At 37.1% G+C, this 135,538-nt stretch overlaps 5 protein-coding genes across 5 annotated transcripts in view; all 5 read left to right on the top strand.

The window, feature by feature from the left end:
- LOC129921904 (uncharacterized) overlaps positions 1-4,549 on the top strand; it is a 5,205-nt gene extending 656 nt beyond the window's left edge. The window contains exons 2-5 of the mRNA XM_056005127.1: positions 1,500-1,557; positions 1,737-1,881; positions 2,815-2,932; positions 4,321-4,549. Of these exons, the coding sequence (XP_055861102.1) occupies positions 1,534-1,557; positions 1,737-1,881; positions 2,815-2,932; positions 4,321-4,543 (510 nt within the window). The 5' untranslated portion in view covers positions 1,500-1,533 and the 3' untranslated portion in view covers positions 4,544-4,549. The remainder of the gene's footprint in view (positions 1-1,499; positions 1,558-1,736; positions 1,882-2,814; positions 2,933-4,320) is intronic.
- A 6,498-nt stretch (positions 4,550-11,047) lies between these two features.
- LOC106069887 (uncharacterized) lies at positions 11,048-26,897 on the top strand. Its single transcript, XM_056007018.1, has 9 exons — positions 11,048-11,551; positions 14,173-14,288; positions 16,154-16,318; positions 17,590-17,624; positions 18,736-18,788; positions 20,404-20,528; positions 21,033-21,194; positions 23,720-23,766; positions 26,546-26,897. Exons 1-9 carry the CDS (start codon positions 11,487-11,489, stop codon positions 26,681-26,683), a joined length of 906 nt encoding a protein of 301 aa, XP_055862993.1. The 5' UTR covers positions 11,048-11,486; the 3' UTR covers positions 26,684-26,897.
- Positions 26,898-36,425: 9,528 nt separating this feature from the next.
- LOC106079858 (uncharacterized) lies at positions 36,426-83,177 on the top strand. The gene is made up of 13 exons (XM_056006242.1): positions 36,426-36,737; positions 48,986-49,246; positions 49,894-50,148; positions 53,804-54,009; positions 58,517-58,880; positions 61,720-61,823; positions 62,650-62,795; positions 63,409-63,541; positions 64,740-64,891; positions 66,555-66,697; positions 68,285-68,416; positions 81,185-81,425; positions 81,929-83,177. Exons 2-13 carry the CDS (start codon positions 49,141-49,143, stop codon positions 81,996-81,998), a joined length of 2,052 nt encoding a protein of 683 aa, XP_055862217.1. The 5' UTR covers positions 36,426-36,737; positions 48,986-49,140; the 3' UTR covers positions 81,999-83,177.
- Positions 83,178-98,537: 15,360 nt separating this feature from the next.
- Positions 98,538-106,134, top strand: LOC129922201 (uncharacterized). The gene is made up of 4 exons (XM_056007283.1): positions 98,538-99,060; positions 100,361-100,507; positions 100,697-100,768; positions 105,351-106,134. Exons 1-4 carry the CDS (start codon positions 98,644-98,646, stop codon positions 105,360-105,362), a joined length of 648 nt encoding a protein of 215 aa, XP_055863258.1. The 5' UTR covers positions 98,538-98,643; the 3' UTR covers positions 105,363-106,134.
- An 11,086-nt stretch (positions 106,135-117,220) lies between these two features.
- On the top strand, positions 117,221-124,814 carry LOC129922202 (uncharacterized). The gene is made up of 4 exons (XM_056007284.1): positions 117,221-117,743; positions 119,044-119,190; positions 119,380-119,451; positions 124,034-124,814. Exons 1-4 carry the CDS (start codon positions 117,327-117,329, stop codon positions 124,043-124,045), a joined length of 648 nt encoding a protein of 215 aa, XP_055863259.1. The 5' UTR covers positions 117,221-117,326; the 3' UTR covers positions 124,046-124,814.
- Positions 124,815-135,538: the final 10,724 nt, after the last annotated feature.

The following is a 135,538-nucleotide window of genomic DNA, read 5'->3' on the forward strand; positions in this document are numbered from 1 at the left end:
TTATATCAACCGAGGGATAATAACAACTGACCTCACAGATACCTTCAAGACACAGAAATCTTAAAGCTGTCCAACATGACCAGTATCAATGCGACAGTAAAAAGGTCTCAACTGCGATGTAGTCCGCATGTCAGACAATCGCCTTCCCAAAGACATATGTACGGGCAGTAGTGTGCAGGAAAACGCGCCCATGGAGGTCAATACAAGCGCTATAAAGACTCTCTCTCAAGAGGTCCTTCAAGGAATGCGAAATCGACATTTACGGCTGGGAAGCAATAGCTCTCGATCGCTCCTCATGGCGTGAAGCTGTGAGTCTCGGAGTCTCGAGATTTAAAGCAAGAAGAGTGGCCAGCGTAAAAGAGCGCCGAACCAACAAAAAGCTGAGAGAAGAAGCAGGCCTATCTGCAACTGACCTAGCCTACCCATGCCACGTATGTGGCCGGCTTTTTAAAGCGAGGGTTGGATTTTACAGTCATCTTCGAGTCCATAGGAAATGAGATATATGCCCATCTTCGATCACGAAGGAGGACCTATAGGTAACTTATATAGAGAACTATTATTAAACTTCGAACAAGCTGGCGGTAACATATCACCTCACTCTAGAACTTGTGGTATCATAAAAAAGAGTAAATCTCCTAACTCTAGAACTTGTGGTATCATAAAAAAAGTGTCAATCACCTCACTCTAGAACTTGTGGTATCATAAAAAAAGTGTCAATCACCTCACTCTAGAACTTGTGGTATCATAAAAAAGTGTCAATCACCTCACTCTAGAACTTGTGGTATCATAAAAAAGTGTCAATCACCTCACTCTAGAACTTGTGGTATCATAAAAAAGTGTCAATCTCATCACTCTAGAACTTGTGGTATCATAAAAAAGTGTCAATCACATCAATCTAGAACTTGTGGTATCATAAAAAAAAGTGTCAATCACATCACTCTAGAACTTATGGTATCATAAAAAAGTGTCAATCACCTCACTCTAGAACTTATGGTATCATAAAAAAAGTGTCAATCACCTCACTCTAGAACTTGTGGTATCATACAAAAGTGTCAATCTCCTCACTCAAGAACTTGTGGTATCATAAAAAAGTGTCAATCACCTCACTCTAGAACTTGTGGTATCATAAAAAAGTGTCAATCACCTCACTCTAGAACTTGTGGTATCATAAAAAAGTGTCAATCACCTCACTCTAGAACTTATGGTATCATAAAAAAGTGTCAATCACCTCACTCTAGAACTTGTGGTATCATAAAAAAGTGTCAATCACCTCACTCTAGAACTTGTGGTATCATAAAAAAGTGTCAATCACCTCACTCTAGAACTTGTGGTATCATAAAAAAGTGTCAATCACCTCACTCTAGAACTTGTGGTATCATAAAAAAAGTGTCACTCTCCTCACTTTAGAACAAAAAAGTTCAATTTCTGAACTAACAAAACTCTAATTAATATAAGTCTAATGCGGTTCTTTGTCATTTCTCTATAATTTTAAATTTCAGTCCCAAGTCTTTAGCCTTCCATCGCTTATCAAGTATGGCGCTGGATAGAATTTCAAAGGTAGTGAAATTAGGTCAACCTAGTTTTATGTTGTTTTTTTCTCTCGCTGTCTCTCTCTCTCTTTTTTCTTCTTCTTCTTCTTTAAAATTTCAATTTTAAAATACCTAGATCTCTATAACAAAAACCTAGATCTCAAATACCCGATGATATATTGTCAACCCCCCCCCCACCCCAAACAGGTGTTGATAGTCTTTCTGGTGGTGTGTGACGTCAGCCTTTCACAGTTGAATGAAGAGGAGGAATTGTGTGTGTCAGCGGATGATGCAACGACCACTTGGGCCAGCCTTACGCAACAGATTCCAGTCAATTACCACATTCACACCAGTAAGTTGCTAATTGTAAAGGTTCTGTTTGACGAGCATTAATATTATATATATATATATACATAGGACTGGTCACTAAGATGTAAAATCGTGCCTTAATATTAATGTGTCGCGAATGCGGTAGACTGCTGGGTTCGAACATTTTGTCTAGGTTTTTTCGACAAACAAGACTCAAACGATTAAACGTCTTTATAACGTAAACACTGCCTTTGTACTCAGACAAATTGTTTGTAGATTGTAAGTTGGCTCCCATATGGAGTATCACCAGAGAATGCCGACCACGTCCTCCAAAACTGCTCTCTTTACCAAGAGGCCCGTACAAGACACTGGCCCCAAAACACCCCAATAGCAAGAAAACTATATGGAGAGCTCCCTGATTTGGAAACCAGTTCATCTCATGTATTGGTCTACTCATCTGAACGCTCCAGCATAACAATGAGAACGAAGAAGAAGAAGTGCGTTGGCTACGGTCTTTGAATGTAATACCTAGGATCCTTATGGAGCATCTGAATTCCATTCCTCACTAGCGTTACAGTCAGCGTACAAGACTCGCAAGCATATAAAAATGGAGACAGAGTTACTACAGCGATTGGATCCCATGATGACCTGCTAACCATCGTAAAAAAAACGCGAGCTAAAAATCTATGGCCATATTACAAGATATTGGAGGCTTTCAAAGACCTTCCTTCAGGGAACATTACCAGGAAAAAAGAAGAGGCAGACAGAGAAAGCGATGGGAGGACAACACAAAAGAGTGGACGGGCCTGCCATTGAAAGAAGTTCTAACTAAGGCAAAAGACAGAGAGAATTGGAGAAAGTCGGTCGACGAATCTTGTATGGTGCCCCAAGGGTCTAACAGACTAAGGGATAGGTAAAGGTAGATAATGGTGAAGTAAGTAGACTACAAATGATATATATTTTTTTTCTCGTGCAGGTAACGTGAGCGTCCCCCATAATTATGTACCGGATTGCCCGTCATACTCGTCTGGCTACTCCATTGAAGAATTGTCACTGTGTCCTTGGCATTGGGCTGTACACACCGATCATGAAAGGTAGTTCTATGTTATAACCAAGAAAAACTTAAAAGATACTATTTTTCCACTTCATCTGAATCTTGATTTGAAATAGTGTCTGATTTTTTTTTTGTTTTTATGATCTTGAAATTAAGTAGGTCACGTCTGCTCTTTTCTCTATCTAAAATTTTTCTATTCTTTAAAAAGATAAAGGGCTATAACTCGAAATATATTTGCATGACAAGTAAAAATAACACTCGTAAGGGGCTATGAAGGAAAGAGCAGAGCCTTCCTGGTCTCTATGGACGAAAGAAATACAAATTCCTTACGCCTTACACGATTCACCACAATGGAAAACTCAGAGAGGCCGAGACCAATAATTACAGAAGGCCTGAACACTAACCTGTGACGTCGCAACTTTTGGGCAGTGTAGACTGACTAAGCGTTGCCTCGTCACAGGTCGTAAGGTCAGACGGTTGGTCTCGGAGAGGCATCCGCTTGTTATTGAGTGTGTGTGTGTGTTTCTATGGTGACGGTGGGAAGAGGTTTGCGATTGGTTGTGAATGATGCGAGATAGGCGGCATTGTCGTCAGCTGTCTTAGGTAGGACAGAACGGTACGTGACGTTTTGGCGCCGCCGTTTTGGCGATGGGACGTTTTGGCGCGAGATATCATTTGACGATAATTTAATAAGCACGTAGTTGTTTTTTTTAATGAACCCTTGAATTCCAGCGACTTAGGCAAATAACCCTGGTGTCTATGTATACGTAACTTAAAGTATTTTGACAAACATGGCACATGTATTATATTTTTACTTATTATTAGCAAGTGTTTGGTATGTATAGCTGGAGATACCATACAGTCATTAAACAAACCAACGTTAATGTAAACAAATAATGGCATCCATTTTTAGTCTATCATCGTTTCATTTTGTTTTTAATTTTAAAGTAATATCTAAAAAAAACTTTTTTGAAAATAAAAGTGTGCCTCTTAATAAACACACATACACAAGCCAAAATGTTTATTAAAGAAAATGATGTGAAAAACAAACACACATTTACATTTAGTACGTGGAAAATATGTCTTAACACAAACACTCATGCAAAACATAGATATGAATAATTCTTTTAAAAGAAATAATACAATAAACGTACATAATGTATTTCGCGCCAAAACGTCCCGTCGCCAAAACGGCTTGCGCCAAAACGACCTTCGCGCCAAAACGGCGGCGCCAAAACGTCCTGCTTCGAGGACAGAAGACCCCCAGAAGGCCAGACTGAAAAGCAGTGTTACTGTAGTGAGTTGGATTTTTGTTCAGAATACTATTTTATATTATGATTTATCAATATTAATCCAATAAGTTAAATTACATGAATTTAATTGAATGCGATTGAATGTAATTTAATGTAATTGTGATTTTGTCCCCAGATTTCCGCCTAATATGGTCTACGCAGTGTGTACCTGCGGTAACTGCGGGAACCCACGATTCGGGAGGGTCATGAGGTGTAGGCCGCTCTATTACGTGTTTCAAGTCGTCAAACGTATGTGTCAAAACGGGCTGTACAGATATTTCTTCACTCAGGAGCGTCTTCCCATTGCCTGCTTGTGTGCCCACAGGCCCGTGACCTTCATCACCCCTGTGCCTCGTTAAGCTGATGACAAAAATGATCAATGCAAACTGATTGGCGGACTGTTAACATCTTTCTCATTACAATTTTTCCTTTCAGCTAGAAATTCGTGCGCCATTTTCGCATAGGAAAATATAGAAGTGATAAACAGAAATGAAGATTTATAAAACAAGGACTACTTTTTTTCACAGTGATGCCAACTTTTATCAATTTTATTTTCCTGCTTTCTGAGATTTCAACTTCCGAGCTTTCTCAAGTCTATCCACTTCATCAAAATCTTGATTTGAAATCATGTCTGATTTTTTAAAAAATCTGGAAATTAAGAAGGGCACGTCTGCTCTTACGAATAAAATAATTATGGGCAAAATACATTTATGGAGGATTGTTGGTTTGTCATTGGATACATATATTAAAACATTAGTTAAGCCAATATTAGAATATGCATCCTCTGTTTGGGACTCTTCAACCTCAAGAAAACATAAAGAAACTAGAACAAATACAAAATAGAGCAGTGAGATTTAATAACAAACGAATATTCACCCTTGATTCACCTTTAGTAAAATCACTAAATTTAGAAAGCCTTCAGGAAAGAAGATTCTAAAGTAAAGTAGCAATCATGCACGAAATAAAACATGTTTGTAATAAAGAAATAAAGGAACCCTGAAGAGTAACCTAAAACAATTGTAATATGAAATAAGGGAACCCTGAAGAGTAACCTAAAACAATTGTAATAAGAAATAAAGGAACCCTGAAGAGTAACCTAAAACAATTGTAATAGGAAATAAGGGAACCCTGAAGAATAACCTAAAACAATTGTAATAAGAAATAAAGGAACCCTGAAGAGTAACCTAAAACAATTGTGATAAGAAATAAAGGAACCCTGAAGAGTAACCTAAAACAATTGTAATAAGAAATAAAGGAACTCTGAAGAGTAACCTAAAACAATTGTAATAAGAAATAAAGGAACCCTGAAGAGTAACCTAAAACAATTGTAATAAGAAATAAGGGAACCCTGAAGAGTAACCTAAAACAATTGTAATAAGAAATAAAGGAACCCTGAAGAGTAACCTAAAACAATTGTGATAAGAAATAAAGGAACCCTGAAGAGTAACCTAAAACAATTGTAATAAGAAATAAAGGAACTCTGAAGAGTAACCTAAAACAATTGTAATAAGAAATAAAGGAACTCTGAAGAGTAACCTAAAACAATTGTAATAAGAAATAAAGGAACCCTGAAGAGTAACCTAAAACAATTGTGATAAGAAATAAAGGAACCCTGAAGAGTAACCTAAAACAATTGTAATAAGAAATAAAGGAACCCTGAAGTGTAACCTAAAACAATTGTAATAAGAAATAAAGGAACTCTGAAGAGTAACCTAAAACAATTGTAATAAGAAATAAAGGAACCCTGAAGAGTAACCTAAAACAATTGTAATAAGAAATAAAGGAACCCTGAAGAGTAACCTAAAACAAGGCTTTATTAAACTAGAACGACACATGAACTGACGATAGAGACTTGGACAGTAGCACACTAAATCAATGCTGTGAACACATTCTCACGACGTTACACAAACATAAACAAATTGATAACTATTTCACCACAATGTTCATCTTTTTAATTTTTGTAACACATCTGTGCAGAACAAATGATCACAACAGATTTAAGCAAATGAAGTAACACTTTTCCCTTTTCAGACGGTCTTGTGATCTACAGGGCAGATGATTTGAAGTTCATCTGTTTCTGTGGCCCACAGTTAACATGGGTGTCACATGGCCAACATAACGACCAAACGCCTTTACTTTTCCTTAATTAAAGTCATATCCCCATTAGAGCTAGGTGGACTGAATTAAAGATTCCAGTCTTAACCAGGATTTGAACCCGGAACCCTCTTGATCGGAAGCCAAGCGCTTAACCACTCAGGGACTACGATGAATTTTGTTTCTCTTTAGCGAAACTCGACCCTGGCAGCGACAGAGAATTACTACTCGTTCATTTCTAACATAATAATAATAATAATAATAATACAGGACAGAGTAATTAGAACAAAAAATTACGATAAACATATCCTAAAACTCAATATTGTTGACAAATGCCGAAAATGTGGAAATGTGGGTGAGTCAATTGAATACATAATGGCGGGATGTTCAGACCTATCGGAATCTGCCTACCTAGGTCGCCATAACCAAGTTGCAAAGCTAATACACCAGCACTTGGCTTTGACACACAATTTGATCGGTAATGATACTCCTCCATATTATAAATACTCACCACAAGAGGTTCTCGAGTCTACGGATCATCTACTGTACTGGGATAGGCCCTTTTTTGACTGACAAAATGGTAGATTTTAATCGCCCTGATTTGCTGCTCATCGATAAAAAAGAAAAGGCCGCTACCATTATTGACATCGCCGTACCACTATCTCATAATTAAAAAAAAAACTGAGCTGGAAAAACAACGAAAATATGGGAACATTGGCTTGGAGATTAAGCGTTTATGGAAATTATCTAAAATAACAATATACCCCATTGTCATATCAACCGAGGGAATAATAACAACTGACCTCACAGATACCTTCAAGGCCCTTGTCATTCCTAGGAACATTCTCGTTGCCTGCCAGAGGGCGGTACTTCTGCAGACCTGCCACATCACCAGAAAATTCCTCAGTGGAAACTGATAAAGGGACTACGATGAATTTTGTTTCTCTTTAGCGAAACTCGACCCTGGCTTCGCCAGAGAATGAATACTCGTTCTTTTATAATAATAATAATAATAATAATAATAATAATCTTTATTGTCCGTAAGGAAATTTGTCTTAAAATCTGTGCATTACACCAGACAAAACATTGTAACTATAGAAAAAAACAAAATATACACACGACTCACTCATAATTTACATGTGAAAAGTTTATATCAGGTTGTTAATGATTTGATTGCCAGGGGAACAAAAGAGCTTTTGTGTCTGTTTGTCTTTGCTATCGGTGTCTTGTATCTCTTTTGTGATGGTAAAATCACAAATTCCTGACCCAAAGGGTGATTTTTTTTTTATTTCTAGAATCTTTTTAGCTTTTTTAGGGATGTTTGTCTCAAATAGCTGCCCAAATAGGATTTGTTTTTTGCCCATGACTTTACCAGAACCATTTAGGATTCTGTGAAGTTTATTATTATTTGTAATGTTTAGATTGCCTTAGGAGGCAGTGATATTTAAACTCATATTGACAATTGCACAACTCAAATCTTATTTAAAAGCTCTTGCTAGGTGAAGAGATGCTAAGTTCACAGTGGAGACTAGGCGAAGAGGTGATAAGTTCACAGTGGGTACTAGGCGAAGAGATGATAAGTGCACAGTGGAAACTAGGCGAAGAGATGATAAGTGCACAGTGGAAACTAGGCGAAGAGATGATAAGTTCACAGTGGAGACTAGGCGAAGAGATGATAAGTTCACAGTGGGTACTAGGCGAAGAGATGATAAGTGCACAGTGGAAACTAGGCGAAGAGATGATAAGTGCACAGTGGAAACTAGGCGAAGAGATGATAAGTTCACAGTGGAGACTAGGCGAAGAGGTGATAAGTTCACAGTGGGTACTAGGCGAAGAGATGATAAGTGCACAGTGGAAACTAGGCGAAGAGATGATAAGTGCACAGTGGAAACTAGGCGAAGAGATGATAAGTGAACAGTGGAAACTAGGCGAAGAAATGATAAGTGCACAGTGGAAACTAGGCGAAGAGATGATAAGTGAACAGTGGAAACTAGGCGAAGAGATGATAAGTGCACAGTGGAAACTAGGCGAAGAGATGATAAGTGAACAGTGGAGACTAGGCGAAGAGATGATAAGTTCACCGTTGATACTGACTATATAGGCAAACGCCTTTATAATGCTGGCTTTAAGTTGTAGAAGATTTGCGATTCAGCTACTTTAATCAGACCTATTTACCTTACTACAGTTACAAATAATAAGGCGGCAACTTTTATGAAATACTGGGCCCTTTGTGATAATGTATGGCTGTCTGTGCCTGTATGACTGCCTGGTTGTGTATGGCTGCCTGGTTGTGTATGGCTGCCTGGTTGTGTATGGCTGCCTGGACGGGTGTGGCTGCCTGGTTGTGTATGGCTGCCTGGACGGGTGTGGCTGCCTGGACGGGTGTGGCTGCCTGGACGGGTGTGGCTGCCTGGTTGTGTATGGCTGCCTGGTTGTGTATGGCTGCCTGGTTGTGTATGGCTGCCTGGTTGTGTATGGCTGCCTGGTTGTGTATGGCTGCCTGGTTGTGTATGGCTGCCTGGTTGTGTATGGCTGCCTGGACGGGTGTGGCTGCCTGGTTGTGTATGGCTGCCTGGACGGGTGTGGCTGCCTGGACGGGTGTGGCTGCCTGGTTGTGTATGGCTGCCTGGACGGGTGTGGCTGCCTGGACGGGTGTGGCTGCCTGGTTGTGTATGGCTGCCTGGACGGGTGTGGCTGCCTGGACGGGTGTGGCTGCCTGGACGGGTGTGGCTGCCTGGACGGGTGTGGCTGCCTGGACGGGTGTGGCTGCCTGGACAGGTGTGGCTGCCTGGTTGTGTATGGCTGCCTGGACGGGTGTGGCTGCCTGGTTGTGTATGGCTGCCTGGTTGTGTATGGCTGCCTGGACGGGTGTGGCTGCCTGGTTGTGTATGGCTGCCTGGTTGTGTATGGCTGCCTGGTTGTGTATGGCTGCCTAGTTGTGTATGGCTGCCTGGTTGTGTATGGCTGCCTGGACGGGTGTGGCTGCCTGGACGGGTGTGGCTGCCTGGTTGTGTATGGCTGCCTGGTTGTGTATGGCTGCCTGGACGGGTGTGGCTGCCTGGTTGTGTTTGGCTGCCTGGACGGGTGTGGCTGCCTGGACGGGTGTGGCTGCCTGGACGGGTGTGGCTGCCTGGTTGTGTATGGCTGCCTGGACGGGTGTGGCTGCCTGGTTGTGTATGGCTGCCTGGTTGTGTATGGCTGCCTGGTTGTGTATGGCTGCCTGGACGGGTGTGGCTGCCTGGTTGTGTATGGCTGCCTGGACGGGTGTGGCTGCCTGGACGGGTGTGGCTGCCTGGTTGTGTATGGCTACCTGGTTGTGTATGGCTGCCTGGTTGTTTATGGCTTGGCTGCCTGCCTGTTTCTACAGCTGCCTGATTTGTGTATAGTTGTCTAGTCTTGTATGGCATGAGCACTGAAGCATGATCAATGAAGGTGCGCAACAACAAGCGTTTAAATAAGATTAGTAAAAAAAATATCAATCCATCCAAGTGGAGATTCAGCCCATGGAGGGCTCTGGCCTGCTTCAACACACCCTTCCATTCAGATCTCTCCTGGGCCTTTCGTCTCCACGCCCTAACCCCAAGCTGTTGTAGCTCTGCCTCCACATCATCAATCCATCGCTTTCGGGGTCTGCCCTTGGGTCGCCTGCTCAATGTTGACAAATTAGCTGAACTGTTAAATTCTAGTTCTGTAAAACTACTACAAAATACTCAGTGTATTCCTAAAGTTAATTCTCTCCCTTTTTATTTCAGAAGTGAAATTCTGTTATTGAAGTTCTTAGTGTTATTTTAATCTCTAACTTTATGACATTATTGAAATCATTATTCTTAAACTGTGTTCATTATTCTTAAACTGTGTTCATTATTCTTAAACTGTGTCTTGTTTTGCCGATGGCTCGGATTGTAATTAGGTGCTAGATAACCATTGCGATGTTTGTAAATCACGTGATCGGATAGCTGCGGTATTGCTGTTAATTATTACCGTTTTAATGATAATTTATAATTTATATTATCACTTACGTTATTATAACTGTTCATTTGATATTATCTTGATTATGTGTAGATTGTTATTATTTATCATTCTGACTGCCTTTGAAGCACTTGTGCTTAGTGGCAAAACAATCATAATATGATACTTCATTCAAGCAAAAATTAAATCACTCAATGAGTCATAATATGATACTTCATTCAAGCAAAAAGTACAAATCACTTAATTAATCATAATATGATACTTCATTCAAGCAAAAAGTAGATCACTCAATGAATCATAATATGATACTTCATTCAAGCAAAAAGTAAATCACTCAATGAGTCAAAATATGATACTTCATTCAAGCAAAAATTAAATCACTCAATGAATCATAATATGATACTTCATTCAAGCAAAAGTAATTCAAGCAAAAAGTATATCACTCAATGAATCATAAAAATGATACTTCATTCAAGCAAAAAGTAAATCACTCAATGAATCATAATATAATACTTCATTCAAGCAAAAAGTACAAATCACTTATAAATCATCAGATATGATACTTCATTCAAGCAAAAAGTACAAATCACTCAATGAATCGCCAGCCATTCAACGCCTTACAAAACGAAAAGAGTTTGTACACACGTACACAGACACTCACACTCCGAGACATAGAGACACAGCTACACCTTGACACACACAGACAGACACACACACACACATAGACACCCGCCCTTCTAATAATAAACCACTCAATAGCGTGTCAAGCCCATTTTCCTTTCACTCAATTCTAAAAGATCTTTTAAAGCTTGCCTTAAACAAACCTCGTATTGACCAAGACATGTTCTTTGAAAATTATAACATATATCTCGTAAAGCTTGTTCTAGACTGTGGAATAACGGGATAGTCTAGTCTACATGGGCATAGATCTATATTTACTAATTGGATATTTACCAGCAAAACATGGACGTGTGTGTATCTTTGGAACTCCAAGTTTAAGTTTTATACTTGATTAATTATAGGTTTATGTTGTATTCACTTTGTAAGGGAAATCCTAGCTGAGCTCGATTAATAAGTAACACTAACATTTTATAGGCTTACATTTTATATGTGAATTGAAAGATGAGTTGTTAGTTTTAGTAGAACAAGTGCATTGTTAGCGTGTTGATAGTGACACAGTGAAAGAATTAAGTAATTACATTAGTCTGACAAAGAGTTTGGTTTAGATAGAGAGAGAGAATGAGTCTGTTACGTACGTTTCCAGGGAGAGATCTGGTTAGTTTTCTGATACTCAATCTACTCAGGTATGTAAACGAAACTGGTAATATTTTGTTATATTTGTTTTTATTTATTTTTGCTGAGCTGTTTATTGACATTGTGTATTCTCTTTCTCTTTGTCTGTCTCTTTCTCTCTTTGTCTTTCTATTTCTCTCTGTTTCTGTCTGTCTCTCTTTCTCTATCTCTCTCTGACTCTCTTCGTCTTTTTCTCTCTCTCTCTCTGCCTTTCTCTCTGTCTCTTTCTCTCTCTCCTCTCTCTCTCTCTCTTCGTCTTTCTCACTGTCTCTATGTGACTCTGTCTCTCTTTCTCTCTGCATATCAACACACAGTGCATGTTCCAATTATTAATATCTCGTATTCAGACTTCGGTGGCGACACGAGGGTCAGTGTCAGTCGGTGCGGTTATTCCATAATGTCATACTTCATCTCCAAACAACTAATACTTTTTTCTTGTTTTTTTTCTTCTGGTCCCTAAGACAGTGAGATACAAACACATTTTCATTGATTACACAACGTGTATACTGTTTGTTTGTTTGTTTCATTTAAACAATAGTTATCACATATATTAAAATGGAAAACTTCTATCTGTCCTCTCTGTCATGCCCTTGTGACAAGTCAAAAACTCGCCGTCAGAGTCACTCTAAATTATCACAGCATTAATTATTATTTTTCATTATTTATTTATTTTATTTTAATTATTTCCCCATCCTACCCCTGAATTCTCCACCCTCACCACCTTTTCCGCTCCAGGCTAGACTTAGTTGACCACATTGGAGATAGCTAAAGCGCGTCCTTTCATTCATCTGCCCTTGATCGGGGAAAGGTAAACACACAATCTCTTTTATCTTGCCCGCCGGATGTCTGAAGGACGGTCGCGGTTGACACCACCTTGGAGAAAATTAGGCCAGTCCTTTCATTTATCTGCCCTTGACCGGGGCAAAGATAGACACGTTCTCTTTAGTCTTATCCGCGGATGTCCGCCGCGATTGACCCCCCCCCCTTTGGGTGGAATGCAGGTCACTCTTCCCCCCACGTCTCTCTTTGATCTAAGAGATTACACGGGTCAATACACCGCGTGGTACTCCAAGGTGTGACGCTTGTCGGACTTCACCCACGTGTAAGCTAATTCTTAGCCTAGGACATTTTCTGTGCCCGCCCACATTTTCCAGGCATATATAAAGTAGATCCAAATCAAATCAGACCCTCTCTTTCTCATTCGAGCTGAGCTATCGAGTCTGGACTATATCACTCATTCTTTCTCCTAGAGGAATACCTGGTGCCTCCCTCAGGTGTCTGCCTATTTAATTATCGGATCACTTACCTGCCCATTGCCTATTTAGGTGCTTAGTGCTATTCAGCACTGTATTTGCCTACTTACCTGCCTATTTATTTGCTGTTGCTGTTCAGTGTCTACACGATACTACTCAACTCTACTACTTGGCGCTATCGGCATTGCCCGCCTACTCGACAGCCCACCTGTCAAGCTATTAGGTGCGACGTCTCTATGGGCTCAGGTCTGTGTGAGACGTCATAGCTACGCCAACCCTCTGCAACTCACTGGACATATCCTGTCAACTACGCTGCCCACGGCAGATCAGCTCTGCCCGCAGTAACCTTGTGCCCACGGTAGCCGGCCACCCGCCCTACTGTGCCCACTACAGATACTAGAACTTGGGACTGAGACTCCACAAGAACTATATCGCCGGCGTCCCTCTATCCGCTAGAGCGCCACCTCCAGCTGCAGAACCTCAAGCCAGGACACAGCCAGCTGCGACATCAACAGGACAACCAGCTAAGTCAGAGGACAAAGTGACATACTCTCTTATTAGGTGCAAGAGTGATGATTAAACATAGAATATACTAGAGATAGATGCAAACCCTCCCCCTTTTTATTATTATATGTATATTTATGTAAATAAATGTCCTTTATTTTAACTTTTGTATCTATCTTTCATTGCTTTGTCTCGTTGCGTGTCTGCTCCCGATTCATATGCTGATAAGTGGGGGTGTGATAGCATTAAAAATAATCATCCCCTAGACATAAAACGTGCCAAACACACGTCACATTTCCCCACCTGTCACAGCCCTCTCTGTCATGTCCTGTCTGTCATGTCCTCTTTGGCATGTCCTCTCTTTCATGTCCTCTTTGGCATGTCCTGTCTGTCATGTCCTCTTTGGCATGTCCTCTCTTTCATGTCCTCTCTGTCATGTCCTCTCTGTCATGTCCTCTCTGTCATGTCCTCTCTGTCATGTCCTCGCTGTCACGTCCTCTCTGTCATGTCCTCTCTGTCATGTCCTCCTTTCCGTCCTTCTTCAGGCGAGAAGGTGGGTGCGGACGTCTAAGTAAGTTAACCAATCGTATCAAGCCAAATCGTATCATCTCAAATCGTATCAAGCCAAATCGAATTACCTAAAATCGTATCACTGAAAATCGTATCACTTAAAATCGTATCACGTCAAATCGTATCACGTCAAATCGTATCACTTTAAGTCGTATCACTCTAAGTACTGTCACTCTAAGTCTTACTCACTGAACTTGGTAAAAAAAAAGGGCTACAAGCAATATTGATAAACTTCAGAAATCATTTGACAAAATATTACATTTCATCCCAAAAAAAAAATACCTTGATCTATTTGATTCTTTCAGTAACAGTCAAGGGAGCACACTGAATGTTGATACATTGATTCAAAGTATCAACACTGACAACACAAATACAACAGTGTCAGTCGGAGAGGTGGACAATTTCTTTGGAACTTTCTGGAGTAAGATTCGTACATTTTTTTTTAATGGAGGAGGGGAAGTAATCTACACTTTAAGGGAGATAATCAATCTTACTAAGACTTACTAAACATTAGTTAAATTTATATTACAATAGTCTCTATGTAATATGGATTTTGTGGAAGAGAAAGGTGGACTATGTTTGATAAGATTTATTATGATTATAAGAAAGGGCTAGGAATAATTAGTTCATTATTTTTTATTACATTTTATTATTATATATGTGTGTAATTAAAGAGTTGACAAGAAATTTATAGAACACAAAGAGAAACACTCTATTATCTTTTTGTTTAAAACATTCTCAACTTAAAGTTTATCGCTTTCTTTTTCCTTACTCTCACTTTCTTTTCTTTCTCTTTTGCTTTCTTTTTCTTCTTTTTTCATTTTTCTCTTTCCCTCTTCTTTTAAATCTTTTTATTTCTTCTCTTTCTCTCTCTCTCTCTTCTTCTCTCCCTCTCTAGCTAGTCACAAGGAGAAAGATAACTGAGAAACTATCAGCTTTATATGCATGGCTGGCCAGTCCAGTCAATTTGGTGATCATTTGCAATTTTCCAGAGTTAAAAGCAGTCCCATTATTACAATATTCAGGACCGGATTTAAACTTGATAAGGCCCTAAGCTATAATTTGTGCTATTAGAGATTGGGCCTCTAGTAATAAACATAGAGCATTTCATTCTTCTGTTTCCTTTAAAAAAAAAAAAATTGGGTGGGGGGGGGGGGGGCTAAGCTACAGTCAATGTTGCCTACAGGTAAATCCAGGACTGACAATATTACTCATTTGTGCAGATCTCGATACCTGAAGTCAATAACCTGTCAAGTCGCGTAAGGAGATGTACTGTGCAGTGGCGTAGCCACCTTGGAGAGCACGGGCTCATTGCGCAGAGAAACGTGGCGGAGAGGGGCCAACGGGGGCTTTGGATAAACTGTATAATGCGCCAAATACTATGAACTGAGTGTCATGACACTAGTACTTGTACGAAGAAGTAACTGAATTGAGAGTAATGAAATTATTAGTTGTAAAAGTGATACATTGGAATGTCATACTACTACAAACAGAATGTGAAATTTTTTTGTCACTATCAACCTTCTAGTTTCTTAACAAAAGGGGAGGGTGCAGGAACTTATTGAACCAGGGCCCACGGGTACTCTACTGGTGATGAAGGCTACATTATTTACCATTACCTGGATGGCTGCCTGGTTTGCACGCTGGACTGTCGTTCGGACTTATCGATGGTTTCAAACCCTGCCCGCTCCCATACCCCGTCGTCCTGCGGGAGGTTTGGACTAGGAAGTAATTATCTTCAACTCTGAAGGAACATCCGAAATAAGTAAAACATTTTACAAACAAACATTTTGCCTATCCCTTAGTTGGACCGTTGGGGGCACCATGCAAGATTCGTCGACCGTCTTTCGCCATTCCTCCCTGTCTTTTGCCTTAGTTAGAGCTTCTTTCAGTGGTAGGCCCGTCCATTTTTTTATGCTGTCCTCCCATCGCTTTTTCTGTCCGCCTCTTCTTCTTTTTCCTGGTACTGTTCCCTGAAGAAGGGTCTTTGTGAGCCCCGAAGATCTTGTAATATGGCCATAGATTTTATGCTTGCGTTTTTTTTTACGATAGTTAGCAGGTCATCGTGGGGTCCAATCGCTGCAGTAACTTCTGTCTCTTGTTTTTTTGATGCGGTCTTTGAACTAAAAGTATCATATAATCTAAAGTAGACGAACTATCATCACCTGTCCCTTGACTTTCGTCGTAGGGGGCGCTGTGACAGTTCACGTGACCTAATGCCTCCTCTTTTCCTGATCAGCAGCTGTTCTTAACAGGTCGAAATGTATCGTGGTTAATTACCCACAGGTGGTCCAAACGTGACGCGATGTGGCTTCGTGGACAGACTGGTCAGCATGTACAGCGGCGATCCCTCACGTCTGTCTGTCCTGTTTGACGCCTTGCAGTCCACGGATGGTCAGTGGTTAGGTGCTTCCGAATGGAGGGCAGCTTGGATGGGATCGGAACCTTTTGGTGAGTTCTACTACTTGGTTTTGTCTACTTCTATTTGACACAATAATGAGCTAATTGGATATTCTCATGTATGAGGGCGAATCTATAAATAGCAATATTCTCTATTATTGGAGTGGTGGAGAGCTTGCCTTTTTTTTTTTTTTTTTAAAGTTAAATGATATTATATTTTTTTGGTGTATTTAGCTCTGCATAATAAATATTTTTCTAAGCACTTCCGTTGCTATCTTTTATTTATTTCACAACATTGAAGCTCAATTTAGCGTCCTTGACATTGCTTAGTTTATCGTGTTCAATCTTTAGGCAGACGATTTAATTTACATTGTTGTATTAGAAATACAGAAGAAATTTAAAAGATATAATAAAGCGAATGTCTTCGAGTCCGAAGATTAAGAGCGAGTGCAGTATTTTACGTGAATTCATAAAAAAGAAACACAGCTTCAATATAATTTACTGGGGATGAAATGACCGGGGATGAAGTGACCAGGGGATGAAGTGACCAGGGGATGAAATGACCGGGGATGAAGTGACCGGGGATGAAGTGACCGGGGATGAAGTGACCGGGGATGAAATGACCGGGGATGAAGTGACCAGGGGATGAAGTGACCAGGGGATGAAGTGACCGGGGATGAAGTGACCGGGGATGAAGTGACCGGGGATGAAGTGACCGCGAATGAAGTGACCGGGAATGAAGTGACCGGGGATGACGTGACCAGGGGATGAAGTGACCGGGGATGAAGTGACCGGGGATGAAGTGACTGGGGATGAAATGACCGGGGATGAAGTGACCAGGGGATGAAGTGACCAGGGGATGAAGTGACCGGGGATGAAGTGACCAGGGGATGAAATGACCAGGGGATGAAATGACCGGGGATGAAGTGACCGGGGGATGAAGTGACCAGGGGATGAAGTGACCGGGGATGAAGTGACCAGGGGATGAAATGACCAGGGGATGAAATGACCGGGGATGAAGTGACCGGGGATTGAAGTGACCGGGGATGAAGTGACCGGGGGTGAAATGACCGGGAACCAATTTACTGTACCCAGAAACAAACCAGTTTCCGATTTGATTGGATGTTTTAATTTCAACAAAATGGCAACCACTCCCGCCCGTTTAATTTCGTTTGATTTCCCTGCTGTCCTTTTACAAAGATGATGTGTGCGCATATTATCAACATATTATCAACATATTATCAAATTATTCTTAAAACAATGTAATGTTATATTTTGTAACATTGGCTTTAATTACGTCAAGTCTGATTTTTTTTTTACAGTGAGTGTTTCTACTGCTAAAAACAACTGGATGAAGGTACATAGCTTATATATTATTTAGAATTAAGAATACATTAAGGTAGATAACTCAAATTCAAATATTAATGAAAAATAGAACCGTAAACCAGGGTACATAACTCAAATATTATTTAGAAAAAAAAAATAAAGGTATATTAATCGCATAATATTTAGCTTAAATCAAGACACTAACACTTGACACTTATGACACGTTCTTTTTCTTTCCTAATGACAGTTTTATGGTGGTATTTCTCTCACTTTTAATACTGCAGCAAACTGCTAAGACTCAGTTCTACCTCACTATTGAATTCTCTGTTCTCTCCCTTTATTTAGACCTACTGTCAGGACTGAGTTCTGGGCAGCCTGGGTCTCCTGTTTACTGTAGAGGAGAAAGGGGGGCAATTCAGGGTTGTTGACTTCAAAACTGTTTTTGTTTTGGATTGTTTTTACTTGGTGGGATGGGTTTTTTTTTTTGAAGAGAATGTAACTCTTAATAAAGTAGTGTGGTTTTGTTCCTAGTCCAAGACAGTTGGACTTTTGGTTATAGATAGAGTTGAAGTGTAGACTCTAAATATTTCTCTGTGTAGTCCTTATTCAGTCTATGGGATATTGAGCTGTTATTTAATTGATACTGGATATTTCAATTGTTTGAACTGAGGCTGTAGTTTTTGAAAACATATACAACATGTTATTTATCCGTGAATTGGCATTCTGAATCTTTATTCTGTCGTTATATGTGTGGTCACGGTATTGCCCAGGACTTGGGTACATTTAGTAATTAGCATTGAAGTACACATACGTATATTAGAGAAGAAAGGAGTCTTGACACCTACACATCTCGGCCGTAAATACGTGAGGAAATCCGATAATGCCTCGCATTCTCTAAGATACAAATATAAATCCCACAAGACATATATAAATTCCCCAACACTACATGATCCGATCTATATCTAGTAAAATAAATATTTCAAGCTATAACTTTCACTTTGCCAATAGATGCGACTTTTTTGTGTTGGTCATCTTATAAGCACCTCTTATTAAAGTTTGAACTCTGACCTGAAAACTTTCATCTCACACTCTGTTATAGAACACCAAGAATGTGTGTTTATCAGTTGATTTGTTGATTTCAGGTGGAAGACACTGCAGAGCGAGCTCTAACCAGACCGTATGAACATACAGACAGGTAATCACAAGGAAACACATTTTTTTTTCAATAGTTCGGTTGTCTCAGAAATATAATAATAAATTTAAAAAAAACGCTAGTCTTCGAGTCCGAGGATTAATGAGGAGTGTGGTATTAAGCGAGGCTACGCAGTCCTAACTGTAACCTACATATTTTGCCAAATCAAGAGCAGACATAGCAGTTATCTGGAGGAGGTCAGTTTTCTTAGCATTTGGTGTAGGCTGGGGATCTCCAAGGCTTTTTAAAGAATACCAACATAGCATTTTAGGGACGTTTTCGGTCTTTGAAAGTTGCTCTAAAGATGTGATTAAAAAACATTTAGCTGTGACTGAAATATCCTTGAGACACTGTAGGATTGGCCAGTTGTCCAGGTGGTCAGTTAAAGTTCTCTTGAAATACGCTAAACGCCTGTCCTTGGCAGTAGATTTCCTATTGGTCTCTATTGTTTATCCCGTGGCCTCTGAAAGAAATGTTTAGCTGATCAACAAAATGATTTTTAAAATTATTTTCCTTTGAATAAATTAGCTTTTTTAAAATTATTCTATTGTTTATAACTGAAAAAACAAAAGTACCACTCGCACTATCAATAAATTGAGTTATTTCCCTTAACTAATCCTTAAATATTTTTTATGAGATTGTAAGAGATGAGGAGTCCAGGCTCTGGTACTGAACCTCAATGTGGCGTCCTGGTGGGAACGGTCGTTAGAGGAGACAATTAGACCAATAGTGATGGAAGAGAGCCCCAACAGCAACAGCTGCTCCTCAAGGCGGTGGTACATGGAGGGAATTTGGCCCCGCCTGTAACCCGAGCATCTGAGGATAGGGTAATGTTGTTAGTAAGGATATACATTGCACTCTATCCAGAAGAAATGAAGAAACTAATAGAGAATAAAATAAATGAGAATTGGACATGCGAATCACAAGTAAGATGATGCCTATTATAAGCTATCCCGACAAGATCAGCGTCTAATCTTTCGACTCAGGACCGGACACAACAGAATGCGACAACACATGTACCGGAAGCTCAAAATTGGAACCAGTGAAATCTGCCCATGTGGAGTGTCGCCACAGAATGCTGACCATGTCCTCAAAAACTGTTCTCTTTACCAAGACGCCCGTATAAGACACTGGCCCCAAAACACCCCAATAGAAATAAAACTATATGGAGAGCTCCCTGATTTGGAAACCACTGCGCAGTTCATCTCGTGTATTGGTCTAGTCATCTGAACGCTCCCACATAACAATGAGAACGAGAAAGAAGAAGTTAGTATTTCTGCCTGGAGTTGAACCCCAGACAGACCAGTAGCTCAGGCAGGCCGATGTTGGGGAAACTATCATAAGCCTAGAGTTTCTCTTCCATTCAACTCTTAGGAGGACAATTACAAAGAAGAAGACAGAGAAGAAAGAGAAGAGAAAAGAGAGAAAAAAAAAAGAAGAGAAGAAAGAGAAGAATTGTAGATGTTGATTGAAAGATTAATAATCACATAATCTCTTACGTTAGTGATTAATTACAGTAATAAATAATCAGTGAAATCTAAAGTTTTTTTTTTTTTACAGTTTCAAAGCTATCAGTGCTTTTTTTAAATTTTCACACTTGTCCAATATTTCTACCCAGAATCCTGTGGTATAAATACACTGACCTAGAACTCCAAAGACTGGCCAACAGGTTCGACAATAATAGCGACGGGAAGATATCACGATACGAGGTTACCATGGCGATGAGAACCATGGATGACCACAGTAAGTACATTTTAACTTCATCGATCCATCTTTCCCTGTTCTTCCTCTTTCCCTGTGTCCTGAATATCCCTTGGTGTACGCGGAGAGATGGGGTTGCAGAGGAGGTGGCCCTGGGCGAGTATGGTAAGCCAGGTCTAACTCTGTTGAAATACCGCACGGCTTTTATGTAATTTGTAAAGATGCTGAAAAGGCTTGAAGAATATTGATTTAAAATTGGTTAGCAAGTTTCTGTTTAGGAGAATTGTTTTGGAATGAATCCAATCAAGAGCCATCGTTACAGAAGGCCTGAACACTGACCTGCCACGTCACAACTTGTGGGTAGTTTAGACCAATAGCTCGTCACCAAGTCACAGGTCGTGACGTCATGACCTGTGACGTGGCAACGAGTTGTGGTTATAGCGTATGGGTACAGTACGATGTGCCAAGCGGGTTGATATGTGGTGTTTAAAGTTGTGTTGAATACTGGTATCTCAACTGTTCTGTTCTGCATTTGTTTGTCTGTAGATGACTCTGGCGTCCGGAAGTGTAACTTTGTCGATACCATGACGTCATACAAGCAGCACGGCGCCGCCGCTGTGAACTTCTACGATTATATTTTCAACCAGCGTGACCTCACCTGGGCGGATGTGGATTCCGACTTTTTCTTAAAGACAGCAGACGACAATGGTAAATTTAAAAAAATAAATATTCTAGTCTCTTTAAGGAAATTATATTTAACTATTTAAGGCAAGGAAGTATTTTTACGAAGCTTATATCAACTCACTCTGTCAGTCTGTCAGTCTGTCTGTCAGGAAAAAAGTTTGTACACGTGATTTCTCCCACACCCGGATCATATAAAAATTTTGCTCAATTATATTTCTGTCACCTGGGCGGATGTGGATTCCGACTTTTTCTTAAAGACAGCAGACGACAATGGTAAATTAAAAAAATAAATATTCTAGGCTCTTTAAGGAAATTATATTTAGCTATTTAAGGCAAGGAAGTATTTTTACGAAGCTTATATCAACTCTGTCTGTCTGTCTGTCTGGAAAAAAGTTTGTACACTTGATTTCTCCCAAACCTGTTCTCGGATCATATTGAAATTTTGCTCAATTATGTTTCTGTCACCTGGGCGGATGTGGATTCCGACTTTTTCTTAAAGGCAGCAGACGACAATGGTAAATTAAAAAAATAAATATTCTAGGCTCTTTAAGGATATTATATTTAGCTATTTAAGGCAAGCAAGTATTTTTACGAAGCTTATATCAACTCACTCTGTCTGTCTGTCTGTCTGTCTGTCAGGAAAAATGTTTGTTCACGTGATTTCTCACAAACCCGTTCTCGGATCATATTGAAATTTTGCTCAATTATGTTTCTGTCACCTGACAACACAAGAATCTATTGTGAAAATAACCAATTAGTTAATGAAACTAATGATAATAAATTATTTTGTTTGGTATCTCGAACTGAAGTTTTTTTTTGTATAAGCTGAAGTAGTCCCTTTTATGGGTCGTCGTTAGAGTCCAAGTGAACACAAACCTAAAAAATAGGTCAAGACTATAGAAAGAATAGCTGACTATACCATCTTCCATGTTCATAAGCACTCCACTAGCAAAGTGGTTAAAGTGTTGGCTTGAGAAGCCTGGGAAAGCTTGAGCCATAAGTTTGATTTAAGGTCGTTTCCTCTGTTTTTTTTTCTATTTTATTGTTAGTCTAAATCTATTACAAATTTAATGACGTGACTGATCAAAACTGATTGACACAAGTACGCCTAATATAAACTTTGTTCTTTAAAAAAAAGTATTTTTAAAAATATTTTTCTAGGTTTAAAAATACTGATGGACTGTGTGTAGATACGTTTTGGTAATCAAGAAGTTAAACCTGATGACTCAACTTCCAAAGCGTTATTTCTCATTACGAAATGGAATTATTTTATCCTATAACTAGAAAATATAAAAAAAAAAAACTTAAAAAAAAGAAAAAAAAAACTCATATAGCCCCATGATTGTGTCGTTAACCGTAGGCAACAGAAACAGGTGACCTTCCCATCATCTGCCCCCATAGATCGTAAGGTCTGAAAGGGAAACTTTACTTCACCAGTTGGTCTAGAATACTGAGATTGCTTCTCATGTCGTGAAGCCGGGAGAGTCCCGAGATACGAGGCAAGGGGAGCGGCCAGAATGAAAGAACAAAAAAAGCTGAGAGAAGAAGCAGACCTAAATGCAGTTGACCCAATTTACCCATGCCACGTATGCGGACGGCTTTTTAAAGCGAGGTTTGGACTTTACAGTCATCATGAGAAATGAGAGACGTGCTCATCTTGGAGCTATATGTATATATACATACCGCATACCGCATACCAGATACCACATACCAGATACCGAGATACCACATACCAGATACCACATACCAGATACCACATACCAGATACCGCATACCAGATACCGCATACCAGATACCACATACCAGATACCACATACCAGATACCACATACCGCATACCAGATACCATATACCACATACCAGATACCACATACCAGATACTACATACCAGATGCCGCATACCAGATACCACATACCACATACCAGATCGTAGACACATTTTTTCCCACTTTGTCTACATTGCTTATGGTTGTTTCCTTTGTGCTTTGCTACATTACCCCAGTTCTTTATATTAACTTCTATCGAACTTGCGTACACATCTATGTGTGTATACACTTATGGACTTTTAGGCACAACTCACATCTTTGTATGTGTATTTATATTTTCAAATACAACTGGGGCTGGAAAGATAACTCTTTTAATTTTTTAAATCAGTTATGAAATCGGTAACTATAACCTGAATAAAAAAAAGGACAGATTGTTTTTTTTTTAGGCGCTCTTCTGGTTGAGACACGCTGCAGTATGTTAACCCTTTCTCTCCGTAATTATTTTCCACGTTCCGATGGAATTCTTCCTTTTCTCATTAGTATTTTTTACCCTGTTATGATTAAGCTTGATTTAATTTCTTGTTTGTCACCAGAAAGTGTTTTATTTGGTCTAGAGTTAAAGGGGAATGCATGCTCTTTTTATATAGCACAAAGTAAAGTTTATAAAATCATACGTTAATTTAATTTAATGAGGTCAAATCAACGATTGTATCGTCAATTAGGAGAGAAAGAGTTAAAATGGTACCTATATGTTCTAAAAAACTCACTTCTGCTCTGTTTCTAGGTGATGGTACAGTGACTCGGCAAGAACTGGTTCGCTTCTTCACCCTGGTAAAACATCTATCGAATTATAGACTTAATCTTAAGCTACCAGGGGCGTGGCTTGTTATCAAAATGGAACAAAGAGGCCCAGACATTCCTCTTCTTCAGTTTCAATGATCTATCGAATTATAGACTTAATCTTAAGCTACCAGGGGCGTGGCTTGTTATCAAAAGGGAACCAAGAGGCCCAGGCATTCCTCTTATCCCGTTTCAATGATCTATCGAATTATAGACTTAATCTTAAACTACCAGGGGCGTGGCTTGTTATCAAAAGGGAACCAAGAGGCCCAGGCATTCCTCTTATCAGGTTTCAATAATCTATCGAATTATAGACTTAATCTTAAGCTACCAGGGGCGTGGCTTGTTATCAAAAGGGAACCAAGAGGCCCAGACATTCCTCTTCTTCAGTTTCAATGATCTATCGAATTATAATCTTAATCTTAAGCTACCAGGGGCGTGGCTAGTGTTCAAAAGGAATTAAGAGGCCCAGGCATTCCTCTTATCCCGTTTCAATGATCTATCGAATTATAGACTTAATCTTAAGCTACCAGGGGCGTGGCTAGTGATCAAAAGGGAACCAAGAGGCCCAGGCATTCCTCTTATTCCGTTAAAAAAACCTTATTTCAAAAAGCCATTAATTTAAAAACTTTATAAAACAATTTGTTAAATATTTTATATATTTTTCACTGTTTTACCCCCAAAACGCACAGAAGGATACACTAGCTACGCCCCTGGAAGTTATTAGTACCTTATATTAGATCTTCTTATTCGTCTGTTTGAATACAATTTTTCAGTTCAGTCTTTGCGATGTTGACACTGCTTGTTTACTTCCGGTTCAGAGGTGCTGTGGTGACGCCACCAATGACGCGTACGACCCTCTGTCGCAGTGAAGACACTTCGGTCTTAAGACACTATTTTCTTTCGGCTCTATTTACTGTCACTCTTCACTTGAGCTAACCCCGACACATACACACACGCACGCACACACACACACGCACACACACACACACACAAAGCATACAGGCAAACATTTGAGTAAAGCTGTCCCAGAATACCCCCCCCCCCTCACCGAAACACAAGTAGGGGCTACACTTTTATTGGATTACAAAAGTAACAAAAGAAAACGCCTATGAACATAAAGCTAACCAAATTCTTTCCTAATTCTTTCCTAATTTTCTCTGGACTAGAGCAAGATTTATTATTTGAGCTAATAATAGAACTAGATCCAGATCGAAGACAACTTTCTAATTCAATCCAATTCAACATTCCGATTTTTCCTCATGCGTATATTCCACAGTTTAGCCGGCCATGAACTAGATCTACTTATTGACATAAGGAATGGTGCATTGTTTAACGGAGGCGCGGTGGCTGAGGGGTAAAGCGCTTGGCTTTTGAACCGGGGGGTCCTGGGTTCGAACCCTGGTGAAGACTGGGAATTTTAATTTCGGGATCCTGGGTGCCTGTGAAGAAACAAGTTTATGTTTAAAGTGCCTTTTAATTGTGAAGCATTTCAACATAAAATATATACACGGCAGACATTATATACAGATAACCAACTCCACTAGATGACTTCCTCTCTTCTTGTTTACACACTCGTCACTTCCCGAAAGTCCCCTAACTCTCCGATACCCAACACTTGACCGTGTGTCACGGTTGACCACACACAGTAACCGTGTCACAACAGTGCCTCTGAGTCTACCCAGCTCTAATGTGTACCTGACATTAACTGTGGAAAAAAAATTAACGGTGGTTGGTCGTTGTGCTGGCCACATGACACCCTTGTCAACCGTAGGCCACAGAAACAGATGTTACAAACAGATGTTCTATAGACCACAAGGTCTGAAAGGGGAACTTTATTTTTACTAATTACACGTGAATCTCATTAACTCATTAATGCTGTACGAAATCCGGCAAACTGTAGAATCTAATTCATAAATGTTAAGTCTGAAAAGAAATAAATAGCTTCATTTGTTACAAAGCTTATATTAACTCTCTCCCGTCTGTCTTGTTCAATGTTTGTACTCGTTATTCGTCATTTCTCCCACAGCCAAGTTCGGATCAAGTTGAAATTTTGCAAAATTATTTCTTGTACCTGACAAAACTAGAATTAAATATAAAAAAAAAACAATTATTTAATAGAGTATTAGTAATTAGTTATTTTGTTTGGTATCAAACAAGGGAAAGAAATTGCACTTGACAGATGTGGCGGTATAAGTTATCCTTATATGCTTTGTGTATAGAATCATGTCATCACTTAAAAGTTCGAAACTAACAATCGATAGCTATGAAACCTATTTTCATAAGCGCTTCTCTGGCACAGTGGTTAGTGTGTTGGCTAGAGCTTTCGAGTTCAGATTCAAGCCGAACTTTTTTTTTTATTAAGCACTTGTAGAAGGCTATCAAGGTAATTTTCACCTTCACTAAGATACCCTATTCTTTCTCCCCCCCCCCTTTTTACAACTGGGCCAGACAAGCGATAGAATCATAGCGCACTGAGAAAGCCTTAATCATGATATTGCGCTAAACAAAAACAATTATTAAAATATTTTCAATCAAACAGATGTATTACTGTTGGTCTTGATCTATTACAAATTTCATTACATGACCGATCCAAACTAATTCATACAACTATGTATAATTTTAGCATGTGCACTCTGTGTGTCTTTCTATACCTTCTTGTTTGTTTTTAATTAACGTCTTTAATGAGTTAGAACGGGTGTATGGATGTCTGCATGTCTATGTAGTGAAATAGTGAACTCAACTTTTGAACCAATGTGTATGCTTACAGCAAAATCTCAAAGCCTCTGGATTGAGTGTTCAAGCCGAGACTCTTGACTTCACAGGCAACAATCGATCACATCGGATGATTGGTGGATTCGTGATTGTGTTGATTGTAGCGCTCCAGTCTGGATTGAGGATACTGTAATACTGAAAAAATCCATTTTATGTAGACCTATGTTGTGCCCTTAATGGAAAACTAAGAAATAAAACGTCATATTTATTTTTAGATTTGGACTCGAAAGAAAAAACATTCTTTGTTGGGTGGGTGTTGGATGGTTCAGAGAGAGAGAGAGAGAAGGAAATTAGGTTTGTTGATGTTCTATATATGATGTGATAATTGTGGTATTTGTGATGCGATGTTTTGTGATGTAGTGTTTGTGATGTAGTGTTTGTGATGTAGTGTTTGTGATGTAGTGTTTGTGATGTAGTGTTTGTGATGTAGTGTTTGTGATATGGTATAGTGCTTATGATGAGATGTTGTGTTTCTTTTATTCTTGTTGATGTTCTATATGTGATGTAATAATTGTGGTGTTTCTATTGTGATGCTGTGTTTGTGATGTGATGTTGTTGATGCAATGTTATGTTTGTGGTGTGATATAGTGTCTGTGATGTGATGTTTTTGATGAAATGTTTTGTTTGTGATGTGATGTAATGCTATGTTTGTGAAGTGACTTGGTGTTTGCGATGGCATACGGTGTTTGTGATGTGATATGTTTATGATGTAATTTGGTGTTTTGTGATGTGATATGTTTATGATGTAATTTGGTGTTTGTGATGTGATATGTTTGTGATGTAATTTGGTGTTTGTGGTGTGGTGTTTGTGATGTGATATGTTTGTGATGTAATTTGGTGTTTGTGATGTGATATGTTTGTGATGTAATTTGGTGTTTGTGATGTGATATGTTTGTGATGTAATTTGGTGTTTGTGATGTGATATGTTTGTGATGTAATTTGGTGTTTGTGGTGTGATGTTTGTTGAGTGATCTTAGTATAATATGCTTAAACTGAGAATGTATTCATATTTCAAAGCCTAACAGTTCTAATGTCTATATCAGCATTCTGTTTAGCCTAGTTAAGCAGCTTTATTCTATTCAACTCTATTGTACGTTTAATTTAAAGAAACAATAACAAGTAATCGGTCTATTTCTATATTTAATTTTCAAATGTGAGAAAAAAAGTATATATTTATTTATAGCATTCTCTTTTGAGCTTTTAATAAAACGTCTTCAAATATTTGTTTCTTTTTCACGATTACTTCACTTTTCTCATCTGACTTGTCTATTTTATTTAGCATTCATAATGGATAAACAGAGTCGCTATAAAGATCAGCCAAGTAGCTGGCCGCAGATAGTCTCTAAAAGGGACGGATGGAGAGCTCTCAAGAAAGTGGCCGGGCCGGGCGTACATTTAAGGCCCAAAGAAACGCCCAGGCCGAAGACGGGCGCAGAAGTCGAAATGACAACTCTAACTAGAGAAGAGAAGCGGGCCGGGGCCGGGGGCCGGGGGGGGGGGCAGTCGACATAGTTGTATACTCCATATCAAGTCTACCTTTATGGATCTACAATTGAAATTTAAACTAGATTGTGTGTTTATATCAAACTATCAATAACCACCATTCTTTCTTTCATACTAAATGTATAATTAAACAATTAGCTGCATTCACTCACATCCAGTCCACGATCACCTGCTTGTCGCCTCTCCGAACGTGACTTCGTGAGATTACGTCGGTGTTCGTCTGAAGGTAGCAAGAGTGAAAGAATTATTCTTTAAAAGACAAATTGGTGTCAGAGCTAAAACACGAATCATTTTCTAATCAATCTTGCTGTTTCCACAATGTATACATAAATATGTGCATCTTAAATTGCGTGGGTTTTGTGAAACAATTTGAGGCATCCATCATGGGCTAGGTATTTCTTTGTGGAAAGTGGCTTGCTCAGGCCATAATCCTGCGCAAGGTATTTCTTTGTGGAAAGTGGCTTGCTCAGGCCATAATCCTGCGCTAGGTATTTCTTTGTGGAAAGTGGCTTGCTCAGGCCATAATCCTGCGCTAGGTATTTCTTTGTGGAAAGTGGCTTGCTCAGGCCTTAATCACGCGTTAGGTCATATGTCTTATCTTATCTTTAACTTATAAAATACAGACGTTACTTCAAAAAAAAAAAAAAAAAAGGATTTCGTCCTACGCGTGTTCCTAGTTCGATCTAGTCATGCATGTTAACAAATGACTTAAATCCTGCCAAATCATTAGTTTTCCTGGCTGGCTAAGGCACTCCATTCCATGCTCTAATTATAGGATATGGGGCTTAGTCCTCTGAGACGGTTGTGGACAGCAGAGTGCATTCATATGTAGACAAAAATGTGCTTCACAAATGGGTTTGCATAACAGTGCGGTTATTCTTAATCCTCGAAATCGAAGACATTGCCATTCGTCTTATCGTATCTTATTTCAGACGTTACTTCTAAAAAGTAGCTAACTTCACTTGTCATCTAGTCATGCATGTTAATCAATGATCAATGTTAATCTGCTAAGCCATTGGTTTTCCTGGCTGATTCAGGCAACCCATTCCATTCTATAATGGCACTAGGGAAGAAGGAGCAATTGTACGAATTTATTATTATAAATATTTGCATATGTATTCTTTTTTAAATATTACCAACAACAAAATAAAACGTTATCGGTAAAGGTTTAATATCTAAGACACAGTGTTACGAAGTGTGCTTTTCTATTGGTTGATGAATTCTGATGTAATCATGTGTAAATGTATGAACAGCTGATGAAAGTCAGAAACGAGAGAACATTGTGGGTCTGAAGTGACTTCAACTATTTGATTTAAATTTCTCAACAGCTTATCTGAAGGCTGAGCTGGTTCGGTCATATTGAAAGACACTGACTAACTCAAAAAAAAAAGTCATGCTACTTCTTATCTTATAAAATACAGACGTTACTTCAAAAAGAAGATGATAACGTCCTACGCGTCATGCATTTAGTCATGCATTTGGTCATGCATTTAGTCATGCATTTGGTCATGCATTTGGTCATGCATTGGTCATGCATTTGGTCATGCATTTAGTCATACTTTGGTCATGCATTTGGTCATGCATTTATTCATGCATTTAGTCATGCATTTGGCCATGCATTTAGTCATGCATTTAGTCATGCATTTGGTCATGCATTTGGTCATGCAGTTAGTCATGCATTTGGCCATGCATTTGGTCATGCATTTGGTCATGCATTTGGTCATGCATTTGGCCATGCATCTGGTCATGCATTTAGTCATGCATTTAGTCATGCATTTGGTCATGCATTTGGTCATGCATTTAGTCATGCATTTGGTCATGCATTTGGTCATGCATTTGGTCATGCATTTGGTCATGCATTTGGTCATGCATTTGGTCATGCATTTGGTCATGCATTTGGTCATGCATTTGGTCATGCATTTGGTCATGCATCTGGTCATGCATTAAGTCATGCATTTAGTCATGCATTTGGTCATGCATTTAGTCATGCATTTGGCCATGCATTTGGCCATGCATTTGGTCATGCATTTAGTCATGCTTTTGGTCATGCATTTGGTCATGCATTTGGTCATGCATTTGGTCATGCATTTGGTCATGCATTTGGCCATGCATTTGGTCATGCATTTAGTCATGCATTTGGTCATGCATTTGGTCATGCATGTTGACCAGGTACAGTGGAGGGAGCCACAAAGAAAGGGTCATCCAAAAAAAAAAAAAGCTTACTGGACAACTTAAAACAACGGACCGGCTTGTCCCTCTCTCTTGACAGCTGCTGACTGGGAAAAGTGGAGGGGCTTGGGTTACGTGAACTGACACAGCACCCCTATCAGGTCCGGCCTTAGGCATAGGCGAACTAGGCAGCTGCCTAGGGCCTCCGATTGGTTGGGGCCTCGGACAGGACCGTAAACTTTTCTTTTAAGTAAGAAATAGCGAACTTTGTGCCCAGTGTCATTGTTGGAGTCACGTGATTGTGATGCGTTTCTAAGTACATCCACAATAACGTTGAAAGCTGTACATTGTTTTTAAAAAAATTATTTATTGTCAGTAAAAGTTGTGGGATGTGTGGTCAAGAGGCCAAAAGCCGCTACGGCTCGGTCACCTACCAATGGGGCTCTAATTCCGACTCGGGCGCTCAGCCTATAGACAGGCCGCATGGAAACTTTATCCCAGATACCCCCTCCCCCCACTGGTCCACTAATGAGATTGGACCAAAGCGCTCTGAGCATGCTGTTTGCATGAAAGATGCGTAATATAAAAGCAATTAAAACAAAAAAAGTTTAATATGTTTAAAAAGAAGTTGGTCCAAGTTTTTACATTTCTACAACGGTCCATTAGGACTAAAACAGAAAGATTTAAAAACTCCTTTATCCCACTTTCGGTTACAAGATCATCTGTCGTCATCGAGAAGTACACAGAAGTCAAATTCATAAAGCGCTGGTTGTAAGTGTGTATGTTGTCGTATGTGAATGTTGTTCGAATTTGCATCTATACTGTTATTGTTACAGTAGTTACGCTGAGGTTGTCAATTATAGTCATAAACTAAATTTCTATTTAATTAGATCAATAAAAATTATCTTATCTTATCTTATCTTACCTTATCTTATCTTACCTTATCTTATCTTATCTTAACCCGACGTATTGAAACTCAACTACGTCATATAACAGCAAACCACAAACAAACAAACAAACAAAAAAATAAGCAAAATAAAAAAACAAACAAATATTAAGTGTATCAATTAGTTTGGATCAGTCTTGTAATTAAATTTGTAATAGGTATCAGTCCATAAGGGGGACTAATTCAGCATATACCACCAAGTACTATCTCTCTCCCTTGGAACTAATTCCGAGATTGGGTGTCGGAGAAATAACGTGTACAAACTTTTTTGGCCAGACAGACACACAGACAGAGTGAGTTGCTATAAACTTTGTAATAAATTTTTAAAAATATTAACAAATAATAAGACATTATATATATATATATATATATGCCTATAAGTGTTTGTAAACAATGTCACTTTCCGTTCGTTACAGTCATGTCACTCACCATTGTTATTGTTATGGAGTGTCTGTGTGTGCTTAGTGTCTGATGTAACATTCAGTAGGATTACGACATGTGCGGGAGAAGAATGTGAACGAATGTGGGAACAGTGACGACAGGCTGGAGCCGTGTGTTTGCAGGGTTCAAGACGGGGGTGAAGTATTTTCTAAATCATTAGGCATCTTGTAATTATAATAGTGTTTAAATGAATACATCTTTTGGGGCGTTTGCCCTTTGGTTTGCAAGGTCTTTGAGTAATTTACTTGATAAAAATTATATTCCCACACTATGTTATTATTAAAAATAAAGATTGTAAGTAAGTTGGACTATAAACTATAGCTAGAGCCCAGCACGATACCATAAATGATTATTTGTATACGGATACAATAATTTAAAAAAAATATCATTATATATTTTGTAATATTCTTTTAAAATAGGTGTACTTTTATGTGATTTTTTTTAGGGTTGGCAAATTTAATATTCCACCTTCATCCTCCGACCCTTTCTTGTTAGGACTTTGCGGAAGCTTCTATTTCGTTACAAAAAGTGAAATTTGATGTTAAAAAAACAAACGCAAAAAACGAGATTACAAAGGAAGTTTGTGTTATCACACAAACTCATAGGCAGCCCCCAACGAAGTCACCAATCTAAACCTGGCAGGCGGAATATGGCTTCCTGTTCGTGTGGTATGCGCTCTGAGGTGTCTGTGTTGGTCGATGGTCTCGATGGTCCTGGATTTAAACCCTGTCCTCTGACAGCGCTCGTCGTCCGGTAGAAGGCTTGGGCTAGGATGTAATTCTCTTCAAATTTAAAGGAAGATTCGAAACATGACAAAAACATTTGAGAAACATATGAGGGCCATGAAGACATGTTAAGCATTTGAAAAACATATGAGGGCCATGAAGATGTCTCACACATTTGAGAAACATATGAGGGCCATGAAGACATGTTAAGCATTTGAAAAACATATGAGGGCCATGAAGATGTCTCAAACATTTGAGAAATATATGAGGGCCATGAAGACATGTTAAACATTTGAGAAACATATGAGGGCCATGAAGACATGTTAAACATTTGAGAAACATATGAAGGCCATGAAGATGTGTCAAACATTTGAGAAACATATGAGGGCCATGAAGATGTCTCAAACATTTGAGAAACATATGAGGGTCATGAAGATGTGTCAAACATTTGAGAAACATATGAGGGCCATGAAGATGTGTCAAACATTTGAGAAACATATGAGGGCCATGAAGATGTGTCAAACATTTGAGAAACATATGAGGGCCATGAAGATGTGTCAAACATTTGAGAAACATATGAGGGCCATGAAGATGTGTCAAACATTTGAGAAACATATGATGGCCATGAAGATGTGTCAAACATTCTACAAACATATGAGGGCCATAAAGACATGTTAAACATTTGAGAAACATACGAGGGCCATGAAGATGTGTCAAACATTCTACAAACATATGAGGGCCATGAAAATGTGTCAAACATTCTACAAACATATGAGGGCCATGAAGATGTGTCAAACATTCTACAAACATATGAGACATGTAAAACATAGAAACTGAAAGACAATTGCTCAAAGTTTCGTTAATAGTCTGAAAACTGAAAGACAATTGCTCAAAGTTTCGTTAATAGTCTGACCACAAGTCTTAGTAGGTAAGTACAAAATGTAACAAATTCCCCTTTAAGACCTTTCAATTCATGGCCGACGGCAACGAGAGTGTCATGTGGCCAGGACAACGATCAATTAACTTTACTTTCGTAACATCTGACATTACTTATTAGAGTTGGGTGGACTCAGGGGCATCCTAAGATCGCGATATTGTGAAGACTAGGATTTTTTTACTTTCGGGATCTTTAGGGCGCCTCTGAGTCAGTCTGAGTCCATCCAGCTGTAATCGGTACCTGACATTAGTTGGAGAAAAGGAAAGGCAGTTGGTCATTTTGCTGACCACCTTTACATTATATGCCCTATAGATCACAAGGTCTGAAAGGAAAACATTTTTTTAACTCTTTTTTTTTTATGTCATTTAATTTTTTCTTTTTTTTTTTAACCAAGATAACAAAATCAACGTGAAACAATCAAAGAAAGATAGCTCATTATATTTTGTCTCTTGCAGCTTTGATGTAGTTATTTCCCCCTCCCCTTTTTGACTACGACGGCGTATTTCTTCCGATCTTTCAGGTCTGAAAATACCCGGGTAAGCGGTTCTGCCTCAACGTGGCACTCGGGTGGAAACGACCATTAGAGGAAGTGGTTAGGTTAGGCTAAATGAATAACAAAACAAAACTCCAGTGGGAGTGTCCAAGAGAACACGAGAGTGGTCCCATTGCACGGAGCGGAGTTGAAAGAGAGCTCCTACGGCCCTGTCGATAAGACATGCGCCGTTCCTCAAAGGACCGTTATATTAATGTCGAGTCCTGTACGGTTAGCTTGGTACAACATAGGAAAATGGCGGAGGCTCCCGGTGTACTCGGCCTTCGGCCTTGCATTCTAGCCCGGAGTGCCAGATATATCGGAAATAGCAATGCTTTACATAGGCATTGACTCGGATCTCCTCCAGACAGAGCGGTTGTTCAAACAGGTGTTTTTTTCCCCTGTTCAATTGGGTTCTTTTTTTCAAACCTAGAGCTATAAGAGGCTTCGGCTCAGCTCTTACACAATCAAACGGTCTGAAAATATAAATACATAAACAAATATTTGTCATTGTCACTAAAGTTGAATTAGTGTCTTGAAGACAAGAGCAGACGTGTCTTGAAGACAAGAGCAGACGACGATCTGAAAACAGAAACAGATCCCCGGCGGACAACGGCCGTGTCTCCATCAGACGTGGAAAAATATGCAGGTCGACACTTGGTTTGAGTAGTGATGCGAAATACAATAATGCTATTTGACTTTGAGTTACTCTAGTCAGCATTAACAATTTACATAAAGAATTGATAAATAGAAATACGAGATTAAGAATATAAGTGTGGGTAACCAGGAATATAAGTGTGGGTAACCAGGAATATAAGTGTGGGTTAGCAGGAATATAAGTGTGGGTAACCAGGAATATAAGTGTGGGTAACCAGGAATGTAAGTGTATGTAACCAGGGATATAAGTGTGGGTAACCAGGAATATAAGTGTGGGTAACCAGGAATATAAGTTTGGGTGACCAGGAATATAAGTTTGGGTGACCAGGAATATAAGTTTGGGTGACCAGGAATATTAGTTTGGGTAACCAGGAATATAAGTGTGGGTAACCAGGAGTCCAGGAATATAAGTTTGGGTAACCAGGAATATAAGTGTGAGTAACCAGGAATATAAGTGTGAGTAACCAGGAATATTAGTTTGGGTAACCAGTAATATAAGTTTGGGTAACCAGGAATATAAGTGTTTGGGAAAACCAGAAGCTCACTACAGCGACCAAAATGGAGGTCTACAAGGCATATGCGTTCTTAGCCCGCTACTGTACGGCAGTGAGTCGTGGACAACCTACATAAAGCAAGAGAGAAAACTAAACTCATTCCACTTGCACTGCCTTCAAAGGATCTTGAAAATAACATGGAAAGAAAGAGTGTGTAATACTGAGATCCTCGCGAGAACGGGCCTTCCCAGCATCTTTACAGTCCTCAGGCAACGCCGCCTGCGCTGGCTCGGACATGTTCGCCGGATGGAGGACAATCGTATCCCGAAAATCATTCTGTACGGGCAACTTGCGTCTGGCTCAAGAAAAACTGGTCGACCCCGCCACCTCCGTTACGTTGATGTGATAAACAGGGATTTAAAATCAGTGCACATTGATACAGACCACTGGGAAGACATAGCCTTAGACCGCACTAGCTGGAGAGAGACGGTGACCAAGAATGCTATGGACAGCGAGAAAACATGGGCCTCGGCTCTTGAAGAAAAGCGTGCCACACGAAAGATGGCCAGCTCCTCTTCCACCAAATCAAAAGCCACCTTGACCTGCAATATATAGGGACGGGAGTGTCTCTCCAAAATAAGGGCTCCACAGCCAGATGAAAAAGTGTTCGAGATGACCCATGGTCATTCTACGACTGACGGAGGCCAATGTATACCCGATGCACTAAAAGGTTTGCAGTTTAAAGTTTTTCCTTCACGTATGAAAATCTCAAATAAAAATTCTATTTCGAGTACTACACTTAAGCCAGGGGTTCTCAACCTGTGGGTCGCGACCCCTTGAGGGGGTCGACTGACGATTTGTCAGGGGTCGCCTAAGACCATCGAAAATATGGGTTGTATTTATTGTATTCTTCTATTGCTGTGTATGTTATTGGGGGGGGGGGGTCGCGTCAGAGTGGGGGGATAGCAAAAAGGAGTCGCCGAGCTTAAAAGATTGAGAAACGCTGACTTAAGCAGTGCGCATCGATAGTCTAGTAACTAGTTAGTAGTGTTCCACTCGGGTATACAAAACTCAGTTTTGGTAGGCCTGCTACTAAACTTCAGCAGGTCACTTGATGTCACGACACCAATGCTGGAGGACTTTTAAGATAAGATTTTATTGAATAGTGAAACACACATACACTAAAATAAGACGCACACAAAACACAAATTGCACAATAAAATGTTCATCTAGAAATAGCCACCCCCCTCCCCCACCGCCACCTACTGCAGTTCGTCAATGTCAACATTGGATTTTAAATTCCATTGAGCGAATGTTGTTTCCCCCATACAGACTTGCATATTTATTTTCATTTCAAAACAGGTTCTGAGACCTATCTTCCGCAATCCAATCGTAACAACATAGCACAGATGACTGGCTTGTCATAAAAGAAACTTATCTTTCACACACACACACGGCAGCACACACACACACACACACGCACACACAACACACCCTGTGCATGGGTCCTCAATAGTTTCTTTGTTCCGCGTGATTTATTTGCACAAACAGGCCGTGCACAGGTCATAAAAAGTCTTCAACAAACGTGTTAGTAGGTAGTTAGTGTTTGGCGTCTTGATCATTATCTGTTGCAGTGCAAAGTGAGAATAATGACATTTCCAATCAAGAAAAGTACGGGTTTCAATTGTATGCTATTCTGATTTCTGCTTCCTGGATATTTTACATTCCATTTCCGTATAGATCTTTTTAGAGGTGATTTGCGTGGATGCTGGTTACAAAAGAGGTATAGAGTATTGATATTTTATTTTATAAGATAAAATATGATATGATAAGATATGATAAGATATGATAAGATAAGATAAAGATATAGACATATATGTCTTTTGCTAACCTATTTTTAAAAATCTTGTCTCTTTTACGAGGCATCATATGTGAGGGATAGTGAGACTATGGGACAGTGAGACTTTGGGACAGTGAGACTATGGGACAGTGAGACTATGGGATAGTGAGACTATGAAGTGTGTCAGGGCCAGTGAGGCTTTATGAAATGTGAGGGTCAGTGAGGCTGTTTGAGGCTTGTGAAGGCCAGTGATGGTTTCACTATGCCGCCTCTTTCAGTATGCAACCTCTTTTACTATGCCACCTCTTTCTTTACACCGCCTTTTTCATTATACCGCCTCTTTCACTATACCACCTCTTCCACGATGCTGCCTCTTTCACTGTGTCTCTTCTTTCATCTTTAGAATTAAATACCTTTCTCCCAGTTCACAATGTCGAATAGAAATCAAGGTTTTAAGACACGAGGCTTTAAGACACGAGGCTTTAAAACACGAGGCTTTAAAACACGAGCCTTTAAGACACGAGGCTTTAAGACACGAGGCTTTAAGACACGAAGCTTTAAAACACGAGGCTTTAAGACACGAAGCTTTAAGACACGAGGCTTTAAGACACGAGGCTTTAAGACACGAGGCTTTAAGACACGAGGCTATAAGACACGAAGCTTTAAGACACGAAGCTTTAAGACACGAGGCTATAAGACACGAGGCTATAAGACACGAAGCTTTAAGACACGAAGCTTTAAGACACGAGGCTATAAGACACGAAGCTTTATGACACGAAGCTTTATGACTCGAAGCTTTAAGACACAAGCTTTAAGACACAAACTTTAAGACACGAGGCTTTAAGACACAAGCTTTAAGACACGAAGCTTTAAGACACGAGGCTTTAAGACACGAAGCTTTAAGACACGAAGCTTTAAGACACGAAGCTTTAAGACACGAGTCTTTAAGGCACGAGGCTTTAAGACATGAAGCTTTAAGACACGATGCTTTAAGGCACGAGCTTTAAGACACGTGGCTTTAAGACACAAGCTTTAAGACACGAAGCTTTAAGACACGAGGCTTTAAGGCACGAGCTTTAAGACACGAGGCTTTAAGGCACGAGGCTTTAAGACATGAAGCTTTAAGACACATTTCTTAGGATAAATTCGTACAAGTGCTTCTTCTTCTCTAGTGTCATTTAGCATGGAACAGATTGCCTGAATCAGCCAGGAAAATAAATAACTAACCCCTAGTTAAAATGGACAAGTGGATAATTCACGGATACACGTAGGACGTAATTATCTTTTTTTTCGAAAGTACGTCTGAAACTTATAAGATAAGAAATGGACCCAAAAAGAAAAAAAAAACATGAAATTGACAGCAAACATTCTAGCGCATAGTTTTGTATTTTTTTTTTCATCTGGTATTACGTCAAGTAGATAACTTTCTGAAATAACCTACCATTAATGTTGATAGTCCTCTTGACCTACAATTATGATTAACTGTCACAGTAACGCATATTCCTTATTTGTTTCGAAATTTTTAAAAAGGCAGTTAGTTAAACCTTCTATTTTTGTGTGTGTAAATTTGTGTGGTTGTTGTGGTGGTTTTAACCTTTTTTTTTCTACTACATCACTACGCGATCTAGTCGAGGACGTTTTTCAAACCTTACCAAAAGGAATGACTTTTTCAAAAGGTTCGGATGGGGGTCCGCCGCTGTGTAATAGTATTATTATTTGTGTTGTTGTGGTTGTTGTTTTTTTCTTCATCACTATGCGGTCTAGTCGAGGACTTTTTACAAACCTTACCAACAGGAATGACTTTTTCAAAAGGTTCGGATAGGGGTCCGCCGCTGAGTTTGTTTGTGAAACACAAACTCTCTGTGTAATATTATTATTATTTGTGTTGTTGTGGTTGTTTTTTTTTCTTATTTATCACAGCTCGATGGCTGCCTGATCGTGTGGTTTGCGCGCTGGGCTGTCGTTAGGATTTATCGATGGTCCCGGGTTTAAACCCTGCCCGCTCCCACCCCCCGTCGTCCTGCGAAAGGTTTGGACTAGGGTGTAACTCGGAAGGAACATCCGAAACATGGAAAACATTTTACAAACAAACAAACATCTTTTTTTTTAGGTAGCGTTTGTATTTTATAAGATAAGATAGACTCGATATTCAATATCCACTTATGCTCTTGGTGAGGTTAATAGCCTAAGTGAGATAAAATTCACGCAGACAAATGTAATTATTTCCCTTTTCTGAAATATGCTCTTTGTTTTTTTTGGTTTGTAATAAGACAACAGTAAACTCTTTAACTGTACACTTTCAGAATTACGACTTATAAAGGTTTTACTAATGACAACTTTAGAAAAAGTATATTTATTAAACTATACATAAGGTGGCAAGATAAGATAACCAATGAGGAAGTGCTACAAAGAGCAGGGTGCCAGGACATCCGTTCTGTTATCAGCAGCAGACGCCTTGGCTGGCTTGGCCACGTTCGTAGAATGCCAGTAGGTCGACTCCCACAGGCCATCCTGTATGGCGATCTAATAGAAGGCAGGAGAGCCGCTGGTCGCCCACATTTACGTTATACGGATGTATGCAAACGCGACATGAAGCTCTTCAAAATTGACACTGGCAACTGGGAAGAGGTGGCACTGGACAGATCCACATGGAGAGAGAGAGCATATAGGAAGGGTCACAGATTGCAGATGTCATACACAACAGAAGCAGAAAGAAGGGTGAAAATGCAACGGCGCCTGGTGATTATATATGCCCAACCTGCGATCGCAGCTGTGTATCAAGGATTGGCTTCTTTAGTCACACAAGAAGTTGCAAAGGGAAAAGATCGTCTCTCGAGACGTAAAATGCCACAGACATAGTCTGTAAAAGAAGGGAGAAAGTGCAACGGCGCCTGGTGATTACATATACCCAACCTGTGACCGCAGCTGTGTATTAAGGATAGGCCTCTTTACACTCAAGAAGTTGCAACTGGAAACGAGACTTACAGTAGACTTAAAGTGCCACATATATACATAGTCTGTGGTAATTGTTAAGCCGAACCAGCTATATTCACCACCATTCACTCACACTGCACACAAAAAAATAAAGTAGTTAACTCTCAAACCCATTTTTGTCATTCTTAAAGTTTGCGTGACTAAAAACATGTTCTGCCCTATTCTATATTTTTTGCACGAGGTAGCCTCTTTCTGAAAACGAGACTGTATAAACGAATTGTAACCACAATCATAAAATTGTCTGCAGCTGATTGTTCCAGGATTAAATGTTTAGGGACATTTTGATAAGACATTTTATGATTGCGTGTTAGTTGTGTATTCATAAACTGTCAGTCACGTTGACAGCAGTACTTCTCTTTTTATCACAAGGCATAAGTTAACTCACTAATCTAGTCATAGATAGATAGATAGATAGATAGATAGATAGATAGATAGATAGATAGATAGATAGATAGATAGATAGATAGATAGATAGATAGATAGATAGATAGATAGATAGATAGATAGATAGATAGATAGATGCATGGCTAAATGCATGACGCGTAGGACGTAATCATCTTTTTTTTTAAAGTAACGTCTGTATTATATAAGATAAGTAGAAGATAAGAAGATAGATAGATAGATAGATAGACAGATAGATAGATAGATAGATAGATAGATAGATAGATAGATAGATAGATAGATAGATAGATAGATAGATAGATAGATAGATAGATAGATAGATAGATGCATGGCTAAAAGCATGACGCGTAGGACGTAATCATCTTTTTTTTTAAAGTAACGTCTGTATTATATAAGATAAGAAGAAGATAAGAAGATAGATAGATAGATAGATAGATAGATAGATAGATAGATAGATAGATAGATAGATAGATAGATAGATAGATAGATAGATAGATAGATAGATAGATAGATAGATAGATAGATGCATGGCTAAAAGCATGACGCGTAGGACGTAATCATTTTTTTTTTAAAGTAACGTCTGTATTATATAAGATAAGAAGAAGATAAGAAGATAGATAGATAGATAGATAGATAGATAGATAGATAGATAGATAGATAGATAGATAGATAGATAGATAGATAGATAGATAGACGGATAGATAGATAGATAGATAGATAGCTATAGACAGATAGATAGAAAGATAGATAGATAGACAGATAGATAGATAGAGATACACATAGTAATTGAAACTTAAAAGTAACTATGATGTCCTTTTCTTTTCCAACCTGACCTGCCGCAGGCTATCAATATCGGCCTTGCTATTAGTTTAGTATACTATCCGGTCCACAAGTTGCATACCATATGATGGGCGCCCAGTCCTAGCTGTTTTACTAGATGATGAGAAATATTTGATTGTTAATCGCTTTGTGTCTCTACGGGAATGTAGCTTACCACAAGCTCGGGCCTTTACGTAAAATGCGTTAGGCTAGTTTCACACTAAGTCCCCCTTTCAGACCTTTGCGATCTCTAGGGCAGATGATGTAAAGGTCATCTGTTTCTGTGGCTCACGGTTAACGAGGGTGTCCTGTGACCAGCACAACGACCAATCGCCTTTTCTTTTCCCCAACTGATATCAGGTACCCAATAGAGCTTGGTGGACTCAGAGGCGCCCAAAGATCCCGAAATTAAAAAATGCCAGGATTCGAACCCGGGACCTCGGTTCGGAAGCCAAGCTTTACCGCTCAACCACTGCGCCTCCAGTTTTACACTAATATCTGTAAAATCTCTATATATAATTCTCTTCTTCCCTCAAGAGTTTAGACGAGAAGCAAAAAGTAAAGGAAAGATTACTCTCTTATTTCGGCTGATTATCATTCCACATTCCATAGTGGCATTCATGAGACCCTTTAGGCCCATTTGAGTACCGGCCCACCGGGCATTAGCCCAAATGCCCATATAGCCAGTCCGCCCCTTGGTAAAAGTTTGAGAAACACTGGTCAACCAGATTGAACAAAACACGTTAGGGCGTTACTCACAATACTCTCATCCCCTATTCTCTACATACCTTTCTCTACTTTAGGTCGTTGCTCACAATACTCTCGTCCCCTATCCTCTACATACCTCTCTCTACGTTAGGGCGTTGCTCACAATACTCTCGTCCCCTATCCTCTACATACCTCTCTCTACGTTAGGGCGTTGCTCACAATACTCTCGTCCCCTATCCTCTATATACCTCTCTCTACGTTAGAGCGTTGCTCACAATACTCTCGTCCCCTATCCTCTACACATCTCTCTCTACTTTAGGTCGTTGCTCACAATACTCTCATCTTCTATCCTCTACACACCTCTCTCTACTTTAGGTCGTTGCTCACAATACTCTCGTCCCCTATCCTCTACATACCTCTCTCTACGTTAGGGCGTTGCTCACAATACTCTCGTCCCCTATCCTGTACACACCTCTCTCTACTTTAGGTCGTTGCTCACAATACTCTCGTCCCCTATCCTCTACATACCTCTGTCTACGTTAGAGCGTTGCTCACAATACTCTCGTCCCCTATCCTCTACACACCTCTCTCTACTTTAGGTCGTTGCTCACAATACTCTCGTCCCCTATCCTCTACATACCTCTCTCTACGTTAGGGCGTTGCTCACAATACTCTCGTCCCCTATCCTCTACACACCTCTGTCTACGTTAGGGTGTTACTCACAATACTCTCATCTCCCTATTCTCTACACACCTCTCTCTACGTTAGGGCTTTGCTCACAATACTCTCATCCCCTATCCTCTACACACCTCTCTCTACGTTAGGGTGTTACTCACAATACTCTCATCTCCCTATTCTCTACACACCTCTCTCTACATTAGGGCGTTGTTCATAATACTCTCATCTTCTATCCTCTACACACCTTTCCCTACGTTAGGGCGTTGTTCATAATACTCTCAACTCCCTATCCTCTACACACCTCTCCCTACGTTAGGGCGTTGTTCATAATACTCTCAACCCCCTATCCTCTACACACCTCTCTCTACGTTAGGGCGTTGCTCACAATACTCTCATCCCTATCCTCTACACACCTCTCTCTACGTTAGGGCGTTGCTCACAATACTGTCATCCCCTATCCTCTACACACCTCTCTCTACGTTAGGGCGTTGCTCACAATACTCTCATCCCTATCCTCTACACACCTCTCTCTACGTTAGGGCGTTGCTCACAATACTCTCACCCCCTATCCTCTACACACCTCTCTCTACGTTAGGGCGTCGCTCACAATACTCTCACCCCCTATTCTCTACACACCTCTCTCTAGTCTTTCTTTCTTTTGTTATCGTAGATCTTCCTCTTGTGAAGATCGAGAGTACTATTGAAGCCAATTTGTAACACATGCAAATAAATGAAACCACTTTGTTGTACAGAATAAAAATGAATAAAATTTTTGTAAATCTAGAATACATGTAGTGGCCCTTAAAGACTACCATCGTTCCGTCTGCTAGCTTTCTGATGTCACCCTACCATGACGTCATCACGTCCGCACCGCACCGCACCATTCAACCAAAATGAGATGCACATCAAGGGAAGCAAACAGAAGTGCGAAAATTCTATTCACAACAAACACTCGCCTAATGCCTTCTTTCTGTTTACAGAAAACATTGACAAAGACAGACCACCCACTTTCATTCGTAATATATCTTTCAACTCTCAGTTAACATTGGCAATATAAAACCATCCAATTTTATTCTTAATAGATTTTTACAAAGCTTATATCAACTCACTCTGTCTGTATGGTAAAAAGTGTGTACGCGTTATTTCTCCCATACCCATTATCGGACTTAGTTGAAACTTCGCACACTTATCTATTGGCATAGATGTGATAGACAAGACCTGAATCAATACAGAAAAGAGGGACCAATCAGACGATTAATTACTGGTAATAATTGTGTTTAATAACGGCAGAGGAAACTAATACTTCAGTGTTCACATATATGGGCGCCTAAAGGCAGCACGGAAAAACCAACTCCTAGATACCCCCTGCCCCCCACTGGTCCACAAATGAGATTGGACCAAAAGCGCTCTGAGCATGCTATAAGCATGAAAGTAGCTCTATATAAAAGCTATAATAATATAATAATAATAATAATCTGGCTAAATTTTGTCGGGTTTAGTCACGTTAAATAATTGTTAACGCCATTTCTCCCTCACGCATTCTCCGATCAAGTTAATACTATAACCAATTATTTATTGTACCTAACAAAACATGAATGAGTAAACAAAAATACTCAATTAGTCAATTAATTATTTGTAATTAATTACTTTCTTTGATATCGAATGAGGGGAATAAGCTCGGAGTTCTTTCCCTTTGGATAAGCTTTGTTGTTTTTTTTTTTTTTAAAGAATCTATAATATATAATTCTCTTCTTCCCTAATCAGGTCAGACGAGAAGTAAATGGGAAGATCACTCTCTTATTTTTGCGGATAGTCACCCCACGGAAAAAAAACAAGAGGTGGGTGGGGGGGGGGGGGGGAGAACACGTTTTCACAGCTCGCTACGGATGGCTGCGCGCTGGACTGTCAAACCCTGCCCGCTCCCATCCCATGCGGGAGGTTTGGACTAGGAAGTAAACTATCGTCAACTCTGAAGGAACATCCGAAACATGTAAAACATTTTACAAACACTAAATAGCAGGGCCGGACTTACGTATTGTGGGGCCCTATTCGAAACGGATTTCGCGGGGCCAAGTTTGGGTAGGAAAGCGGACAATAAGTGAAATTTAAGAGTTTGTATTAGAAAATAAATTCGTCTTTGCATTTTATTCATTCTTTACTACCTACAGAATTACTTTACGAGCCTTGCGTGTAGCAAAGTCATACAGTATATCATAAAAATTCTGTTTCCCACATAGATCCCGCTCATTAGCAAGAATTACCAAAAGTTTCAATCTATCTTTGAGAATTATTGACATCAAGTAATTCTTCATTAGTTTGAGGTGCGAGAAGCGTCTTTCACCTGATTACACAATTACGGCTAATGCATAATGACGTTTTTATTAATAGCGCGTAGGATTGACGTTTTCCATATTGAATGACACCCCAAAATGACAATTTTTTTCTATGTATTTCCGTATATTTTAAGGACTTTTTCGTATATTTTGCAATTTCGGGAGATTTCCAGGAGTTCCTGGTGAATTGACAGGAAGGCGCGGGAAATCTGTTTTAAGTTATAAAATGGTTTAATTTAATAATGTATACACCTTGAATTAGTGCGGGTCTTATGAAAGTGCGGATCCTTTGAAAGTGGGGGCCCACTGCGGTCGCATAGGTTGCAGTGGCCTAAGACCAAATAGCGGCGTATCCCTCAACAGTTTAAACGTAGTCACAAAATAGCAGGGGCGGACCGTTCTAACCAAGAAATATCACTCTTTTTTTTTTAAATTTCTATCTCACGTTAAAAAAAAAGGAAGGGGGGGGGGGGTAATCTACTCTGTTGTAACTATCGAGGCGACAGAGCAAGCCCAAGAGTTTGGACACCATGGCAAGACCACTCTTTTATTTTTGCAACTCGGACGGAGAGAGTTATCCTAGGTAATTTAAGAGTCGAAAAAGAAAAAAAGAGGGGCGAGGAGCAAGTAGTATTCATCCGTCACCAAATAGCATAACCGGACTTAACCATTGTAGAGCCCTGTGCGAAACGGATTTCGCGGGGCCAAGTTTGGGTAGGGATACGGATAATAAGTGAAAATTGTCTTTGCATTTTATTCATCCTTTACTACGTACAGAGTTACTTTACGAGCCTTGCGTGTAGCGAAGTCGTTCAGTACATCTATTTCCAACATAGATCACGCTCAATACCAAATGTTTCAATCTATATACGAGAATTGTTGACCTCAAGTAATTCTTCATTAGTTTGAGGCGCGAAAAGCTTGTTTCACCAGATTACACAATTACGGCTGATGCATAATGCCGCGCAAAAGATTGCCCTTTTCCATATTGAATGACAATTTTTGTGTATATATTTTCGCATATTTTAAGGACTTTTTCGTATATTTTGCGATTTTGGGAGCTTTCCAGGAGGGTAAATCGACAGGAGGGCGCGGGAAATCTGTTTTGTTATAAAATGGTTTAATTTAATAATGTATACACCTTGAATTATAGCGGGTCCTATGAAAGTGCGGGTCCTATGAAAGTGCGGGCCCCACTGCGGTCGCATAGGTATCAGTGGCCTAAGGCCGGCCCTGCAAAATAGCGCGTATGCTACGCGGCCGGTCGACTAGTTTTTTTATATTTGGCTTGTTCAACTCGCAGTCAAAACACTATTTTCCACTCCGAACTAGGGGAATGATAGTCAGATACTAAGTAACGGACCAGTGATCTCGAATTCAGATCCTAGGTTGACAATAGTGCGGGGAGCGTGGGGGTGTAGTAAAATATTCCTACCTGCAATCCCTGGTCTTGTGAATACCTTTCATTCCAGGAGGAAGTCGATTTCACGCAAATGTCTAGTCGATAATTTGGTTTTTACAAAACTGTGTCATTACAATCACGTGACATTGTTGTTCTTTCCAAGCTTGAAACATTGCATAGTCTATTTTTAACCCATAATTGAAAAGGCTAAGTAATTGACATTGTTGACATGACTTTATTGGAATGCTAATTGATTGTCAGCCAGGTATATCTAATCAGAGCTAAATCAGCGAAGGTACCAGGAAGTTAAAACCATGGCCCAGAGTCTATTGGAACGAGAACGCAGATCTAGAGATCTAAAAAGAAAGAGAAGCCACTACCTGCTTGATGTGTAGGTCTCTAGTTCAGGGTACCCTGCCACGTGTGGGCCCGAGTGGAAGAATATATTGGTGGGCCCTCTTCCCCAATATGTCGAATGTAAAGTGAGACAGAACAATTGAGTAATTTGAATGTATTGGTAAATTTACCAAAAGACATTTCAATACAAGTAGAGTAGCCTTTTTTTATAAGTAATAATGTCTTTAAGTTTGATTCAGTCAGGACTCGGACAAATAATAGCGTCTTAAAAGTCAATGTTTGTACAATTTCTTCAAAGAATTAAACGACTTAAAAGATGTTTCAACTGACTAAAGAAATGTTTTAGGAATTCTACATTCTACATATTTACATTCCTAAAACACTTATAGGTTTAAAACTTTTAAATATTGATACAAACTATAATCAAATTCTACTTCCATCATTAAACAGAAACTAGATCGAACATTTTTCTGGCCTTCTAAGAAGCAAAGTCAGTAACCAGTGGCACCATGACAATAAACCTGATGGTGACCATTTCCTTACATTTAGATACTATGGGCTGTTGGTATATTAACTCTAGCTTCAAACACAGGGTTAATGTTTTAAAACTAATATAAAGTTTCGTGCCACGTTTTGGATATTTCGAGAGGGAGCTTTTCAGATTCTACACGCCATTACTTTTTACAAAAGCGCATTTTTTTCTTTAGTGTCATCCTTAAGTTCTCACGTGGGTCCCAACTGGTCAAGAGTTATGGGCCCAAGTGCAATCAAGCCCTTTGCGCCATTGTTGCTACACCATGGGCTGTGGGCCCCTAATGGTCGTGGGCCCGGGCTCATTGAACCCCTTCGCGCCATGGATGCTACGCCACTTGTTCAGGGCCGGCCTTAGGCATAGGCAAACTAGGCAGCCGCCTAGATAGGGCCTCCGATTGGTGGGGGGCCTCGCACAGGACTCGAAGACATTTTTTTTTAGAGAAAAACAATCGCGAAAAACGGATCAAATATCCAATGGAGCAGAACTCTTTGGCTCTATGCCAGGGGTTCTCAGCCTGTGGGTTGCGACCCCCTTGGGGGGTCGATTGACCATTTGCCAAGGGTCGCCTAAGATAATCGAAAATATGGATTGTTATTGTCTACTCTTTCTATTGCTGTATTTGTGTGTGGAGGGGGGGTCGCGGCAGAGTGGGGGATTGTAAAAGGGGTCGACGTATAACACTAATACGAATTGTATGTGAAAGCTCTTTCTCGGAGAACAGATAATTCATATTCAGTCAGCCATGGTGCAGATGATGTAAAAGTCTTTTTTTTTTTTTTGGACCTACTGTTAACCCTTAAAACGCCTGAGGTAGTTTAGCCTCTAAACATCAGAATTGTAATTCCATTTTGTATGCGCTTGTTGTAAAACAGCTCAGCACTATAAGGGTTAACGAGGGTGTCATGTGGCTAGTATAGCAAGCTTTACTTTTCCCCCAACTAACGTCAGGTACCAGTAAGAGCTGGGCGGACTCAGGGGCGCCCTACAGATTCCGAATTTAAAAATGCCAGTGTTGACAGAAACCCTCCGGTTTGGAAGCCAAGCACTTTACCACTCGACCACCGCTAAACCTTCTCAACGGAAACAATGTACGTGAGAACTTGTTGCACAGCAAGAGCTTGAGTTTTTTCTGGGTTTTTTTTTTGGGTTGGGGGGGCGAATTGTTTTTATACAATCTTTTTTTTTTATTACTGTCAAGCTGAAAAAAATTATGATTCATAGAACGACAAAAAAAATATTGTTACGAATCTCACTATCCAGGCTCTCTGCAAACTGCACCTGAACCTTAAACCACCAACTTAAAGAACTTGACAACTCAGGGCTCCAAAGTAACGTAACAGTCCAATAAATTACAGCCAATACTGAACAATTGGCAACACGTAACACAGGCTGTACAATTCTCTCCGTATCAACCGTACCGACGTATCAACTCTTGCACTGGCCTCTCCGTCTCGTTCCGGGCTTGCTCTGGGTTCAACAGTTCAGGACTGACTTCACAGACCAAGATCAAGACGCCGTTCGTCTCAACTGTACTTGATAGTTCTCCGCACTGAACCGTCGTAATGCTCCGTACAGAACCACACCGCTGAACTGTGCTGTAGTCAACCGGACTGTAGTTAACCGGGCTGTAGCGGACCTTCTGTCGTGAACCGTCTTGACTGCGACACCTCCGCTCTTTATGTAGGGTCCCTGCTGGCCTTCGAGAACCGGACGGAACATCGCTTGACGTTTCTAGCTTAGTCACATGATTACATCCCTCGTGACGCTCCTGAGCTCTGTTCACGACGGCGATCCTTTCCGAACCGTCATGTTGACAAATTTTCAGCTTGATCCGAGATTTGATGTCGGAGATATAACGTGAACGGAGTTTTTACCAGACAGACAAACAAACAGACATACAGATATAAGCTTTTTTTTTTAAAAAAAAAAAAAGAATGTATAGAGATGTTGTTTATCTCTCCAGGTGTTTACACATTTAACAAACAAGACCAGGGAGCTATTCATTGGCATTGTGTGGTAGTCTCTGTGCCAGAGTTAGCTGCGACTCATCGACTATTACAGCTCCGGAACACCCTGAAATGTCGCGGCCAGTGAACTGATCACGTGGTCCTGGACAGTATGGGCAACTGTCTGGACGTCACTCCGGACCCACTCTCCAAGGGAGTGAAGGCAGGACACCTTCGTTCAAGTGGCGCCCACAGTCGATCTGCGCCTTCGTTTGGTGGTGAGTATTACAATATTTGTATTCTATCATTGTCCTGTAATATTAAATGTCAAGATCAAGGTTCGTTTCATTGTATAAACAATTTTTACTTTTCGAGAAACAGTTATTTTCCAATAGAACTAAAAAAATAGCCAAGGGAAATAAAAACAAGCAGAAATCTTTCCAATAGAAGATTATGGTTCTTTCCCTTCTCTTACGCAAAACACCACCGGAAACTTAAATCTTTCGCTACCAAAATTTTTTGGCTAAATGTGTAATTAGACCTAGAAACAAAAATATTTTCTACTTTCTAGTACGTTTTTCAATATAAGCATTTTTTTAATTATTTAAATTTATATATATTGTGTGATATGATCTAAAAATTAAACAAAATAAAAATGTGGTCCATGAAGGTATCTGTATATCTGTAAGGTCAGTTGTTACTGTTATTATAAAAGAGCGAGTATTCATTCTTTGGCGCAGCAAGGGTCGAGTTTCGTTAAAGAGAAACAAAATTCATAGTAGTCCCTTTATCAGTTTCCACCGAGGAATTTTCTGGTGATGTGGCAGGTCTGCAGAAGTTGAAAAAAAGTTGAAAAAAAGTTGATGAAAATGTTAATTAATTTTTGATTTAATTCGAATTTTAAAAGAATATTCGCTGCTTTCAGGTTCCACCCATTCTCTCTTGCGAACCAGCGCCTTCCCCCCCTATAGTCTGCCTGGTCACTTGGTTCCAGCGTACGCTACCACCTCGGCCCCCAGCATACCATCCTTCTACCAGCCAGTTCACCCATCCTTCTACCAGCCGATGCACATGCACTACCTCGACGACTTTTGGACCAATGGATTCACGTCTGACAATTTCGAGGAAGTCAGACGTCACAAGAAATATCGAAAAGTTGGAGCGGACTCGATCATTGAAGGTAGACAAAACAATATTTTTTTAAACCATTTTTTCCCTTACATAGGTCTACAATGATTGTGTAAAATCTGTGTGTATATGTGTTTGTGAGTATGTATTTGTGTGTGTGTGTGTGTGTGTGAAAAGGAAGGGAAATGAATAACTATCATAAACTTTTTTTGAGCAAAATCATTTTTGAATTATAAATTTAGAACAACACCACCGTTAGAAGAATCGCTAAATTTAGAGTCACTTCAGGACAGGAGACTAAAAAAAGTAAAGTAGCAGAAACACATACAGGGCCGGCCCTAGCAGTTGCGGGGCCCTATGCGAAACGGATTGCGCAGGGCCTAGTCTGGGTAGGGATTAGGGGTGCACCGGATAGTCGCTCCGGCTCCGGCTTCTGCCGAATATCCGGCGTTTTTTACTATCCGGTGCTATTCGGCTCCGGTCGGATATCACTACCGGATAGTAAACCGGATAGTAAAAAATACACCTATTTAATATGCATAAAGTGGACCTCGTTCCATTAATGTCTGTTGTAGAATGTATTAATGTTTATATTAAAACAAAATAATGTGCTTAAAAATAGAGCCATTATGAATATGCACCAAACATCGTTTATTATAAAGACAAGGCGTGTTAATAACTTATTATAAATAGAAATGAAACTTTACATCATAAATGCGCTTTACATACAGAGCAGCAATGGCTGACACTTTTTTCAATTTGTCTCGACCTTTGAGTAGGTTAGTTAACATGTTAAAATGCTACATTCCTTGACTACGTCAAGCTGACCAGACGTCTGTCTAGCTGTGCGGGTATATCTCCAGAGGTAGAGATGAACAACTCCCACCCCTTTTATTTGTTTAGTCCATCACATTGAGTTTTTTTTTATAGGCAGGTGACCACAAGTTAAATACGATGGACGTAGGTTTAATGTCAGCGTATTGACACTCTCTAGAGGTCACACCTTTCGAGGGAACTGAGTTTGTTTATTTAGTAGTTAATCTTTATTAGGGGGGCTGGACTACAAGAGCCACACCTCTAAGGTAACCAGGTATATTTCCAGATGAACAACACTAGACACATCCCATTGAGTTCATTGATTGACAGGTGACCACAAGTAAGATACGATGGACGTAAGCACTCTCTAGAGGTCACACGAGGGAACTATGTTTGTTTACTTAATAGCTAATCTTAATTGGGGGGGGGGGGAGTGGACTGAACTTCAAGCCTAACATCTACACGGGTATCCGGACAAAGAGTTTGCTTATTTGGAGAAAAATCTTAATCACGGCTAGAGGCCACACCTTTTCAAGTGTGCCGAGTTACTTGAACATAAATCTCAATTAGTAAGCTGGACTAAAGATCACACGCACCTAAACGAGTGACCTTTAGCTACACAGAACACAAACCGCGAGATTATATAGCCCAGTAAGCCAGTAACTAATTATTTTGTAGAAGACACGACCAGAGCTATATCTTGAAATGGAGAGCTAAACACCCCCTACTCTTTATTTCTTTGGTCCTTGACACCCAATGTATTGATAGACATTGATCATTTTTTTAAGCCAGAATGAAAAAAACACAACGTGCTAACAAAGGATATTACACTGTCAATAAATATTTTTCTAACGTGTTAACTTGAATATTACTCCTGCAGTTAAGTGTCTTGATTTGATATCAATATTCTTTATAATTTGTGACAGTCAATTAACTCCCTGTTATTACTAATTTTTGTTACTTAAGATGCGTACTTAGCCACTGTGTATCAGGCTAGGACAACTTTTACACACCTGACATCCATAGGCTTACTATCGTTCCCTTTTGTAACAGTTACTGAAACCACGAATAAAATAATTAATAAGTAATAATTAAGGAAGCTGTTTCTAACATACGTTCTTTGCATTTAATGTTTCTTACGTACGTTCTTTGCACAATAAAATAAAACAAAGATGTGCATGTTTGCTTGTGTGTATTTTTTTTTGCCTTGTATTAAAACCTTTAGAAAGAAAGCTAATTTCATTGTTTAATTCTTTTGACTTAATGAATAACGGAAAACCTTACAGTAAATTGTAAAATCGCATAAAATAAATTGAATAATAGTACCGCAGTTAGATCTAGCAAACAAAGAAACAATATGCTGGAGCGTAAAAAAAAACAACCTTGACCTCTAACTAGTGGACGGGTATAATTTATCTACATGCTTGACTGACCATGCCAATGTGTTATCTTTTTTGACTGACACCCAACTCTATTGCGTGCGTATGCTCAAGGAAAAAACAATGCGTGATGGTTAACACAAACAACTATACACACTACACTAGGATTACATGTGTAGGCTTGCTAGGTATATCTGACCAGGTTGTTGGTCTGAAATTCATGAACACATACATCCGACCACTATACAAGGCAGATTGCAATTTACTTATGAGAGATTTACATTAGTAACTAGTTAAATATATACTAACATTATTTACATTGACCTTCCTACACACATCCTTTACAGTTGGTGGCATCGTACATACACACAGACACACTCATGCTATACCGATTTTTAGAAATACTGTTAAGCTTGAATAAATCAATCAGTAACAGAGTTTAAAACAATACGGTATATAAAAGGAAAAAAAACCAACCAATATAGGTATTTTATATAACAGTTTCGTAAAATGTTCAGCAACACAAGCTATTAACAAGACACTTAGGTATCCGACTCCGGCTCCGGCCCCGGCCGAATATCAAATTTTACTATCCTGTCATATCCGGCTCCGGCCGGATATCAAAAAGTACTATCCGGTGCACCCCTAGTAGGGATAAGCATAATGTCAAAATTAAGATTTTTTAAATAAGAAAATACTTTCGTCTTTGAAATCAATTTTTATTAAATGAAAGCTCACACGGCTGTTTTTATTTTTTGGCACTTCACAAATGACAATCTTGTCCATTTTTCAGGAGATTTTAATAATTTCAGGAGATTTCCAGGACTTTTTCGTATATTTTGACTTTTCTAGAGATTTCCCGGAGGCCCTTGAAAACCAGGAGGCCGCGGGAACCCTGTCATTATATATAAGCTATAATGGTTTAGTTTAATAATTTACACAGAATAAGGGCGGGGCCTATGAAAGCGCGGGGACCACTGCGACCGCATTGGTTGCAGTGGCCTAAGGCCGGCCCTGAACACATAAGACATCAGGCTATAATTAAATAATAATAAATTATAGTTGCAGTGCGAAGTCGAGAGGCTAAGTACGCTTGAACTTGGCTTGTCCCGATCTACTTATGAAGGGGGCTCAAGGTTCCACACCCGACTCGAGCAGAGTTGTGTTTACTGAGCGCCTAAAGGCAGCACGGAAAACCTTCTCCCAGATATCCCCTCCCCCCCACTGGTCCACAAATGAGATTGGACCAAAAGCGCTCTGAGTATGCTGTAAGCACGAAAGTAGCGCTATATTAAAGCTATAATTTATTTATTTATTTTAAAGTTTTAAAAACGCTTGCTTTCGAGTCGAAGATTAATGAGATTCCAGTATTTTTATGCCCCCTTTTAGTCTAAGTTACTTCATATTATAGTTTTTAGTTATAAGCAAAAAAATATCTAGTGTTAAGTCTATATTAGATACAAATATCTGTTGGCTTCTCTAGACCTACGCTTTCATCTTTCATTCTTCCAGACGTTACTGAGCGGCAAAACAAGGTCAACAGAAAATATCTTAACTCTGTCATCATTACTACTAGTCTGAACCCAAATGAAGACGTCATCAAGGGAGGTTCTCAAATCATAACCTCAGGCAAAGCCCCACTGATTCAAAGTGGCGTCATGTCTAATAAGAAGACAGTAGTGACATCTACAGTACCTGCGCCACCAAGGGCAGACAAGGTCTTAAACCATATCTTTTTTTAAAAATTAAGCTTTGAGTGGGTCGAAAATTTTGCCATTCACAACAAAATCATGTCTTGAATATTCCTTGCAAATGGGCGTATCCGATAGGAATCCGACGGGGGCCGCCTGTGAGTTGTTGTGATAAAACACAAACTCTCTTTGTAATCTTTTTTTTTTTTTTTTTTAATTAAGCTTTGAGTGGGTCGAAAAGAAAAGTCTATAAATTGGTCAGAAAAGTGTTTATTGATTTCAATAGACTAATATAAATAAGGGATGTGTGGACGAGAGGCCAAAGCTGCTTGGCTACGCTAGGTTTGGCCATATAACATTGCTCGAGTTTGTGCTGAGTTGTCTTTGCTGAGCGCCTAAAACGGAAAACCTTTTTCTAGATACCCCTCTCCCTAAACAACTGGTCCAGAAATGAGATTGGACCATAGCGCTCTGAGCATGCTATAAGTAGGGAAAATGCGCTGAGATTACTCTCTTATAGCTCGGCCCAGGTATCCGGCAATGTCCTGTAGGGTTTGATTGACTCCGTACAGGGCAGGACCCCCCGCATGCATCAGTTCTATTGTTTAGATGACTAGTCGTGTCTTCGATATCTCTATTGAGCACCTGCATCAAGCTTAATCAAAGGTTACGTCAGAATTCACAAAGCTGATACAGACCAACACTCATACTAAGACTAAGACTGCTTATTATTTATTGATCCGTACGGAAATTTGTTGTAATTACAAGACATCTTTTCTCATATAAAGACAACACAACAGAAACATAACACATAAATAGAACAGACCAGTGGCGTAGCTACCAATGTGCGGGTGGTGCGGGCCGCACAGGGCACCAAGTGGAGAGGGGCACCAAAATTCCCCCAGTTTGTATTAATTTCCTATTTCCCTGAGCTTTTCAGTAAAAACGACTAATTGTATGGACACGAATAAACATAAACTACTGTATTTTAAAAATGAACTAACGATTTATAAACCAGTCATGTCGCTATTTTGTTTCATCTACTTGACTATTTCTTCAATACAATGTAAGCTATAGAACAGTTTGAATCTAATTTACTACATTTATTTCGAACACACAGCACATGTTGTTACTACACTGATCAATGCTCTGTAATATAAAGAAGAAGATAGGCCAACCTTTTTTTACTTCATTGTTTAGTCCATTGGTTGAATCTAGATATTGAGTTTACAAATATATTTCTAAACTCTAGCTCTAAACCATTGTCTTAGTATATTCATTTCTTTATGATTCTTTATAGTTTAATTTTGGAAATAATTCTATTGTAATGTCAATATTTTTAAATAAGCTAACCTTTGTTTTCTACGAGTTTTTTTAAACTAACTAGTATAATACTGTAACGTAAAAAAAAATGATGAACAGTGCTCAAGGCTGACTAGTCAGTCTGGCGCCTCAAAACCATTTTAAGCTCAGACGGAGAAATCGGCATATCTGGTTCTGTCCGGTCTGGGTAGACTATAAAGTCTAAAGAAGCATCGTTGCCAGAGTCCACTGACTATAGGCGAGCTGTTATTGGGTATGAATTAACTGAACAATTAAAAGCAACAAAGCAAGATGAGACGGTTATCATTGAATCCAGAAAAACATCCTGAATGATGAAAAAGAAGAAAATACTTCAATACCGCAGGTTCTATAGACTAAAGGACAGCACACAAGCATGTTTTTAGCACACTCCTCAAAAATTCATACTGAACAAGCTGAACCATCAGACAGTGTAAACAATACAGAAAGCAGGATAATAAACTCTAGACTGAACGACATTGGAGTTTGGCCTGATCTCATCACAGATAATATTCGCATACACCTTGTCACTCAAGGATCTGAAACAGTTCAGCGTGTGGACAGTAAATTCAGAGAGACATCAAGAATCAGCAAAAGGAAAGGCTAGAAAGCTTTCAAAGGCTTGGTTTTTCCGGCAAATGTCAAACGGCGAGAAAGTTCTTAGAAAGTGGATGTGTTATTCGCCAAAAAAAAAGAATCCTTATTTTGCTTCCCCTGCATACTTTTCTCAGCAAGATCAAGTACCAAATCTTCATTTAAATCCAAAGATGGATTCAATGAGTGTTGGAGGGTATCTCCGAAAATAGAAAAACATGAGACCAGCAGAGCTCACATTCAGTCATCGCTTGATTGGAGTGAACTTGAAGTTTGACTGAGAGTAGGGAACAATATTGACAACAAGGCCCAAGATTTGATCATACAAGAGACAAAAACCTGGAGAGTTAGTAAAATTACTATCAAAGTACGATCCACTCTTGAGGGAGCATGTGCTTCGAACTAAGCTTTATTCCAGACCGAATACATACATGTCTCCACAAATACAAAATGAATTTATTACAATATTGGGGGATCACGCTAAAAAACAAATCAAATTGCCAAAAGCGTGTGTTCAGATCTGAGAATCAGTACAGAACCTCAAGAACGTATTGGCCATAAGAAAAAGATGCCTGGTGAGAAAAGTGACTACTCTGTACTTACACACAAAGAAGAGCTACGAAGGGAAATTTATTCTACCTTGGACAGGATTGTTCAAGAAATAATCACCCGATTAGAGCAACTTCATGATGTAGTAGATAGATATGAATTTTTGTCGCCTTCCCAGCTATAGAATCCTCAGGTCGAAATCCATCTCGATAGTACTCCTAGCGACATTGATAAAAACGAATTTCTGCTGGAGCGAAAGAGGCTTCAACGTTTTGTCTCAGTTTCATCTGAAGCCTCCGAACTTCCAAAAACAAGGACCTGTTGAGCTCTTGAAATTTATTAAAAAAAAGATCAGCTAGATGATTCAGTCCCGAATATCGTCATCGTGATTCGCATATTTTTTACTATTGCGGGAAACGTCGCTACATGCGAGAGAAGTTTTTCCAAACTTAAACTGATCAAGAATTACTTGCGATCAACGATGACAAATTTACGACTCACTAATTTGTCCATTTTGTGCATTAAACAAGAGCTGGTGGAAAAAATTTATAAAATTATTGATACTTCTGCCAGCAAGAAAGCGCATAAAATTCATTTGTAGTATGTTTATGTAAAAGCGATTTTTTTGAATTAACAATATTTGATTAATGAATACATATTATTTTGAACAAAAAAATAAGGTTTTGCAATGTTATTGATTAGTTGTTTTTTTTTGGGGGGGGGGGGCATCAAGATGAGGTACCGCCCCAGGCACCATATACACTAGCTACGCCACTGGAACAGACACAAGAGTTCACACACGCCATAATGGTTCTAGATATAAGAAATGAGCATTCCGACCTCAGACTTGATAACAAACTAACATCAAACATGGACATCCACTAAGCAGGCGGTCACAGGGCCCGCATAAAATATCCCTTTCAGGCTTTGCGGTCTATAGGGGTGTATAACGTTGAGATATTATGATTCTGTGGCCCGCGGTTAACAAGGGGGTCGTGTGGCCAGCACAACGATCAGCTGCCTTGACTTTCCCAACTAATGTCAGGTACCCATTAGAGTTGAGTGGACTCATGAGTAAAAAAAAAATGTCCCCTTTCGGGTCTTGCAGATGATGTTAAGGTTATCTGTTTCTGTGGCCCATGGTTAACGAGGGTGTCATGTGGCCAGCATAACGACCAACTGCCTTTACGTATCCCCAACTAATGTCAGGTACCCATTAGAGTTGTGTAGACTCATGAGTAAAAAAAAATGTCCCATTTCAGGCCTTACAGATGATGTTAAGGTCATCTGTTTCTGTGGCCCGCGGTTAACGAGGTTGTCATGTGGCCAGCATAACGACCAACTGCCTTAACGTTTCTCCAACAAATGTCACGTACCCATTAGAGCTGGGTGGGCTCAGAGGCGCCCAAAGATCCCGAAATTAAAAATCAAGTCACCAGGATTCGAACCCTGAAATCTTTATCCGTCGTTCCATACACATTTCAGACACCTGTGTTTAAAAAACAAAGCTTATATTGAGTAAAGGAAGAGGACTGCCCAATGGCTGCAATATATTTCAATATTGCTAGATTTATCTCCCTTTTTATGTATAAAACAAAATTAAGTAATTGTCACTAATTGATTAACTATTTCTATATGATTCATGTGCTGTTTTCGACCCCAAACAATGGCGTTAATTTCAACATGATCCGAGATTGGGAAGTGGGAGATAACAACAGACAGAGTGAGATGGTAGAAGCTTTTCAAAACAATAAGTCTCTTAAACTTGAGTCATTTATGTCTTCAATATACATATACATTTTTATATGACAGTCTTTTTGCTTTATATAATTTAATTAATTAGTATTTTTTAAAGTATCTATTTTTTTTTCCTCTGTATATTTTTCAAATAAAAAAGGTTAAGTTAACTATATAATTAGGAGTTATTTATTTTATTATATTCTTTATTTTACGAGGGGAGGGGGGGAGCTGGAAATGCTGCAACTTTTTTTTTTAATTATTAACCAAAACAAGTTAACTAATTATTGATGTGAATATTTTGTTTTGTCAGGTGGCTCAACCAAAGAACACATTTGACACACTTCCACAACGAGGCTCTACATATATCACCTACATTGAAGACGACCCGAAACCCGCTCCGCCAGCAGACGAACTGAGCCAACAGGAAGCGGAAGTGCTTAGCGTCGAGTCCGGGTTCAAGGACATAGCTGATGAAGAGGACGGCGTTTTTAAGATATTTGTTGATGACCACCCGAAAACTTCAGCCGCCGATGCAACTAAAACAGCAGCAACGTCATCAGGTTTAAGCCTGCAGTCCGTTCTAATGAGTTACGGCGCAGCTCCGACGCTGTTTCGTCCTTCCGACGTTGTGTTGTGTTTTGGTTCACACGAGGCAGTGGCAGTTAAAATTCAAAGTAATAGTTTGTTGCTGTTTTTTCTTTTAAATTGTTTCGTTTAGAGCAGGGGTTCTCAACCTGTGGTTCGCGACCCTCTTGGGGGGGGGGGTCGATTGACAATTTGTCAGGGGTTGTTAAAGGCCATCGAAAATATGGAATACGCAAAACATGGAATATGTATATATATATATATATCCTATTTTTATTGTAAGATGTTTCAGACAACTGAATCAGAATTGATTTTAAAACTTTTAATTGTCGCAGCAATTTTGTCGCAGCAAAACAATTTTTAACGCTTTAAAGTTAATTCGCATCAATGCATAACGTATCGTTTCGCCTGGTCGTGCTTTTTAAATCTCTGCACTGTCGTCTGTAAGGTCAAGAGTCAGTGATAATGTCAGTTTTCGCTCATCAGTTGTCGAGCTTTCTACATCAACATTAGCGAAAACACAGCTACTTATACTCATGAATGAAAAAAAAATTACTGGCTTGGGCGGGGGGGGGGGGGGGGGGGTCCGCGGCGTAGCGAGAAGTTGTAAAAAGGGGTCGCCGAGCAAAAAAAGGTTGAGAATCGCTGGTTTAGAGCTTCAACTGGGGAGAATTGAATGGTTGGGGGGGGGGGCAATGGCTGATTAACTTTTGATCACCGAAAAAAAAAAATTGGCATTGCTCTCTTATGGATTTGTGCCGGCAGAAGTGGTCAAGTTGGGCAACGCTTCTCAGTCTCAACGTGGCGCCCGGGTGGACACGGTCGTTATGGGAGACGATTTTGTCAATAGGGAAGCATAGCAGAGTCCCAGGTGTGACGTCAAAGTCCCTTGCGCTGTTTGGGGAAAAGGGCTTCAACAATTTTGTCACTATCCACACATCGTTCTCATGGGGGGGGAGGGGGGGGGCATTTTACGGAAAGAAACAGAAAATAGTGGAGTTCCTCGGTGTGCGCAGCCTTTGACCTCGTCTCTAGCCCAATTGTCTTGCAATAGGTGTGAAACAATTTACATATGTTTGGATAACTCTCAGACAAAACAGTTTGTTCAGACATGCCGGTGGAAGGAAACTTTCATGGCCTTGGAGTTTCAGAGTTTTCAACTCAACTCTTACGACATTCAAAAAGCCCCGGCAGACGACAGCTTTGCGACAATAGTAAATATCCGTATGTAGGTCACAGCTGAGTCTGCCAATCCACGTGAAACTCTGCCCTCTTTCTCAGTCTTCCTACTCCACTTTACCTACTCATGAACCGCTAGAGTTTGAATGGAAATTTTACTTTATTACAATTATCGAAAAAAAAATGTCTCAAATATATGTATAAGAGAGAAATTAATGACTCAAGCTTAAGAAACTTATTTTTTTGAAAAGCTTCTACCATCTCACTCTGTCTGGTTCTATCTCCCACTTCCCATTCTCGGATCAAGCGGAAATTAGCACGAGTGTCTATTGTCGAGGACAACACATTAATTAAATATTTAAAAAAAATAAAGTAAATCGATTAGTGGTAATTAATTAATTTTGTAGTAAACATAAAATGGAGATAAACCTTGCAATATTAAAATTCACAAATACTGATGGGAAGTCCTCTCCCTTTACTCATTATAAGCTTCTTTTTGTTTTTTTTAAACATAGGTGTCTGAAATTTGCATGGACCGTTGGCTAAAAAATAATTTCGCGTCATGGCCTTAAAAGGGAAACCCCGATGGTATTTCAAATTTGAGCTATTGACATATTTAAATTCTGCGTAAAAAGTTGTAATAGTAAACATTTTACCATTTTGTATTTAAATGCTTAGAAACATTTATATTTGATAAACTAGACAGTAAATTCTTGACATCTAAAAAAAAAACGGGGTGCTTTAAGATTTTGTTTTTAGGTTAGGCATACGTCACTTCCCTCAACAATACTGAAAGGAAAACTTGATTTGACCAATCGTATCGCTTCATTCTTACAGTGACCAATGACTTGGCAGAATTTAAGTCTTTGGTTAATATGCATGACTAAATGCATGACGCGTAGGACGTAATCATCTTCTTTTTTGAAGTAACGTCTGTATTATATAAGATAAGATAAGTAGCTGTTAGGCTGTTAGGCTTAGTGACGGCCTAGCCAAGCGCTATGGTACAGTTATAGATAGATAGATTTAAAAGCATTAGGACAACCACCTCGAGAAAAAAAGTAATATTTTCATCTAAGCCCCTCCCTGTCCCAAGAAGTAAATAGATCGCAGGTCTGACTGATTCGTCCACAAACTGGTCAGTGTAAGGCTAGTCTAGACTACGTGTAGTCAGTCATGACAAGACAACCAAGCGATAGTGTTTGTTGTGTGTTGAGTGGTCAGGCGAGAAGATACACACTGCCGTGGTTAGTCATGCATGTAAATCTCCTTTAACACGCATTTTTTTTTCTTTGCTTACAAGATCTAGATCTAACTGCATAGTCGAAGATATATTTCTTTTACGAGAATGTAAAGGTAACTGTATGGTTTTCCGTTATACAGTAAGTCAATAGATTAAATTAATAGGCATGCGTGACGTCACATAGAAACCCGGTGAAAGTCTGACCGTTTTGGATGCGCAGGAAAATTACGTCAGAAAAATATCAATTACTAAGTTATTATTGCAAATAAAAATAAAATAATAATATATTCATAATCTGGAAATCAAAACACATATTATATCAAAAATTGTCAAAACCATCGGAGTTTCCCTTTAAACACTTCCAACACAGTTATGTTAGTCAGTCTTTAGTTTCAGTAATTTTCTTTTTTGAATCATGATTTTAAATTTAGTAGTTTTTTTTCCTTGTACAAAATTTTGTTGACAATCATGAATTTGAAAAATCAACAAGATTTTATTTGTTTCAGAAACTTTCGAGACAGCAGGAGTAAGCGTTTGTTTATCCAAGTGCAGTCCCTTGAGTTCAAAAGGGGACAGCACTACCTCAGCGCATGCAGTCATTGAGTCAAAAGTATGATTTATAACCATAGAAATAGTTTAGAACAATTAAATTTTTAAAAATTATTTTTCTAAATTGTAATATTTAAAAGTTACATGGACATTTATTCTAGAGCATCTAACTGTTGTAGAATTGTGTCATTTTTTTATGTTGAAACTAAAAATCTGTTTTAGATATTAAAGTATTCGTGCGCGCCTCAGTGTGCATAAATGTGTGATCGAAGGGCACCATTAATAATCAATGTTCTCTCTATTGATGTTATTTAAATTGCGGGTCATCAGACACAAACTTAACAAACATATCGATCAGTAAGAAATTTAAAGAGTTAGCTCCAATGTTAAGATCACACATAGAATGCTTTTCACTAATTACATTCGCTTTGACATTTTGTTTCTAGTGGCAAGTATAGCTGACTTGTAACGAGTGAGGTTTCTTACACAGAGCACGTATCATTCTTAGGTCCACCTCTGTATGAATACTTTACAAAGATCCACCTACACATGCATGTTTTAGTTAAGTCCACCTATATATGAATGGTTTAGTTGGGTCCACCTATATATGAATGGTTTAGTTAGGTCCACCTACATATGAATCGTGTTTTAGTTAGGTCCACCTATATATGAATGTCTAGTTATGTCCACCTACATATGAATGGTCTAGTTAGGTCCACCTACATATGAATCTTTTGTTAGATCCACCTACATATGAGTGTTTTAGTTAGGTCCACTTACATATGAATGTTTTAGTTAGGTCCACTTACATATGAATGTTTTAGTTAGGCCCACCTACATAGGAATGTTTTAGTTAGGTCCACCTATATATGCTTATTTTTCTTAAGGTCATGGTTGTGCTTCTCAGTCTGGAGTCCATCAAGATGAGGTCATTGAGAGACCAGGTATGTCTGGCTCATGTCTCGGAGACTTCTGTGTTTCCAGTCACTCTGGACCAATCTCTGGACATTATTACCAGCATGGACATGGGCCTGTAAGTCTCTCTACTAAATCTCTAGATACAACAATAACTCTTTGGAGAATTTTTTTTTTTACTTTTGTTTTTAAAATAATCGTTACTAAATATTAAAAAGTGTACTCTTCAAACATAAACAAAGAATGGCGAAACAATATCTTTAGCAAAACTAGTCAAAAAAGAAAAAGGAAAGTACCCCTTTCAGACCCAGCAATCTATAGGGCAGATTATGTAAAGGTCATCTGTTTCTGTGGCCCACAGGGTGTCATGTGGCCAGCAAAACGACCAACCGCCTTTACTTTTCCTCAACTAATGTCAGGTACCCACCAGGATTCTAACCCGGGACTTCGGTTCGGAATCCAAGCGCTTTTACCTCTCAGACACCGCGTCTTCTTAGCAAAGACTAATTTTACCCTTAATTGATTTTTAGTATTCAGAATAGATAATTGGTGGCCTTTGGGCAGGTGGGTTAAAAACTCTTGTGCCATAATATAACTTACCCAGAATGCATCCGCGCACATAATTTTATTTCTGTCGACTATCTTTTTATTGTTTAATGTTTAGTTAATTCATGAGAATACGCTATATTCTACATGTTAGTTATCCAACTGTGTAATTATATTTCATTCAGAAAACTGCAGTTGAGTTCTTACAAGTGGACAGAACTTCACAACGGGGGTTTCTTTGACCTAACCATGTCCAAGTTAGTACGCAGTGTTCGTGACGAGGTCAACATAATCCGTGGGTTTGAGATTATTGACGAGGTAGGTCACACACCAATTTGAAACTGTCTGGTTTGAGATTATAGACGAGGTAGGTCACACACCAATTTGAAACTGTCTGGTTTGAGATTATAGACGAGGTACGTCACACACCAATTCGAAACTGTCTGGTTTGAGATTATAGACGAGGTAGGTCACACACCAATTTGAAACTGTCTGGTTTGAGATTATAGACGAGGTACGTCACACACCAATTTGAAACTGTCTGGTTTGAGATTATAGACCAGGTAGGTCACACACCAATTTGAAACTGTCTGGTAGAGTTGAGGCTCTTGAAACTCTTGGGTTTGAGATTATTGACGAGGTAGGTCACACACCAATCTGAAACTCTCTGGTAGAGTTGAGGCTCTTGAAACTCTTGGGTTTGAGATTATTGACGAGGTAGGTCACACACCAATTAGAAACTGTCTGGTAGAGTTGAGGCTCTTGAAACTCTTGGGTTTGAGATTATAGATGAGGTAGGTCACACGCCAATTAGAAACTGTCTGGTAGAGTTGAGGCTCTTGAAACTCTTGGGTTTGAGATTATTGACGAGGTAGGTCACACACCAATTTGAAACTGTCTGGTAGAGATGAGGCTCTTGAAACTCTTGGCCAGCAAAAACGAACAAGAGCTCTCTCTTACGGGCCTGTTTCAATGGTGTATCTTGTCTGACAGAGAGTCTTACCAGTGTAACTAAAGTGTATATAATGTTTAAAATTAGTTTGTGCTACAAACATAAGCTTATAAATTTGGTTCCTCTATACTCAACTGTGCATTAAAAATAGGCCTATAAATTTAAAAAAAAAATACATAGCTTTTGGATTATTCCGTATTTGTTACACCGGAGACTTTATTTATGGTATAGGGGGTATGAGGAGTTGCGGTGGCTGAGCGGTAAAGCGCTTGGCTTCTGAACCGAGGTCGAATCCTGGTGAAGACTGGGATTTGTATATTCGGGATCTTCGGGCTCCTCTAAGTCCACCCAGCTCAAATGGGTACCTGACATTAGTTGCAGAAAAGTAAAGGCGGTTGGTCGTTGTGTTGGTCACATGACATCCTCGTTAACCGTAGGCCACAGATGACCACAAGGTATGAAAAGGAAACTTTACTTTATAGGGGGTATGACTTAATGATAAGCTTTGTCATATAATGTAGTGATCAAATCCCCTTATGACTATTGTTTGATTTCTGTTGCCAGGATTACGGTCAGGTGAGTTCAATGGCCTCCAGACAAAACAAAAGCATAAAGCAGCAGCTGCTGACACGTTCTGTTGACCTGATAACACACGCGACTGCTTGGGACTACTGGCTGGCTCATTATGCAGATCAGACTGAGGCCTCCTGGGATAGGTACAGTTATTTTTAGCATTGTTTAACTGTTCTTTATGTATATTTCCAGAGTTGTTTCCCTTGCTTTCTTTCAGAGTGACACTTGCTATGAGATATATTCAACATTTACCATTAAATTTGTATTATAAAATTGACACGTATTGAAAATAATCAAATAAATGTGATTACGCTACAGTAAATTTGATCTGTAAGAGCCTTAAAGATTAATAGTTTCATATAATTGTACATTGAAACCAGTAAGACAGTCATTAAGTGCTTTTCTTCGCCCTCCCCTCGTCTCTAACCATAGCCTCTTGGGATACGGGTCATCGACAATAGGTAATTAATAATTTACATCTGCTTCTATCTTTCCCATTCATTAAACCATAGAAAAGCAGGGCATGAGGCCAACATTGAGTTTCTTGACTCAACATAAACTTATCTTTACAACTGTACTTCTCTGGAAACACTAAGCTACTTATTCGGTTACTACTTAGATTTGAATTGATTTGATGGTGGAAAAAAATGGCTAGAATTTGGCTACTCAGAATCCAGGGGGTGCATATGCACAACCTTGTATCACCCTGCGGGCGCCCATGAGTACCTGAGAGGAACTCCAATTGGTGGCAAGGCTGGAAGGATCAGTCCTCCCGTAGAGCTTTGGCGAGAAGCACTGATGTTAGGCGTAGTGCCTTTAAGCTCCCATACAGGTCAAGTGACTCTGCAGACAAACTACCCCGCAGCTCTCGGAGCTGAGGACACTCTTGCAAGAGATGCTTCACTGTTTCCACCGACTCTCCACAGGGTCGGCAACGGGCATCAAAATATGGCCGGAACCGGGCAAAATAAGCACCAACAGGGCAGTGCCCCATGAGTACAGAACAGGCCACTGTTTTGTAGGCTCATATTTCGTACGACTAAGGCAAAAATGTGATTCACGATTCCCCAGCTGCTGGGAAGAAGAGGACAACGACTCATATTCTTTTTGTTTGACTGCTCCAGACTTGCTTATTTTCCCCTGACTTGCTGATCTCCCCCTGACTTGCTGATCTCCCCCTGACTTGCTGATCTCCCCTTGACTTGCTGATCTCCCCCTGATTTTCTGATCTCCCCCTGATTTTCTGATTTTCCCCTGACTTGCTGATCTCCCCTGACTTGCTGATCTCCCCTTGACTTGCTGATCTCCCCTTGACTTGCTGATCTCCCCCTGACTTGCTGATCTCCCCCTGACTTGCTGATCTCCCCTTGACTTGCTGATCTCCCCCTGACTTGCTGATCTCCCCGTGACTTGCTGATCCCCCCCCTGACTTGCTGATCTCCCCCTGACTTGCTGATCTCCCCCTGACTGGCTGATCTCCCCTTGACTTGCATGACATATACTCTACTCGCAATACTGTAGGGTTTCTGTCAGGGCTTTTACCAAAAAATCATTTGTATCTCTCAAGTCGACACTCAAATGGATTATTATGATGATAATAATTATTCCCAGACTAAACACTTTGTTCAGAAAGGCAGATGGGGGTTGAAGTTCCGTGTGCTCTTGAGTTCCAAGAGTCATCGAATCTACACTTTGGACAATCACAAAGAAGAACAATTAAATCATACAAATACTATTTTTGTTTTATCGACTAGACTTGCTGGTGATCATGTTAATGTAATCACAATTCAATATTTTTTTTTATAGATTCTTAAGAGACATTCATGCTAGTTACCATGAACTCTTGACCTGCAGTATTCCAAAGTCAACCAATAGTCACTTCAATAAAGCACTGAAGAGAGAACTTTTGGATACTGCTAGTGGAATGGTGCATAAAAGTACATTTATAGGTACATTAACCTTTTGGTTTTTCTTTAATAATAATAATAATAATTTTTATTTATAAAGCTCTGGTAACAAACAAAATGTAGGCTCAATGCGCTGTAATAACATTACAAACACAAACACGACAGCTAAAATGACAAACTAATCTAAAAAGTTTTAAACAGATAGGTCTTAATGTTCTTCTTAAAAGTGGTGTAGTATGTTGTCTGTCTGAAATCAATGGGGAGTGAGTTCCAAACCTTTGGTCCGTGCACTGAAAAAGCCCGCAGACCGTAGCTTTTGAAAGAGAAAATATGACTCAGTAAAACACAGAGTGCGAGTAGGGGAGACAGGGCCGGTTTTAAATATGTGGAGGCCCTGATCGGAATTTTTGTGGAGGCATCTACACCGTTTTGAAAGCTTCAAATAAAAATCCACTTTTTAACACTTATCGATAAACATTCTGATATCTTATAGAAAGCCATATTTTAGAAGAAGGACTTAGAGCAGTGGTACGTTGTATCTAATTTTACTTCTATAAAAACAGTTACAATTATTTAATATGCAATTATCTTGTTTTAACAAAAAAAAGAAGTATATTTATGTATCTTTCTGAGCTTCTGTAGAGCAAGACCATGGGTGACTTTTAAAATCTCTGTTGTGAAAGAATAGATAAATATTTACATTTACCTATGCCTTAGTCTGTTGGACTGTTGAGGCACCATGCAAGACTCGTCGACCGTCTTTCTCCATTCCTCCCTGTCTTTTGCCTTTAGAACCTTTTTCAATGGCAGGCCCGTCCATTCTTTTATGTTGTCCTTCCATCACTTTCCCTGTCTGCCTCGTCTTCTTTTTCGTGGTACTGTTCCCTGAAGGAAGGTCTTTGCGAGCTCCGAAGATCTTGTAATATGGCCATAGTTAAGCTTGCGTTTTTTTTTACTATAGTTAGCAGGTCATCATGGGGTCCGATCGCTGCAGTAACCCTGTCTCTAATCTCTTGGTTTGTGATGCGGTCTTTGAATGTGATATCTAGGATCCTTCTGTAGCATCTCAATTCCATTGCTAGGATCCTCCTCTCTAGCTCTGCAGTCAGCGTCCAAGACTCACAAGCATATAAAAATGTGGCCATGACCAGGGAGCTCATCAGTCTGATTTCTAACTTTATAGACGAAGATATATTTCTTTTACGAGAATGTTAACTTTACTGTATGGTCTCCCGTTATACAGTAAGTCAATAGATTCAATAATTAGGTTAATGTGACGTCACATAGAAACCCGGTGAAAAGCTGATCGTTTTGGATGCGCAGGAAAATTACACCAGAAAAACGTCAATTAGTAAGTTATTATTGCAAATTAATAGAAAAAAGAATAATACATTCGTTATCTGTAAATCAAAACACATATTATATTAAAAAAATTGTCAAAGCCATCGGAGTTTCTTAAAGCATTTAATAGCGCTTAACAAAAAAATTATTTCTAATCGTAAAGATTTTATTGTTGTTGGTCTAATATCTATTACAAACTAATCACTATTACACTTCGTGTAAGCTTTGTTTAGGTTTTTTAAAGTATTTTTATTGATGTTTATCTTGTTGTTTACTTATTTATAAAAGAGTTCTGCAAAGAACTGGGGACAGACAGAGATGTCTGGGAAAAACTTCATACAGTGGCCAGGGAAACTCAGGCCAGTTTGGATATTTTTAGTCCAGAATCAAGTGTTCGTGCAGCAGCTTTGAATAAACTTGGTATGTGGATTTATTATACATACATATTTATTTATATACACCTGCGCACGCGCATGCACGCACACACACATACAAACATGTTTGTATATAAACGGTGGCTGAGTGGTAAAGGGCTTGGCTTCTGAAATGAGGGTCCCGGGCTTGAACCCTGGTGAAGACTGAAATTTTTAATTTCGGGATCTTTAGGGTGCCTCTGAATCCACCCAGCTCTAAATGGGTACCTGACATTAGTTGGGGAAAAGTAAAGGAGGTTGGTCGTTGTGCTGGCCAGATGACACTCTCGTTAGCCGTGGGCCACATAAATAGATAGCCTTTACATCATCTGCCCTATAGATCGAAAGGCCTTGAAAGGGGAACATTACTTATATATATAGCAAAGCTTACTAGTGTAGGCAACAGTTACTGGCCTTAACCCTTTCTCCTGTTAATGAAATCACTTACGCCGGACTCAATATATGGCTCGTTTGAAATGGCTGGCTACCTATTTAGGAGAAGGAAAACTCTGCATTCAAACCTCTGCTGCCTTGCAGCTATACCCAATTCAAACCTCTGCTGCCTTGCAGCTATACCCAATTCAAACCTCTGCTGCCTTGCAGCTATACCCAATTCAAACCTCTGCTGCCTTGCAGCTATACCCAATTCAAACCTCTGCTGCCTTGCAGCTATACCCAATTCAAACCTCTGCTGCCTTGCAGCTATACCCAATTCAAACCTCTGCTGCCTTGCAGCTATACCCAATTCAAACCTCTGCTGCCTTGCAGCTATACCCAATTCAAACCTCTGCTGCCTTGCAGCTATACCCAATTCAAACCTCTGCTGCCTTGCAGCTATACCCAATTCAAACCTCTGCTGCCTTGCAGCTATACCCAATTCAAACCTCTGCTGCCTTGCAGCTATACCCAATTCAAACCTCTGCTGCCTTGCAGCTATACCCAATTCAAACCTCTGCTGCCTTGCAGCTATACCCAATTCAAACCTCTGCTGCCTTGCAGCTATACCCAAACATGGGAAATGCTTCGGGAGTCAAGCCTGAGGAAAAATCAGGAGCGGACCCTTAGGCAGCTTGCAGCACCCAGTGCTACACCCTGGTAGAGCCTGCGACGCCTCTGACCCCAAACTGTCTCGGCCGTTCCTTTGGATACATCAGCTGCGTTCAGAGGGGGGAACGGCTAATGCCCAGACATTCGTCTCATTTCCTTGAGATGATCCATATTATCCTCGCGACTGAAGGAGGCCCTAATGATTTAATAAAATTAAACTAATAATAATTAAAATATCAATAACGAATCAAACATCGTTTTACTATAGATAAATATTTATGGAAGAAGGTAACTCTTAATTGGTCCAGTTTTAGCTAATTATTAAATACTAACCTGTTAGATTTTAAAACAATTAATAATGAAAATAATAAAGGCCTAGTAGTAATGTATAAATACACAGTACTTTACAAGATTTCATTATTATTTAAATTGCTATTTCTTTATTTAATATTACTGTATACGGTAACCCTATAAGATACATGAATTAATTTTATAACAAGACAGCAACATTATTTTCTTTATTGTAACTAGTGCTATCGATGTAATTATTACACTAGTAGTTTTGCAAGTGGTCAATTACTATTCTACCAATGTCTGGAGTAATCCACATTCGTCAGTATAGCAATCTCTGAGTATAAGTTGGCTAAATTTTTTCAAATTATTCGAAGAATATAGAAAATCTTTTCTTTGAAACGGAGCCTGGCGTCACAAATCACTTTCTGCTGTAATTTAAATATAAACAACGAACTGTCCAATCAAATAATTTGTTTTGTCTCCTGCGAAGTTGATGCGAAACTGGTCTGTGGGATGTCTTCTGCAGTTAGCGTTAGGACATTGTTGTCCTGAACCAGTTAGGACAATTCCTACAGGTTACTATTTGGGAGGACTGGAGACGCGAGCGGGCGTATGTGTCAAGTCGAGATGAGAGAACCATGTGTGTTGATACGATACGTCTGGGTGATACGGGTGACTGTGAGACGCAAGTGTGAGACACGAGGCAATCAAAGTGTGTACGTGGTGTGTTTCTACGGGTACATGTGAACATGTTCGAGTAGAGCGAAAAGGTTTTAAAGGTCTGATTTTTTGTTAATGTTAGTTAGAACTTGGAGGAGTTAGTAGAGTTAGTTAGAACTTGGAGCTTGTAGAGAGAGTTAGTTAGAACTTGGAGATTGTAGAGAGAGTTAGTTAGAACTTGGACCTTGTTGAGAAAGTTAGTTAGAACTTGAAGCTTGTAGAGAGAGTTAGTTAGAACTTGGACCTTGTTGAGAAAGTTAGTTAGAACTTGAAGCTTGTAGAGAGAGTTAGTTAGAACTTGGACCTTGTTGAGAAAGTTAGTTAGAACTTGGAGATTGTAGAGAGAGTAAGTTAGAACTTGGACCTTGTTGAGAAAGTTAGTTAGAACTTGAAGCTTGTAGAGAGAGTTAGTTAGAACTTGGACCTTGTTGAGAAAGTTAGTTAGAACTTGAAGCTTGTAGAGAGAGTTAGTTAGAACTTGGACCTTGTTGAGAAAGTTAGTTAGAACTTGGAGCTTGTAGAGAGAGCTAGTTAGAACTTGAAGCTTGTAGAGAGATTTAGTTAGAACTTGGAGCTTGTAGAGAGAGTTAGTTAGAACTTGGAGCTTGTAGAGAGAGTTAGAACTTGGAGATTGTAGAGAGAGTTAGTTAGAACTTGAAGCTTGTAGAGAGAGTTAGTTAGAACTTGGAGCTTGTAGAGAAAGTTAGTTAGAACTTGGAGCTTGTAGAGAGAGTTAGTTAGAGCTTGGAGCTTGTAGAGAGAGTTAGTTAGAACTTGGAGCTTGTAGAGAGAGTTAGAACTTAAAGATTGTAGAGAGAGTTAGTTAGAACTTGGAGATTGTAGAGAGAGTTAGTTAAAACTTGGAGCTTGTAGAGAGAGTTAGTTAGAACTTGTAGCTTGTAGAGAAAGTTAGTTAGAACTTGTAGCTTGTAGAGAAAGTTAGTTAGAACTTGGAGCTTGTAGAGAAAGTTAGTTAGAACTTGGAGCTTGTAGAGAGAGTTAGTTAGAACTTGGAGATTGTAGAGAGAGTTAGTTAGAACTTGGAGATTGTAGAGAGAGTTAGTTAGAACTTGGAGATTGTATAGAAAGTTAGTTAGAACTTGGACCTTGTAGAGAGAGTTAGTTAGAGCTTGGAGCTTGTAGAGAGAGTTAGTTAGAACTTGGAGATTGTAGAGAAAGTTAGTTAGAACTTGGAGATTGTAGAGAGAGTTAGTTAGAGCTTGAAGCTTGTAGAGAGAGTTAGTTAGAACTTGGAGCTTGTAGAGAAAGTTAGTTAGAACTTGGAGCTTGTAGAGAAAGTTAGTTAGAACTTGGAGCTTGTAGAGAAAGTTAGTTAGAACTTGGAGCTTGTAGAGAAAGTTAGTTAGAACTTGGAGATTGTAGAGAAAGTTAGTTAGAACTTGGAGATGGTAGAGAAAGTTAGTTAGAACTTGAAGCTTGTAGAGAAAGTTAGTTAGAACTTGGAGATTGTAGAGAGAGTTAGTTAGAACGTGGACATTGTAGAGAAAGTTAGTTAGAACTTGGAGCTTGTAGAGAGAGTTAGTTAGAGCTTGGAGCTTGTAGAGAGAGTTAGTTAGAACTTGGAGCTTGTAGAGAGAGTTAGTTAGAGCTTGGAGCTTGTAGAGAGAGTTAGTTAGAACTTGGAGCTTGTAGAGAGAGTTAGAACTTGGAGATTGTAGAGAGAGTTAGTTAGAACTTGAAGCTTGTAGAGAGAGTTAGTTAGAACTTGGAGCTTGTAGAGAAAGTTAGTTAGAACTTGGAGCTTGTAGAGAGAGTTAGTTAGAGCTTGGAGCTTGTAGAGAGAGTTAGTTAGAACTTGGAGCTTGTAGAGAGAGTTAGAACTTGGAGATTGTAGAGAGAGTTAGTTAGAACTTGGAGATTGTAGAGAGAGTTAGTTAGAACTTGGAGATTGTAGAGAGAGTTAGTTAGAGCTTGGAGCTTGTAGAGAGAGTTAGTTAGAACTTGGAGCTTGTAGAGAGAGTTAGAACTTGGAGATTGTAGAGAGAGTTAGTTAGAACTTGAAGCTTGTAGAGAGAGTTAGTTAGAACTTGGAGCTTGTAGAGAAAGTTAGTTAGAACTTGGAGATTGTAGAGAGAGTTAGTTAGAACTTGGAGCTTGTAGAGAGAGTTAGTTAGAGCTTGAAGCTTGTAGAGAGAGTTAGTTAGAACTTGGAGCTTGTAGAGAGAGTTAGTTAGAACTTGGAGCTTGTAGAGAGAGTTAGTTAGAGCTTGGAGCTTGTAGAGAGAGTTAGTTAGAACTTGGAGCTTGTAGAGAGAGTTAGAACTTGGAGATTGTAGAGAGAGTTAGTTAGAACTTGGAGCTTGTAGAGAGAGTTAGTTAGAACTTGAAGCTTGTAGAGAGAGTTAGTTAGAACTTGGAGCTTGTAGAGAGAGTTAGTTAGAACTTGGAGCTTGTAGAGAGAGTTAGAACTTAAAGATTGTAGAGAGAGTTAGTTAGAACTTGGAGATTGTAGAGAGAGTTAGTTAAAACTTGGAGCTTGTAGAGAGAGTTAGTTAGAACTTGTAGCTTGTAGAGAAAGTTAGTTAGAACTTGTAGCTTGTAGAGAAAGTTAGTTAGAACTTGGAGCTTGTAGAGAAAGTTAGTTAGAACTTGGAGCTTGTAGAGAGAGTTAGTTAGAACTTGGAGATTGTAGAGAGAGTTAGTTAGAACTTGGAGATTGTAGAGAGAGTTAGTTAGAACTTGGAGATTGTATAGAAAGTTAGTTAGAACTTGGACCTTGTAGAGAGAGTTAGTTAGAGCTTGGAGCTTGTAGAGAGAGTTAGTTAGAACTTGGAGATTGTAGAGAAAGTTAGTTAGAACTTGGAGATTGTAGAGAGAGTTAGTTAGAGCTTGAAGCTTGTAGAGAGAGTTAGTTAGAACTTGGAGCTTGTAGAGAAAGTTAGTTAGAACTTGGAGCTTGTAGAGAAAGTTAGTTAGAACTTGGAGCTTGTAGAGAAAGTTAGTTAGAACTTGGAGCTTGTAGAGAAAGTTAGTTAGAACTTGGAGATTGTAGAGAAAGTTAGTTAGAACTTGGAGATGGTAGAGAAAGTTAGTTAGAACTTGAAGCTTGTAGAGAAAGTTAGTTAGAACTTGGAGATTGTAGAGAGAGTTAGTTAGAACGTGGACATTGTAGAGAAAGTTAGTTAGAACTTGGAGCTTGTAGAGAGAGTTAGTTAGAGCTTGGAGCTTGTAGAGAGAGTTAGTTAGAACTTGGAGCTTGTAGAGAGAGTTAGTTAGAGCTTGGAGCTTGTAGAGAGAGTTAGTTAGAACTTGGAGCTTGTAGAGAGAGTTAGAACTTGGAGATTGTAGAGAGAGTTAGTTAGAACTTGAAGCTTGTAGAGAGAGTTAGTTAGAACTTGGAGCTTGTAGAGAAAGTTAGTTAGAACTTGGAGCTTGTAGAGAGAGTTAGTTAGAGCTTGGAGCTTGTAGAGAGAGTTAGTTAGAACTTGGAGCTTGTAGAGAGAGTTAGAACTTGGAGATTGTAGAGAGAGTTAGTTAGAACTTGGAGATTGTAGAGAGAGTTAGTTAGAACTTGGAGATTGTAGAGAGAGTTAGTTAGAGCTTGGAGCTTGTAGAGAGAGTTAGTTAGAACTTGGAGCTTGTAGAGAGAGTTAGAACTTGGAGATTGTAGAGAGAGTTAGTTAGAACTTGAAGCTTGTAGAGAGAGTTAGTTAGAACTTGGAGCTTGTAGAGAAAGTTAGTTAGAACTTGGAGATTGTAGAGAGAGTTAGTTAGAACTTGGAGCTTGTAGAGAGAGTTAGTTAGAGCTTGAAGCTTGTAGAGAGAGTTAGTTAGAACTTGGAGCTTGTAGAGAGAGTTAGTTAGAACTTGGAGCTTGTAGAGAGAGTTAGTTAGAGCTTGGAGCTTGTAGAGAGAGTTAGTTAGAACTTGGAGCTTGTAGAGAGAGTTAGAACTTGGAGATTGTAGAGAGAGTTAGTTAGAACTTGGAGCTTGTAGAGAGAGTTAGTTAGAACTTGAAGCTTGTAGAGAGAGTTAGTTAGAACTTGGAGCTTGTAGAGAGAGTTAGTTAGAACTTGGAGCTTGTAGAGAGAGTTAGAACTTAAAGATTGTAGAGAGAGTTAGTTAGAACTTGGAGATTGTAGAGAGAGTTAGTTAAAACTTGGAGCTTGTAGAGAGAGTTAGTTAGAACTTGTAGCTTGTAGAGAAAGTTAGTTAGAACTTGTAGCTTGTAGAGAAAGTTAGTTAGAACTTGGAGCTTGTAGAGAAAGTTAGTTAGAACTTGGAGCTTGTAGAGAGAGTTAGTTAGAACTTGGAGATTGTAGAGAGAGTTAGTTAGAACTTGGAGATTGTAGAGAGAGTTAGTTAGAACTTGGAGATTGTATAGAAAGTTAGTTAGAACTTGGACCTTGTAGAGAGAGTTAGTTAGAGCTTGGAGCTTGTAGAGAGAGTTAGTTAGAACTTGGAGATTGTAGAGAAAGTTAGTTAGAACTTGGAGATTGTAGAGAGAGTTAGTTAGAGCTTGAAGCTTGTAGAGAGAGTTAGTTAGAACTTGGAGCTTGTAGAGAAAGTTAGTTAGAACTTGGAGCTTGTAGAGAAAGTTAGTTAGAACTTGGAGCTTGTAGAGAAAGTTAGTTAGAACTTGGAGCTTGTAGAGAAAGTTAGTTAGAACTTGGAGATTGTAGAGAAAGTTAGTTAGAACTTGGAGATGGTAGAGAAAGTTAGTTAGAACTTGAAGCTTGTAGAGAAAGTTAGTTAGAACTTGGAGATTGTAGAGAGAGTTAGTTAGAACGTGGACATTGTAGAGAAAGTTAGTTAGAACTTGGAGCTTGTAGAGAGAGTTAGTTAGAGCTTGGAGCTTGTAGAGAGAGTTAGTTAGAACTTGGAGCTTGTAGAGAGAGTTAGTTAGAGCTTGGAGCTTGTAGAGAGAGTTAGTTAGAACTTGGAGCTTGTAGAGAGAGTTAGAACTTGGAGATTGTAGAGAGAGTTAGTTAGAACTTGAAGCTTGTAGAGAGAGTTAGTTAGAACTTGGAGCTTGTAGAGAAAGTTAGTTAGAACTTGGAGCTTGTAGAGAGAGTTAGTTAGAGCTTGGAGCTTGTAGAGAGAGTTAGTTAGAACTTGGAGCTTGTAGAGAGAGTTAGAACTTGGAGATTGTAGAGAGAGTTAGTTAGAACTTGGAGATTGTAGAGAGAGTTAGTTAGAACTTGGAGATTGTAGAGAGAGTTAGTTAGAGCTTGGAGCTTGTAGAGAGAGTTAGTTAGAACTTGGAGCTTGTAGAGAGAGTTAGAACTTGGAGATTGTAGAGAGAGTTAGTTAGAACTTGAAGCTTGTAGAGAGAGTTAGTTAGAACTTGGAGCTTGTAGAGAAAGTTAGTTAGAACTTGGAGATTGTAGAGAGAGTTAGTTAGAACTTGGAGCTTGTAGAGAGAGTTAGTTAGAGCTTGAAGCTTGTAGAGAGAGTTAGTTAGAACTTGGAGCTTGTAGAGAGAGTTAGTTAGAACTTGGAGCTTGTAGAGAGAGTTAGTTAGAGCTTGGAGCTTGTAGAGAGAGTTAGTTAGAACTTGGAGCTTGTAGAGAGAGTTAGAACTTGGAGATTGTAGAGAGAGTTAGTTAGAACTTGGAGCTTGTAGAGAGAGTTAGTTAGAACTTGAAGCTTGTAGAGAGAGTTAGTTAGAACTTGGAGCTTGTAGAGAGAGTTAGTTAGAACTTGGAGCTTGTAGAGAGAGTTAGAACTTAAAGATTGTAGAGAGAGTTAGTTAGAACTTGGAGATTGTAGAGAGAGTTAGTTAAAACTTGGAGCTTGTAGAGAGAGTTAGTTAGAACTTGTAGCTTGTAGAGAAAGTTAGTTAGAACTTGTAGCTTGTAGAGAAAGTTAGTTAGAACTTGGAGCTTGTAGAGAAAGTTAGTTAGAACTTGGAGCTTGTAGAGAGAGTTAGTTAGAACTTGGAGATTGTAGAGAGAGTTAGTTAGAACTTGGAGATTGTAGAGAGAGTTAGTTAGAACTTGGAGATTGTATAGAAAGTTAGTTAGAACTTGGACCTTGTAGAGAGAGTTAGTTAGAGCTTGGAGCTTGTAGAGAGAGTTAGTTAGAACTTGGAGATTGTAGAGAAAGTTAGTTAGAACTTGGAGATTGTAGAGAGAGTTAGTTAGAGCTTGAAGCTTGTAGAGAGAGTTAGTTAGAACTTGGAGCTTGTAGAGAAAGTTAGTTAGAACTTGGAGCTTGTAGAGAAAGTTAGTTAGAACTTGGAGCTTGTAGAGAAAGTTAGTTAGAACTTGGAGCTTGTAGAGAAAGTTAGTTAGAACTTGGAGATTGTAGAGAAAGTTAGTTAGAACTTGGAGATGGTAGAGAAAGTTAGTTAGAACTTGAAGCTTGTAGAGAAAGTTAGTTAGAACTTGGAGATTGTAGAGAGAGTTAGTTAGAACGTGGACATTGTAGAGAAAGTTAGTTAGAACTTGGAGCTTGTAGAGAGAGTTAGTTAGAGCTTGGAGCTTGTAGAGAGAGTTAGTTAGAACTTGGAGCTTGTAGAGAGAGTTAGTTAGAGCTTGGAGCTTGTAGAGAGAGTTAGTTAGAACTTGGAGCTTGTAGAGAGAGTTAGAACTTGGAGATTGTAGAGAGAGTTAGTTAGAACTTGAAGCTTGTAGAGAGAGTTAGTTAGAACTTGGAGCTTGTAGAGAAAGTTAGTTAGAACTTGGAGCTTGTAGAGAGAGTTAGTTAGAGCTTGGAGCTTGTAGAGAGAGTTAGTTAGAACTTGGAGCTTGTAGAGAGAGTTAGAACTTGGAGATTGTAGAGAGAGTTAGTTAGAACTTGGAGATTGTAGAGAGAGTTAGTTAGAACTTGGAGATTGTAGAGAGAGTTAGTTAGAGCTTGGAGCTTGTAGAGAGAGTTAGTTAGAACTTGGAGCTTGTAGAGAGAGTTAGAACTTGGAGATTGTAGAGAGAGTTAGTTAGAACTTGAAGCTTGTAGAGAGAGTTAGTTAGAACTTGGAGCTTGTAGAGAAAGTTAGTTAGAACTTGGAGATTGTAGAGAGAGTTAGTTAGAACTTGGAGCTTGTAGAGAGAGTTAGTTAGAGCTTGAAGCTTGTAGAGAGAGTTAGTTAGAACTTGGAGCTTGTAGAGAGAGTTAGTTAGAACTTGGAGCTTGTAGAGAGAGTTAGTTAGAGCTTGGAGCTTGTAGAGAGAGTTAGTTAGAACTTGGAGCTTGTAGAGAGAGTTAGAACTTGGAGATTGTAGAGAGAGTTAGTTAGAACTTGGAGCTTGTAGAGAGAGTTAGTTAGAACTTGAAGCTTGTAGAGAGAGTTAGTTAGAACTTGGAGCTTGTAGAGAGAGTTAGTTAGAACTTGGAGCTTGTAGAGAGAGTTAGTTAGAGCTTGGAGCTTGTAGAGAGAGTTAGTTAGAACTTGGAGCTTGTAGAGAGAGTTAGAACTTGGAGATTGTAGAGAGAGTTAGTTAGAACTTGAAGCTTGTAGAGAGAGTTAGTTAGAACTTGGAGCTTGTAGAGAAAGTTAGTTAGAACTTGGAGCTTGTAGAGAGAGTTAGTTAGAGCTTGGAGCTTGTAGAGAGAGTTAGTTAGAACTTGGAGCTTGTAGAGAGAGTTAGAACTTGGAGATTGTAGAGAGAGTTAGTTAGAACTTGGAGATTGTAGAGAGAGTTAGTTAGAACTTGGAGATTGTAGAGAGAGTTAGTTAGAGCTTGGAGCTTGTAGAGAGAGTTAGTTAGAACTTGGAGCTTGTAGAGAGAGTTAGAACTTGGAGATTGTAGAGAGAGTTAGTTAGAACTTGAAGCTTGTAGAGAGAGTTAGTTAGAACTTGGAGCTTGTAGAGAAAGTTAGTTAGAACTTGGAGATTGTAGAGAGAGTTAGTTAGAACTTGGAGCTTGTAGAGAGAGTTAGTTAGAGCTTGGAGCTTGTAGAGAGAGTTAGTTAGAACTTGGAGCTTGTAGAGAGAGTTAGAACTTGGAGATTGTAGAGAGAGTTAGTTAGAACTTGGAGCTTGTAGAGAGAGTTAGTTAGAACTTGGAGATTGTAGAGAGAGTTAGTTAGAACTTGGAGCTTGTAGAGAGAGTTAGTTAGAGCTTGGAGCTTGTAGAGAGAGTTAGTTAGAACTTGGAGCTTGTAGAGAGAGTTAGAACTTGGAGATTGTAGAGAGAGTTAGTTAGAACTTGGAGCTTGTAGAGAGAGTTAGTTAGAACTTGAAGCTTGTAGAGAGAGTTAGTTAGAACTTGGAGCTTGTAGAGAGAGTTAGTTAGAACTTGGAGATTGTAGAGAGAGTTAGTTAGAACTTGGAGATTGTAGAGAGAGTTAGTTAGAACTTGGAGATTGTAGAGAGAGTTAGTTAGAACTTGGAGCTTGTAGAGAGAGTTAGTTAGAACTTGGAGATTGTAGAGAGAGTTAGTTAGAACTTGAAGCTTGTAGAGAGTTAGTTAGAACTTGGAGATTGTAGAGAAAGTTAGTTAGAACTTGGACCTTGTTGAGAAAGTTAGTTAGAACTTGGAGATTGTAGAGAAAGTTAGTTAGAACTTGGACCTTGTTGAGAAAGTTAGTTAGAACTTCGAGATTGTAGAGAAAGTTAGTTAGAACTTGGAGCTTGTAGAGAGAGTTAGTTAGAACTTGGAGATTGTAGAGAGAGTTAGTTAGAACTTGGAGCTTGTAGAGAGAGTTAGTTAGAACTTGGAGATTGTAGAGAGAGTTAGTTAGAACTTGGAGCTTGTAGAGAGAGTTAGTTAGAACTTGGAGATTGTAGAGAGAGTTAGTTAGAACTTGAAGCTTGTAGAGAGTTAGTTAGAACTTGGAGATTGTAGAGAAAGTTAGTTAGAACTTGGACCTTGTTGAGAAAGTTAGTTAGAACTTGGAGATTGTAGAGAAAGTTAGTTAGAACTTGGACCTTGTTGAGAAAGTTAGTTAGAACTTCGAGATTGTAGAGAGAGTTAGTTAGAACTTGGAGCTTGTAGAGAGAGTTAGTTAGAACTTGGAGATTGTAGAGAAAGTTAGTTAGAACTTGGACCTTGTTGAGAAAGTTAGTTAGAACTTCGAGATTGTAGAGAAAGTTAGTTAGAACTTGAAGCTTGTAGAGAGAGTTAGTTAGAACTTGAAGCTTGTAGAGAGTTAGTTAGAACTTGGAGCTTGTAGAGTGAGAGCTCCCCACACAAACAATAATTGTGCTAAGTTTCAACTTGATCCGAGAACCGGAAGTGTGAGAAATAACGCGTTCAAACTTTGTACCAGACAGACTTCAAGCTTTGTGAAACTCGAGCTCTACTTAAACCTGTTCCTACTCAATGTGGCAATGTCACGTTATCGTCACCCACATTTAGCTACGATGAATTGTGTATCTTGAACATGGAATGGGAGTTGCTATATCTGACTTACACATCAACTCAGATAAAAAAAGACTTATAGTAGTACTTGAAACTACTTCTAGTAGGTTTTATTGTAATGAAGAGTTTCTTACATAGTGGGGAAAAAAAACTATAAATGGCAATCAATTTGATGTATCCGGTGTAAAAAATAAAGGAAGTATTGATAGGTAATGTTGTTTTTTTTTTTTGAAGGTCTATGATGATTTTTGCCCACACTATTAGAATCCAATTTTCTTAACTCTTTCCAATATTTCAATAAGGGTGAATCTTTGCGCTTTCACATTAGGACTTAAATAATATTTAAAAAGGGGCAACTAAAACTTACTTAAAAAGGGGCAACTAAAACTTACATGAAAAGGGGCAACTAAAATTTATTTAGAATCGGGCAACTAAAACTTACTTACAAAGGGGCAACTAATTTTTTTTTAAAGGAGCACTAAAATTTTTTTTTTTAAAAAGGGGCAACTAAAACTTACTTAAAAACGGGCAACTAAAACTTTTTTTTAAAAAGGGGCAACTAAAACTTTTTTTTAAAAAGGGGCAACTAAAACTTACTTAAAAACGGGCAACTAAAACTTTTTTAAAAAAGGGGCAACTAAAACTTACTTAAAAACGGGCAACTAAAACTTTTTTTTTAAAAGGGGCAACTAAAATTTATTTAGAATCGGGCAACTAAAACTTTTTTTTAAAAAAGGGCAACTAAAACTTTTTTTTAAAAGGGGCAACTAAAACTTTTTAAAAAAAAGGGGCAACTAAAACTTTCCTTAAAAGGGCAACTAAAAAGCGATAATAAAAGAAATTTGATACGAAGGTTAAATGCCACGCATTGGGATATTGTTACAGTTATAGCTCAATTCTTTTGTATTTAATTAGAAACAGGGACCTTAAATGTGGCGTCCTTGACATTGTTAAGCTTATCCTGGCAATCTTAAATACCGGTAGTGACAATTACGCTAGGACAACAACTGACTACAATGACTTACATCAATGTCGTGAACACATTTTTACGACGTTACGCAAACATAAATAAGTATCAACGATTTCGACATTCTTTGTCTCTGCTGTTCATATGACATCCCGGTCATGTCAAGGCAACGAGCTGACGGTGACAAGAGTTTCTCTTTATAGCGCCCCCCCCCCCCGAAATTGCTTGAGTCTTGCCCCCACCCTCAAGGCCGCCTCTGATAACATCTTATCTTGTTAATTAAAGGAGATAATTACGTTGATCTGTTAATCTAGTCGTGCGTGTTAATTAGAGACAAACTTTATTAAGTCCTTTTTTTTTTCTGAATGATTCAGCCAACCCGTTCCTTACTCAATAGCACAAGGGAAGAAGGAGCACTTGTATTAATTTGTCCTAGCATGTGGAATAAGAAATGTGCAATTATGCTTTCTATTTTAAGGTAAACTGTTTAACCCTTACCTGACTGATGTGGTCAGAGAGTTGCTTAAAGACAAAGATCCCGTCGTCCGAGCAGTGTCAGCAGTGGCACTGTCACAGTACGCCATGCCAGATGATCGCGTGACCCACGCCGCCATACTGACCACACTTGATGACCTGAACAGCCTGGTCAGAGAGGCGGGATGCAAGGCTGCTTGTCACCTCAACAGTCACCAGGCCCTCGAGAAACTGCATTTATTGTCGTATGTTTTAAATCTATATTTTTTATATCATCTAATTTTATGCCATTATAGTATATTATAATGTAATGTTGCTAAAGTGTAAAATATATATGTTGTAGTCTTATTTAATGGACTATGTTGCTAAAGTGTAAAATATATATGTTGTAGTCTTATTTAATGGAATATGTTGCTAAAGTGTAAAATATATAGGCCTATGTTGTAGTCTAATTTAATTTACTATGTTGCTAAAGTGTAAAATATATATGTTGTAGTCTAATTTAATGGACTATGTTGCTAAAGTGTAAAATATATATATGTTATATATATCGACCATAAATTTAACCACTGCGGTTTCGATCGTATAAATAGTTTAGTTATTCCACACGCAAGGAAAGTAATAACAGGTTTTAGTTTCGTACTTTCTCGTCCGCAGGTGGGAGAATCCGCGATATGTGATTGGCCCATAGCGCTTCTATTTATAGATTTGTGACGTAACGGGCCAACTTGTTTTTCTTTTGTTACAGACTCACAGACAGTTCGGACAAGGTCAGAGAGGCAGCGACACAAGCAATTAAAGAGATTAGAGAGCATTAAAGAGAATGAAGAGAAGTTTCGACTTACAGACGACACCGTTATACTTATAGATGGCTGATGACTGCACATGTGTTCGCCCTTTCCCGTCAGTATCTTTCAACCAAGACACATCAACATAATGATCAACATATTGGCCAAGATATTGAACAACATCTAGATACAACATGTTGACCAAGATACTGAACAACAAAATGACCCATATAATGATCAAGATAATTTCCAACATTGTGACGAAGATAATCAACAACATAATAATCATGATAATGAACAATATAATGACAGATGTATCTACCAGCACAAAGCAAACAATCGCACTAAATACATTTTTGCTGCACATATTTTCAAGGTAACGAATACAGGAATTCCCTTAATGGAAACTCTGTTGTAATTATCAATGGTATTTTTTCATTTAAAAGCTGTGTAATGAATATATAGGGTAGTGTGTAGTCCCCGGAAGTACATTTAATAAACACAAGTAAATCAGATTGAAAAAAACTGAGATAACTAAATGCAATATTTTACTTCATTTTGAAACGCCTTCTCCTTTCACCTGTTATAAGACTGTTATAAGAATTTTAAATAATGACATAATTTTGCTTCCCTATGTCGCACAAGAAACTTTTAATTATTGACTAAGTCTTATAAATAACTCTTAGTCATTTAAAAAATTAAAGAGAAATGATCTCCACAGTGTTCTGTATATTATTTCCCCTAAACATTGCTTTTGACCCTCGATTTCAATAATGTTATCCTAATAAATTGTTATCTTTGCTTTAAAGTGTATCATTAGAGACTCTTGAGTTCTAAGAGAATATCACTATGGCTGTCTTGACATTTGTATTTTACTTATATGTAAATATATGGCCTCCTTCAGTTCGTCGAAAAGGTGGCCTCCCGTATTCAACTTATTCTATAAGCTGGTGGACTCTAAATCGAGTTTTAATTCACATATCATTATAGTTTGGAAAGTTTTATCTCTATGCTGCCATGTGGCAGTTTAAAAAATATGCTTAATCTATTTATATAAGTTCATATGCATAACTTCAATTTGGTTTACATAAACATGCATAAACTTTATTATAATAAAGGAACCTAGCGTTGATGTTTTATTGTATTACATGCTGTTGAAAGCACTAAACGTTGCGTTGTAATGTCATTAAACTATTTAATCACAGTGAAGATGTTATAGAAATTGTTATTAATGATATGAATAAAGAATTAAAAGATATAGATACAGATTGATACACGACCCTCTATCAGACTCACTGCAATCACCACACGGCACAACCATCCTCAAGAAGTTGCCAACTCTTGACTATACTTTTATGAGTTTGATAAACAATCAAATGCTGTACAATTGGCATCACGAAAGGTCTTACTATGATCGCTGTACTCAATGGACCTCATTCACCAACCGTAAACAAACAACATTTAGCCAAGTGGTGCTCTATCTCTTCTATATAATTTACGATCTCATGTTTAATTCATGATGGTTGTCACGTGACAGTTTTTTTTTGTTTTATCAATAAGATCACGTGACTAAATGTTGTTTGATTACGATTGGTGAATGAGGTCCATTAATACTGGACTCTCTGTCTCGTCTTGAACTCGGCTGTCCTCAACTGAACCGGACAGCCTTGACCCTACACACTCCCTCTTTATAGCCTTGACCCTACACACTCTCTCTTTAAATCGGGTCTATCAGGGCGAGACCAATCGTCTAGAAGGGCCTGTACATTACCCTGCAACGTCGCAATTTGTAGGCAGCGGAGACCACTAGCTCGTCGCTACGTCGTAGAGATCTGTGACGTGGCAACGCGCTATTGGTGTAAACTGCCCACATGTTGTGACGTTGAAGGTCAGTGATAAGGCCTACCGTGCCGAACGGTCTCGGTCCTTCTCGAAAAAAATCACAGAAACGCCAGTCCTTTGAGGCTATCCCATGACCATATAAGGCAGCGGTTCTCAACCTTTTATGCTCGGCGACCCCTTTTTACAATCCACCACTCTGCCGCGACCCCCCCCCCACACACACACACACATACAGCAATAGATGCATAGACAATAACAATCCATTTTTTCGATGGTATTTGGCAAATCGTCAATCGACCCCAATGGGGCGCGATCCACAGGTTGAAAACCCCTGCTATACGCAGTCCCAGCAACAACCAGTGCACTCTCTGCTGACATAGATTTACTATAACCGTTGTACGCCTGTGGTCGCTTAGGTTCTCTTTAAGTCTTCTACGTCTGTCCTCGACAGTGGATTCTCTTTTGGTCTTGAATGTGCATCCCGCGGCATTTTTTAAAAAAAAATCTCATGTTGTCTCGTAAAAGATATTTGCACTGAAAACCCAATGCGCATAGACCAATTGCTATAAAACACCGTGGATTGTATCCGCGACCCACAGGTTGAGAACCCCTGATATAAGGTATGATGTGCACGTTTACACCAGTCCGCTCGCAATACACAGCCCTGTGTAACGTGTCTGCTAATCACACGCATGGCTACTCGCGTCACTTAATTCAATTATAACGCTATTTCTTGTGTACTAAAAAAAGATTTTATTGTAGCCAGAATGAGGTGCGATAGGAACTCTTCTATGTCGTATCTCCACTTAAGCAAAAAAAAAGAAAAAAAAAGAAAAAAAGAAGTATTTATTAATTTATTTATTAATTGTGAATAACATGTTCCAATATTAAGCCACTGTCGTTTTTTTTTTTTTTTTGAAATTGTCAGTTATTCCCAAAGTGCATTTTTTTTAAGCATAGGTGTCACCCCCTAACGAGTGTCACCCGGTGCGGACCGCACCCCCCCCCCGCACTCCCTAGTGACGCCACTGGGAGGGAGTGTGAGAATTTGAAAATCCCCCGGGGTGCCTCAAATGAGCGTGTTTTTTTTTTTACATTAAATTTTAAATATTACGCAAAATGCTGTGGCCTCCAAAGAGTTCAAGCCCTCCTCCCGCCCCCCACCCCCCATACCCCCAAATGATGGTAAATTCCTAGCTACGCCACTGACTTGAACCTATAGACTGAAGGAAAATAAAATAAAAAGATTTTAGCTAAAAAAAATGTGTCTAAATCACAATGTGGACACTTTTAAAAGTGATGGAGTTGGATTACAGAATACTAAGATCAGTTTTTAGACCTTTTAGGATGGTCTGTTGCGCTCTAACAGACCCCTGGGTCCACTTGGTACACTGGATGGAGAATCTTTGTTTCAAGTTGTTACAAGGAATACATTGCTGCTAAAGACAAGGGAGGCTGGATGGAGAATCTTTGTTTCAAGTTGTTACAAGGAATACATTGTTGCTAAAGACAAGGGAGACTGGATTGAGAATCTTTGTTTCAAGTTGTTACAAGGAATACATTGTTGCTAAAGACAAGGGAGGCTGGATGGAGAATCTTTGTTTCATGTTGTTACAAGGAATACATTGTTGCTAAAGACAAGGGAGACTGTATGGAGAATCTTTGTTTCAAGTTGTTACAAGGAATACATTGTTGCTAAAGACAAGGGAGACTGGATTGAGAATCTTTGCTTCAAGTTGTTACAAGGAATACATTGTTGCTAAAGACAAGGGACACTGGATTGAGAATCTTTGTTTCAAGTTGTTACAAGGAATACATTGTTGCTAAAGACAAGGGAGGCTATACTAATGGACCTCATTCACCAATCGTAAACAAACAATATTTTGCCACGTGGTTCTCTATCTCTTCTATACAAATTACGATCTAATTTTAATACATAGTGGCTGTCACGTGACAGTTTTTTCCCGTTGTTTTATCAATATGATCACGTGACTAAATGTTGTTTGTTTACGATTGGTGAATGAGGTCCATTCCAGCTCCTGCCTATCTACCCTGTCTCTTCACTGCAGCATCTTGTTCTCAATCTGACCCCCGTTTTACAACCAGTCCTGACTTACACACTTTCCAAGCTGTTCACTCAACCATGTACAATAAAGGGCCACTGGTCATTTCATACACAGGCACACACACACACTGCACTACCGGCCACTCAAAAACACATACACTTACTATCACAAGGGTTATTAAAATTAAAATCTTTTTTGAGTCGAAGGAATAAACGACTATTTCCCAACGGGCAATTTATTAAAAATTAGATCCTTAAAGGCATTATCTTTGATCAAGCTAATGAACTAAAGATACATTGTAAAAAATTGAAATGTTCAACAATGACACCAAATGGACCTCATTCACCAATCGTAAATAAACGATCTAATGTTTAATCCATGATGGTTGCCACGTGACATTTTTTTTCGTTGTTTTATCAATAAGATCACGTGACTAAATGTTGTTTGTTTACGATTGGTGAATGAGGTCCATTGAAATACATAATTGCACTTTCGTAAAGGCGTTTACAAAAATATTACCTTAAAAGCCTTCCCAAAATATCCTTATAGGCCTACCAAACGTCAACTTCAAAACGTTAAACTGTAGGCCTACTAGAGTTTGTATACCAACAGCATAGACTGCTTTGATGTCAAGATCTGCTTCATGTTATAAGGTTTATTATAATGGTAGCTAGCCCTAATCGTGCGTATCAATTGTTGCCAGCTCGCACCATTTTTACAAAGCTTCTATCAACTCACTCTGTCTGATAAAAAATCTGTACACGTTATTTCTCCATTACCCATTCTCGGATCAAGCTGAAATTTTGCTGAATTATTTTTTTTTTTCTGACCACACAAGAATCAATAAAGATAATAATAATAAAAAAACACCAATTAGTTAATTAACTAATGGGTTAGGTATCACGAACAAGAGAAATTTGACCTGATTGACACGAATACAAAATTTTGACTCAGTTGCAAATTATTCAACTTTCGCAAAGCTGAATCTGTTTCTTTCTTTTTTTTCTGCATTAAGTAAAAAAAAGAAGAAATTTTATGTAATGCGGTGTATCCTTTAAAGTTGCAATGGGATCGTTAGCGATTGACCATTGGTAATTGGTTGAAACTTGGATCATAGTTTAACAACATCGTATTAATATAAAATTTTAATTTAAAGTTGATATAAATATTGAATTGTTTGACAGAGAAGCAAAGCTCCACAGATTCAAAACGAGATATGCCAAACTGCGAGACCAAGGCTATGATGGTAATTTCAATATGACAGAAAAGTAAAATGGCCCTGAGGCATTGCTTCATCAAAAGGCAGCCGATCGAGCACTATGTTTACCGTGCTATACTTGTTCTTAAATAATTCCGTCAGCTGTATTCAAGAAATGCAGATTTCTATAAGTTTGCATAAAATGTGCATATATTTTTACTCACAGCATATCAAGATGGGCGCTTCTTGAATCCAATAGAGAGCATAGTTTATAGGACAGTTCAATAATTGTTCCCTACAATGTGGTCATCAAGGAATAATGCTCTAACTGCAATGAGATACAGATATTTTGGTGTACCAAATATGATTACACAAATTACTTTCTGTTCCTAAAAGAAAAATGAAAGCTTGGAAGCTGCAGCACTTGGGGGGAAAATTATAAACTTTTGATGCTATTGTTCTGTACAAAATTGTGAGCGCAATGAATTTGTTTAACAAATGTTGCAACGTGAGCATCAAGATCTACGCAAAGCTGTGAATCATCTGGAGAAGATCTAGACTGAAGTAGGCTACAACATTGGAGAAGATCTAGACTGAAGTAGGCTACAACATTGGAGAAGATCTAGACTGGAGTAGGCTACAACATTGGAGAAGATCTAGATTGAAGTAGGCTACAACAATTGAGAAGATCTAGACTGGAGTAGGCTACAACATTGGAGAAGATCTAGACTGAAGTTGGCTACAACATTTGAGAAGATCTAGACTGGAGTAGGCTACAACATTTGAGAAGATCTAGACTGGAGTAGGCTACAACATTGGAGAAGATCTAGACTGAAGTAGATTACAACATTGGAGAAGATCTAGACTGAAGTAGGCTACAACATTGGAGAAGATCTAGACTGGAGTAGGCTACAACATTGGAGAAGATCTAGACTGAAGTAGGCTACAACATTGGAGAAGATCTAGACTGAAGTAGGCTACAACATTGGAGAAGATCTAGACTGAAGTAGGCTACAACATTGGAGAAGATCTAGGCTGAAGTAGATTACAACATTGGAGAAGATCTAGACTGAAGTAGGCTACAACATTGGAGAAGATCTAGACTGAAGTAGGCTACAACATTGGAGAAGATCTAGACTGAAGTAGGTTACAACATTGGAGAAGATCTAGACTGAAGTAAAATACAACATTGGAGAAGATCTAGACTGAAGTAGGCTACAACATTGGAGAAGATCTAGACTCAAGTAGGCTACATGATTTGAGAAATGACTTTGGGAGTGTGAACCTGATGCTGCTTTTTTGTTTTACTTGTTTGAGGAAAATTAAGATCCAATTTGACTACTGTAAACTTGTGAAGAGAAAATTTAAGATCCAGAGACTACTTTCAAAATCAACGTATTATATCGAAGTATCGATGTCATTGTTTCTCAATTACTTGACAGATTTCATGGGTATATCAAATGTCAATGATTTTAAGTCGTTCATTTAAGTCGTTTCATTTTAAGTACAAACGATGACGCACACATGCGTCTTGTCTCATCTGACACAGATGATATTGACATAGAATATTATTCAGAGATGCAGCCCTTGAAAAAGCCTTCTATAAACACATATAAAGTCTGAGTTCAGTAGGCCTACTAGATTTTGTTGTTTTATTTATCATAAACAACTACATTTTTATCGTCAGGCTTTCCATTGTCACAGCAGGCATGTCATTTCTGGCTTTGTCACAGATTGGTCAGCTGAGCTGTTATTCTCGAAGTTACGACTGATTAAAAAATGATTAAAGAATTTCTATGACACATAGCCTGTTGGCGTCACTGTTTGTGTGTGTGTGTGTGTGTGTGTTTGTGTGTGTGCGTGTGTGTGTGTGCGTGTGTGTGTGTGTGCGTGTGCGTGTGTTTTATTTTTTCTGAGCAAAAAAACTGCCTGGTTTTCATTTAGTAAGTGTCTATAATAGGACGAATTGCACATAAAACATTAGTTGGTTCATCTATAACGCTTCAAGTCGTTTAATTCTGTTCAGAAGTTGAAAAAAAAATTTGCAATTGAAGACACTGTTGCCCGACGGAGTCCGCATTGAATAAACGTAATGACATTATTACTTATTAAAAAGTAGCAATACTTGCACTGGAATCTCGTTTTCTAAATACTTTGAGATTACTCGAGTTTTTTTTGTCATACACTAAATTAGTCTTTTGGGGGGGGGGGATGATGGGCGCCCACCTAGATATTCTTGAACCCGGGCCCACGGCTACCTTGCTACGCCACTGATACTACACACATGTTGTGACGAGCTCTCCGGTTATGTGCTCTAAGTGGACGTAACTACACAGTAGAAATAAATCTGCGAACGCTATTTCATTTGTTGACCTCCCTTGAAATGGAAAACTCCTCGCATATTTTTTTTTTTTGGATTAATTTGATCGAAACATGACACAATCGAGCATTCGATAACAAAAGTATTAATTAGGAAAATGTTGTGTATAAATAGTAACTATTTATTTCACTTTCTTTTCTTTTCTTTTTTTTTTAAGAAACGCCATCTTTGTATTCTTTTGACGTCAGTTGTCTAGTTATTTACATCCTAGGAATCCTTGGGCTCTTCTTTTTTTGGGGGATCTGACTTTTTTTTTTTTTTGAGGGGGGGGGGGGGGGCTCTGACTTTTTTTTTTTTGGGGGGGGGGGGGGGTCTGACTCTTTTTTTTTTTTGGGGGGGGGGGTTCTGACTCTTTTTTTTTTGGGGGGGGGAGGCTCTGACTCTTTTTTTTTTGGAGGGGGGGGGCTCTGACTTTTTTTTTTTTGGGGGGGGGGGTCTGACTCTTTATTTTGGGGGGGGGGGTTCTGACTCTTTTTTTTTGGGGGGGGGGAGGCTCTGACTCTTTTTTTTGGGGGGGGGGGGAGGCTATTGGCCTCTTTATTCGGCTTTTTTTTTTTTTTTCGGTAAAAAGGAACAATTTAAATAGATACAGTTTAAAATAAATGAATTAGCTACTATGTGAACAAATATGGAAGTGACAATTAATTACATTAAGGAAGGGGGTGGCCAACCTAAGGCGCATGCGCCAAAAAGCGGCCCATTGCACAATTACAAGTGGCGCATTTCACGCTGAGAAAAATATGAAGAAAAAGCATGCCTGCTCGAAACAATGATTATAACCGATTTCTAATTAAAAATAATGCCACAGGAGTATAATTGACAGGAATATAATTGACAGGAATATAACTGACTAGCTATTTTGACGCCCATATTGGCCGAAGTGTTTTTCAATCTAGTTGTATCAAAATACACAGGACATTTTGATATATGTATCCGGTGATTCTTTATATTGTATATGGTAATCTTTTTTGGTCTTTTTTTTCTTTCGTTAGCCTTGGACAGTTTTATGTTACCTATTTAAGCTTTTCATTATTAGAAAAACATGATGATAATTTAAATATTTTTAAAGAACATAAGGGCCTTAAGTCACTCTAAAGAAAAACCAGACGGTCAGACGTATTTGAGGAAGCAGAGTCACGTCTAGGAAATCCTCAATTAACTCCCTTAAATAAATGTAAATAAATTTTAAACTAAAAGTAAGCCATCATTTACGGGCGGAGTTATCGGAACTGAAATCTTAAAAGAATTTTAGTTTGTCCTCTTCTGAGATATCAGTGCTTTATACAAGAAGATCCCATTATTTCGAGGTGCGTTAACTTTCTAGAGGAAAAGATCTCAGAAGATTTTTTAAACTGAAAAATATCACACATGATTTTGTAGAAGAGATCGATGTGCTGCCCAAGGAAAAGAACTCTTGTGTGTGGGGAAAAATTGATGTTTAAATAAGCACTTTTAGTTGATGTTATTTAACATGTAAATGCCCTGACACTAAAACCACATTGTAATGAGCAATGACACATTGATTTCTAGCTTTGTGCATGATATCACTGATTCAAAGTGATGTCGAAACTATGTATCTTTCATTTTAAAATTTGAGTGGATTACTTTGAAGGGTATTGAAGATTGCGCAGATGAAACAGACTGCATGCTTGAATTTAAAAATCAATTTTCAGTTACTTAGTGAATTCTTCTGAAGATTCCTAAAACATGAGTCTGAAATTGGAATTTGATGAGCTTCCCTCAATACCGAATGCATATGAATGATTAATTTTGGCTATCAATTTGTAGAACTTAGACAATAGTTTATATCAGTCAGATACTGATGCAAGAAAATATTTCAACCATGAAAATGATCAAATGACCTGTACATCCCCTTATCCACATTACACAAATGTGTATAGCAAACAAAATGTGTACAAATTACCTTGCTTTTAAATGACTAAAACATGTACGATTTTAAGTGACGCATCTGAAGCAGATATGAATAAATTTGGCGCTCAAAAGCAAAGAGTTGGCCTAAACTTCTTTCTACTGATTTCTATTTGTTTTGTGATAGCAAGCTTTAAATAAATTTTTTTTTTTTTTTTTTTTTTTAGGAAACCTCAGTTTTTTAGCCTTTGACTTCAGTTGTCTAGCTTAGTACATCCTAGGAATCCTTGGGCTTTTGCCTCTTTTCTTTGCCTCTTTTTTGGGCGTTGCCTCTTTTTTGGGCTATAGGCCTCTTTATTGGGCTTTTTTTTTTTTTTTTTTTTCAAAGAAAAAAACACAAAAAAACATCATTCTAAATTATTAACAATAATTAACACAAGGAAAATTTCATTAAAAAAAAAAAAAAAAAAAAAAAAAAAAAAGACATTTTTATCAAAGTCATATTCCAGGATTTTCAGTATGATCGCGGAGTAGGCTGCAGCGAAGATCCATAAGATGGTCACGGGAGTGTGTCCAGAAAATGATGACAGCAGAGTTCCAAAAAAATGATGACAGCAAAGGTCCAGAAAAAGGTGACAGCAACGGTCCATAAAATGTTGACAGCAAATGTCCGGAAATTTGTGAAAAAAAAAACATTCACAAAAATTTTGAAGGTGTTCCTTAAAATGAGTATTGCCAAACTATATTCTTATTATTTTTTTTATTTTTTTTTTTTAAAGACTTATGAGTGATTAGCATTCATTTTTATTTAGATTTAGATTTATTTTTGCAACAATTTTTCCCTTAAGAACCTAAGACAAAGGACCTCCATCCTATATCCTTAGAAATTCTCTGGGGTCTGCTAGAGTTACAAAAATATACATTTAATGAAGCAAATTGGTTTGTATTTAAGTACAGAGCACAAAGTAAGTATGTGTATGAAGAGCTTAAAAAATTATTTCATTTTGGCATATAACTCATTTTAAGATTAGATTTATTATTATTTATTGTAATAGTGTTTTTTTTTTTTTTTTGTTTGTTTTTTCCGTTTCTGTTTTATTTTTTAACAGTTTAGTAGTCCATTTGGTCCATTTTCATGAAATCCTGTCCTGTTTGGGTTGTCTTGAAAATTTATTAATTTGGTCAAAGGGATGTAACCAAAAGAAATTTCCACCTTGCATCTTCGAGTCCTAATTGTCTCTCTTGTTGAAAAAAGAAATTAATGAATAGTTTATAGGTAATTTTTAGTAATTATAATTTTAAAGCAAATAAATGATGTATTAAAAACATACACATGCAAATTTTTAATAGTTATTACTTATACAAAACCACACACTCATACATTCAAACTTATTTTCTTCATTGTTTTAAAAGGCTTTGTAAATTGATAATTTATGATACAAATGGAATCTACCAATTCATGATAGAAAATAAAGGATTCCTTGGTTAATATAGTTTATAGGTAATTTTTAATAATTATAATTTTAAAGAAAATAAATGATTTATTAAATACATACACATGCAAATTTTTAATAGTTATTACTTATACAAAACCACACACCCATACATTCAAACTTATTTTCTTCATTGTCTTAAAAGACTTTGTAAATTGATAATTTATGATACAAATGGAATCTACCAATTCATGATAGAAAAGAAAGGATTCCTTGGTTAATATATAACATATGTACATACAATGGGTAGATGTAAAATTACCTTGGGGTTAGCCTTTATAGTGTTCAATTTTAAAATCAACTATATTTCTATATATTATATCTAAATCATTAGGGTTAAAATTGGCATTATGGTACACAGCTTTAAGTCTACTGTTCCATACTAAGTTTCTGTATTCTGACACAATTATTAAGTTAAAATTATGTATCATCTTGTGTTTAGTTTTAGGCAACTTGTTTAAGAGAATAGATAAATTAATATTCACATTGGTTTCACAATTTCCTTCTAATAAATCTCTTACAGTATTTCTAACATTACTAAATAAAGAACATTCTAGATATAAATGCTTTTCATTGTCACCATTAACAAATTGACAAAATTTACAATATTTTACACCAGGTTTTTTCTTTGAAAATGGAGTCATCCCAAAGATAAGTCTGTAAGATATTTCTTTAGCTTTTGTTGCAATGTGTTTGTTATGAAGGTTAGTAAAAGTGTCTTTAAAATCTGTTATATTTAAATCTTTTCCCCATTTAATCCTAATAGCTAAATTTTCTTGTAACTGTTTTTTTAATGTTGTGTATATTTCTTTATATTTATTGTGTATTAAAGGTTCATTGCCAGAAAGAGTTCTTGAGATGGATCTGTAAAAAGGATGTAAGTTTGTGCCAAAATAGTGTGGAGTGTTGTTTTGTATTGGAATTAAATTGCTTAATCTCAAACCATAATAGTATATTGTAAGGGGGAAATCATTTGGATTCTTAACTACTTGACCTATGAATTTTAATCTGAGTGCACATATTTTAGTTTTGATGTCTTGTAAATTGATCCCCCCATCCTCTTTGTTTTGAATGATTGTGGTATGTTTGATGTTTCTAAGTGTGTTTTTGAAGATGAAACTTCTAATTATGTTATTTAATTGAAATATGTATTTTGTAGGGGGTTCTATAATATTGGCTAAATAGACTATCTTTGGGATGACCAAATTGTTTATAAGGATGGCTCTACCAAAAATAGTAGAACCTGTGTGCTTGTACATGTTAACTATATTGGATGCCTTAATAATAATATTTTTCCACTGATCTTCACAGAAGAAAAAAGGGTTACTATTGTATTCTATACCACATATTTTGATTTTATTTACAAGTTTAAAAGAATATTTTTCCTTAAATGTCCACTTCCCTACACCCATTATTGAGGATTTATTTATATTAATTTTAGAACCACTGGCATGGCCAAAAATTGTAAACTTTTTAACTATGTTATTAATATCATTTTCAGAGGAGGGAAAAAATGTTGTGTCGTCGGCATAAGCCTTAACTTTGACTACTGGGATGGGTCCCGGGATTTTTGTTCCTTTGATAGATGGGTCTGACCTAATAGATTCTAGAAAGGGTTCTAGACAAAGGATGTATAAAAATGGGGATAAGGGACAGCCCTGTCTAACAGATCTTTGAATTGGAAAGGATTGGCTTAAAGAATGGTTGATTATTAGTCTACTGTTAGCATTGGCGTAAATTAGTTTAATAAATTTTATTAAAAAAGAGCTGATTTTACATTTTTCTAATACTTTAAAGAGATAATTATGGCTGACTCTATCAAAAGCTTTCTCTTGATCTACAGATAGCAAGGAAACGCTAGAGTTTTTTTCATGACTGTACATGATAAAATCTCGAATGAAATGTGTCATTCCATCAATACTCCTGTCGGGGTGGGTGCAGTATTGGTCTTGTCCTACGAGTTGGGGAATGAAGGGTTTAAGTCGTTTAAAAATAATTTTTGTCAGTAGTTTATAGTCTGTATTGAGTAGTGAGATGGGCCTGTAGTCACTTGGAGAACTGTTATCTGTTGTTTTTTTGGCTAATAGTGTAATATATGCTTCGTTGAAATTTTTTGGAAGTTGTCCTGTTTTAAACGCGTCACTATACAGTCGCAGAAGTAGAGGGCTTATTAAAGGAAAAAAAGTCTTATAGAACTCAAATGTCAGACCGTCCGGTCCGGGAAATTTATTGTTTTGTGTCGAGTCTAGTGCTGTTTGGAGTTCGTCTAGAGTAAATGGAGTCCCCAAAAGTTCTTCGTCGGTCTGCTTCAACTGTTTACAATATTTTAGAAAACATTCTTGAGCCTCCTTGTTTATAGGTTCCATCTGGTAGATATTTGTAAAATGACTTATGAAAACATCTTTAATTTTGTCTTCGTCTTCAACTTTGGAGCCATGTCTATCAAGAACACTTGTAATGCATTTACTAGACTGAACATTTTGTTCAATCGACAAGAAAAGTTTGTTTGGGCCTTCTTGACTTAAATAGTTCCTACATCTAACCTCTGCTCCTTTGTAGATATAGTTATTTAATTCTTCCAACTTTAATGAGGCTTGAGTTCTATCTATTTCGTCTTCAGCGTGTAATAGTGTGTGCTTCAGTTTCTCTAGTTCTTGTTTTCTACGTGTCTGTACCAGCGTTGATATGACCTGACATTGTTGTTTTATTGAATTTTTTACCAGTGACCATGTTGTTGTTAGGTTAAAATTTGGATTGTTTGTATCTTGTAAGCAAGACTTGAGTGTGTTTGAGATTAATTCTATAAAAAGAGGTATTTCTAGAAGAGAATTATTAAATTTCCAATGACTAGTTTTAAAGCTTTAAATAAAGCCTCCAAAGAAAATATGCATATTCTATATTGACTAAAGAGAATAAAATATCACTTTTACATATACTACAAATTTATTTTAAATTTTCGCCAAACTACTTTATGTATAAAATATTGTTAAATATTAAATATTAATAGTATTAAATGAAATAAGCGTAAAATTCTTACATTAATTTTTTAAAATGTGTCAATTATATAAAAATATACAAACAATACTTTTAGTTATAATAAACCGATTTGTAAATAAAGAGTTTAAAGGTACATGTACATGTATATGACAAGTTTGCTTTTCCTTTTTAAAGTGAAAAAAAACAACTTGTTACCTCCCCTTTATGAACAAATGCTAACAGTACTGCAAAAGAAATGAACATGGGAAAATTGACCCGTTTACGACAAAGATTACCGATTTAACTATTTTTGACTTCAATAACATTATTATACCAAAGCCTGTCATTGTGTGTGTGTGTGTGTGTGTGTGTGTGTGTGTGTGTGTGTGTGTGTGTGTGTGTGTGTGTGTGTGTGTGTGTGTGCGTGCGTGCGTGCGTGCGTTCGTGCGTGTGTGTGTGTGTGTGTGTGTATGTATATATATATATATATATATATATAATCTTACCTAAACCAGTAAACTAGTGACTCCGCAGCTACGTATAAAAGTAAACAGCTTTGCTCCCATGTCTATTTCAGTTGAATTTTGTGTTCATGCGTATGGCACGAGACCCCCATATCAATTTTCTGTACATTGCTCTTGAAATGAACCGTTTATTCCTTTATCCGGATAAACCCCATTGCCAATCAATACGGATAATAGGCGTTCTACTGTCATAGCTATTCTTTTATTTCTGACATAAAAGAGTGCACCTGGGTTGCAGGCGGCTTCAGAACGAGACATCTTGAGCCGGCTTGAGGTCACTTACAAAAGCCGCGGGATACACATTACTTGAGACCAAAAGTAAATCCGTTGCCGAGGACAGACGTAACGGCGAAAAGAGAATCTAAATCAACCACCGGCGGACAATGGTTATGCCAGCGCTAGTTGCGACAAAATATGTAGACCGCAGTTGGGGCTGCGTAGTCACGGGAAGATAGGCCTACTGCATTCCTCATTAATCTTTGGACTCGAAGACATGCCTTATATTTCTTCTTATAAGTAGGCCTACTTAATAAGTGTCGAAGTGTTACGAATACACAGAAAATGGCTGCCTGGTCGTGCGGTTTGCGCGCTGGACTGTCGTTCGGATTTATCGACGGTCGAGGGTTCAAACCCTGCCCGCTCCCATCCCCCGTCGTCCTGCGGGAGGTTTGGACTAGGAAGTAAACTATCTTCAACTCTAAAGGAACATCCGAATTATGTAAAACAAAACAAATACTGAAAAAAAAGGAGACTTATATTATATCTTGGTCATGTTGTGGGAAATATATAACATTTTATCTGGAATCCTACTTGATAGAAGACAAACAACTTTTTTTTTTAGAGTGTACTTATTCTTGTTTTATTGCTAGCTTAGTGTTGTGGACAGTCGAATTGCTGACTTGTAGCACCAAACTGCTGGTAGATTAAACCGTTGTATGCGTATTATATTTTAATTTATAAAAAAAAAATATTTAAAACCTGAAATAACTTCTTTTGGTGAACAAAACTGACGACAATGAGATTAATTTAATTTTGCATAATTCACAACCAATCGCTAGCCTATTCCTACCGTCGCCCTATTACATAGTGTGCTTATTTATATAAAGTCTTTTAAAAAATGTATGTCTAAATTTGTAAAAATAATGCTAAATATATAAAATTAATAAAATTAAAAGTATCAAAAATTAAATTAAAATTGTTAAATATAACTTATTGAATGAAACACTTTTCCAATAAATAATAAAGATTAAATTCACGACACGGGCTAGACAGTTTATTAGGGAGACCGATGAAATACTATCGATCTATCAGAAGTTTTTTTAAAAAAAGGAGACGGTATATATGCCTTCGTGGTCGAAGATGAGCACATTTCACATTTCCTGTGGACTCGAAGATGGCTGTAAAGTCCAACCCTCGCTTTAAAAAGCCGGCCGCATACGTGGCAAGGGTGGGTTAGGTCAGTTGGAGATGGGCCTGCTTCTCTCAGCTTTTTGTTGGTTCGGCGCTCTTTCGTCCTGGCCACTCTTCTTGATTCAAATCTTGAGACTCCGAGACTCACAGCTTCACGCCATGAGGAGCGATCGAGAGCTGTGCTTCCCAGTCGTGAATGTCGATATCGCATTCCTTGAAGGAGCTCTTGAGGGTGTCTTTGTAGCGCTTGTATTGGCCTCACTGAGAGCGCTTTCCCGTACAGACGTCGATTGGTAAATCAATTGTCTGGCATGCGGACTGCATGTCCAGCCCATCGAAGTTGGGACCTTTTTACTGTCCATTGATACTGTGCATGTTGGACAGCTTTTTAAAGATTTCTGTGCCTGGTATGTGGTCGGACCAACGCAACTTATGGATACTCCTTAGACAGCGTAGGTGGAAGGAGTTTAGCTTTAATGGTGTGGCCAAATTTTTGCAGGCATTAGCGAAGAGGGACAGGCTCTTTTGAAGGTCTTCTTCGTTTGCGGCGTTTAGGGCACAGTCATCTGCGAATAGCAGGTCTCTGGTGCAGTCGTAGGCCTTTAATAGCATGGTAACCAATCGTGAGATTCTGCTCTGAAGATCTATTTGGACCTCTAGTGTTCAAAATTAAACTATTTTCTGTTTTGTGACCCCACCCCACCCAAAAGCCCAAAATCGAATCTAGATTCGCGATAATCCCTAACCTAAATAAATTAAAAGTCGAAGCTTTTTTTTTTTTTTTTTACCACTGACCTATATAGGTCTACGTACTATATATAAGTCTGTGGTATGTGGTTTTTGCTCTCACAGACCTTGAGCTCTTCAGTCATGAAAATGTATTTGATTTCTTTATGACAACATAAACATAGAATCTGATGATGGCTCTCCTTGCAGAAGGGTTAATTCATCTAAGTTATTTAAGTTTAGATTTACTTTTAAATTTGCGCAAGTTCACTCCGATCTGTCTTTTGTTTTACACCACTTATGTTTGCATACTCGTTCATGTTGTTGAAGCGAAAGAAGTCAACATCGAAGTATTTCAGTATGCCAAATACAATTCTAAGAATAGCCACGACTCAGGCAAAGCATCAGCGTTGTCAGCATCGTCATCCTTTTTCAAACCTATTGTTTACGCCACCAACAATGAATTCAACATAAATGAACATGAAGAATATCAACACTGCACTGTTGATCTAAGCCAAAGAAAAAATCCAGAAGCTATAATTTCAGTAAAAGGAAGATATTTGACAGCAGGAAGTACTCATCTTGTTGAAACTGGAAGGCTTCACTTGGTTAGTGTAATAACTTTTAGATCATCTAGTAATTCTTAGTAAGTTAGTAATAACTTAGTAATAGTAATATCATCTAAATTATATGGCTTACGTTATCATAACTTAGTAATATCATCCACTTATTATAAGTCTTATATGGCTTACGTTATCATATTGCTTTATTAAGCTCAAATCTCACTAACTAACCTTAGAAAGTAGATCTACATGGGCTATGCAAGCCTTAGAATGTAATCCTGAGGCTAACTTATGCAGAAGCACTAACATTGAAGGTATATTAAATGAAAATGAATGGCCATAAAATTGAAAGACTAAAGCCACTAAAGGGAAAAAACTGAAATTTGTGTTTTCCATAGAAGCATTGTGTTTTAGAGCAAACACAATGGACAATGGCTGCCTGTTCTTGTGGTATGTGCTCTGCACTTTTGTCACCGTTGTACTGAACTTAAAGTTGAGGTCTGTACATGCCCAACATCATTATGTTTTCAGGTAGCTATTATTCTTAAATGTAGCAAACAAATAGTTTCCCTTTCAGACCTTGCGATCTATGGGGCGATGATGTTAATGTCTTATGTTTCTTTAACCAAAAGTTAACTAACATGTTGTCATGTGACCAACCACCTTTCCTTTTCCCAAATTAAGTCAGGTACCCATTAGAGTTGGGTGGACTCCGGGGCACCCTTAAAATCCCAGTCTTCACCGAAATTCAAACCCAGAACCCCAGGCTCAGAAGCCAAGTGCTTAAACACTCAGCCACCACACCCCCTTTATATTCTTGCTAATGGATTGACTTAACGTCTAAAGTTTTCACACTTAGAAATGAAGATTATTATGTCCTAGCCAAAACTTCATTAAGGATGGTGGTGGAAAGTAGGCTTTAAACCACTGACAATCACAATGACAATTCAGAGCACGCAGCACACAACCATGCTGTTACTCAATAACTCAACAGAGTGAAAAATAAAAGTATTTTGAGATAAATAAAAAATTGTTAAGGCATGGGGTTAAACACTAAAAAAAATTAAGAACTCACAGTTTCCCCCAGTCACCATTATCATTCTGATCGTAGGACGTAATCATCTTCTTTTTTGAAGTAATGTCTGTATTATATAAGATAAGAAGATAAGATAAGATTGCAGACTTCCAGCCGATGCACAGTCCAGTAAAGAGTCAATAATCCAGGTGAAAGAAATATTTTACAATACTCCACATCCTATTCACAGTTACACAACAATATTTAAAGAAATTTTTCAGGGATATCAAGTGATTACTGCTCAAACTTATCTAATATTTTTATTTCTAGCTATCAAGTGACAATGATGGCAGGAATGATGAAAATGGATTTGCTAGATTACCTCAAGACTGGGTTGGCGTTATTCATTATACAGCAGAAACTGACGGCAATGCAGTTGATGGAAATAGCAATGACTCACCGCTCATTTTGGAAAGGGTTAGATATTGAATCAGACTGTAAATGTCTTGTAAAAAAATGCACAACTAAAAACGTTTTATTTTCTTCTTTATAGTACCATGATTTTCATACTTTTTTTTTTTTACCATTATTCTATTAATTAATTGTTATCAATCTCAATAGATAATTATTACCATAATTGAAATGATTTTTTAAATATTATAATAGGTTCGTAAAGCATTGATGTTCGGGGCGTCTGCTATAATCATCTTAACACTAAATCAAGAAATAATACAAGAGGTATGTTTACTTGTTTTGTTGTCATTGTACTAGTCATAATGTCTGCCAACTTCACAGTTATTGAGATTTTAAGTCAGCTTAACACATATGCTGCAATATCTTATTTGAATGACACTGTTGTTTTAAAATTGACCTAAATTTAATCCAAAAACAAACTTTCTGTTAGAGAGAAAGATGAGATGCAAATGAAAAAGGGTCTATGTTTGTCTTTGGAAGAAGCTCTGGCAAGATGTGTTTATTACGATATATATAATTGTGAAAAAGAGTGTCAAGTAATGTGAGCAGACATTAGGTATATCGTGTAATGCCACCAAGAAATGTATTTTGACTCTTTCTCTCCTATTCGACGATACCATCGTTGATTTTACCCCATTCTGCAGCCCAATCAACAGTGTTATTGTTGATGCTTAAAAAGTCAGCTGAAATTTTGCTGAATTATTTTTTTTTCTGACCACACAAGAATCAATAAAGATAATAATAATAAAAAAACACCAATTAGTTAATTAACTAATGGGTTAGGTATCACGAACAAGAGAAATTTGACCTGATTGACACGAATACAAAATTTTGACTCAGTTGCAAATTATTCAACTTTCGCAAAGCTGAATCTGTTTCTTTCTTTTTTTCTGCATTAAGAAAAAAAAAAGAAGAAATTTTCTGTAACTCGGTGTATCCTTTAAAGTTGCAATGGGATCGTTAGCGATTGATGCACACACACAGTGTCAAACACACACACACAACGCAATAACCTACCAACACACAATCATGGCAGACATCACAATTCTTTCACTTAACATTCGAAGTCTGAAAAATAAACAAAAATTCATAGTTCACTCAACTAAAACACGCAAACCGGACTTTATTTTCCTACAGGAATCCAATATCAATTCAATTTTCACAAAAACACACATGCACCTTAGTTACAAACAAACCCATTTAAATATATAATCATGGAGGACATCACGGTTTTGTCTCTCAACATTCACGGACTCACAAACAAACAAAAATATGTAGTTCACTTATCAAGAAAGTACAAACCAGACTTTATTTTTTTACAAGAGACAAACTTAGATACAGAACACAAAGGACACAAATACACAACAGATATGGGTTTTAAGGAAGGGTGTTTTAGTTATGGTAGCAGATCCAGGGGAGTAGCCATTTTTCAGGTGTCAGATAGGTTTAAAATAGTCCACAAGTATAGTGACAATAAAGGGAGAGTAGTCATCATAAAAGTAGAAACAAGAAATGAAACATTTACACTGGCTAACATCTATGCACCAGCGAAAAAAACAGAAAAACGGGAATTTTTTGAATATTTGAGTGAAAAATTACACGACACATACAGAGGGGATAGTTTAATTTTAGGAGGGGATTTTAATTACATCACGTCCACACTAGACAAGCAGTACACAACAACGGTGAATCTTCCTTCACAGAGGTACACTACCATTAAAAATTTCTTGAAAGACATTGAGAGTGAATTCAAATTACTGGATTCGTATAGGAGTGTAAACCCCACAGGTCAGGACACTACTTCGGTGAATAAAGCTTATCCCGTAACTTCCAGACTAGACAGAATTTACGTACCAACGGAGTCCCTTATAAGTAAGGTAGCTCATTTGGAAGAGTCTCTGGAATATTCAGACCATAAGGCAATAATAGTTACGATAAGTAAGGAAAGTAAAAAAAAGAATAGGAAAACTAGTCATTGGAAATTCAATAATTCTCTTCTAGAAATACCTCTTTTTATAGAATTAATCTCAAACACACTCAAGTCTTGCTTACAAGATACAAACAATCCAAATTTTAACCTAACAACAACATGGTCACTGGTAAAAAATTCAATAAAACAACAATGTCAGGTCATATCAACGCTGGTACAGACACGTAGAAAACAAGAACTAGAGAAACTGAAGCACACACTATTACACGCTGAAGACGAAATAGATAGAACTCAAGCCTCATTAAAGTTGGAAGAATTAAATAACTATATCTACAAAGGAGCAGAAGTTAGATGTAGGAACTATTCAAGTCAAGAAGGCCCAAACAAACTTTTCTTGTCGATTGAACAAAATGTTCAGTCTAGTAAATGTATTACAAGTGTTCTTGATAGACATGGCTCCAAAGTTGAAGACGAAGACAAAATTAAAGATGTTTTCATAAGTCATTTTACAAATATCTACCAGATGGAACCTATAAACAAGGAGGCTCAAGAATGTTTTCTAAAATATTGTAAACAGTTGAAGCAGACCGACGAAGAACTTTTGGGGACTCCATTTACTCTAGACGAACTCCAAACAGCACTAGACTCGACACAAAACAATAAATCTCCCGGACCAGACGGTCTGACATTTGAGTTCTATAAGACTTTTTTTCCTTTAATAAGCCCTCTACTTCTGCGACTGTATAGTGACGCGTTTAAAACAGGACAACTTCCAAAAAATTTCAACGAAGCATATATTACACTATTAGCCAAAAAAACAACAGATAACAGTTCTCCAAATGACTACAGGCCCATCTCACTACTCAATACAGACTATAAACTACTGACAAAAATTATTTTTAAACGACTTAAACCCTTCATTCCCCAACTCGTAGGACAAGACCAATACTGCACCCACCCCGACAGGAGTATTGATGGAATGACACATTTCATTCGAGATTTTATCATGTACAGTCATGAAAAAAACTCTAGCGTTTCCTTGCTATCTGTAGATCAAGAGAAAGCTTTTGATAGAGTCAGCCATAATTATCTCTTTAAAGTATTAGAAAAATGTAAAATCAGCTCTTTTTTAATAAAATTTATTAAACTAATTTACGCCAATGCTAACAGTAGACTAATAATCAACCATTCTTTAAGCCAATCCTTTCCAATTCAAAGATCTGTTAGACAGGGCTGTCCCTTATCCCCATTTTTATACATCCTTTGTCTAGAACCCTTTCTAGAATCTATTAGGTCAGACCCATCTATCAAAGGAACAAAAATCCCGGGACCCATCCCAGTAGTCAAAGTTAAGGCTTATGCCGACGACACAACATTTTTTCCCTCCTCTGAAAATGATATTAATAACATAGTTAAAAAGTTTACAATTTTTGGCCATGCCAGTGGTTCTAAAATTAATATAAATAAATCCTCAATAATGGGTGTAGGGAAGTGGACATTTAAGGAAAAATATTCTTTTAAACTTGTAAATAAAATCAAAATATGTGGTATAGAATACAATAGTAACCCTTTTTTCTTCTGTGAAGATCAGTGGAAAAATATTATTATTAAGGCATCCAATATAGTTAACATGTACAAGCACACAGGTTCTACTATTTTTGGTAGAGCCATCCTTATAAACAATTTGGTCATCCCAAAGATAGTCTATTTAGCCAATATTATAGAACCCCCTACAAAATACATATTTCAATTAAATAACATAATTAGAAGTTTCATCTTCAAAAACACACTTAGAAACATCAAACATACCACAATCATTCAAAACAAAGAGGATGGGGGGATCAATTTACAAGACATCAAAACTAAAATATGTGCACTCAGATTAAAATTCATAGGTCAAGTAGTTAAGAATCCAAATGATTTCCCCCTTACAATATACTATTATGGTTTGAGATTAAGCAATTTAATTCCAATACAAAACAACACTCCACACTATTTTGGCACAAACTTACATCCTTTTTACAGATCCATCTCAAGAACTCTTTCTGGCAATGAACCTTTAATACACAATAAATATAAAGAAATATACACAACATTAAAAAAACAGTTACAAGAAAATTTAGCTATTAGGATTAAATGGGGAAAAGATTTAAATATAACAGATTTTAAAGACACTTTTACTAACCTTCATAACAAACACATTGCAACAAAAGCTAAAGAAATATCTTACAGACTTATCTTTGGGATGACTCCATTTTCAAAGAAAAAACCTGGTGTAAAATATTGTAAATTTTGTCAATTTGTTAATGGTGACAATGAAAAGCATTTATATCTAGAATGTTCTTTATTTAGTAATGTTAGAAATACTGTAAGAGATTTATTAGAAGGAAATTGTGAAACCAATGTGAATATTATATTATCTAATCTCTTAAACAAGTTGCCTAAAACTAAACACAAGATGATACATATTTTTAACTTAATAATTGTGTCAGAATACAGAAACTTAGTATGGAACAGTAGACTTAAAGCTGTGTACCATAATGCCAATTTTAACCCTAATGATTTAGATATAATATATAGAAATATAGTTGATTTTAAAATTGAACACTATAAAGGCTAACCCCAAGGTAATTTTACATCTACCCATTGTATGTACATATGTTATATATTAACCAAGGAATCCTTTATTTTCTATCATGAATTGGTAGATTCCATTTGTATCATAAATTATCAATTTACAAAGCCTTTTAAAACAATGAAGAAAATAAGTTTGAATGTATGAGTGTGTGGTTTTGTATAAGTAATAACTATTAAAAATTTGCATGTGTATGTTTTTAATACATCATTTATTTGCTTTAAAATTATAATTACTAAAAATTACCTATAAACTATTCATTAATTTCTTTTTTCAACAAGAGAGACAATTAGGACTCGAAGATGCAAGGTGGAAATTTCTTTTGGTTACATCCCTTTGACCAAATTAATAAATTTTCAAGACAACCCAAACAGGACAGGATTTCATGAAAATGGACCAAATGGACTACTAAACTGTTAAAAAATAAAACAGAAACGGAAAAAACAAACAAAAAAAAAAAAAAAACACTATTACAATAAATAATAATAAATCTAATCTTAAAATGAGTTATATGCCAAAATGAAATAATTTTTTAAGCTCTTCATACACATACTTACTTTGTGCTCTGTACTTAAATAGAAACCAATTTGCTTCATTAAATGTATATTTTTGTAACTCTAGCAGACCCCAGAGAATTTCCAAGGATATAGGATGGAGGTCCTTTGTCTTAGGTTCTTAAGGGAAAAATTGTTGCAAAAATAAATCTAAATCTAAATAAAAATGAATGCTAATCACTCATAAGTCTTTAAAAAAAAAAAATAAAAAAAAATAATAAAAATATAGTTTGGCAATACTCATTTTAAGGAACACCTTCAAAATTTTTGTGAATGTTTTTTTTTCACCAATTTCCGGACATTTGCTGTCAACATTTTATGGACCGTTGCTGTCACCTTTTTCTGGACCTTTGCTGTCATCATTTTATTGGAACTCTGCTGTCATCATTTTCTGGACACATTCCCGTGACCATCTTATGGATCTTCGCTGCAGCCTACTCCGCGATCATACTGAAAATCCTGGAATATGACTTTGATAAAAATGTCTTTTTTTTTTTTTTTTTTTTTTTTTTTTTTTTTTTTTTTTTTTTTTTTAATGAAATTTTCCTTGTGTTAATTATTGTTAATAATTTAGAATGATGTTTTTTTGTGTTTTTTTTCTTTGAAAAAAAAAAAAAAAAAAAAAAGCCCAATAAAGAGGCCTATAGCCCAAAAAAGAGGCAACGCCCAAAAAAGAGACAAAGAAAAGAGGCAAAAGCCCAAGGATTCCTAGGATGTACTAAGCTAGACAACTGAAGTCAAAGGCTAAAAAACTGAGGTTTCCTAAAAAAAAAAAAAAAAAAAGTTACCGATTGATAATTGGTTGAAACTTGGATCATAGTTTAACAACATCGTATTAATATAAAATTTTAATTTAAAGTTGATATAAATATTGAATTGTTTGACAGAGAAGCAAAGCTCCACAGATTCAAAACGAGATATGCCAAACTGCGAGACCAAGGCTATGATGGTAATTTCAATATGACAGGAAAGTAAAATGGCCCTGAGGCATTGCTTCATCAAAAGCAGCCGCTCGAGCATTATGTTTACCATGCTATACTTGGTCTTAAATAATTCCGTCAGCTGTGTTCAAGAAGTTGCAGATTTCTATGAGTTTGCATAAAATATGCGTATGTTTTTACTCACAGCATGTCAAGATGGGCGCTTCTTGAATCCAATAAGGAGAGCATAGTTTATAGGACACTTAAATAATTGTTCCCTACAAAGTAGTCATCAAGGAATAATGCTCTAACTGCAATGAGATACAGACATTTTGATGTATCAAAGATGATTACACAAAATACTTTCTGTTCCTCAAAGAAAAAAGAAAGCCTGGAAGTTGCAGCACTTAAAGGAAAATTAGAAACTTTTGATACTATTGTTCTGTACAAAATTGTGAGCGCAATCAACGTTGTTTAACAAATGTTGCAACGTATCAAGATCTACACAAAGCTGTGAATCAACTAGAGAAGATCTAGACTGAAGTAGGCTACAACATTGGAGAAGATCTAGACTGAAGTAGGCTACAACACTGGAGAAGATCTAGACTGGAGTAGGCTACAACATTGGAGAAATGACTTTGAGAGTGTGAACATGAGGCTGCTGTAGTAGATCTTCGGGTGTTGATCCAGTTTTTTGTTTTATATGATTGAGGAAAATTAAGATCCAATTTGACTACTGTAAACTTGTGAAGAGAAAATTTAAGATCCAGAGACTACTTTCAAAATCAACGTATTTTACCTAACTATCGATGTCATTGTTTCTCAATTACTTGACAAATTTCATGGGCATATCAAATGTCAATACTTTAAGTCGTTCATTATGTTGTTTCATTTTAAGTGCAAACGATGACGCACACATGCGTCTTGTCTCCTCTGACACAGATGATATCGCCATAGAATATTATTCAGAGATGCAATCCTTGAAAAAGCCTTCTATAAACACATATAAAGTGTGTGTTCAGTACTAGATTTTGTTGTTTTATTGATCATAGACAACTACATTTTTATCGTCAGGCTTTCCATTGTCACAGCAGGCATGTCATTTCTGGCTTTGTCACAGATTCGTCAGCTGAGCTGTTATTCTCGAAGTTGCGACTGATCAAAAATGATTAAAGAATTTCTATGACACATAGCCTGTTGGCTTCACTGTTTGTGTGTGTGTGTGTGTGTGTGTGTGTGTGTGTGTTTTTCTCTGAGCAAAAAAACTGCCTGGTTTTCATTTAGTAAGTGTCTATAATAGGACGAATTGCACATAAAACATTAGTTGGTTCATCTATAACGCTTCAAGTCGTTTAATTCTGTTCAGAAGTTGAAAAAAAAATTTGCAATTGAAGACACTGTTGCCCGACGGAGTCCGCATTGAATAAACGTAATGACATTATTACTTATTAAAAAGTAGCAATACTTGCACTGGAATCTCGTTTTCTAAATACTTTGAGATTACTCGAGTTTTTTTTGTCATACACTAAATTAGTCTTTTGGGGGGGGATGGGCGCCCACCTAGATATTCTAGAACCCGGGCCCACGGCTACCTTGCTACGCCACTGATACTACACACATGTTGTGACGAGCTCTCCGGTTATGTGCTCTAAGTGGACGTAACCACACAGTAGAAATAAATCTGCGAACGCTATTTCATTTGTTGACCTCCCTTGAAATGGAAAACTCCTCGCATATTTTTTTTTTTTTTATTAATTTGATTGAAACATGACACAATCGAGCATTCGATAACAAAAGTATTAATTAGGAAAATGTTGTGTATAAATAGTAACTATTTATTTCACTTTCTTTTCTTTTTTTTTTTTTTCTTCTCTCTTTTTTTTTTTTTTTTAAGAAACGCCATCTTTGTATTCTTTTGACGTCAGTTGTCTAGTTATTTACATCCTAGGAATCCTTGGGCTCTTCTTTTTTTGGGGGATCTGACTTTTTTTTTTTTTTTGGGGGGGGGGGGGTCTGACTCTTTTTTTTTTGGGGGGGGGGTTCTGACTCTTTTTTTTGGGGGGGGGGGGGGGGAGGCTCTGACTCTTTTTTTTGGGGGGGGGGAGGCTATTGGCCTCTTTATTCGGCTTTTTTTTTTTTTTCGGTAAAAAGGAACAATTTAAATAGATACAGTTTAAAATAAATTAATTAGCTACTATGTGAACAAATATGGAAATGAAAATTAATTACATTAAGGAAGGGGTGGCCAACCTAAGACACATGCGCCAAAAAGCGGCCCGTTGCACAATTACAAGTGGCACATTTCACGCCGAGAAAAATATGAAGAAAAAGCATGCCTGTTCGAAACAATAATTATAACCGATTTCTAATTAAAAATAATGCCACAGGAATATAATTGACAGGAATATAATTGACAGGAATATAACTGACTAGCTATTTTGACGCCCATATTGGCCGAAGTGTTTTTCAATCTAGTTGTATCAAAATACACAGGACATTTTGATATATGTATCCGGTGATTCTTTATAATATATTGTATAATCTTTTTTGGTCTTTTTTTCTTTCGTTAGCCTTGGACAGTTTTATGTTACCTATTTAAGCTTTTCATTATTAGAAAAACATGATGATAATTTAAATATTTTTAAAGAACATAAGGGCCTTAAGTCACTCTAAAGAAAAACCAGACGGTCAGACGTATTTGAGGAAGCAGAGTCACGTCTAGGAAATCCTCAATTAACTCCCTTAAATAAATGTAAATAAATTTTAAACTAAAAGTAAGCCATCATTTACGGGCGGAGTTATCGGAACTGAAATCTTAAAAGAATTTTAGTTTGTCCTCTTCTGAGATATCAGTGCTTTATACAAGAAGATCCCTTTATTTCGAGGTGCGTTAACTTTCTAGAGGAAAAGGTCTCAGAAGATTTTGGAAACTGAAAAATATCACACATGATTTTGTAGAAGAGATCGATGTGCTGCCCAAGGAAAAGAACTCTTGTGTGTGGGGAAAAATTGATGTTTAAATAAGCACTTTTAGTTGATGTTATTTAACATTCAAATGCCCGGACACTAAAACCACATTGTAATGAGCAATGACACATTGATTTCTAGCTTTGTGCATGATATCACTGATTCAAAGTGATGTCGAAACTATTTATCTTTCATTTTAAAATTTGAGTGGATTACTTTGAAGGGTATTGAAGATTGCGCAGATGAAACAGACTGCATGCTTGAATTTAAAAATCAATTTTCAGTTACTTAGTGAATTCTTCTGAAGATTCCTAAAACATGAGTCTGAAATTGGAATTTGATGAGCTTCCCTCAATACCGAATGCATATGAATGATTAATTTTGGCTATCAATTTGTAGAACTTAGACAATAGTTTATATCAGTCAGATACTGATGCAAGAAAATATTTCAACCATGAAAATGATCAAATGACCTGTACATCCCCTTATCCACATTACACAAATGTGTATAGCAAACAAAATGTGTACAAATTACCTTGCTTTTAAATGACTAAAACATGTACGATTTTAAGTGACGCATCTGAAGCAGATATGAATAAATTTGGCGCTCAAAAGCAAAGAGTTGGCCTAAACTTCTTTCTACTGATTTCTATTTGTTTTGTGATAGCAAGCTTTAAATAAATTTTTTTTTTTTTTTTTTTTTTTTTAGGAAACCTCAGTTTTTTAGCCTTTGACTTCAGTTGTCTAGCTTAGTACATCCTAGGAATCCTTGGGCTTTTGCCTCTTTTCTTTGCCTCTTTTTTGGGCGTTGCCTCTTTTTTGGGCTATAGGCCTCTTTATTGGGCTTTTTTTTTTTTTTTTTTTCAAAGAAAAAAACACAAAAAAACATCATTCTAAATTATTAACAATAATTAACACAAGGAAAATTTCATTAAAAAAAAAAAAAAAAAAAAAAAAAAAAAGACATTTTTATCAAAGTCATATTCCAGGATTTTCAGTATGATCGCGGAGTAGGCTGCAGCGAAGATCCATAAGATGGTCACGGGAGTGTGTCCAGAAAATGATGACAGCAGAGTTCCAAAAAAATAATGACAGCAAAGGTCCAGAAAAAGGTGACAGCAACGGTCCATAAAATGTTGACAGCAAATGTCCGGAAATTGGTGAAAAAAAAAACATTCACAAAAATTTTGAAGGTGTTCCTTAAAATGAGTATTGCCAAACTATATTCTTATTATTTTTTTTATTTTTTTTTTTTAAAGACTTATGAGTGATTAGCATTCATTTTTATTTAGATTTAGATTTATTTTTGCAACAATTTTTCCCTTAAGAACCTAAGACAAAGGACCTCCATCCTATATCCTTAGAAATTCTCTGGGGTCTGCTAGAGTTACAAAAATATACATTTAATGAAGCAAATTGGTTTGTATTTAAGTACAGAGCACAAAGTAAGTATGTGTATGAAGAGCTTAAAAAATTATTTCATTTTGGCATATAACTCATTTTAAGATTAGATTTATTATTATTTATTGTAATAGTGTTTTTTTTTTTTTTTTGTTTGTTTTTTCCGTTTCTGTTTTATTTTTTAACAGTTTAGTAGTCCATTTGGTCCATTTTCATGAAATCCTGTCCTGTTTGGGTTGTCTTGAAAATTTATTAATTTGGTCAAAGGGATGTAACCAAAAGAAATTTCCACCTTGCATCTTCGAGTCCTAATTGTCTCTCTTGTTGAAAAAAGAAATTAATGAATAGTTTATAGGTAATTTTTAGTAATTATAATTTTAAAGCAAATAAATGATGTATTAAAAACATACACATGCAAATTTTTAATAGTTATTACTTATACAAAACCACACACTCATACATTCAAACTTATTTTCTTCATTGTTTTAAAAGGCTTTGTAAATTGATAATTTATGATACAAATGGAATCTACCAATTCATGATAGAAAATAAAGGATTCCTTGGTTAATATAGTTTATAGGTAATTTTTAATAATTATAATTTTAAAGAAAATAAATGATTTATTAAATACATACACATGCAAATTTTTAATAGTTATTACTTATACAAAACCACACACCCATACATTCAAACTTATTTTCTTCATTGTCTTAAAAGACTTTGTAAATTGATAATTTATGATACAAATGGAATCTACCAATTCATGATAGAAAAGAAAGGATTCCTTGGTTAATATATAACATATGTACATACAATGGGTAGATGTAAAATTACCTTGGGGTTAGCCTTTATAGTGTTCAATTTTAAAATCAACTATATTTCTATATATTATATCTAAATCATTAGGGTTAAAATTGGCATTATGGTACACAGCTTTAAGTCTACTGTTCCATACTAAGTTTCTGTATTCTGACACAATTATTAAGTTAAAATTATGTATCATCTTGTGTTTAGTTTTAGGCAACTTGTTTAAGAGAATAGATAAATTAATATTCACATTGGTTTCACAATTTCCTTCTAATAAATCTCTTACAGTATTTCTAACATTACTAAATAAAGAACATTCTAGATATAAATGCTTTTCATTGTCACCATTAACAAATTGACAAAATTTACAATATTTTACACCAGGTTTTTTCTTTGAAAATGGAGTCATCCCAAAGATAAGTCTGTAAGATATTTCTTTAGCTTTTGTTGCAATGTGTTTGTTATGAAGGTTAGTAAAAGTGTCTTTAAAATCTGTTATATTTAAATCTTTTCCCCATTTAATCCTAATAGCTAAATTTTCTTGTAACTGTTTTTTTAATGTTGTGTATATTTCTTTATATTTATTGTGTATTAAAGGTTCATTGCCAGAAAGAGTTCTTGAGATGGATCTGTAAAAAGGATGTAAGTTTGTGCCAAAATAGTGTGGAGTGTTGTTTTGTATTGGAATTAAATTGCTTAATCTCAAACCATAATAGTATATTGTAAGGGGGAAATCATTTGGATTCTTAACTACTTGACCTATGAATTTTAATCTGAGTGCACATATTTTAGTTTTGATGTCTTGTAAATTGATCCCCCCATCCTCTTTGTTTTGAATGATTGTGGTATGTTTGATGTTTCTAAGTGTGTTTTTGAAGATGAAACTTCTAATTATGTTATTTAATTGAAATATGTATTTTGTAGGGGGTTCTATAATATTGGCTAAATAGACTATCTTTGGGATGACCAAATTGTTTATAAGGATGGCTCTACCAAAAATAGTAGAACCTGTGTGCTTGTACATGTTAACTATATTGGATGCCTTAATAATAATATTTTTCCACTGATCTTCACAGAAGAAAAAAGGGTTACTATTGTATTCTATACCACATATTTTGATTTTATTTACAAGTTTAAAAGAATATTTTTCCTTAAATGTCCACTTCCCTACACCCATTATTGAGGATTTATTTATATTAATTTTAGAACCACTGGCATGGCCAAAAATTGTAAACTTTTTAACTATGTTATTAATATCATTTTCAGAGGAGGGAAAAAATGTTGTGTCGTCGGCATAAGCCTTAACTTTGACTACTGGGATGGGTCCCGGGATTTTTGTTCCTTTGATAGATGGGTCTGACCTAATAGATTCTAGAAAGGGTTCTAGACAAAGGATGTATAAAAATGGGGATAAGGGACAGCCCTGTCTAACAGATCTTTGAATTGGAAAGGATTGGCTTAAAGAATGGTTGATTATTAGTCTACTGTTAGCATTGGCGTAAATTAGTTTAATAAATTTTATTAAAAAAGAGCTGATTTTACATTTTTCTAATACTTTAAAGAGATAATTATGGCTGACTCTATCAAAAGCTTTCTCTTGATCTACAGATAGCAAGGAAACGCTAGAGTTTTTTTCATGACTGTACATGATAAAATCTCGAATGAAATGTGTCATTCCATCAATACTCCTGTCGGGGTGGGTGCAGTATTGGTCTTGTCCTACGAGTTGGGGAATGAAGGGTTTAAGTCGTTTAAAAATAATTTTTGTCAGTAGTTTATAGTCTGTATTGAGTAGTGAGATGGGCCTGTAGTCACTTGGAGAACTGTTATCTGTTGTTTTTTTGGCTAATAGTGTAATATATGCTTCGTTGAAATTTTTTGGAAGTTGTCCTGTTTTAAACGCGTCACTATACAGTCGCAGAAGTAGAGGGCTTATTAAAGGAAAAAAAGTCTTATAGAACTCAAATGTCAGACCGTCCGGTCCGGGAAATTTATTGTTTTGTGTCGAGTCTAGTGCTGTTTGGAGTTCGTCTAGAGTAAATGGAGTCCCCAAAAGTTCTTCGTCGGTCTGCTTCAACTGTTTACAATATTTTAGAAAACATTCTTGAGCCTCCTTGTTTATAGGTTCCATCTGGTAGATATTTGTAAAATGACTTATGAAAACATCTTTAATTTTGTCTTCGTCTTCAACTTTGGAGCCATGTCTATCAAGAACACTTGTAATGCATTTACTAGACTGAACATTTTGTTCAATCGACAAGAAAAGTTTGTTTGGGCCTTCTTGACTTAAATAGTTCCTACATCTAACCTCTGCTCCTTTGTAGATATAGTTATTTAATTCTTCCAACTTTAATGAGGCTTGAGTTCTATCTATTTCGTCTTCAGCGTGTAATAGTGTGTGCTTCAGTTTCTCTAGTTCTTGTTTTCTACGTGTCTGTACCAGCGTTGATATGACCTGACATTGTTGTTTTATTGAATTTTTTACCAGTGACCATGTTGTTGTTAGGTTAAAATTTGGATTGTTTGTATCTTGTAAGCAAGACTTGAGTGTGTTTGAGATTAATTCTATAAAAAGAGGTATTTCTAGAAGAGAATTATTAAATTTCCAATGACTAGTTTTAAAGCTTTAAATAAAGCCTCCAAAGAAAATATGCATATTCTATATTGACTAAAGAGAATAAAATATCACTTTTACATATACTACAAATTTATTTTAAATTTTCGCCAAACTACTTTATGTATAAAATATTGTTAAATATTAAATATTAATAGTATTAAATGAAATAAGCGTAAAATTCTTACATTAATTTTTTAAAATGTGTCAATTATATAAAAATATACAAACAATACTTTTAGTTATAATAAACCGATTTGTAAATAAAGAGTTTAAAGGTACATGTACATGTATATGACAAGTTTGCTTTTCCTTTTTAAAGTGAAAAAAAACAACTTGTTACCTCCCCTTTATGAACAAATGCTAACAGTACTGCAAAAGAAATGAACATGGGAAAATTGACCCGTTTACGACAAAGATTACCGATTTAACTATTTTTGACTTCAATAACATTATTATACCAAAGCCTGTCATTGTGTGTGTGTGTGTGTGTGTGTGTGTGTGTGTGTGTGTGTGTGTGTGTGTGTGTGTGTGTGTGTGTGTGTGTGTGTGTGTGTGTGTGTGTGTGTGCGTGCGTGCGTGCGTGCGTTCGTGCGTGTGTGTGTGTGTGTGTATGTATATATATATATATATATATATATAATCTTACCTAAACCAGTAAACTAGTGACTCCGCAGCTACGTATAAAAGTAAACAGCTTTGCTCCCATGTCTATTTCAGTTGAATTTTGTGTTCATGCGTATGGCACGAGACCCCCATATCAATTTTCTGTACATTGCTCTTGAAATGAACCGTTTATTCCTTTATCCGGATAAACCCCATTGCCAATCAATACGGATAATAGGCGTTCTACTGTCATAGCTATTCTTTTATTTCTGACATAAAAGAGTGCACCTGGGTTGCAGGCGGCTTCAGAACGAGACATCTTGAGCCGGCTTGAGGTCACTTACAAAAGCCGCGGGATACACATTACTTGAGACCAAAAGTAAATCCGTTGCCGAGGACAGACGTAACGGCGAAAAGAGAATCTAAATCAACCACCGGCGGACAATGGTTATGCCAGCGCTAGTTGCGACAAAATATGTAGACCGCAGTTGGGGCTGCGTAGTCACGGGAAGATAGGCCTACTGCATTCCTCATTAATCTTTGGACTCGAAGACATGCCTTATATTTCTTCTTATAAGTAGGCCTACTTAATAAGTGTCGAAGTGTTACGAATACACAGAAAATGGCTGCCTGGTCGTGCGGTTTGCGCGCTGGACTGTCGTTCGGATTTATCGACGGTCGAGGGTTCAAACCCTGCCCGCTCCCATCCCCCGTCGTCCTGCGGGAGGTTTGGACTAGGAAGTAAACTATCTTCAACTCTAAAGGAACATCCGAATTATGTAAAACAAAACAAATACTGAAAAAAAAAGGAGACTTATATTATATCTTGGTCATGTTGTGGGAAATATATAACATTTTATCTGGAATCCTACTTGATAGAAGACAAACAACTTTTTTTTTTAGAGTGTACTTATTCTTGTTTTATTGCTAGCTTAGTGTTGTGGACAGTCGAATTGCTGACTTGTAGCACCAAACTGCTGGTAGATTAAACCGTTGTATGCGTATTATATTTTAATTTATAAAAAAAAAATATTTAAAACCTGAAATAACTTCTTTTGGTGAACAAAACTGACGACAATGAGATTAATTTAATTTTGCATAATTCACAACCAATCGCTAGCCTATTCCTACCGTCGCCCTATTACATAGTGTGCTTATTTATATAAAGTCTTTTAAAAAATGTATGTCTAAATTTGTAAAAATAATGCTAAATATATAAAATTAATAAAATTAAAAGTATCAAAAATTAAATTAAAATTGTTAAATATAACTTATTGAATGAAACACTTTTCCAATAAATAATAGAGATTAAATTCACGACACGGGCTAGACAGTTTATTAGGGAGACCGATGAAATACTATCGATCTATCAGAAGTTTTTTTAAAAAAAGGAGACGGTATATATGCCTTCGTGGTCGAAGATGAGCACATTTCACATTTCCTGTGGACTCGAAGATGGCTGTAAAGTCCAACCCTCGCTTTAAAAAGCCGGCCGCATACGTGGCAAGGGTGGGTTAGGTCAGTTGGAGATGGGCCTGCTTCTCTCAGCTTTTTGTTGGTTCGGCGCTCTTTCGTCCTGGCCACTCTTCTTGATTCAAATCTTGAGACTCCGAGACTCACAGCTTCACGCCATGAGGAGCGATCGAGAGCTGTGCTTCCCAGTCGTGAATGTCGATATCGCATTCCTTGAAGGAGCTCTTGAGGGTGTCTTTGTAGCGCTTGTATTGGCCTCACTGAGAGCGCTTTCCCGTACAGACGTCGATTGGTAAATCAATTGTCTGGCATGCGGACTGCATGTCCAGCCCATCGAAGTTGGGACCTTTTTACTGTCCATTGATACTGTGCATGTTGGACAGCTTTTTAAAGATTTCTGTGCCTGGTATGTGGTCGGACCAACGCAACTTATGGATACTCCTTAGACAGCGTAGGTGAAAGGAGTTTAGCTTTAATGGTGTGGCCAAATTTTTGCAGGCATTAGCGAAGAGGGACAGGCTCTTTTGAAGGTCTTCTTCGTTTGCGGCGTTTAGGGCACAGTCATCTGCGAATAGCAGGTCTCTGGTGCAGTCGTAGGCCTTTAATAGCATGGTAACCAATCGTGAGATTCTGCTCTGAAGATCTATTTGGACCTCTAGTGTTCAAAATTAAACTATTTTCTGTTTTGTGACCCCACCCCACCCAAAAGCCCAAAATCGAATCTAGATTCGCGATAATCCCTAACCTAAATAAATTAAAAGTCGAAGCTTTTTTTTTTTTTTTTACCACTGACCTATATAGGTCTACGTACTATATATAAGTCTGTGGTATGTGGTTTTTGCTCTCACAGACCTTGAGCTCTTCAGTCATGAAAATGTATTTGATTTCTTTATGACAACATAAACATAGAATCTGATGATGGCTCTCCTTGCAGAAGGGTTAATTCATCTAAGTTATTTAAGTTTAGATTTACTTTTAAATTTGCGCAAGTTCACTCCGATCTGTCTTTTGTTTTACACCACTTATGTTTGCATACTCGTTCATGTTGTTGAAGCGAAAGAAGTCAACATCGAAGTATTTCAGTATGCCAAATACAATTCTAAGAATAGCCACGACTCAGGCAAAGCATCAGCGTTGTCAGCATCGTCATCCTTTTTCAAACCTATTGTTTACGCCACCAACAATGAATTCAACATAAATGAACATGAAGAATATCAACACTGCACTGTTGATCTAAGCCAAAGAAAAAATCCAGAAGCTATAATTTCAGTAAAAGGAAGATATTTGACAGCAGGAAGTACTCATCTTGTTGAAACTGGAAGGCTTCACTTGGTTAGTGTAATAACTTTTAGATCATCTAGTAATTCTTAGTAAGTTAGTAATAACTTAGTAATAGTAATATCATCTAAATTATATGGCTTACTTTATCATAACTTAGTAATATCATCCACTTATTATAAGTCTTATATGGCTTACGTTATCATATTGCTTTATTAAGATCAAATCTCACTAACTAACCTTAGAAAGTAGATCTACATGGGCTATGCAAGCCTTAGAATGTAATCCTGAGGCTAACTTATGCAGAAGCACTAACATTGAAGGTATATTAAATGAAAATGAATGGCCATAAAATTGAAAGACTAAAGCCACTAAAGGGAAAAAACTGAAATTTGTGTTTTCCATAGAAGCATTGTGTTTTAGAGCAAACACAATGGACAATGGCTGCCTGTTCTTGTGGTATGTGCTCTGCACTTTTGTCACCGTTGTACTGAACTTAAAGTTGAGGTCTGTACATGCCCAACATCATTATGTTTTCAGGTAGCTATTATTCTTAAATGTAGCAAACAAATAGTTTCCCTTTCAGACCTTGCGATCTATGGGGCGATGATGTTAATGTCTTATGTTTCTTTAACCAAAAGTTAACTAACATGTTGTCATGTGACCAACCACCTTTCCTTTTCCCAAATTAAGTCAGGTACCCATTAGAGTTGGGTGGACTCCGGGGCACCCTTAAAATCCCAGTCTTCACCGAAATTCAAACCCAGAACCCCAGGCTCAGAAGCCAAGTGCTTAAACACTCAGCCACCACACCCCCTTTATATTCTTGCTAATGGATTGACTTAACGTCTAAAGTTTTCACACTTAGAAATGAAGATTATTATGTCCTAGCCAAAACTTCATTAAGGATGGTGGTGGAAAGTAGGCTTTAAACCACTGACAATCACAATGACAATTCAGAGCACGCAGCACACAACCATGCTGTTACTCAATAACTCAACAGAGTGAAAAATAAAAGTATTTTGAGATAAATAAAAAATTGTTAAGGCATGGGGTTAAACACTAAAAAAAATTAAGAACTCACAGTTTCCCCCAGTCACCATTATCATTCTGATCGTAGGACGTAATCATCTTCTTTTTTGAAGTAATGTCTGTATTATATAAGATAAGAAGATAAGATAAGATTGCAGACTTCCAGCCGATGCACAGTCCAGTAAAGAGTCAATAATCCAGGTGAAAGAAATATTTTACAATACTCCACATCCTATTCACAGTTACACAACAATATTTAAAGAAATTTTTCAGGGATATCAAGTGATTACTGCTCAAACTTATCTAATATTTTTATTTCTAGCTATCAAGTGACAATGATGGCAGGAATGATGAAAATGGATTTGCTAGATTACCTCAAGACTGGGTTGGCGTTATTCATTATACAGCAGAAACTGACGGCAATGCAGTTGATGGAAATAGCAATGACTCACCGCTCATTTTGGAAAGGGTTAGATATTGAATCAGACTGTAAATGTCTTGTAAAAAAATGCACAACTAAAAACGTTTTATTTTCTTCTTTATAGTACCATGATTTTCATACTTTTTTTTTTTTACCATTATTCTATTAATTAATTGTTATCAATCTCAATAGATAATTATTACCATAATTGAAATGATTTTTTAAATATTATAATAGGTTCGTAAAGCATTGATGTTCGGGGCGTCTGCTATAATCATCTTAACACTAAATCAAGAAATAATACAAGAGGTATGTTTACTTGTTTTGTTGTCATTGTACTAGTCATAATGTCTGCCAACTTCACAGTTATTGAGATTTTAAGTCAGCTTAACACATATGCTGCAATATCTTATTTGAATGACACTGTTGTTTTAAAATTGACCTAAATTTAATCCAAAAACAAACTTTCTGTTAGAGAGAAAGATGAGATGCAAATGAAAAAGGGTCTATGTTTGTCTTTGGAAGAAGCTCTGGCAAGATGTGTTTATTACGATATATATAATTGTGAAAAAGAGTGTCAAGTAATGTGAGCAGACATTAGGTATATCGTGTAATGCCACCAAGAAATGTATTTTGACTCTTTCTCTCCTATTCGACGATACCATCGTTGATTTTACCCCATTCTGCAGCCCAATCAACAGTGTTATTGTTGATGCTTAAAAAGTCAGCTGAAATTTTGCTGAATTATTTTTTTTTCTGACCACACAAGAATCAATAAAGATAATAATAATAAAAAAACACCAATTAGTTAATTAACTAATGGGTTAGGTATCACGAACAAGAGAAATTTGACCTGATTGACACGAATACAAAATTTTGACTCAGTTGCAAATTATTCAACTTTCGCAAAGCTGAATCTGTTTCTTTCTTTTTTTCTGCATTAAGAAAAAAAAAAGAAGAAATTTTCTGTAACTCGGTGTATCCTTTAAAGTTGCAATGGGATCGTTAGCGATTGATGCACACACACAGTGTCAAACACACACACACAACGCAATAACCTACCAACACACAATCATGGCAGACATCACAATTCTTTCACTTAACATTCGAAGTCTGAAAAATAAACAAAAATTCATAGTTCACTCAACTAAAACACGCAAACCGGACTTTATTTTCCTACAGGAATCCAATATCAATTCAATTTTCACAAAAACACACATGCACCTTAGTTACAAACAAACCCATTTAAATATATAATCATGGAGGACATCACGGTTTTGTCTCTCAACATTCACGGACTCACAAACAAACAAAAATATGTAGTTCACTTATCAAGAAAGTACAAACCAGACTTTATTTTTTTACAAGAGACAAACTTAGATACAGAACACAAAGGACACAAATACACAACAGATATGGGTTTTAAGGAAGGGTGTTTTAGTTATGGTAGCAGATCCAGGGGAGTAGCCATTTTTCAGGTGTCAGATAGGTTTAAAATAGTCCACAAGTATAGTGACAATAAAGGGAGAGTAGTCATCATAAAAGTAGAAACAAGAAATGAAACATTTACACTGGCTAACATCTATGCACCAGCGAAAAAAACAGAAAAACGGGAATTTTTTGAATATTTGAGTGAAAAATTACACGACACATACAGAGGGGATAGTTTAATTTTAGGAGGGGATTTTAATTACATCACGTCCACACTAGACAAGCAGTACACAACAACGGTGAATCTTCCTTCACAGAGGTACACTACCATTAAAAATTTCTTGAAAGACATTGAGAGTGAATTCAAATTACTGGATTCGTATAGGAGTGTAAACCCCACAGGTCAGGACACTACTTCGGTGAATAAAGCTTATCCCGTAACTTCCAGACTAGACAGAATTTACGTACCAACGGAGTCCCTTATAAGTAAGGTAGCTCATTTGGAAGAGTCTCTGGAATATTCAGACCATAAGGCAATAATAGTTACGATAAGTAAGGAAAGTAAAAAAAAGAATAGGAAAACTAGTCATTGGAAATTCAATAATTCTCTTCTAGAAATACCTCTTTTTATAGAATTAATCTCAAACACACTCAAGTCTTGCTTACAAGATACAAACAATCCAAATTTTAACCTAACAACAAAATGGTCACTGGTAAAAAATTCAATAAAACAACAATGTCAGGTCATATCAACGCTGGTACAGACACGTAGAAAACAAGAACTAGAGAAACTGAAGCACACACTATTACACGCTGAAGACGAAATAGATAGAACTCAAGCCTCATTAAAGTTGGAAGAATTAAATAACTATATCTACAAAGGAGCAGAAGTTAGATGTAGGAACTATTCAAGTCAAGAAGGCCCAAACAAACTTTTCTTGTCGATTGAACAAAATGTTCAGTCTAGTAAATGTATTACAAGTGTTCTTGATAGACATGGCTCCAAAGTTGAAGACGAAGACAAAATTAAAGATGTTTTCATAAGTCATTTTACAAATATCTACCAGATGGAACCTATAAACAAGGAGGCTCAAGAATGTTTTCTAAAATATTGTAAACAGTTGAAGCAGACCGACGAAGAACTTTTGGGGACTCCATTTACTCTAGACGAACTCCAAACAGCACTAGACTCGACACAAAACAATAAATCTCCCGGACCAGACGGTCTGACATTTGAGTTCTATAAGACTTTTTTTCCTTTAATAAGCCCTCTACTTCTGCGACTGTATAGTGACGCGTTTAAAACAGGACAACTTCCAAAAAATTTCAACGAAGCATATATTACACTATTAGCCAAAAAAACAACAGATAACAGTTCTCCAAATGACTACAGGCCCATCTCACTACTCAATACAGACTATAAACTACTGACAAAAATTATTTTTAAACGACTTAAACCCTTCATTCCCCAACTCGTAGGACAAGACCAATACTGCACCCACCCCGACAGGAGTATTGATGGAATGACACATTTCATTCGAGATTTTATCATGTACAGTCATGAAAAAAACTCTAGCGTTTCCTTGCTATCTGTAGATCAAGAGAAAGCTTTTGATAGAGTCAGCCATAATTATCTCTTTAAAGTATTAGAAAAATGTAAAATCAGCTCTTTTTTAATAAAATTTATTAAACTAATTTACGCCAATGCTAACAGTAGACTAATAATCAACCATTCTTTAAGCCAATCCTTTCCAATTCAAAGATCTGTTAGACAGGGCTGTCCCTTATCCCCATTTTTATACATCCTTTGTCTAGAACCCTTTCTAGAATCTATTAGGTCAGACCCATCTATCAAAGGAACAAAAATCCCGGGACCCATCCCAGTAGTCAAAGTTAAGGCTTATGCCGACGACACAACATTTTTTCCCTCCTCTGAAAATGATATTAATAACATAGTTAAAAAGTTTACAATTTTTGGCCATGCCAGTGGTTCTAAAATTAATATAAATAAATCCTCAATAATGGGTGTAGGGAAGTGGACATTTAAGGAAAAATATTCTTTTAAACTTGTAAATAAAATCAAAATATGTGGTATAGAATACAATAGTAACCCTTTTTTCTTCTGTGAAGATCAGTGGAAAAATATTATTATTAAGGCATCCAATATAGTTAACATGTACAAGCACACAGGTTCTACTATTTTTGGTAGAGCCATCCTTATAAACAATTTGGTCATCCCAAAGATAGTCTATTTAGCCAATATTATAGAACCCCCTACAAAATACATATTTTAATTAAATAACATAATTAGAAGTTTCATCTTCAAAAACACACTTAGAAACATCAAACATACCACAATCATTCAAAACAAAGAGGATGGGGGGATCAATTTACAAGACATCAAAACTAAAATATGTGCACTCAGATTAAAATTCATAGGTCAAGTAGTTAAGAATCCAAATGATTTCCCCCTTACAATATACTATTATGGTTTGAGATTAAGCAATTTAATTCCAATACAAAACAACACTCCACACTATTTTGGCACAAACTTACATCCTTTTTACAGATCCATCTCAAGAACTCTTTCTGGCAATGAACCTTTAATACACAATAAATATAAAGAAATATACACAACATTAAAAAAACAGTTACAAGAAAATTTAGCTATTAGGATTAAATGGGGAAAAGATTTAAATATAACAGATTTTAAAGACACTTTTACTAACCTTCATAACAAACACATTGCAACAAAAGCTAAAGAAATATCTTACAGACTTATCTTTGGGATGACTCCATTTTCAAAGAAAAAACCTGGTGTAAAATATTGTAAATTTTGTCAATTTGTTAATGGTGACAATGAAAAGCATTTATATCTAGAATGTTCTTTATTTAGTAATGTTAGAAATACTGTAAGAGATTTATTAGAAGGAAATTGTGAAACCAATGTGAATATTATATTATCTAATCTCTTAAACAAGTTGCCTAAAACTAAACACAAGATGATACATATTTTTAACTTAATAATTGTGTCAGAATACAGAAACTTAGTATGGAACAGTAGACTTAAAGCTGTGTACCATAATGCCAATTTTAACCCTAATGATTTAGATATAATATATAGAAATATAGTTGATTTTAAAATTGAACACTATAAAGGCTAACCCCAAGGTAATTTTACATCTACCCATTGTATGTACATATGTTATATATTAACCAAGGAATCCTTTATTTTCTATCATGAATTGGTAGATTCCATTTGTATCATAAATTATCAATTTACAAAGCCTTTTAAAACAATGAAGAAAATAAGTTTGAATGTATGAGTGTGTGGTTTTGTATAAGTAATAACTATTAAAAATTTGCATGTGTATGTTTTTAATACATCATTTATTTGCTTTAAAATTATAATTACTAAAAATTACCTATAAACTATTCATTAATTTCTTTTTTCAACAAGAGAGACAATTAGGACTCGAAGATGCAAGGTGGAAATTTCTTTTGGTTACATCCCTTTGACCAAATTAATAAATTTTCAAGACAACCCAAACAGGACAGGATTTCATGAAAATGGACCAAATGGACTACTAAACTGTTAAAAAATAAAACAGAAACGGAAAAAACAAACAAAAAAAAAAAAACACTATTACAATAAATAATAATAAATCTAATCTTAAAATGAGTTATATGCCAAAATGAAATAATTTTTTAAGCTCTTCATACACATACTTACTTTGTGCTCTGTACTTAAATAGAAACCAATTTGCTTCATTAAATGTATATTTTTGTAACTCTAGCAGACCCCAGAGAATTTCTAAGGATATAGGATGGAGGTCCTTTGTCTTAGGTTCTTAAGGGAAAAATTGTTGCAAAAATAAATCTAAATCTAAATAAAAATGAATGCTAATCACTCATAAGTCTTTAAAAAAAAAAAATAAAAAAAAATAATAAAAATATAGTTTGGCAATACTCATTTTAAGGAACACCTTCAAAATTTTTGTGAATGTTTTTTTTTCACCAATTTCCGGACATTTGCTGTCAACATTTTATGGACCGTTGCTGTCACCTTTTTCTGGACCTTTGCTGTCATCATTTTATTGGAACTCTGCTGTCATCATTTTCTGGACACATTCCCGTGACCATCTTATGGATCTTCGCTGCAGCCTACTCCGCGATCATACTGAAAATCCTGGAATATGACTTTGATAAAAATGTCTTTTTTTTTTTTTTTTTTTTTTTTTTTTTTTTTTAATGAAATTTTCCTTGTGTTAATTATTGTTAATAATTTAGAATGATGTTTTTTTGTGTTTTTTTTCTTTGAAAAAAAAAAAAAAAAAAAAAGCCCAATAAAGAGGCCTATAGCCCAAAAAAGAGGCAACGCCCAAAAAAGAGACAAAGAAAAGAGGCAAAAGCCCAAGGATTCCTAGGATGTACTAAGCTAGACAACTGAAGTCAAAGGCTAAAAAACTGAGGTTTCCTAAAAAAAAAAAAAAAAAAAAAAAAAAAAAAAGTTACCGATTGATAATTGGTTGAAACTTGGATCATAGTTTAACAACATCGTATTAATATAAAATTTTAATTTAAAGTTGATATAAATATTGAATTGTTTGACAGAGAAGCAAAGCTCCACAGATTCAAAACGAGATATGCCAAACTGCGAGACCAAGGCTATGATGGTAATTTCAATATGACAGGAAAGTAAAATGGCCCTGAGGCATTGCTTCATCAAAAGCAGCCGCTCGAGCATTATGTTTACCATGCTATACTTGGTCTTAAATAATTCCGTCAGCTGTGTTCAAGAAGTTGCAGATTTCTATGAGTTTGCATAAAATATGCGTATGTTTTTACTCACAGCATGTCAAGATGGGCGCTTCTTGAATCCAATAAGGAGAGCATAGTTTATAGGACACTTAAATAATTGTTCCCTACAAAGTAGTCATCAAGGAATAATGCTCTAACTGCAATGAGATACAGACATTTTGATGTATCAAAGATGATTACACAAAATACTTTCTGTTCCTCAAAGAAAAAAGAAAGCCTGGAAGTTGCAGCACTTAAAGGAAAATTAGAAACTTTTGATACTATTGTTCTGTACAAAATTGTGAGCGCAATCAACGTTGTTTAACAAATGTTGCAACGTATCAAGATCTACACAAAGCTGTGAATCAACTAGAGAAGATCTAGACTGAAGTAGGCTACAACATTGGAGAAGATCTAGACTGAAGTAGGCTACAACACTGGAGAAGATCTAGACTGGAGTAGGCTACAACATTGGAGAAATGACTTTGAGAGTGTGAACATGAGGCTGCTGTAGTAGATCTTCGGGTGTTGATCCAGTTTTTTGTTTTATATGATTGAGGAAAATTAAGATCCAATTTGACTACTGTAAACTTGTGAAGAGAAAATTTAAGATCCAGAGACTACTTTCAAAATCAACGTATTTTACCTAACTATCGATGTCATTGTTTCTCAATTACTTGACAAATTTCATGGGCATATCAAATGTCAATACTTTAAGTCGTTCATTATGTTGTTTCATTTTAAGTGCAAACGATGACGCACACATGCGTCTTGTCTCCTCTGACACAGATGATATCGCCATAGAATATTATTCAGAGATGCAATCCTTGAAAAAGCCTTCTATAAACACATATAAAGTGTGTGTTCAGTACTAGATTTTGTTGTTTTATTGATCATAGACAACTACATTTTTATCGTCAGGCTTTCCATTGTCACAGCAGGCATGTCATTTCTGGCTTTGTCACAGATTCGTCAGCTGAGCTGTTATTCTCGAAGTTGCGACTGATCAAAAATGATTAAAGAATTTCTATGACACATAGCCTGTTGGCTTCACTGTTTGTGTGTGTGTGTGTGTGCGTGTGTGTGTGCGTGTGTGTGTGTGTGTGTGTGTGTGTGTTTTTCTCTGAGCAAAAAAACTGCCTGGTTTTCATTTAGTAAGTGTCTATAATAGGACGAATTGCACATAAAACATTAGTTGGTTCATCTATAACGCTTCAAGTCGTTTAATTCTGTTCAGAAGTTGAAAAAAAAATTTGCAATTGAAGACACTGTTGCCCGACGGAGTCCGCATTGAATAAACGTAATGACATTATTACTTATTAAAAAGTAGCAATACTTGCACTGGAATCTCGTTTTCTAAATACTTTGAGATTACTCGAGTTTTTTTTGTCATACACTAAATTAGTCTTTTGGGGGGGGGATGGGCGCCCACCTAGATATTCTAGAACCCGGGCCCACGGCTACCTTGCTACGCCACTGATACTACACACATGTTGTGACGAGCTCTCCGGTTATGTGCTCTAAGTGGACGTAACCACACAGTAGAAATAAATCTGCGAACGCTATTTCATTTGTTGACCTCCCTTGAAATGGAAAACTCCTCGCATATTTTTTTTTTTTTATTAATTTGATTGAAACATGACACAATCGAGCATTCGATAACAAAAGTATTAATTAGGAAAATGTTGTGTATAAATAGTAACTATTTATTTCACTTTCTTTTCTTTTTTTTTTTTTTCTTCTCTCTTTTTTTTTTTTTTTTAAGAAACGCCATCTTTGTATTCTTTTGACGTCAGTTGTCTAGTTATTTACATCCTAGGAATCCTTGGGCTCTTCTTTTTTTGGGGGATCTGACTTTTTTTTTTTTTTGGGGGGGGGGGGTCTGACTCTTTTTTTTTGGGGGGGGGGGGGGTTCTGACTCTTTTTTTTGGGGGGGGGGGGAGGCTCTGACTCTTTTTTTTTGGGGGGGGGGAGGCTATTGGCCTCTTTATTCGGCTTTTTTTTTTTTTTCGGTAAAAAGGAACAATTTAAATAGATACAGTTTAAAATAAATTAATTAGCTACTATGTGAACAAATATGGAAATGAAAATTAATTACATTAAGGAAGGGGTGGCCAACCTAAGACACGTGCGCCAAAAAGCGGCCCGTTGCACAATTACAAGTGGCACATTTCACGCCGAGAAAAATATGAAGAAAAAGCATGCCTGTTCGAAACAATAATTATAACCGATTTCTAATTAAAAATAATGCCACAGGAATATAATTGACAGGAATATAACTGACTAGCTATTTTGACGCCCATATTGGCCGAAGTGTTTTTCAATCTAGTTGTATCAAAATACACAGGACATTTTGATATATGTATCCGGTGATTCTTTATAATATATTGTATAATCTTTTTTGGTCTTTTTTTCTTTCGTTAGCCTTGGACAGTTTTATGTTACCTATTTAAGCTTTTCATTATTAGAAAAACATGATGATAATTTAAATATTTTTAAAGAACATAAGGGCCTTAAGTCACTCTAAAGAAAAACCAGACGGTCAGACGTATTTGAGGAAGCAGAGTCACGTCTAGGAAATCCTCAATTAACTCCCTTAAATAAATGTAAATAAATTTTAAACTAAAAGTAAGCCATCATTTACGGGCGGAGTTATCGGAACTGAAATCTTAAAAGAATTTTAGTTTGTCCTCTTCTGAGATATCAGTGCTTTATACAAGAAGATCCCTTTATTTCGAGGTGCGTTAACTTTCTAGAGGAAAAGGTCTCAGAAGATTTTGGAAACTGAAAAATATCACACATGATTTTGTAGAAGAGATCGATGTGCTGCCCAAGGAAAAGAACTCTTGTGTGTGGGGAAAAATTGATGTTTAAATAAGCACTTTTAGTTGATGTTATTTAACATTCAAATGCCCGGACACTAAAACCACATTGTAATGAGCAATGACACATTGATTTCTAGCTTTGTGCATGATATCACTGATTCAAAGTGATGTCGAAACTATTTATCTTTCATTTTAAAATTTGAGTGGATTACTTTGAAGGGTATTGAAGATTGCGCAGATGAAACAGACTGCATGCTTGAATTTAAAAATCAATTTTCAGTTACTTAGTGAATTCTTCTGAAGATTCCTAAAACATGAGTCTGAAATTGGAATTTGATGAGCTTCCCTCAATACCGAATGCATATGAATGATTAATTTTGGCTATCAATTTGTAGAACTTAGACAATAGTTTATATCAGTCAGATACTGATGCAAGAAAATATTTCAACCATGAAAATGATCAAATGACCTGTACATCCCCTTATCCACATTACACAAATGTGTATAGCAAACAAAATGTGTACAAATTACCTTGCTTTTAAATGACTAAAACATGTACGATTTTAAGTGACGCATCTGAAGCAGATATGAATAAATTTGGCGCTCAAAAGCAAAGAGTTGGCCTAAACTTCTTTCTACTGATTTCTATTTGTTTTGTGATAGCAAGCTTTAAATAAATTTTTTTTTTTTTTTTTTTTTTTTTAGGAAACCTCAGTTTTTTAGCCTTTGACTTCAGTTGTCTAGCTTAGTACATCCTAGGAATCCTTGGGCTTTTGCCTCTTTTCTTTGCCTCTTTTTTGGGCGTTGCCTCTTTTTTGGGCTATAGGCCTCTTTATTGGGCTTTTTTTTTTTTTTTTTTTCAAAGAAAAAAACACAAAAAAACATCATTCTAAATTATTAACAATAATTAACACAAGGAAAATTTCATTAAAAAAAAAAAAAAAAAAAAAAAAAAAAAGACATTTTTATCAAAGTCATATTCCAGGATTTTCAGTATGATCGCGGAGTAGGCTGCAGCGAAGATCCATAAGATGGTCACGGGAGTGTGTCCAGAAAATGATGACAGCAGAGTTCCAAAAAAATGATGACAGCAAAGGTCCAGAAAAAGGTGACAGCAACGGTCCATAAAATGTTGACAGCAAATGTCCGGAAATTGGTGAAAAAAAAAACATTCACAAAAATTTTGAAGATGTTCCTTAAAATGAGTATTGCCAAACTATATTTTTATTATTTTTTTTTATTTTTTTTTTTAAAGACTTATGAGTGATTAGCATTCATTTTTATTTAGATTTAGATTTATTTTTGCAACAATTTTTCCCTTAAGAACCTAAGACAAAGGACCTCCATCCTATATCCTTAGAAATTCTCTGGGGTCTGCTAGAGTTACAAAAATATACATTTAATGAAGCAAATTGGTTTGTATTTAAGTACAGAGCACAAAGTAAGTATGTGTATGAAGAGCTTAAAAAATTATTTCATTTTGGCATATAACTCATTTTAAGATTAGATTTATTATTATTTATTGTAATAGTGTTTTTTTTTTTTTTTGTTTGTTTTTTCCGTTTCTGTTTTATTTTTTAACAGTTTAGTAGTCCATTTGGTCCATTTTCATGAAATCCTGTCCTGTTTGGGTTGTCTTGAAAATTTATTAATTTGGTCAAAGGGATGTAACCAAAAGAAATTTCCACCTTGCATCTTCGAGTCCTAATTGTCTCTCTTGTTGAAAAAAGAAATTAATGAATAGTTTATAGGTAATTTTTAGTAATTATAATTTTAAAGCAAATAAATGATGTATTAAAAACATACACATGCAAATTTTTAATAGTTATTACTTATACAAAACCACACACTCATACATTCAAACTTATTTTCTTCATTGTTTTAAAAGGCTTTGTAAATTGATAATTTATGATACAAATGGAATCTACCAATTCATGATAGAAAATAAAGGATTCCTTGGTTAATATAGTTTATAGGTAATTTTTAATAATTATAATTTTAAAGAAAATAAATGATTTATTAAATACATACACATGCAAATTTTTAATAGTTATTACTTATACAAAACCACACACCCATACATTCAAACTTATTTTCTTCATTGTCTTAAAAGACTTTGTAAATTGATAATTTATGATACAAATGGAATCTACCAATTCATGATAGAAAAGAAAGGATTCCTTGGTTAATATATAACATATGTACATACAATGGGTAGATGTAAAATTACCTTGGGGTTAGCCTTTATAGTGTTCAATTTTAAAATCAACTATATTTCTATATATTATATCTAAATCATTAGGGTTAAAATTGGCATTATGGTACACAGCTTTAAGTCTACTGTTCCATACTAAGTTTCTGTATTCTGACACAATTATTAAGTTAAAATTATGTATCATCTTGTGTTTAGTTTTAGGCAACTTGTTTAAGAGAATAGATAAATTAATATTCACATTGGTTTCACAATTTCCTTCTAATAAATCTCTTACAGTATTTCTAACATTACTAAATAAAGAACATTCTAGATATAAATGCTTTTCATTGTCACCATTAACAAATTGACAAAATTTACAATATTTTACACCAGGTTTTTTCTTTGAAAATGGAGTCATCCCAAAGATAAGTCTGTAAGATATTTCTTTAGCTTTTGTTGCAATGTGTTTGTTATGAAGGTTAGTAAAAGTGTCTTTAAAATCTGTTATATTTAAATCTTTTCCCCATTTAATCCTAATAGCTAAATTTTCTTGTAACTGTTTTTTTAATGTTGTGTATATTTCTTTATATTTATTGTGTATTAAAGGTTCATTGCCAGAAAGAGTTCTTGAGATGGATCTGTAAAAAGGATGTAAGTTTGTGCCAAAATAGTGTGGAGTGTTGTTTTGTATTGGAATTAAATTGCTTAATCTCAAACCATAATAGTATATTGTAAGGGGGAAATCATTTGGATTCTTAACTACTTGACCTATGAATTTTAATCTGAGTGCACATATTTTAGTTTTGATGTCTTGTAAATTGATCCCCCCATCCTCTTTGTTTTGAATGATTGTGGTATGTTTGATGTTTCTAAGTGTGTTTTTGAAGATGAAACTTCTAATTATGTTATTTAATTGAAATATGTATTTTGTAGGGGGTTCTATAATATTGGCTAAATAGACTATCTTTGGGATGACCAAATTGTTTATAAGGATGGCTCTACCAAAAATAGTAGAACCTGTGTGCTTGTACATGTTAACTATATTGGATGCCTTAATAATAATATTTTTCCACTGATCTTCACAGAAGAAAAAAGGGTTACTATTGTATTCTATACCACATATTTTGATTTTATTTACAAGTTTAAAAGAATATTTTTCCTTAAATGTCCACTTCCCTACACCCATTATTGAGGATTTATTTATATTAATTTTAGAACCACTGGCATGGCCAAAAATTGTAAACTTTTTAACTATGTTATTAATATCATTTTCAGAGGAGGGAAAAAATGTTGTGTCGTCGGCATAAGCCTTAACTTTGACTACTGGGATGGGTCCCGGGATTTTTGTTCCTTTGATAGATGGGTCTGACCTAATAGATTCTAGAAAGGGTTCTAGACAAAGGATGTATAAAAATGGGGATAAGGGACAGCCCTGTCTAACAGATCTTTGAATTGGAAAGGATTGGCTTAAAGAATGGTTGATTATTAGTCTACTGTTAGCATTGGCGTAAATTAGTTTAATAAATTTTATTAAAAAAGAGCTGATTTTACATTTTTCTAATACTTTAAAGAGATAATTATGGCTGACTCTATCAAAAGCTTTCTCTTGATCTACAGATAGCAAGGAAACGCTAGAGTTTTTTTCATGACTGTACATGATAAAATCTCGAATGAAATGTGTCATTCCATCAATACTCCTGTCGGGGTGGGTGCAGTATTGGTCTTGTCCTACGAGTTGGGGAATGAAGGGTTTAAGTCGTTTAAAAATAATTTTTGTCAGTAGTTTATAGTCTGTATTGAGTAGTGAGATGGGCCTGTAGTCACTTGGAGAACTGTTATCTGTTGTTTTTTTGGCTAATAGTGTAATATATGCTTCGTTGAAATTTTTTGGAAGTTGTCCTGTTTTAAACGCGTCACTATACAGTCGCAGAAGTAGAGGGCTTATTAAAGGAAAAAAAGTCTTATAGAACTCAAATGTCAGACCGTCCGGTCCGGGAAATTTATTGTTTTGTGTCGAGTCTAGTGCTGTTTGGAGTTCGTCTAGAGTAAATGGAGTCCCCAAAAGTTCTTCGTCGGTCTGCTTCAACTGTTTACAATATTTTAGAAAACATTCTTGAGCCTCCTTGTTTATAGGTTCCATCTGGTAGATATTTGTAAAATGACTTATGAAAACATCTTTAATTTTGTCTTCGTCTTCAACTTTGGAGCCATGTCTATCAAGAACACTTGTAATGCATTTACTAGACTGAACATTTTGTTCAATCGACAAGAAAAGTTTGTTTGGGCCTTCTTGACTTAAATAGTTCCTACATCTAACCTCTGCTCCTTTGTAGATATAGTTATTTAATTCTTCCAACTTTAATGAGGCTTGAGTTCTATCTATTTCGTCTTCAGCGTGTAATAGTGTGTGCTTCAGTTTCTCTAGTTCTTGTTTTCTACGTGTCTGTACCAGCGTTGATATGACCTGACATTGTTGTTTTATTGAATTTTTTACCAGTGACCATGTTGTTGTTAGGTTAAAATTTGGATTGTTTGTATCTTGTAAGCAAGACTTGAGTGTGTTTGAGATTAATTCTATAAAAAGAGGTATTTCTAGAAGAGAATTATTAAATTTCCAATGACTAGTTTTAAAGCTTTAAATAAAGCCTCCAAAGAAAATATGCATATTCTATATTGACTAAAGAGAATAAAATATCACTTTTACATATACTACAAATTTATTTTAAATTTTCGCCAAACTACTTTATGTATAAAATATTGTTAAATATTAAATATTAATAGTATTAAATGAAATAAGCGTAAAATTCTTACATTAATTTTTTAAAATGTGTCAATTATATAAAAATATACAAACAATACTTTTAGTTATAATAAACCGATTTGTAAATAAAGAGTTTAAAGGTACATGTACATGTATATGACAAGTTTGCTTTTCCTTTTTAAAGTGAAAAAAAACAACTTGTTACCTCCCCTTTATGAACAAATGCTAACAGTACTGCAAAAGAAATGAACATGGGAAAATTGACCCGTTTACGACAAAGATTACCGATTTAACTATTTTTGACTTCAATAACATTATTATACCAAAGCCTGTCATTGTGTGTGTGTGTGTGTGTGTGTGTGTGTGTGTGTGTGTGTGTGTGTGTGTGTGTGTGTGCGTGCGTGCGTGCGTGCGTTCGTGCGTGTGTGTGTGTGTGTGTGTGTATGTATATATATATATATATATATATATATAATCTTACCTAAACCAGTAAACTAGTGACTCCGCAGCTACGTATAAAAGTAAACAGCTTTGCTCCCATGTCTATTTCAGTTGAATTTTGTGTTCATGCGTATGGCACGAAACCCCCTAATCAATTTTCTGTACATTGCTCTTGAAATGAACCGTTTATTCCTTTATCCGGATAAACCCCATTGCCAATCAATACGGATAATAGGCGTTCTACTGTCATAGCTATTCTTTTATTTCTGACATAAAAGAGTGCACCTGGGTTGCAGGCGGCTTCAGAACGAGACATCTTGAGCCGGCTTGAGGTCACTTACAAAAGCCGCGGGATACACATTACTTGAGACCAAAAGTAAATCCGTTGCCGAGGACAGACGTAACGGCGAAAAGAGAATCTAAATCAACCACCGGCGGACAATGGTTATGCCAGCGCTAGTTGCGACAAAATATGTAGACCGCAGTTGGGGCTGCGTAGTCACGGGAAGATAGGCCTACTGCATTCCTCATTAATCTTTGGACTCGAAGACATGCCTTATATTTCTTCTTATAAGTAGGCCTACTTAATAAGTGTCGAAGTGTTACGAATACACAGAAAATGGCTGCCTGGTCGTGCGGTTTGCGCGCTGGACTGTCGTTCGGATTTATCGACGGTCGAGGGTTCAAACCCTGCCCGCTCCCATCCCCCGTCGTCCTGCGGGAGGTTTGGACTAGGAAGTAAACTATCTTCAACTCTAAAGGAACATCCGAATTATGTAAAACAAAACAAATACTGAAAAAAAAAGGAGACTTATATTATATCTTGGTCATGTTGTGGGAAATATATAACATTTTATCTGGAATCCTACTTGATAGAAGACAAACAACTTTTTTTTTTAGAGTGTACTTATTCTTGTTTTATTGCTAGCTTAGTGTTGTGGACAGTCGAATTGCTGACTTGTAGCACCAAACTGCTGGTAGATTAAACCGTTGTATGCGTATTATATTTTAATTTATAAAAAAAAAATATTTAAAACCTGAAATAACTTCTTTTGGTGAACAAAACTGACGACAATGAGATTAATTTAATTTTGCATAATTCACAACCAATCGCTAGCCTATTCCTACCGTCGCCCTATTACATAGTGTGCTTATTTATATAAAGTCTTTTAAAAAATGTATGTCTAAATTTGTAAAAATAATGCTAAATATATAAAATTAATAAAATTAAAAGTATCAAAAATTAAATTAAAATTGTTAAATATAACTTATTGAATGAAACACTTTTCCAATAAATAATAGAGATTAAATTCACGACACGGGCTAGACAGTTTATTAGGGAGACCGATGAAATACTATCGATCTATCAGAAGTTTTTTTAAAAAAAGGAGACGGTATATATGCCTTCGTGGTCGAAGATGAGCACATTTCACATTTCCTGTGGACTCGAAGATGGCTGTAAAGTCCAACCCTCGCTTTAAAAAGCCGGCCGCATACGTGGCAAGGGTGGGTTAGGTCAGTTGGAGATGGGCCTGCTTCTCTCAGCTTTTTGTTGGTTCGGCGCTCTTTCGTCCTGGCCACTCTTCTTGATTCAAATCTTGAGACTCCGAGACTCACAGCTTCACGCCATGAGGAGCGATCGAGAGCTGTGCTTCCCAGTCGTGAATGTCGATATCGCATTCCTTGAAGGAGCTCTTGAGGGTGTCTTTGTAGCGCTTGTATTGGCCTCACTGAGAGCGCTTTCCCGTACAGACGTCGATTGGTAAATCAATTGTCTGGCATGCGGACTGCATGTCCAGCCCATCGAAGTTGGGACCTTTTTACTGTCCATTGATACTGTGCATGTTGGACAGCTTTTTAAAGATTTCTGTGCCTGGTATGTGGTCGGACCAACGCAACTTATGGATACTCCTTAGACAGCGTAGGTGGAAGGAGTTTAGCTTT

The sequence above is a fragment of the Biomphalaria glabrata genome, chromosome 12, assembly GCF_947242115.1.
Source record: "Biomphalaria glabrata chromosome 12, xgBioGlab47.1, whole genome shotgun sequence".
NCBI lineage: Eukaryota > Metazoa > Mollusca > Gastropoda > Planorbidae > Biomphalaria > Biomphalaria glabrata.

Excerpts from the sequence above, each read along its gene's own strand:
- LOC129922201 (XM_056007283.1), top strand. The coding sequence starts at position 98,644 with ATGATGGCTCTCCTTGCAGAAGGGTTAATTCATCTAAGTTATTTAAGT. Across the intron at positions 99,061-100,360 it reads AAACTGGAAGGCTTCACTTG|CTATCAAGTGACAATGATGG; the intron begins GTTAGTGTAATA and ends TTTTATTTCTAG. Across the intron at positions 100,508-100,696 it reads CACCGCTCATTTTGGAAAGG|GTTCGTAAAGCATTGATGTT; the intron begins GTTAGATATTGA and ends ATATTATAATAG.
- LOC106069887 (XM_056007018.1), top strand. The coding sequence starts at position 11,487 with ATGAGTCTGTTACGTACGTTTCCAGGGAGAGATCTGGTTAGTTTTCTG. Across the intron at positions 14,289-16,153 it reads TTTCTTTGGAACTTTCTGGA|GTGGTCCAAACGTGACGCGA; the intron begins GTAAGATTCGTA and ends AATTACCCACAG. Across the intron at positions 16,319-17,589 it reads GATGGGATCGGAACCTTTTG|TGAGTGTTTCTACTGCTAAA; the intron begins GTGAGTTCTACT and ends TTTTTTTTACAG.
- LOC129922202 (XM_056007284.1), top strand. The coding sequence starts at position 117,327 with ATGATGGCTCTCCTTGCAGAAGGGTTAATTCATCTAAGTTATTTAAGT. Across the intron at positions 117,744-119,043 it reads AAACTGGAAGGCTTCACTTG|CTATCAAGTGACAATGATGG; the intron begins GTTAGTGTAATA and ends TTTTATTTCTAG. Across the intron at positions 119,191-119,379 it reads CACCGCTCATTTTGGAAAGG|GTTCGTAAAGCATTGATGTT; the intron begins GTTAGATATTGA and ends ATATTATAATAG.
- LOC106079858 (XM_056006242.1), top strand. The coding sequence starts at position 49,141 with ATGGGCAACTGTCTGGACGTCACTCCGGACCCACTCTCCAAGGGAGTG. Across the intron at positions 49,247-49,893 it reads ATCTGCGCCTTCGTTTGGTG|GTTCCACCCATTCTCTCTTG; the intron begins GTGAGTATTACA and ends CGCTGCTTTCAG. Across the intron at positions 50,149-53,803 it reads AGCGGACTCGATCATTGAAG|ACGTTACTGAGCGGCAAAAC; the intron begins GTAGACAAAACA and ends TCATTCTTCCAG.